Raw genomic sequence first — 144,179 nt, forward strand, 5'->3', positions numbered from 1 at the left:
TTTCAAATAATTAATATGTGTAAAATAAATAATTTTGCTAAGTGTTCTAAATTTTATTAATGGGAGTACTTTCTAAATTCTTTGCAGTGGTATCACGCTCCAATGAATTTAGAGTATAGAAATACAACTTTTTAACTACTTTGTTAACACAATGAACGACGGCAGATCAGCTGCAAAATTGAGTATATACTTTAAAATTATTACAAAACGGTAGATTCTACTTAATTTCTGTTGTCATCCTATAGCAGCGTGTTCCGTTAGAAGAACACAAACTTGGTGTCAACACGACATTGATGCCAATCCATCATAATATTCGACTCAAATTTGTTGGGATGTGTAAACGTAAACTCGATCAAACAGATAATCAAGTGCACATATTCTTTGACAATACTACGATTGCTCTGGATTTATTAGCAATGGAGTAACTCTAATCGTGATAGACTTCACCGATCTTCATGGTAATTCTCATAACCCATATTTATTCAATTAAATTAAATACAACGATGGATTATAATTAAATTTAGAGCATATTGAAAATATAATACAGTCATACTTGAGCGATTATTACATTAAGAACGTAATTATTCCTTGGTACTCGCTGCCCATCGAAATACAGTTCTGTCGATTAAAATTACTACACTACTGTGTTGATGTAAGAATCGACACAAATGTTTCAAACCACAGGATGTACAATACCGACGCACAAACTGTGAAAGATCGTTTCGTTCATCGCTTTTATTCTCTATACATAAATCAGAATTTGCTACAGTCTATCATTTTTTATTTCTCTACATATTTCGTCAGTACCGCATATCGTACGATATCCACTATTGAACTAATGTAAATAATTAACAATTATTCTTAATATTTACAGATACATTATTATTAGTCTTTTGATATAATACAGGTGTCATATGTTGTCCGTGATCGTTAAGCATCATCTTATTTTTCAGACGTTTAAAGGATCCCAACAATGGAGATAGTAGAATGTGTTCAATCAAAGAACTGAATATCAAAATAACTTTATTAATAATTGTATCATGTATATTTTTACAAATAAAACTTAATTTTGCTGACATTAGCCATACACACACATACACACACCTGCGTGCGCATACACATGCACGCACATCAAACATGGATCATTTTTTAAAGTTTTTAACAGTATTATTTTATTAAAATAAAAGTATGTGTGATACTGAGTGCTGGCAAAATTATTTCGATATTCAGCTTTTGCATTTAATTGTCAAAATTTTTATATTTGTAGTTTTTTAGATACATTTTTTGCAGAATTTTCTCTTTCTCTCTGTTTTCACATAAATTCTATCAATTCACTTATCTCTAAGGTTTTTAGCAACTCATAATTTTTATATCCTTAGGAATTTCATTAAATAGATATTTGAATTTAAAGAGATTTGTGATAGTTCTTTATTTGAATTATTGGGCCCTTGGCAACTTCAATTTTTGGAATTTGAAGTGGTAAGACTTTGCAAATTTTTTGCATTTTAACCTTTTTTGGCTTTTTGCTTTTCAGAAACTCTCAAAACTTTCAAAATTTAAAAATTTTGTAAATTTTAAAGATGAAAATTTGCAACCTTTATATCTTTTGTGAAAGTGGAAAGAGTACGATATGATAAAGTATAGAGGAAATTCTATTAACTTTAATCTTTGTTAAGTATCCTTGCATTCTTTAGCAAATCACATGCGCAGATTTCTGCGTGAAGAGGTCGCCTACAGAAAGCGAGGATAAATATCTCGATAGCATGTTTATATATTCATCAAATTTATGCGACAATTGCAATAACATAAGCAAAATGTACAACAGTGGATTTTCAATTGTAGTTTATCGTGTATAATGTAACTTGTGATGTATAAAATTATAAATACTGTTAAGATGAAAATTTTTCATTTATTAACTCTTTTTTAAGTATTTGATGCTTATTTTTAAGATACTCAATGTTTACAATTCCCTAAAATTCTTGGAGCTTAGAGCATTAAGATGCTTTTCTTTTCTCAATGATTTTTGATAATTCAATAAATCCACCGCCAATATTTTATGCAAATCAGTCATTTTGCAGAAAAGTAAAATAAAAAAAATAAAATATTGGAAATACTCTCTACAGATAATATCAATATTTTCTTACTGCTACCGTTTTCAACACTTCTTTTAATTTTACATATTTGTGAACCACTTTTCTATAATTTTGTCGATTCCTCACAAAATGCGATTCAACTGATTTTTAATTGAACGCGCAAATAATCATAAAAAAATCATAAAAAGACGGAATACGAATATCGTATGAAATCTTAAATGTACATATTAATCTACCGTCTAGAGTCTAAGCTCCGTGAATTTATCATACAAAACAGTCAGCAGGGGATGTACGAAATTTATACGAGACCGCGTTGGAAATAGATACATTAACCATGATTGCAAATGCTAAAACTTCCATTAAAGAGAAATCATTAATCGCAAAGTTGAAGCTGAGTAAGTAAACGTCAAATATTTTAAGACATGCTCGATGACTTTTGACCATCGTTCTTATCGATAGCTGAAACGTGATCAGGATTTTCTCCACGCCCGTAACGTTCCCACATTTTTGTATACAACATTTCCATGCCCATGGCATATAGCTTGCAATTAAATAATGGGCTTTCTGATCGAGCCTTCCAAACTTTGACCCTTGTTGCTTTCAAGCTAGCAAATAAAAAGATACAATTTATTAAGTTATTAATTTTTTATATGTTATAGCCTATTAAAAAAAATACACTATTTCTAAGGAGAAGATGCCGATAAATACTTTGAAATACTTACTATTCCCTATCGGTGCCCAGTCTAATAGCGATCTCTTGATATTCCTGCCGGGTTCGTGCTACCAATTCGGGACAACCAAGAGTGTTTAATTGACTAGCTGCGACACGAGAGGCTAGAGTTTCTCCCGGTAGCGTAACCACTGGTGTTCCAGTCCATAAAACATCCATACTGGTCGTATGTCCATTACAGAGAGGTGTATCTAGACATACGTCGGCCAATTGCCCACGTCTCACGTGTTCTTCTTTAGCAGCGACATTGCTAAATAGGATTCTGCCGGGCGCCAGTCCCAACTGTTGCGCCGTTGCTTGAAGATTGGGCTCGCCGACCGCCGGAAAACGTAGCAACCACAGCACGGAATTTTGTACATTTTTCAATATCTATAATTAAATGATTGGAGGATTTTAAGAAAAAAAAGTTACGTTTAATGAAAATATTTCGTCATTACTTACATGTGCCCACATGTGAAGAGTAAGTGGGTCAATCTTATACAATTGATTAAAGTTGCAATAAACGACGGCATCTTCCGGCAAACCGTACTGTTGTCTGGTTGTGATGACAATATTCTGAGGTACCTCCTCGCCCGTGGCAGTTTTATTGTTTACCTGCGTTGTGGCCATACCGTTTTGAACAACAACGCCGTTCACGGACATCTGACACTGCCCGGAAGCGATCATAGTTTCGATCGGAGTTGTAGTCGGTAATTCGGCAACTTTGAGTGAAATTTCAACGGGTTGCTTTTTTGCGTCCGGCACAATTACTTCGCGAATCTCTTTTACCAGAGTATTCTCAATCATCGGAGACAGGTCCGTGGCATTAATTACCGCCACATTATCAGCAACTTTGCCTTTATGATTCAACTTGTCCGTCAGGATTAAACGTTCTTTCAGATGAGGAAACATTTGCCTAAGAGTAAATAAATGATTTTATTAAATGGGGCCCAACTACATATTGTATTTTTCGTGAATAAGATTTTACAAAAGTACGGTCGTGTAATCTTTATATTTCATCTTTATTGTCTATTTAAAAAAATTCACGAAGAAATGAAAAATAAATTTACGTACCTATGATCGCCGATAAAGTAAGTGTGTGGCATGTAGGCGAGTTTCTCGCTGTATTGACTGGCGAGTTCCAACGGCGAAGTGACTTCGTCCGTAATGAGATAATCCATGAAACTTGCACCGGAGGTACCAGGATAACCCAACCACATGACCTGTATCGGTGCTGGTCGTAAGGCAAAGATTTCATTTCTGGCGCCTTTTGTATAACCGTTCATGTTCACTAGAATATGAACACCATCGGCGTTTATGCGATCGGCGGCCTTGCCATTGCACGGAATCTGAGAGAGATCGACAAAATGTTCGGTCTCTCGCGCTATCTTCGCACGAAAGGTAGTGCCGTCATCTGCGCTAAGTGCATAGCAAAAGATTTCGACTTTCTCACGATCGTGCAAGCCAGGTATCGATTGCATCAAGTGACTGGTCGGATGATTGCCGAAATCCGATGAAACATATCCAATCTTCAATCGCGTGCCGATTGTACGCGGATATTTATATGGTTGTTTGTGAAGAACATGAATCTGCACAACGTATAGATTTATTCGTATATAAATCATTTTCGACAGTGAGAATATTTCAAATTAAAACACAATACAATATTAATCGTTATATATTGTACACAGCAGAGTATATAATTGCTGTTAAAAAGTTTCATCTAATTAGAATTAAACAAACTTACTTTTTCAATGCAAAGATTAGCATGCCGAGCAGCGATAGCTTTCCGGAACTCGTGAGACAAAGGATAAAGCATGGAATGATGCGGATGCACGCTAGGCAGCCTATTCTTGTCCAGTTGCTCAGCAACAATAGATACCAATTTTTTCATCCTGGCTTCGTAATCAGTCCAGTCGCATACTATTTGCAAACAGTGTGCCAAGTTGCAATAGGCATCTGGAAAATCTGGCTTCAACTTCAACGCCGTTCTGTAAGACTGAATCGCTTCGGGAATGTTGCCGGAATCTTTGTGGATTGATGCCAAATTGGAATGAGCGTCAGCGAAGGCCGGATTGATTTGGATAGCCCGAGTGTAGCACTGTAGAGCACCTTGTATATCCTGCATCTCTTTCAGCGTGTTTCCCATGTTCGAGTAAGCATCGGCGAAGGTCGGCTGTATGCGAATTGCTTCCTTATAATGCATCAGTGCCTCGTTCAGTTTGCCTTGCTGCTGCAAGACAGAGGCGAGATTGCTGTGGGCGGCCGCAAATTCAGGAAATACTTCCAGGGCTTTAAGATACAAGCGAGTTGCCTCCTCAATATAGCCTTGCTCGCGTTTTATGTTGGCCTAAACAATTTTCCCATTTCATTATACATACTTGATTATTCTTCATTAATTTCAATTAAAATGGGATTAGTTACAATTACAATAGCATAATTTCATACCAAGTTATTAAGAGAGTCTGCGTGTGTGGGACAAAGCCGGAGGGCGGTATTGTAACATTCTTCCGCTTCGACCACTTGTCCCTTTTCTTTGAGAGCGTTCGCCAGATTGCAGTACGCATCAGGAAAATTTGGTTGTAATTCGATAGCACGACGATACGTATCAATGGCCAGGTCAATGAGCCTATATTATATAATTTTCGATTATTTAAAAAAGATTTAAAAAGATTTCGGAAAAACATGACGTTTTTTTTCTTTTTTAAAAACAACATTATATCAAATTTATCCGTGAATTCCCATAATGCAAATGTAAGATACCAACTCACCCTTGCTCGTAATAAACGCATGCCAAATTTCCATGTACGACGGCATTGTTAGGACTAAGATTCAATGCGCGAAGATATGCGGCTACAGCTCTGTAATAATTGTAATAATTAAAGAACAATCATTGATTTCAGATCATCTTGGCGATAGCTTATGAAAGGGACGTTAGGAATGTACTAATAATATTTTAGCAATAAATAAACCCCACTTCTCTCTATGATTAAAAAGAAAAAAAAAGTTTATTCTCTTATTTCTGCAGATTCGTGATTGTAGAAACTAGTTGTTAATATAGCTCCCAGCGCTATATAGACGAGTTTGATGAACCTTTTAACGAATCGCCTGATCCAGGAGACGCATCCAGTGGAGGGTCGCGTGAGAGTGTCCTCTATTTGAACGCGAAGCGCGGGTGCGATAGTGGTCGAAGGCGAAATCACCGTATAGACGACCACGCACTGGCAGTCCATTCCTTCCCCATCCCGGCTGTCTTGGATCCGCGGATCCCAGAGACCACGGATCCGTGGGTGAAGGAAGGATCTTTGACGACGCGGCACGTTAGACGTCCGTTATAAATCCTTAGAGACAGGAATGCAAAAGAATCCTGAATCTAAGGATTCATTTAGGGGCGGAAGAGGAATTCTTGAAAGCACTATTTTTCATGCAGGTTGCGAGGGAACAAGGATTTTTCAAAGCGCATTGGGTTTGCGAAATCATGGATTTTCAACACAAAATGTTGGATCCTAATATTTAAAGAAGCCTAATGCTAAGGCTGAAGTACGGCTCTTGGGGTTACAATTTTTGTTTAAATTGCAAACTTTATTGAACATAAATCAAACTAGAATACATGTTCTAGTGTCACCGTGTATACTGTATATCGAGACTCTCGCGCACTTGACTCTCATTAGCCTTCTTTAAATATTAGAATTTTTAATTCTTGAGAGTCCCTTCGTAATTTTATTGTTAATCCACAGATTTGGTAAAAACAGATAATCCTTCCGATAACATCAAGTTGGTTCAAGTTGAATTCAATCTCTTTGGAATATTTCCAAGTACAATTCTCGAGTTGCAGAAATTGAGTAAAACGCGGCGGCTCTCTAAATATACGAAAGACACAGACTTTTTTGAATATTTTTTTACGTCTCTATGGGCTTATTAATATTTTTAATGCACGCATTAAAACAAAAAGTATATTAGTACGGATCCTTGAATAGGCAGATGTTCGATTCACTGATATCCAAGCGTAGAAATCGAAATAAAAACCACACAAGCACGAACTGCGCAGATCCTCGGATCCTCGTAGATCTAGGATTCACTTATCCTAGGATCCACAGATGTCTAGGCGGCAGGAGTTAAAGCAGGAATTACACAAACACGGATCCTTCGACGTGCGGATCCTGGGAGATGGATCAGCTCCGGGAGATGTTAGCAGCCAGAGGAAAGCCGCTTAACTCGCGAGCGAATGAAAGCTGAACGGGCACGCGTATCCTCCCACAACGGGAGGCGAAAGGCTCCAATGGGGGCGGAGCGGCTTTTGGAATCGATAGTTGTCCTCGAATTTCTCCCACTTTATGCGTGAGGAAATCTCGGAGCCGGACAAACGCAATAGCTCCATTATTATCACAATCAATTGTATTTTCTGTCTATTCGCTTTTATTTTTATTTTAATTCACTTTACACACACACACACACACACACACACACACACACACACACACACACACACACACACACACACACACATATACACACAGTAAGAAGAATGGATCAATAAGAAGAAAGCAAAGATAAAATGCGCAAAAATCCAAGTTATCCTTTAACCGATGTGATTGTCTTAATCATAGCCTAACGAAATTTGTTTTTTATTATTTTCTATTATTTCTTTATTTATGTTTCGGACAAATCTTTGCGAAGGACGATACCATTGATAGGACACCAGAATTCAAGAGGAAGATAAGAAATGTACGGAAACGTTTTATATTCAGTTGGAAATTAAAAATAGAAACGCGATAATGTGTAGACATATGGATTCTTTAATAGTCTCTGTAAGACTAAGAATATTTAATTATATCTAGAAGTGATGTAAAATATCTAAAGTTCGTGCGCTACAAATTAATGCAAGAACGAACGTTAATTAGGTGAAATACACCGTAAAAATTGTGTTTGAAGGGAAACGGTGCATTGTCCGAATTCCCGTTCGAATGCAGAGGACGATGAACTTGAAAAGGATGTTATATAAATATCGATCTTCGGTGCAGACTCGACGGCTCATGCGCTATGTTCGCCTGTTTCCAAGTGCATGAAACGACTATTAAAAGTCGGTAACATTTACACAATTTTGCCTTAATATTTTCTTTTTTCATTGAAAATTTCAGCAACAAACTCAGAAATATTACAACAGCACCGACGTTCTATGTTTATAAGAATATTAATAGAGAGAATAGGGGTAAAATGACTTAAAGTACATTGTATGGCTTTGGACTGCCCATTAATGATTTTTTTTGTGATACACAATGGAATAACTAAAGCCACTTTTAATCTCGCACAGACTTTAAAACCGACGACGACGAGAATTTCAAGACGTTGGTTGATCAACACTGTGCGTGTACTATTATACTTCATCTGAGCACAAGATGTAAAAAACTGTTTTATATTGTAAATTTCATCTGCTAAATTCATGCCAAATTGTCGTACTTATTTTTAAAATTTTCTAATGTATACATCGAAAAATGTAAATGTATAAACGTAGAAAGAATTGTCATTTCGCAAATGAATAAAATTGAATTTCTTCTAATTACTGATATGTCACTTGCATTATTGTTTGAGAGACAAATTTCTTCTGAACATGTCTCAGTAAGCAAAATATTAAGGAATATATTCACAGTTAGTGTGCGGTCGGTTTCTAACAGGATTAGAAAATTAATTTTCTTCATTTGCGAAATGGCAATTTTTTCAACAAATTTAGCTATGTAGGATCATCATCCTAATTCATATTATTTAAAAAATAAAAATAAAACAAGAATGATTAATAAATTATTGAACAAACCTGTCAAAAATCCTAGCTTCCTTCAATACGTTTCCAAGATTGATGTATGCATCCAGAAAGTTGGGATCCAAGGCAACCGCTTTTTCGAAATGGTGTATCGCCAACCATATCTCTCCTTGCGCGTTGAACACGCATCCGAGATTACTCCAAGCAACCGCAAAGTCCGGTCGTGTCTCGATCGCCTTCAAGTAGCAGGCCTAGAGAAACAGAATGCAATTTATAGCGGTTTTATTCGCGAACTCAAAGGGACGCGCGCCGCGCGCTATGCCCGACCTCCCATCGCCGCGCCGCAGCTTCTCTCCCTTTCACACGCTCTCGCTTTTCTCTCATTTTTCTTTTTCTCTCCCTTCATCCTCTCCTCGTTAATCTCGAAGGAAAAAGAATATATTTTGCCACTCTATGTCACTTCTGTTTCCTTTCCTCACCATGCCTCTCCTTCCCATCTTCAAACGTTGGACAATTTCGATGTCTCTTTAGAGCCCAAGTCTCCCCATGAGTTTTTTTTTCATCGGATGATTACGTTTGTCAGATAGATTTATCATTTTTCTTTTAGGTTTCAGGATCATATTAGCTTTAAGAATATATGAAAAATTGTTAGAGACTTGTCAAAACATTTAAAATGTTTAACGAAAATTGTTTCTAACATTGCATGAAAAAAATCTTTCGTTAATATAGATTAAACAATTTCTACTTAGTTCAGCGAGTATTATACGCATCTTGAATTAAGTATTTTCCAATCATTTTCCAACATCCTAAACGTTTAAAGATGAATAAAAAAAAAAAAAATTATAAACGAATATAGAGTATTTAAACTGGAATTAATGAATCGAAGATCAGTGGAAGAAAAAATCCAGGCATATATCTGTGAAAACCATAATCCGTAGAAACAAAAACATGTAGGAGAATAAACCTGCATGAAATCATACATAAAAATTATGCACGTTAATAAATTTTCTACTACAATCTAACGTACAATTCCTGAAAATAAAAGTATACCATATCGAAATTGCAACATCTGTGCACATCAGGGACATAAAAAGAGTGCAAATTCACAATGTTCAATGAACATATCATTATATATATATATATATATATCGTGTTGTGGTTTTTTTTAATTATAAAAAAATTCAGTAAATTTTTGGATTCTTCTTTCGTCCCTCAAGGCCCACCATCGGTCTTCCATCCTTGTGCTCATCAAGATGCAAGAAAGAGGTAAGGAATGGAAACAGAATGAACGAAGGTTGTCTCACGAATGGTCAAAAAAGTCATTCTTGGATGGGAATCAGGTAGGTTCGGGATAAAAGGTATTAAGGTGCGCGCTAGAGGCGTCATCTTGAAACGTGCGACTTACGATGCGCGTGGAGTCTCCGAAATGCGTCCGGCGGACTCGACCGCACGCAGAAAGTCGTACGCTAAAGTCAAGTCGACCCAGTCTCGCGATTAACGAAAATAAGCTTATCAGTGAGAAACAATTTCAATCTTTAAATAGTAATGATCGCGAGGACTTGCGACAACAGAAATGACGACTCTAAGGATTCAGCGTGGATAATCATCGCGCGTGCCGAGAGGTGGGCTGCATTGATATTGAACAGAGTAATCCGTACCTAAACAATAAGAGGGCATTTACAGTTGACCGGTCTCTGCAAGGTGCGGTACCTGGAATTAAAGGAAAAAAGGAGAGCGAGAAAGGAATTGTGTGGAGACTTTGTTATATCCGAAACGATTGTATAATACAAATGAGCTTGGCTCATCGCGCAATTGCAGCAATCTGTATTTTTCGATCAAATATACATTATTCATATTTAATTAAATAAAAAAGCTTATTAACAATTTATTAGCAAAACAATTGCAACGAATTGCTCGCTGATAATAAAATAGTTTCAAAATTGATATTGAATACGAAGATATTCATAGAATGTACCAGTTTTAGAAATAAACTTAATAAGAATGCAAATATTAACACAGAACAAGAGATAAATCTGGGTTAAATGGTCAAATGTAAAGATAATAATATCGTGTGTTGTTTTGTAATGTTATAAAAACCGAAAGATTCCGTTTGCGTAAAAATCTCAGTCCATTTAGGCAAACCTAACAAAAAAACTAGCACGATGCTAAATACGAATGTTATAAATCATATTTATCTGTTATTGAACTTTGCAAAGTCATTTTGCGATACTTGGCGGGATGGGATAAAGGATTTTTAAAATTTTTCCCTCCCCCCGACAGGACGAGTTGAGAGGGAGGGTTTTTAGAGACCGGCCTTGGGAATTACTTTACCTGCAGTGTACCCTTCGGTAGGTTGACTCGGTAGGTACGGCTTGCAAGCTCTCATAATAAACTTAGACCGAGAGACAGTGTCAGTTACTGAATAACCAGATTCAGATTCACCCTTTGACGAAGGAACCGGCACGGTAACCGACCAACCGCACATTGCTCCTGCACATCCCCTCCTAGAGTCGATCATCCCATCCATAACAATAAGACAGCTGCGTTAATGTCTCTTCACTGATTACTCTTCGCCTCAATCTTTGTCTTTTATCTTTTTTTGTCTCTACTTTCTGTATATATGTATACACAAAGAATTGATAATTCACGTGCCTGCGAAGGACACGCTTCGCCGAACTCATCAGCCAGCTGCTGCGGTTTCTGTTTCTGACGATCGCCAGAATCGCCCGGATTGCATTTCTTTCCTTTTTATCAACATTCTATTACATTGACATCACTAAACGTTACGTAGAAAAACAAAACGGTGCGAAAGAGTTGTCGATCATCTTATGTTGTCGATACAAGTAGACGGCTGAAGGAGCTCGGCAAGAAACGAACGAGCGTACCAGCTAGTTCTCAGGAATAGCGGGAAGCGTAACGAGAAGCTTTCCTCATTGCTGTCATTTTCAGGATCGAATAAGAGCACATCTATACGCTATAAATCATATTTCGTTTATCAATCGAGCATTCGAAACATTTACCGCGTTTATGTGTAACAATATATAGCACTTATAGATACACCCTTACCGGTCGTTGCCGCGCCGCGCTGCAAAAATAGACCACTTGACCGATTAACGATAGAATTATAATCATCGATTCGGAAAGTCTGAATACTCTGGCGTATAAAGTCTGGCAAATTTTACAATTTTTTGCCTCTTTCTTCCTCTCTTTTTAATATTACTCGGAATTAGTAATTTTACAGTAAAAACACAAGTATTCTCGCGTTAATATACGAGGTCTCTGACCTTTTCTCGCATCGAAAGCCATAGCTGTGACTAAGTATGACACTATCGCGTTGCTGATTAACAATTTTCTATTTAATTTAACTAGTCAAGTGATCTCGCGCCACTCTACATTATCATACACACCATAGATTCTCTCTCTCTGTCTTTCTGTCATCGCATGAGAAAATGTTAAGTACGCACGTGGTAATGCATGTGCGCTGCAATAACAGTAAGTTACACATCCAAAATAAGAAATCAAATCAGCTCATTACATTCGCGCGCTGCTAGAACCATCGGTACGGATTTAGTGGAACTGAAACCCACTCAGATGGAACTGGCAAACAATTTATAAACAACTGCGGCAACACTACGAATCCCCAAAATAGTCAAAACGCACTTGATGTTGCTGCAAAACGCGCAACGCTAGAAAGAATATCCTCTTCAGTTACTTTGATAATAATCCCCTAAACACTATAAAATATTTCTTTATTCTCTTGACTGTAGGAGATAAAATTCTTTGAAATTCTCTAATGTAATAAGTTTATTAGGCAATAAGTTTACCATGCCAAAAAAACAAAATGAATTATTTAAAAAACTCTACATTTATATTTTTTTCCTTAGAATATATCCGATTGAGAATCTTGGAAAAAAAAATACATTGCTTTGATAAGAAAAATTCACAAGTTTTTGCAAAGCATCCGGATTGGAATGCATCTGTCAGAAGTTGTTATATTGTTTAGGGTTTTATGTTAAAACCATCGCTTAATGTCGCTTTGAAAAATCGAATTTTGCTCATTCGACATAAAACGCGGTTTTCTTGGTTTTACAGGATGAAAGAATGTGCACGATCTTCAATATGTTCGCGATTACGTATTCAACATCCCTCACATATGCTTGTTCCATAGGAACAGAAAAGTGTCGAAGTTGCGGCTCGAAACTGTGGTTGAATAGATTAATTTCAACGATGGAAGATCGTGCACCGCGCTGCTTGCAAATTGCTTGGCAACAATTGAAAGCTTCTCGCGATAATTGCGCGAACGAATTCCGTTCGGTCCGCTTATTTCGCGGAGAACTAAACGCTGTAGCTCGTGCACATACGCGCGAGGCATTTGTACTTCGTCAAGAAATGTCAATCAAGACCCAAGGATAGCGGAACGTTTCCTGCTAATTAAAACAAAAAAAATTTATATTGTATTATTATCATATAACCAAAGAAATTTCTCTGCTCTCCTTGATCCAGAGATGCCAACAGAATATATCCTTTACTGTATTGTAATTTTTTTAGGATTTAGGATTTAGGTGATCAGGTAATTTTCAGGATAGAGAGTAAATATCTCTTCAAAGTAAAAAAAAAAAAAAAAAGTTTCTGCGGCAGGCAATCTGTTAATTCAAGGAGCGGAGTGTGTTTGTACTATTCTTTACTCGACGGTTCCGCTTTCTATAGCTTGATCGAAGTAAAGACGCCCGCGAACATGTGCGTGACACGTTGAATTAATTTATTAGCTAGTAGAAACGATTCTAAAACATACCTTGGCTTCATCAAGTCTTGCTAATGCTTTCAAAAGATTACCAAGATCACTCCGCACGCAATAAAGGTCCTGCAACGTACAAAACATGTAAATTATTTCAACACAATTCGTATACTTCATTCAAAATAAGAAACTTTATCTCGTAACAAAACATTGATTTGATTTAAAGTTTTGTATCTCTGAATCTACGAGCTAAAGAACGATAAATCTGCCTTGCGTAACAGCAAGCCTTATACATACAAAGAATAAAGTTTTGTTCGTTCTACATTTAAGTAAACTGTTACTTAATCGGATAATGTCAATTTTCTCACGGGGTTGTATTGTAGTGCTGTAACGTAGGCTTGGACGGCTTGCTCCATGTCACCAGCCGCTACAAGTGCCGCGGCCAAGTTGATGTAACCGTCGATGAAGTCGGGTTTTAGCCTGACAGCATGACGATAATTCTCCAACGCTTCCGGAAGCTGTCCGCGCTCTTTATATACATTTCCCAAATTGCTGTATGCCTCCGCCAGCAATGGATTTTGCTTTATCGCTAAGCTACTATAATGTGCCGATCTAAAATGTACAAAGTTGTGACTTTATCAGAAATCTGCGTATCAAAAAGATATATAATAATTTAGAAACTCTGCTCGTCTTTCTATAGCAATCTGTAGTCTACAATCAAAAGAATTTATGGTATGAGGAGTTGGATGAGAACAAAAAACAGGATACTAGATAAGATAGAGAAAAAGCGGCGAATAAGAGGAAGGAGGGGAAACGCAAAGAGATGGAAGAGGAGAAGGCGAATAGCTAATAGGAATTGAAAATTTGTAAATATGTAAAGATATAAAGTGTAAATGTAACAGACTAGTCAAGAGTAATGGGCAATAGCGGTAAGAGCTAGGTTAGGTAGGTTTAAGAATAGGTATAGTTTTTAGGATAGGCCAAATACGCGTATGGTATGGACGGATGAATGGACTAAGACAACTATTGTAAACCAAGTCCCTTCTTGGCATTGTTAAAAGCTGAAGCAATAAATTCTATTCTATTCTATTCTGTAGTCTATAATTAGAAATTATACTTACTTTTCTAATCTCCTACATTGAAAATGTATGGAGGAAAGTAAGAGGAGAACACCAGTGTTGTTTGTCTCCTGCCGCCATAACTGCATGCAGTGTCTTTCAGCGTTCTCGTAATCTCCTGCTTGATATTCCCTGTGAGCAAGTTCTAGCAACCCTGAAACAAAAATTACAGACAGATGCTTGAGATGTTTGAGTAATCGAATCAATATTTGACTTAACATTTGTCAAAAGAATAAGATATCTCCTAGTCTTTTGTGTCTTTTATTCACTTTATTTAAGACCCCAATAGAGAACAAATATAGAAAAATGTTCTCTCGTTTCTCAATAAATGAGTTTTGCGCTGAAAAAATTCTATTTTATAGTAGCAAAAGAAATGTACATATAGTTTTATGTAAAAATGCTCGCGCGTTTCGTGAATATCCAGTCAGACAAAAAAAAAAGTGAAAAACGTGTGAGGATAAGTTAAATTTTTAGAGAGAATGGTAACCCTCCCCCCTTTTTTTTCAAAATATTGTAAAGATGATAGAGAAGAAATATCTAAAAATAATAAAATGACTGTCGAGCAAATTTATATGAACCGCAAATTAAAACCGATTTCGTTATACTACAAAACGCGACGTGCGTATCAAGAAAAATCTCTCATTCTCTCTCTCTCTCTCTCGTCAGTGACGAAATTGTTAAAATTATCTCGGCGAAGAGGCGAAGAAGCGACATCCAGAAAGTGTACGAACAATAGGTATCCACGGTTTGATTATCGGTCAGGCCGATCAGCTCCTTGCCCTGGGTGTCCTGCGCGACCAGCAGGAGGTTCTGTCCTTTTTGCCAGTCATCGTCCTCGTTTTCCAAAGTCGCGATCAGCCCGTTGGAGCCTCTGAGCGCACTGCCCTTTTTCTCCGCAACGTGCACGCTCATCGCTTCGATTTCACACGGCGGCGATTTCACACGGTGTAAATACAGAAACGTGGTGGTCCCTTTCGCGCAAAAGTCGCGAAAACTCGCCAACAGCTTTTCTTTCTGCCCTGCAGCCGCGGACACACTTTTTCGGAAACTCCGACGGCGAACGTGCGGTTGCGACTTGTCCGATTTCGGCGATTTCTCCTCTACGACTCGCTTACGCTTGGCCTTGGCTACGCTGGCGTTGGTTGGCGTTGGCTGGCGTTGGCGTACGCCTCGTTCTCCGGTTTGCTCCGGCTCTCGGCTATTCTTTTCTCTCCTCGGCCTCTGCCTGATTCACCCTCTATGCTCCCTCCCTCCTGACCACGGGAGTGCGCAGGCAGCGCTCAACACGGACGAGCCGATTGGTCGGTGCTATAGCGGACTCGGGACTGACGCGTCAGATTGGAACGAAAAGAACCGTGCCGAGGAGCGGCGGGAGGGAATTTCAGGAGCGTACTCGTACGTATCCATTCGACGCTCTTCTGTATCTTCTCTCATTGTCATTTCAGAAAATTCATTTCTCTTTACAGCTGCGCTATATACGCTACGTTTCCCCGTTTCACGTTTCAGTCTCAACAAAATTGTTCAGTATTCTACGTTACATACTGGCTTTTACTTCTATCCTACTAGATTAATATAAGAAAATTATTTTTACTTATAATTTATAGTAATTAAAAGTCGATAAATGTCGAGTGAATCTTGTTATTCCTCTGAAAAGGGCGATTAGAAGAATTTATAAAATTGTATAAAAGAAGAATCACCCTACAACATCTTTCAAAAATAAAATTAATCTGAGATTGAAATTTATAAAGCATATTCGTTTAAAACAAAACTTTTACTCATCATAAAACGTTTCCTTTAAAACGGAGCATATTTATTTTTATACATTTTTTGGCTACTAATTTTTGAGATAACTGCACGTAAGCGTGTATAAATGGAGCATGTATCATCTTAAAACAATGTCTCTTCTATACACGTATAAATGTGACATTAAAGTTATTACGATGATTAACAACTGCTCTTTAAACTTTTTTAAGTAAAAAAAAAAAATAAGTTGAAATTTCAACTTGAATCATTTAGATTTAGAAATACGAATTAATATTCATATCATCGTGTCAAATCTCTATACACGTTCCTGTTCTGGGAGACCAAGGCAGGAGAGCTATCGCAACGAAAAAGGAAGGAAAGAGAGAAGGGAGATCTCCCCTCTCAGTGCAGAAGGCAGATGGAATAGGTACCCAGTGGAATATTCCATTGTCGCGTTCAACGAAAGGGGAGGAAGCGAAGAGGGGGGAAGGGAGAAGGTATCCACTGTCGAAGGAGGGGTAGCAAGCAAAGCTTTACCGACGACGCGATGCCGGTAAATTTATGGAAAGAAAACAAGAAAACGCTTTTGTTCCAATACGATGTTCCAGTTAAAATAAAATCTCAACACAATCACTAAAAACACATTTATCTTTTCTTTTTATCATATAAAGAGTAAAATCCAAGGTGAAATACAAAAAAAAGACATTACACATTGAGAGTAGCTTAAGAAAATATGACTTAACAATGAAAATAATAAAATTTCAGAGGTTTGAAAGAGAAAGGGAGAAAGAGAGAGATTCTTATTACTTTAGCATCTAGCTATCACTAAAAACACTGTTAAAATGTTATGTACATGTATGTAGAGAACTTGGAACATTATCTTAGAATGTTACTTTGTATTTCATAAAAATTCAATGTACGTTTGTTCTAAACTTGAATGCATCAAATATCATATTATTTCACTTATCAGATTTTCCATTTTTTGCTTACTCAGGCCCAGTTTTTCATTATTCAGTTAACTAATGGTTAAACTTAACTTGATGTTTTTATCCAATGAGCTTCATCCATGATGATGCCAAAGGTGAAGCTCATTGGTTAAAACATCAGGTTAAGTTTAATCACAAGTTAACTAGACAATGAAAAACCAGGCCTCAAAGTTGTCAGCTATAATATTTAAAATTGACTCATAAAAACTGTAATTCACATACAGCTGTGTTATCGCATTGATATCAACGATCAGAAAATATTACAGAGACATGATATACTTGAAAATTAAATTTATCTCAACAAAGATATTCGAGTCAATATAGGAGTTTGAAAGCGTAGTAAAACATTTCAACTTGAAACTTAGCGTTGCACTGATGTATATTGGAAATTATTAAGCGACTACAAATGATAACCTCAGACTTTCCTTTTGCTGAAGAAAAATTTTTCTTTAGCAAATCAATTTCCAATCAGTCTGACAATCTGATAGCTGAAATCAAGGCCTTAAGTGATGCTTATGTACATATGTATATATATGTGTGTGTGTGTGTGTGTGTGTGTGTGTGTGTGTGTGTGTGTGCTTGCTGAATGCACGCAATGCATCTGTATATTTAATCTCTTTTAATTGCACCTTTTACACTATGCGAATCGCTACAACCTGAAAATGGAACGGATCAATTTATGTTCGAGCTTTAGAAGAAAAACATAAAAATTGTAACGAGACATAAAACGAGTTATCATGTATACTTTTATATGCCATTTTCCACGGCCATGTAAGAGAATAGAGAACGAGCGTGCGTAAAGTACATACAAGTCGAGACAATCTGACAAGCGTAGATTAAAGGGGTAGAGAAATGGCATGAAAAATGTAAAAAGATCATGCCAACGTACCGACAGTCGACAGCTGCTGAATCTCGTTCATCTTCAGTATCACACTGGTGCCCGGTGCTAACTGCTGGTGGCCTTGCTGCTGCTGCTGCTGCTGTTGTTGTTGCTGCTGCTGTTGCGGTTGCTGCTGAGCCTGCATGGCTATGTGTGGCAGCGAAACCCTGACGCACGACGAGGGACGGAGTGCGACACCGGATTTAACGACTCGCCGTTACAACCGACTCGTAGAACCACGCTCGGGATGGCAACTCTGACAAACGCACTTACGTCAAACGGCTGATACGCTCGATATGCATGTTAGCGCGATTTTCACGCCCGCGCCATTATGAATCCTCTCCTCAATCCCATTCCATTCCCAAACCTCCTTGCGAGCGAGAGCTGCGAGAGCAGAGAGCGCGCGGGGCACCGGAAACTCGACAGTCACGTTCGGTTATCTTCGGCCGTTTACGTCGTCGTCGCTCCGACTCACCTCGCGACCCTCGCGCGACCGATCGTCATCGCTGACAGAGAGAGACCGAGAAAGAGAGAGAGAGAGAGAGAGAGAAGAAACATTCGATTTATCGTATCGTCCATGAGAATCGACTTCATCAAATTTTATTTAATTTTTAAGTAATATTTGATAAACTTGTAGAGAAATTCATATGATTTATATATTTTTTTTAGAACGCTACTGAACAAATTACTGCTGCTCTGTCTGTTATAGAAAAAAATTCGGTAAATTTTTAATATGGGAATGATTTAAAGGCTTCAAAATTATTCTCTTCCCTTAAAAAATCAATTGTTAGGAATATTACTTCTATAATACAATTATTAATTTTTTTGTATTTTTAATATAGATGCGATTAAGTGTAAGTATAGTTGGAAACATTGTTGGTATACAATTAAGCGCAAGAGATTGCTAAAGTGGCAGAAAAATATACATCCATGGCTACTTCTGCAGTAGAGGTAAGTTAAAGTATAGAATGTACTTTTATGCGATGTAAGCACGTTAATATTGTAAACAATATACATTTTTGTTAATATAAGATGATAATGCAACGGATTCGTCGCGCACTTTAATCGCATTACAGAAGCCAAAGACGACATTGCAATCTCTAGTACGCAAGTTAACGAAGGAGATAACTTTTCTGATAAACTTGTTGAAATAGTAGAAAAAAATTAAAAAACATCGTGTGAGAAGAGAAACCATTGAGCGCTCGTTAAAAAAGAGTCGGGAAATTGGAATTAATAATAATAAGGATAGATATTCAGAAGTACCTCTTTTCATATGTATAAACATATGATATAAATTACTCGGTAACAAGTGGAAGAAAATTCAAGGAGTAATTTTAGATGATAAAATAAAACAAAATCAAAAATTTTTTTTTAAATTTTGATAAGGATTTCGTTTTTTAATTATAATGTCTATATGTATATTCCCATACAGCACAGAAAGCTGCAGAAATATTGTTGCAACATTGCTGCAACGTTGTAACAATATTGTTGCAAGTTTTGTGCTGTATGGGTTCATGTGCTTTAGGCACTTTTTACGTGAATATTTATAATTAACAAACAAATTGCCTTGGTCGCAATTGTGTAATATTTTATTTTTGTCTTATTTTATCATCTATAAATTCCTTACATTCTCTTCATTTTCTCACATCTGTTGCCAAATATTGTATACACATGTATATAAATTAGATATTATTATATACAATAAATACGATAAATGTGATTATACATAAATTATATACATACAATAGAATAGATTAAACCGATTAAACTATTACGTACTCCGTTTTATTCACTCTCTACTTTACTAACATTCGATGACAACGCTGTAGATAATCGAGTGTCGATAGTGAAGTAAAGAGTGAATAAAACAAGATAAGTATTAATAAAATGAATAAAACGGTATAAGTATAATATATAAGTTTATGTCCTGATATCTCCTTGCCTTGCACGATTCACCAAAAGCGATTTCTCGAGCCCGAAATCTCGGATTTCTTCCTGGAACGACTGCAAACTGAACTCTCTCCCATCTTATAATACAAAATTAATCTCTTGGCTGTTTTTATGATCTCTCCAGTACCTCAACAAATGCGGAATATGTTTCTCTGTATTTAATAATAATTTAATATGCATTCTTATGAAAAATATACATATTAAACGCAAAAATATGGCTATAAACCTTTCTATTTTAATCTTTTAATTTTTAATGTAAGACCGTAAGAATCCTAGAAAATAAATACAAAATAGACAAATAAAACAACTTGATCTACTTATTATTTAATTTAAAAATAAAATTTAATTTTTATTAGTTCTATACAGGGTGATTATTAAAGAATGTCCCCACTTTTTACCATAGGAGCACGCATTTGTAATTTCTAATATAATAATATGTTAGAAATATCCGTCGGTAAATCATGCTCCTATGGTAAATAGTGGGGACATTCATTAATAATCACCTTGTATATCCAAATAAATCACGAAGAAAATGAGAGTAACGGGAGGAAACGAGAGTAACGAGAGTAACGAGACGTAGCGACAGGCCTTTTCAACCATTTTTAACGAATCCCTTTCACGTTCAATTGCTTAGTCATACGTCAATGCGAAAACTTCGACTTTATCAATATAGTTATACATTTCTCGTTACATATTTTTATAAATTATATTTCATTATATGTATATTTTTATATTTTGCAATTTTAAAAACGCGGTTTTGACGCAAAGACTTTTAATAGTTTTTGAATTTATTGAAATTTGACATTTTATTTTTCATATTCGGTGATTTCAAAAAAACCGTACTTAATCGCACAGTACGTAATATTGCAACATTATTGCGACAATATTACAATGTCGCAGTAATATTACAGCGATATTGTAATATTACAGCAATATTGCAGCAATATTGTTGTTAGATTGCAATATTACGTGCTGTACGGGTAATACATAAGTCTCTACAAAGCGAGAACATTTTATTTCTTACATATTTTATAATTATATCAGATATCACGTAAATAATTGTTTTGTTTTTCAGTTACGTATGTATAATTTTTATTGCTTTTCAATAGTAAAAATACGACAAAGACTATAAATTATCTCACCTGATACTTGAGATGAGATTCTAATAATGACTAAATTTATGAGATTTAAATTAATTTTTCAAAAACTCTGCTTCAATATTTTTATATACAAAATAATTACGGAAATTTAATTATGTAAAAAGAATTATAAATCTTGCTACAAAAATTAATATACCTAAAAAAAATGTTACACAAGATGTACTTACATAGATTGTCTGAACTAGTCAAAGCTACCAACATTAAAAATTGTCAGTAGTTCCATTTTTCACTACGTATAAGCGTAAATTCCTGTATTACGAAATTGCTTTTTTAATGTCATCAACAACTCGTCTTCCAGTAGTCCTGTTTTAGCGTTTGCCGGAGTACATTCGCGTGTGCTATCGTTTGCTGGAAAACGAAATTAAACACAGTGCAATGTTGACTTTATCATCCTATTAATCATCATATTCGACCTAAAATTAATCATAATCGTTACAAATAACAATATCACATATGTATGAGTCAGATTTTAATAGTTTGTCTGGAAAAAGTGTGTGATAAACTTTTCTCGCTTATGCTCTTGATAAATGTGTAATTATAACATTAATGCATTAATAACTTGGCTGTTGATGCAAATCTTCTAATTTTTACAAAGTTTTACTAAATAACATCTACTAAACGTAACATGGAACAGATTCAAAGAAGTTTCACTATATGAATAATAAGGTAAAGTCCAAGTTTAACTAAAAAAATTATTCATCCATATTATTTATAGCGTACAAGTAATAATTGTTTTTCTCATCAAATAACATTTAAATTATTGAATTATTTTCCTTTTGAGTTTTGGGACAATTATTTTTCTTTACTATAATTACAATGTAATTTAATTATGATTTTGTGGAAATAAACGTGTATATGTATAAAATAGTAAAATAGTGTAAATGGAAAAATGTATTTTATATAAATTTGCTTATTCAGCACAAGCCGGTTAAGGTAAATAAAGTAATTATGCTATGTATAGTATAATTCTTATTATGTGATTGAAAATAAAATTCTTGAATAATAACCGTGAATAATGTAATGATAACCGTATATAATAACCGTATTATGACATAAAAAACGGTTAGCTAAAGAGTTTCAAGAAAACTTACATCCCGGAACTTAAGCCTGATAACTTGTATGTACATTAACTACGATAATTATGATTCAATGTTCAATATTACAATTCTACATTCACATAAAACGCAAAAGAAATAACATTAAGAAATAGTAAACAAATCTAAATTCTAATATGTTTGTAACCAAAGTACATCTTGCAGCTTAGAAATTTTCTATGTAATTGTATAGTTTGACAACATCTTATACTTTCATCAAGCTTTATACCTCGCAGCTACACGATCAATTTTTGCAACGTGAACTCCGGAAAATCCTACATGTCACTACGTTAATATACAGCTACATTTGATATCTTCTTCATTGAGAATTGTATAAAAGGCACGCAAGGCAGTTGATCGACGTGATCTTGCTCTATAATTTTGTATTAAAGTGTTAATGTTATTTCGAACGAGCAATTTTTTAAACTATATATATATATATATATATATATATACATATGTTATTCTAAAGAATAAAAAGATCTTGATAATCATATAATGGTGTTGAGAATATAAAGATTTCACAAACAATTCAGAGATTATTAGGCTTGGCTAGTAGCTAGTTAAAAAGTTAAAAGTTAAACAAAAAAGTTAATAATTTTTAACCTAATTTAGTTAATTTTAAATGCGTTAATTTTTAACTTTAACTAATTCGATATCATCCTCAGCATATGTAGAACAAATGTTTATGTGCAGGTGGTTCACTATTGACTTACGAGAAAAGTTAACCCATCGTCGTTTTGAAATGACTCTTATTAAAATTTAATAATTATACTTTAATAATGACGAATTTTTTTAACAGGATTATATTTTATCGATGTATCACATGTAAAATTATATTTTACGTAAGATCATATTTTTAATAATTTAATGATAAAATGTAAAAATTGTAAAAGAATACATGTTTACATAAAAAAACAATATTTCTTTTATATTTCACATAAATTTAAATTATAAATAAAACTTCATCTCAATATAAAAAAAATCATTTGATAATTCATACTACTTATAATTGTTTTGTTATTTAGAATGCAAAGTTAAAAAACTACGACATTCTAATTTTATATAAATAACGATTTTTAAAATTAACTTCTATTTTAACTTAATTTAATCTTAACGTAACTTTAACTGAGTTAATTTTCTATTCATATAACTAAATTAATTTTATGTGCCATCAACTGAAATTTAATTTGGTTAAAAGAATTTATTAACTTACCCAATCCCTGGAGATTATTCACCCACGCGCCTATCCTAATTATTTTCACCAATTAACAAAAGCCTCTCCTCGTTGCTTTGTCACCATCCACTTTTTGTTCGCCAGACAAAATCGTTGCAGAATGCAGCTACCCTCTATTACGTTTCTCTAATTGGCAACATTGCACTAGACATTTGCTTACAAGGCACAAAGAAAAGTCAAATTGATTTCGTGAATACGATGCATCAATAGTTTAACAATGTGTCTACCAAGTAAGATACTTTGGTGTTTCGTGCTTCTGCTTGTTGCTTCATCCTCAGAGTCTTGGGAAAATTCTACGAATGGTGATGAGCAGAACGACAGTTCGACGGTGCGGAATGATCTTTTCGTAAGCTCTATGAAATATCAAAACGACGAGATCAAGTCAACACGGTGTAATTCACTTGAACGTTCTATCAAGAATGACGACGAAATGCAATATGAGCCTCATATTAATTCTACAAAGAACGAAGGAGAAGATGATAATTCGAAACGAAATGGGTCTCGCGGACATATCATGGATTGCGAAGAAAGTAATCAGATTTTTATGGAGTCCGCCGCGAATTCTACAGAAATCAATGATTCCATGGCACAAGAAGTTAAGAATCACTCCAAAATCGAAAGCAAAAGCAATTCTACATCGTACGAACACGGAAGTTCGAATAAAAATTCAAAAATTCGAAAAACTATTGGCATTGTTTCGTATGAAGCGTGTCACAATGTTACTTGCGTTCAGCTCTGCTGTCCTGTTCGTAATGTCATGATGGAAACGGGAAAATGCGTCGTTAACAAAAGCGGTACTTACTATCTTCCAAGGTTGAACAAATATGAGAATGGTTCCGATGACGCACTATTTTCCCTGACTGTCCACGATCCATGCCTTTCACAAGGATTTGGAAAAAATCTGCTTCCTCACAATGAATACTTATTTCTGACCGATGGCTCTTTGTATCAAGGCCCTGGAAAATTCATTTTACCGACTTTTTACTGCTTAATCAGTTTTAAAGGGGAGATTTATGAAGTGTTGGTCTGCAGTAATCAGAGAGAATATCCAGTATATGCATCCGCATGTCTCCTAGTATCTTTGCCGTTTCTGCTGCTGACGTTCGTGATATATTCAATATTGCCAGAACTCCAAAACATGCATGGCTATACATTGCGTGCATACGTTGCCTCATTATTTATTACATATGCGATTATGTATTGTGGTCACCAAGTTTCTGAATTACAAGAAGTTGATGACAAAATATATTGCATTACACTAGGTACAGAATGAATGAATTCTATAACAAAAATTTCACGGACAGATTTAGCAATAATTATAAACTTGATTGACATTCCAATACGTATTTGATGATTAACACATTATCTATTTGATTCTTTCAGCATACATTTTAAATTTCTTTTTTTTGTCGACTTTTTTCTGGCTAAATGTAATATGCTTCGACATTTGGTGGACATTCAGGTAAGCAATATATATAAATTCCATACTATCAGACAATACGCATATCTAAAAGACGACTAAAGAACGTCTTTTAGACATGCGTTGCCCTCTGAAATTTTATGTGCAAATACCATATAACATTCAGTTCCACTAAAGTGCAAATGTTAACTTCAATAACTTTCATGCTCATTAAATAAATTGAAACAAAATATTCAAATAATAAAATTGGTCCGATGGAAAACTTTGTGTAAAAAAAAAAATCTTACTTTAAAAATATGATTGTTTGCGTCTGTAAAAACCAACACACACACACACACACACACACACACACACACACACACACATTTTATAAATAATTATATTGCATATATAATAACAATAAATATATGAGTTTTTATGATTATTACTTTGCAAAAAGTTAATTACAATAATTAGGTATTTTTGTTTTTAAATGTAAATGTTGGATAATAATTGGTGATTAAATAATATAATCATATTTCACAGAGGACTCCGTTCATATCGAACAAATATAAAGCAAAGGAAGAAGAAGTTTGTGATATATTCAATCTATGCATGGGGAATTCCCTTGATCATTAACATTATCTGTGCCATTATGGATTATGTTGATGGGATACCAGAAAATTGGATTAGGCCTCAAATATGTACAAAGAAATTTTGGTTTGGTGGTACGTGGCATTGACAAAAGATTCTCTACTAGTGTCACCTAATGTTAGCGGAACATAAAACTGAAAAGCTTTGCTTGAATTCCAATTTCAATTAAATAACTTTCAATTAAAATAATGAACACACAGCTACGTACGTGTATTAGCGTGTAATGTGCAAAAAATTCTTCCTTATTTTAGAGAATATGGCAAAAATGATATATTTTTACACACCCATGGGTGCTACTATTATCAGTAATATTTGTTTCTTCATCGCTACAACAGTAACAATTATATATCAGAATATACGTACGGCCCATCAATTGAGAGACTCTGAGAGCAAGCGTCACAACGAAAATAAGCAAAGGTTTGTACTGCCGAAGGAATCAATTTCATATGCTGTATTTCCCAAAAAATTGCATGCTATGCAATTTATTGATGTTTTCCATTCTGTAGTAAAATAAAATAATTATTGATTATTATACAGATATGCATATATATGATCGTGATGTGTAAGCATACGATATTAACACTTCTAATTATATACCTTCTATACCTAATTATACCTTTTATACCTATATCTAATTATATATACCTCCTACTTTTCTTAATGAAAAAGCAAGATGCATCTTTACAAATAGATTCGCATAACATCAATTAATTTTAATTAGATAATTGTTTTTAGATAATTTTATATGTGTAGCCATTCACTTTCCCAATCAGCACATAATATTTAAAAAATGTTTTTAAAAACATTTTTTAAAACATTTATAAAAACGCTAAAAATAATGAGTTGAGTCCCCTTTTTTTATTAAAAAAATGTTTATTTTAACGTTAAAAAAAATGTTTTTTAAATATTATAAAAACGTTTTTTAAACATGTAAAGAAAACGTTTATTAAACATTAAAGAAACGTTTTTTTTTAACGAAGCATAAGTGAGCAAAAAAAAAACATTTTAAAAACTTTTGCAATAAAAAATTTTTCAAAAACGTTAAAATTAGTGGATTTATACCCTTTCTTACATTAAACAAATTTTTTTTAATATTGAGGTTTACTTCTTAAGAATATTTTTTTGAAAATTTCCGTACGATCACTCATCCAAGATGCAATCCCGATGAATGTTGCTTGACCTCTGTAATCGCTGTGAACTGATCCCTCGTGATGATCTGTAAACACTTTGTGCTAATACATGTACATTACTGACAGATCAGGTCAATATATATGTTATCAAAAAGACGAAATATATATAATTAAAGTACATTATTTATATAAATATACATAATTAAGTTAATTTTTATTGATTTTCATAGATGTTATTGAAACATTTTTTAAACGAATTTTAAGATCAATAATAATTGAAAAATAATTAAATAGTTTAAGTGTTAAATAAATAATAAATAAACATAATTTAATTAAGTTAAAAAATAAGTAAAAAAATTATTATTAAATAAACATAAAATAAATATTAAATAAACATTTAAGAAATGCTTACTAAAATCATTTTTTCAATTTAAATAATTCATAAAAAATAAATATTTAAACAATATTAAACAAACGTTAAAAAACATTAATTAAAAAAAAAATAAAAAAAATATTAAATTAATATTAAATTAATGTTCAACAAATGTTAAATTAATGTTTTTGAAATTGTTGTTTTAAATAAAAAATTAATGTAAAATAAATATTAAATAAATGTTAAATAAATGTTAAATGAATATAAAAAAAAAATTTTTTTTTTAATAAAAAATTAATGTAAAATAAATATTAAATTAATGTTGAATCAATGTTAAATTAATTAAAAAAAAAATGTTTTTTTAAACTAAAAATTAATGTAAAATAAATATTAAATTAATGTTTAATAAATGTAAAATTAATGTTTTTAAAAATGTTTTTTTAAATGAAAAATTATTGTAAAATAAATATTAAATAAACGTTAAATAAATATTTTCCCAAATCATTATTTTAAATATTTAATTAATGTTAAACAAATGTTAAATAAACGTTAAATAAATATTAAATATTTAAATATTTTCTCTAAATCATTATTTTAAATATTTAAGTAATGTTAAATAAATATTTAATAAATGTTTAATAAATATTTTTGTTATAATGCATGAATTGTACAATAAAAAATTAATATTAAATAAATATTTAAAAAATATTTAAAAAATATTGTGTGCTAATTGGGTTTATGGCTTATAAAGTTAAATATTGCTGTTTTTATTTTTTAAGAGGATTTTTAAAATTCTTTAACATAAAAATTTAATACTAACTTGTTTAAGATTGTTTATTATTATCGTTAAGAATATGTAAAAATGACAATCACTTTGTTTTCATGTGTCTTTTAATGGCTTTTAGTACAAAAATATGTTTGCTTACAGGTTTAAAATGTATCTGAAGCTGTTCATAGTGATGGGAATAAGCTGGACTATGGAGATAATAGCATGGTTGATTAATTCTGTGCCGTCATATGTTTGGTATCCCACTAATATCATAAATAGCTTGCAAGGCCTCATTATCTTCATCATATTCGTATGTAAAAAAAAGATAAAGCAACAGCTGTTAAAACGATTCAGCGGGCAAAATTGCGGACCATTTTGTAAAATTGCAATATATAATGATAGCACGGCGTCAAATATTACTGGCACATCGACATTGGAAAACCATACAATGCCCATGCAAGAAATTAATTACTCTAATCAACAACCAAATGTCTTGCACCGTTTTAATCATACTCGTAGCACTGAAACGTAAAGGAAAAATTTGATTATAGATGAATCCCAGATAGCACAAAATATTTATAAAATATTTACTAAATATTTATAAAATTTATTTTAATATTTTATAAACATTTATCAAAACATTTAATAAATGTTTTTATGGCCACAGATTGGACTGATCATAAATATTTATTATAAATGTTTTAAAAATATTTATGATTTATGATAATTATTTGAAAATGTTTAAAATATCCGCATAAATATTATATTACACCACATAATCCCAATGAGTAAAACAATATTTCTATATTTTAAAAAACAATTTTCGCAAAAAAATTCCATTCTTAGGAATTTTTTTCGGAAATTCCGAAGCGGTCACCCATCCAAGTCGCGACCAATATTTTAGAAAATATTTTAACAATATTTTGATAAAGTTTTTTATAATCTTTTTCCGTCATATATATAAAATATGTATAAAATATTTCTATAAAATTTATAAAAAATATTTATGATATATATTTATTAATATTTATCGTAAATATTGTGTGCTATCTGGAATTTGCATTATATTATAACCTCAAGTACCTCTCGTTCTCTTTAGAGAAAGAATAATGATATACATTTTATTAAAATGTTTCGTAAAATGAAATTTATATATATAATTATTATAAATTGTCATATTAAATAATAAAGTTTCTATTGATGTATTATATATGTATATATGTATAGATAATATTTTTATAATTTCGTATAAATATACCTAATATTATTCTTTAGAAGTTATTTTCGAACGATTTTTATAGGACGGCTTTCAATTTCAAACTTTGAGATATAGGCCACGGTACTTAATTATTTTCATAGATTATTAATAATCTACAAAAAAGCCGAGACCGCTCGAGAGCGGATGTATCGGCTTCCTCTTGCTTCCTGCATTGTCCTTTAGAGGTTATCTCGCAACAACATATTTACAATTTATATGCTGTAAAATTATCAAGTTTACATAAAATTTTTTATTTTAAATTTTACCCTTTAAACAAGTTAACAGAGATCGATATGTATGTATCTACAGCGACTACAACAGATATCTTGGCATATATCAAACTTGAGAGGGATAGGAAGTAGGAACGGACTAGAACGGATGTGTTTTCAGATATTTCGTGCAAAGTTACGTATGGTTACGTATTATATGCTTTTTTAGTAATTTTAAATACTTTTGATTAACGTTACGATTACGTAGTAATGAACATGTACTAATAATAGGAATCATGTTATCACAAAATGTAAGTACAAAAATGCTTTTAACTGAATATCTGAGAAAACAATGTTTTGCCACTCATTTTTGTAGGTTATGATCAGTTATAATTAGGTTAGAATATTATTCTGAATCTTATATATTTATATTTATTTTATATTTAGGTTGATGGAAAAAAAGCCGTTGATTAAAATTAAAATTAAAGTTAATCATGCTATTTATTATTCATCCATTAAGAAGCTGTCGGCACATATCATGCAGTTTTGTGCCAAAATTTTCTGTCATTATGGTTTGTAGCAATCAAAAAGTTTGTCGTTCTGCTGTGTATTTTTTTAAAGAAAAAAAAATTAATTTCAGGGTTCTGGTTTCCCAAGACAAAAGTCAATAAAGACTGGGTATATGGAAGAACCAGTACTAACTATGAAAGATTGTCACAAACAAGTTAGGACGACAGTTTTAACAACACCTTTTCCCACAGAGAAAAATGTTGACTATAAAATTGCAAAAGATCCCTGTAAAATAGAAAAGTCAGAATGGACGCCTATAGTAGTCGATTATACCAAACTTCATAAATACTATCTCAAATTATCAAAGATTAAATTAACATGTATGTATTAATCATATGCGTTGGAGTTTACATCAATTTAAAATATAACTGTGTGACTATAATTAGAAAAACACAAATGTCTTAATGAAAATGTTTGTTACACTGCAAACTAATCATTTGATAGTACTTAAATATTTAATTTACTAACTATATTTGTAATTCTTTTTTTTATATTGTAGCTCTTGTCGTAGCAACAACGATGGCTGGATATGCATTAGCTCCTGCGCCATTTGACTTTTATACATTTATAATGTGTTCTTTAGGCACAGGCTTAGTCTCTGCCACTGCAAATACAATTAATCAATTTTTTGAAGTACCTTTTGATGCACAGATGTCACGGACAAAAAATCGGGTATTGGTACGTGGTCATTTGACGTGAGTGTTTTTAACTTTTCTATTTTGACATAATTAGATTTAAGTAACTTGATGTTAAATATAATGACAATTGAATATATATTACCAGGCCTATTCACGCAGTAACATTTGCAGCAGTATCGGGTATTATTGGATTATCCATACTCTACAATGAAGTAAATGGTATTACAGCAATGTTAGGTGCTAGCAATCTTATTTTATACACGCTCATATATACTCCTATGAAACGCATCAGTATTGTCAACACGTGGGTTGGTTCTGTTGGTAAGTATATATTTTTATGTATATTAAAACATTATAACTTGTTACTTTCTTTGTAGTAGGAGCAATTCCTCCTCTTATGGGTTGGGCTGCTTGTACTGGCAACATAATGGTACCAGGTGCTTGGCTTTTGCCCGGTATTTTATATGCGTGGCAATTTCCACACTTTAATGCTCTTTCGTGGAATTTGAGACCGGATTATTCACGAGCCGGTTATCGAATGATGGCTGTTACAAATCCAGATTTATGTCGTAGAACAACTATGAGATATACGGTAGTTCTAATGACTCTGTGTTATTTAGCTCCTATATTGGATGTAACTCATTGGTGGTTTGCATTGGCTTCGACACCAATCAATGCATCTTTCCTGTATCTAGGTAAAGTATACATACTTCTGTGTGTTTTGAAAAAATTATCTAAAATTTCTGTATTTATATGTGTGTGCGTGTGTGTTTAGTGTACACGCGCGCGCGCGCGACATATTTAAGAGCCAAATTTTTTCAGTTTGTTAAAATTGTAAAAAAAAATAAAAGTTTAAATTTATATGTTTAAAGATATTTTTTTTAAACTTACAAAAGAAATTAATAATTGACAAAAAAAATCACATTTAACTTTCTGGATGAACTATTATGTTACTACTTGAAACATGATTCAATTATTTATTTTAACGTGCTGTATAAATTTGCACTCGATCTTTTCAGATATTATGTACATGTATATATCTAAACTTGATAATATACATTTTCAATTTTAGCTTGGAAATTTAACAAGCAATCGGATAGTGCAAATTCTAGGAAATTATTTCGATTTTCATTACTTCATCTACCTCTATTGATGATGCTGATATTCTCAAGTAAAAAATATTGGGCCAACACGGACAAACAGGAAGATAAAGTTGAATCTTCTCACAACGAATCAGCAAAGAAGACCGATTTATTGACTATTTTCACAGCACCTATCGCTACAGCAACTTCCTCTGTGTAAAAGTAGTTTTGTTCTGTTAAATATGTCGGTGACATAGTACAAATTATTACAATATCGTTATGAATTTTAGGTCTCTATGAGATTCTTACATTACCTCATTAGCTTTTCAAAATACGATATTGTGTAATGTAGACTGTACATATGATCGGTACTGAATTTATATTGTCTGGCATTATTGTTACTTAATCAATAAACAAGAATGTGACGTCACATATTTTCGTGGAAAAAGGTAATAAAATTCAGACCATAAGTAAAATATTATATACATTTATTTTTATTTAAAATATAATACAGAGCGTTATGTTATATTTTCAACTCCCTGACGCTTTGCCTCGAATTCTTTCGCCATCTGTCTTCTAGTCTTGGTTAGATTTCTGTGACCAGCACAGTCTAAATTTTCTATATAACACTTATTTCTACAGCATTGTCGACATAACTTGTATTCACATTTAAAACCCTGCAATTTAAAATAAAACTTGTTCTTCGATATGTTTCGTTATCTTAAAGAAGGATTGTTTTGCGAAATATTCCTTAAGAAGCAAGAAGATGAAGAAAAGTTTACATTTCGAAAGTATTTCAACCAACTAACCAGAGGATTCGGACAGGCATGACATCGATCTGAACTTCTCTTAGGAATCAAAGTTGCTTTGTTTGGTCTACGCGCTATCCGCTTAAGCTTTTTTGAACGTTTTCGCGATATTTCGTTTCCTTCCTCGTCCCTGTATTCACGTTTCCGAGATACACCTTCCTACAAATTTTTATCATTATTTTCAGTTCTAGACTGATGAAAGAATAAAAAGAAAAATCAATGTACAATATATAATTAATCACGTTTGACTCGTTTACCTGTAATTTTTGTGTGTATTCTTGTGGTGGTTCTCGTACGTAAGGTTGGCACAACCACGGTGGTAATTCCAAATTATAATCTAAAAATATCAAAAAATATTTAATAAGTACACGATGAATGTAAATGGTATTCTGTAGGTTTATATAGCCAAATTACCTGTCTTTCCCGTTTGCCAAATCAAACGTCCTTCATGATATGACAAATAGCGATCCCTCAAGGCATATGTGACACTTTTGAAAGCTTCCATAGTGGAGTTGGTGGCCAAGCTTTCCCTTTCCTCTTGATTTTCTGCTAAACAAAGTCTACTCTCTAGTTAAAGGCATGCCGTGTGCACGTTTGGGAATTATGCTTTGCTATTTATAATTCAACATGATCGAAAAATCAATACATACACGTGATGGAAGAGTTTAAACAAGTGACCGCGGATATACGAAGCCGGTACCGGATATTGCTCTACAAGTTCCAGATATTCCAAAGCGGGTTCCCAACAAGCGGGATAACAAGATTCAAATATGTATGGATTATAAAGATTCCCTTCCGCTGACATCACACCGTGTACTTGGATTTCCTCGATGCATCGCTCCAAGTCTTGCACACATTGTATGTTACCATTAGCGATCACAGGAATTTTCACGGCATCTCTGATTAAATGTATATAAAATAATGTAATAATTATTAAGAATTGATGCACAGAATTATTAAGAATAAGATGTGCGAAATACTGAAGTTTGACGATAATCTTTCCGATTCTATAATGAATAACGTTTCAAGAAATGTTGAAATGAAAAATGGATATGAATAATCACCATACCTTACGGCTTTAATGTGTTTCCAAGATGCTAGTCCAGTCAATGGGCCCTTTTGCTCTCTCGTACGTCCATGGACAGTAAGTAAACTGGCACCTGCGTCTTCCAGCATACAAGCATATTCTACGGTACGCTCGATTTCCGAGAACACCCGTAATTTGCAAGTAACAGGTATGCGTAATCCATTCTTTAAAGTCGATACTGCGCACATACACAGGAGATTTATTACATTAGATTATTATTAAAATCTTAAAGTTTTTCAAGCTTAAGTAAAATGCATGTATACCAATTTTTTTTAACAAATCCCAGTCATCTTGTAAAAAAGCTCCATAATGTCCACGCTTTGCAATTGCCTGAGGACAGCCAATATTAATATCGATTGCATCACAGTATGGTTCAGCCAAGTGTGCGGCTTCCAATAATATATCCGGATCATTGCCACAAAACTGGAAAACGAATTACTATTGCATAAAAGTTAATGTTAAATGTTTCTCTCTCTCTCTCTCTCTCCTTTGTTCACAATTTTAAAATATTCACTTATAAGAAAAAGTTTGTGAAAGATTATTTTAAATATCTATTAAACGTTCGATAGGGCACATTATATCAGTCACACGGTTGTCCCATCACATACTTGAAGTTTTCTTTCGAACAATTCTAATATACCTTTTACACACTTTTAAATTTTATTATTTTGTTAAATGTTCCGGAAAAAATTCATATGTGTTGCGAGGACTAATTTTAGTCTATAAAATTGGAATTGGTTGTTGCCGTGGTTATGGCGAGCAGACCTGTACAATCAGTGGACGATCCTCGCTAGTACTAGCGAGAGCCTCTCGCCTGTATTTGGGATCCCGGCAGAAGACAGAGGAGTGCAGCATTGGTGTGTAACAGAGCTGGGCACCGTGCCGTCTACTGAGCAATCTCCATGCCAATTCGCTCGCGTCCACCATCGGCGCGACTATATAACGCGGTGAACCCAAATCTTCCCAAACGTTCGTCCTCTTCTTCGACGCGACAGCCTCCTTGTCAGATGACTCCGCAATCTCGGACATTATCTGTGCGTATGAAGGTCGCATGAGCGATGCTATTGCCTGCAGTTGCAACTACGCGACACTCGGAGCTAAGTTATTCGATCGTTTAGCTTTTTTTCTCAAAGTACGTAAAGAAATCTGCGAGGAAACGTGTCGCATGCCACGATGCAATAATGTCATTTTAAAGTGACACCATATCGATACCTGATACCAACTTATGAACCGTCGCGACGTCGTACGACTTGGAACTATTACTAGTCGTACAACTCGGTACCATGCTTGGCCGACTGTTAAAGTACAAGTTTTCATAAAGCCGAATTTTTATCTTTACCCTAAGTGTAATAATTGACGTTTTTTTCACAATTAATCCGTTTCTTTCTTGTTCGCGAGATAAAAACATTTGTGTTAATAAAGTTGTTCACACATCAATTACAGCAATTACAGAATGTCTTCGCATGTCTTTGTCACGTAAAATTTGAAAAGTCTTGGGCAAATTTTGGATCAACGTTCCAACGATAATCGAATCATTTGCTTCATTTAAGCGACGATGTCGTATATATACGAGTCTGTTCACAAGAAGAAATCTAGTTTTATATCAGACACATTGTGTCGCGCATTACAGTTTGTTAAGAGCAATTCGAAACGTTTAAATTTATATTTTACGTTTTATATTAAATTTCATGAAATTTTACAATATGAAATATTTTTGTAAAGAAAAAAGGCAGACTCATATATCACGAGGACATCCGAGAGGATACTCTTCTCAATTCGATATTGGAAAATTTTCGTATTACATTGGTGAAAAGTAACACCTCGATGCGATGCCGTGTAACGTTACTCGTGTAACGGTGGGAAGGCGAAGATAGAACCCGATCGCGACGGCGATCTCGGCGTAGCCGGTTTCGAAAACTCCGACTCCGGGATTGGCGACAGTTGGGTGGTCTGCGTGACGACGTGCGAGCCGACCTTGAAGCGCGGTCTCTTCTTCGAGAAACTCGCGTTCCGCCGGGTGCGGAGGTGCGCCGCCGCTTGATTTCGGTTAGGCATCGCGAAGAGCGGCAGGACGGAAACGTCAGCGGCGCTACTCGAAGATACTTTTCTCGCTTTGCGCACGTCGCGCGAAAGATCTAGGGCGGGTAGTCTCGACGGAAGACGCGGATAATCTGGCGGCGCCGGTGACGGTGGTCCGGTGGTGGCGATCGTCGTCGTCGTCAGCTCTGCCGCCATCGTCTCGACGAAGCCGCTACGATCCTGATCTTCGGTTAAGGCGAAGGGGGAGGTGACCGCCAGCTCCGAAGGGGTAGTTGCCTGCGGAATTATCTTGTTGCCGCAATGACGAGCGATCACCGACGACGTCGACGACGACGACGACGACGACAAGATCGTTAAGCCGCGCTGTCTCGAACCCTTCCTGAGACGAGTCTGCAGAAAAGTCTGTATCCTTCTCATCGTTCCGCAGGAGCGTTTCGCGGATTCGCCGGGCCGCCGCCGGTCCCGCTTTCGCCCAGCGCTTCCGGCGTCGTGCTTATTACCGTGATCGACAGCACGATGAGAAGCGTTCATGATGGAGAAGCAACAGGAGACCGGCGAAGGCGTGGAGATGATTTTGCCATCCGACGGCGATTCACCGTGGCGATTTCTCAATTCCTGCACCGCGTCCGCCGACTGCGAGGAGGAGACTTGAATGGAGGTCTCGGTGGTGCGCGAGTCGTACGAGAAACAAAGATGAAAGTTTCGGCTACCTTTTACCGAGGGTAGCGTCTTGAAGGGGACGTCTTTACTATTCGCCGTTGCCTCGTGCGTCGAACAAACGTACACGTCTGTCGTAGTCGTCGTTGTCGTTGCCGCTGCCGCCTCCGTCCCTCTCGTTGCGCTCGTCGTACTGTCGTTGAGTAAAGGACGTCCGTTGCCGCAGAAGCGAGAATAGAGGCTCCGCCGTTGCGCGCCAGGTATCGTCACAACAGACCGATCGACGTCGACTTGTCCGCCGGCATCGGCATCGGCATCGGCATCGGCATCGGCATCGGCGGCAGCAGCAGCAGCAGCAGCAGTAGCAGCAGCGGCGGTACAACAAGACATGCCACAGAGACCATCAGCGGTGGCAGACTGGCGATGATGGTGCGGGTGGTGGTTGGTTGTTTTGGAGTCGGCAGCAGCCTGGGTGATCTGGCCTCTCTCCCGTTTATTGCGCACGTATTCGTACGTGGTGAGACCGAGGCAAGCGATGTAGCCGTGAAAGAAACAGAGGTGTATGAGTAGAACCGCGGCGACGGCCGAGAGGACGCCGATGACGATGACGAGGACGAGCGAGCCGGTGCCGGGCACTGGCAATAGCGGCGGTGGCGACGGCGGTGGCGGTGGCGTACCATCGTTCATCCTCGTGCCGTTGCCGTTATCGCTGTCGTCGTTGTCGCCGCCTGTACCGGCCCGCACCGTTTGGACGGTAAGCAACACCACTAGCTCGGCCAGAGCGAGCGCGGTGACGGCGAGCGCGACGACGAGCGTCGACACCAGGCACACCAGGAATGCCGGATAGTTACGGGCGCCGATGCAGTTGTTGAGCCACTTGCAGTGGTGGTCGAAACGCGGCACGCACTTGTTGCAGATGGAGCAGTGCTTGGTGCGTCGACCGCGCGTCGTTATGTTGCAGAGGTGGCATCGGCCGTTCTCGATGACGTGCCGATGCTTCGTTCGATCGAACTCCGGGACGACCACGCGAGCTGGTCGAGCTCGAACCTCTGGATGGGCCGGGTCCAGCAGCAACACCGTCAGATGGGTCGACGCGTGCAGCAGGAACAAGGCGGCGAACAGGAGCGTAAGGGTGAAGCGCAGATCGGGCAGCAGCAACAACAGCTGCAGCAGCGGAGGTGAAGGCGGCGACGGCGACGGCGACGGCGACGGCGTCGTCAGCAGTACGGTGAAGGTACCGACGAACACGACTATCAGCAGCACCCAACCGGCAACCTGCTGAGGATGCAACGGCAGCTGCAGGCCGTGAACGCGCCGGAATCTTCGGTGCTCCGGTGACACCACCGCCCGCTGGTGCCGCGTGTCCCAGCAGCAGCGCCGGACGACAATCTCGCGCTTCGCCTCGCTCTCGTTTAGCATTCCCGCTCTCGCTCTCCCTCTCGAGGAAGTCAAGAGTGGCTATTATTTATCTCTTATTATTTATACGTTTACGTTGCCAGCGCGCTCTCGATATCGATCAACGTTTAAATGTCGTGTAGCTAACCGTGTCTTCGTCCTTTCTCATTTTTCTGCGGAGTCTCTCGACGGCGCCTTCGCCTTGCCTCGCTTTTTCTCACATTTTATTACCGATGCATTGCGTTTCTACAATATCCATTATATTCTTTTTATACATGTATATAAATATTTCCTATTAAATATTATTTAACAAAAAATATTATTAAATACAATTAAAAAAAAAAGTTACAGTTTCACTCATTACGAAAATGATATATATTTTTTTTTTCAAGTCCTACCCACTTTTATGTGTCTCTTCATTATCAATGATAAAGCCGAACTTATTTTGTGCAAATCCTTCTATTTCCACCTTATATTTTCACAGCCACGTTCGCTCCTCGTGAAATCTCGATAATTCACGATCATCTCCAATTCGACATACAGGTGACTGTGTGAAGTTCCGAGGTCTTTCCGCTTGGGAAAATAATGGTATATCCGTGTGACGCAAGATCCTTGTTCGTCCGACGGTGTGACTGTAATCTCGTCGAGGTGTAATCTTCTCTCGTCGCATTCCATATTTCATCGCTCGCGATCGCTCGCGGCACGTTCGCGGCTTGCGGACGGTGTAGAATGTAGAAGGAATCGTCTCACGAATTTGCCCGTCGTCCGTGCAACTTGGTACAAATGACGACGACGACGACGACGACGACAACTGGCTGGCTGGCTGGCTGGCTGGCTGGTCTAAGCTGAAGCTAGACCCTAGCCTAGCCGCCCTAGTCGCCTAGCGGGGGCTTCCGCAGCCGGCGACGCCTAGGCGGGATTGGGAATCGATAAGTCGCGGCGGTTGCCGCGGAGCGATCCGCGACGAACGCGACTTTGGATGATTCGCGCTCGCGCGGCACGCATGCGACAATCGCGTGGACACGGACGAAACGATGCGACCACGTATACACGTGTATGAACGCGCATATTCCGTATTCCGTCACGCTCGCGCCAAATTCGCGAAGGATAGCGATATATCTAAGCTGATCGAGAGATCGATCCCTATTCCCCTTGACCAATTTTCTGCATAATTCAGCCAATGTTTCAAGTTAACCTAACTTTCGATTGTCGCGTGATTATTGTCGAGATGCGCACAATTGTCAAAAGTCATCGCAACTTTTTCATGTGAGATCGCAATGTTATGCCGATAATTGTAGCTGCGCTAAATATAAAGCGAATCTAGCGTGCGTGTACATCCGAATGAAACGAAATAACTAACCTCACTTTGTGTAATTTGATCTCTTCAAATGGTAGATGGAACGGTACCCACGTGGATCCACCAACATCCCTCCAGCTCGGAATCGATCGGCTTTAAACTTTTAAATATCGCTTGACATTGCGTTACACACGTCATTCACAGTTTTTTTCTCTCTCTCTCTCTCTCTCTCCCTCCCTCCTCCTTGCCTATAATCTGCTACAATCTCGATGATCTCAATTGTCCACCGCCTACCTGATTTAATCATGAAAACATTGAGAACACTAAATACCGATAGAAAGAGAGATGGAAAAGTCTAGACACCCCTGAAAATGGTCATCGCTCCGATTCAGAGACAGATTTAGGTGGAACAAAGGTAGGAAGTGGGAAGAAGAGACATGCACCTCAAGGTGCGTATACATTAAAGCCACATTGACGTAGACGGAAATTGAAGATGAATTAAAGACTTCTTCACCAATCGCGAGACTGCCAAGCGGCCCGAAAAAATCGATCGGTCAATTCCATTGGTCGAGGAGTCTAATCGTTCTAATCTCCGATTCGCAACGCAATCGGAGTCGGAGCTCGGGCTAGGAGCCGCCGCGTCGCGACCGTCGTCGCGAGTGACGCATGTCGCACCACACTCGCGCGCGCGCGCGTATCAACCTCTCTTTCTCTCTCTCTCTTTCTTTTCTCTCTCTGTCGCTGTAGTTCATGCGTGTACGCCGTGTATTTGCGATTACATATGTAAGGTAGACAATCGTGTATCACTCGCGTTAAAATCTGGCGGCGAGTCTTTTTCAGTTTTGCGCGATCATTTGAAAAAGTCTGAGTAAAGAGCGAGAGATCCAGAGAGATCGAGCGCGCGGTACGTCAGGGGTGTTGGCAAATAATTGAAGGTAAGTCCTCTCTCTCGAAACGTGCTTCATCTGCGGGCGTTACGGGGGGTCCGGGGTATACGTAGCGCCCGAGCATCGAGCTTATGTCACTCGGATCTTCTTCATTCAGCCTCGCCCTGGAGCGTAAGAAGCATTTTGACAGATTGAACCATCAGCGGTGTCCGCCTCCTTAATTCCTTCGTTTGAAATCTTCCGATGTGAATTTCACTTATCTAGGATGGCGGGAGTATTCGACATTGAACTGCACGACGGAGATGCCGCGAATCAGGACGAGTCGGATGACGACGTGATCGAGAATAGAGAGGTGAAGTTATATATGCGGAGATGCGAGTTACATTCCTAAAATGGCAATATTTTTATTTAATCTCGTTATATTCGTTCTTAGGAGGAATATAATCATGCCGCAACTGTAAGCGCGATACTAGAGTAAGCACATTTTGTTTGTCTTTGATTTTAGAGTAATTTCTATTCAACCGTTTGCTATTGATGTCTCATTAAAGTGCAAAATATTGGGTTACTTTTTAGATCTGATAACTTGGAGAGGGTTCAGTTGTCAGAGCAAAATGTGAATCCTGGTCAAGAGAAGGCTGGTCCACAGGATTTTGAATTGTGCAAGATATTAGGAGAGGGTGGCTACGGAAAGGTCTTTCAAGTGAGAAAGGTTACTGGAAAAGATAAAGGCAGCATCTTTGCTATGAAAGTACTGCGCAAAGCATCCATTATACGAAATCAGAAAGACACGGCTCATACCAAGGCTGAGAGGAATATCCTGGAGGCTGTAAAACATCCATTTATTGTAAACCTTATGTATGCGTTCCAAACTGGTGGTAAATTATATCTCATCTTGGAGTATCTGTGTGGAGGAGAGCTTTTCACGTATCTCGATCGAGAGGGTATCTTCTTAGAGGACACAGCTTGCTTCTATCTGTCGGAAATTATCCTGGCGCTGCAACATCTTCACAATCAGGGAATTATATACAGAGATTTGAAGCCAGAGAATATCTTGCTGGATGCCGAAGGTCACGTCAAGTTGACAGATTTCGGTCTTTGCAAAGAACACATACAAGAGGGGACAGTGACGCATACGTTTTGCGGAACGATAGAATACATGGCTCCAGAAATTCTTACTAGGAGCGGTCACGGTAAAGCTGTGGATTGGTGGAGTTTAGGTGCTTTGATGTTCGACATGCTTACAGGGATGCCGCCGTTCACTGGTGACGACAGAAGAAAAACCATCGAAAAGATCTTACGGGGAAAGCTGAGTCTTCCACAATATCTGACGCCGGACGCCCGAGATCTCATTCGGAAACTCTTGAAGAGGCAAGTTGTTCAGAGATTGGGCTCTGGTCCAGAGGATGCCGAGCAAATTAAAAACCATAATTTCTTCAAGCACATTAATTGGCAGGACGTAATCGCTCGGAAGTTGGATCCGCCATTTAAACCGTCCCTCAAGAGCGCCGACGATACGTCTCAATTCGACGAACAATTCACGGCAACTGTGCCGGTGGATTCGCCGGTCGAGAGTACACTCAGTGAATCTGCAAACCTGATATTTCAGGGTTTCACGTATGTCGCGCCGAGCGTCCTGGAGGAGATGTACGCGCAGCCAAGAGTCGTCAACGCTAGAAGTCCACGTAGAGGACTGTTGAATAACACGGGTTTTGGTGCAGCCGCGAGTTTACATGGCTTCTCTTCGCCCAGAACGATGGACGTCCATTTGCGTCCATCGTTAGACCTCCAACAACAACAACACCATCAACATCATCACCACCATCATCACCATCACCACAGACAACATATGATGGGCCCCAACAGCGTAGAAGATACTGAAATGGTTGATCTCGGTCAGTTACCAAACCGTTTATAGTGCCGTGATTCACTGCACACAAACTATTAGCTTTTTCATGCAAATTAGGGGACAAGAGCAACATAGTCCACGTGAACCTGTTTGTTCGCCGAATCGTTTCTTCACATTCGTGTACGATGACAAACAGAGGTTGCAAAATACATTTAGCAAATTCAATAATATGTATAGCAAAAAGTAAGCACAGGGTGAGTTTGAGCTTCTTGATATCGCGATATTGTCTACACCTGTAAGCAAATTTTTCTTAGATTTTTAGCGATTTCAAGACGGTCAAACGGGTTTTTTTTGTTGCATCGATGCGAGGGAGCAAATAGTGTATGTCTTTTCGCTATGTAAATACGTGCGGATAATTAAAAGCAAGTACGTTCTTAATGAAACATTTATGAGCAGAATGCAGTTCAAATCTAATATCATAATAGTAATATAAATATCGCAATCATATCGCTAACGTAGTTGACTAGCATTCAACTGTTTCTAATACACATTAATTTATATAAAGTGACGATTGCTTTAGAGAGATTGCTATTAGAATCAAGGGAAGATAATTTTTATTTTCTTGTTTCAAAACATTGTATTCGATTAAATCTTTTGTTGTTACATTGTGGTAAAGACTCTTGTAATAGTTTTTTTAATTTTAATGCTTTGGTTAACATTGCGACCGATTTATTTCAAGTAAAACACTGTGTACTTTAGATATGTGTGGGTTAGAATAATTTTCGAAATTCTTACGAGAATTTTTTCAATTTTCATACAATAGATGCCGAAGTATGTATGTATGTATGTATGTATGTATGTATGTATGTATGTATGTATGTAAGAGACACGCTCTATTTTAACGCCGATTCTCATAAAAATAATTCTACATTCCGGATATTATAACGATAATTCGCACTTGTACAAGATAGAACATTGAAAATTTATTAAAGTAAGCAAAAGTAAATAAATCCACAATTATCTCTTGTTTTGTTATTATTATTAGACGTGATTGATTCTATTCTATTGAATATATAGTTTATTTAACTATATTTAAAGAAATCTGTCCTAATAGAATCAGAAAGGAAAACGGAAATTCTCCATGGTATCATATATATATATATATATATATATATATATATATATATATATATATGAATAAGTTTGGTCCTATTTAATGCAATAGTATGTTGCATTTTCAAGAATAACATTTCTTTATTATAATTAATTACAATTGCTATTTAATATTTGAAAAATATGAATGTTTCATAATATAAGCGAGTGTATTCTCTTTTTAACTGTGCGTGCGTGCGCGCGCGCGTATGAATGTATATACACAGACACGTGTATATAATATAAACATAATATATATATATATATATATATATATATATATATATATCGATCGTCTTGTTGCGTTTATAAAATATAATCAAATAATGGATTAATTGTATATATAGCTGCCAATCCAATAACTTCCCAAAGTTATAGCATTATATCACATTGAAAGTGTAATCCATTTGCAAGAAAAATAATCACGCAGATTTCAAAGTGCCCAAGTGTTCAAAGCCAACGTGGCTAGTATTACGTACACAATATACATTCGTATATTATACATATAAAAATGTATATGCAAGAACGGATTGTTACTAGCCGTGTAAGAAATGAAATAGAGTGAGAAAACTTGTACTATGACTTATTTGAATGTATACCGTACAAAAAAAAAAAAATTGGTTAATATTTGTAATACACACACAAACACACACACACACACACGCACATATACGTACATTGCCAATGGTCCCATGTATCATCTTTGCGAAAGACATATATATATATATATATATATATGCGCGCACACACACACACACACACACACACACACACACACACACACACACACACACACACACACACACACTATATATATACATATGATTATTAAGAATACCAATAATATATTAATGCGCTTCATTGATTTGTAATAAAGTGCATGCTATTATTGTAATAAAACTTATATACGGCGAATTAATGTTTGTATTACAAATTGTTATTAGAAATGTTTCACTGTCATTGAATAAATTACTGTAATTGACTCAGGTTATTCTATTAATACGCAAATATTGTTGATCGATATACGTATCTTTCCACGACACTTTTGCGTCTTGAAAAGATATAATATGAAATTAAATTGCAAAATGCATTCTCCAGCAATAAATGTTTCCTTTTATTATTGTTAATTTTATAAGTGATGTTACATTAACATTTTATAAGTATTGTTTAAATGATTATTAATAGTGCTTTTTATGTATTTTACCATGTCTTGAATTACCGCCATCCTTGTCTTGGTCTTTAACTTTCCTTTTTCTATTATAACGATCTTTATCTTTATCATGTTTTACATCACCATTCATCTCCTTACATCTATACTTGTGTTTGTCATAACTTTGTTTCCTTTTATGTTTACAAATCTTGTAAATATCCTTCTGTTTTTTAGAATCTGATTTTTTCTTCTTTCTGTTCTTTTTAGACTGAAAATCTTCTGAATCGATGCTACTGCTGCTGCTACTATCGCTATCACTACTACTATTACTATTGCTACTAGTATTACTGCTAGTACTGCTACACTTCCTATTACTGCTTTTCTTCTTTAATTTTCTTTTTTCTTTTTTACGATTCTTTCTCTCCAGTAGTTGTAATTTCCTGTAATTATATGACCAAATTTTTTACTTAATCATTAACTTTCTAATATCTTTTATCAATAGCAAGAGAATGTAACATGTTATCATGTAGTTAAATTAACTTACAATAATAATCTTTTCTTTTCCTTCTTTGATAGAGATTTTAGGAAAGATAATTCTGATTGTTCCTCATCTTCAGAAATTATAAGATGTTCATGTTCTGGAACTCTTAAATGTTGTTGTGCATCCAACGCAGATCTGTAATATATAAAAGCAATAGTTTATTTACATTAATATATATTTTAATGTACAACTCATTTATTTACACTAATGTATTTAAACATTGCGTGTGTGTACACATATTATATACACATATACATACATGTAAAATAAATATATTTAAATATATAAAACATGATACTAAAATTTATAAAAATAACATATATTTACTTTTTCAAAGCCAGACCATCTTCTCGCATTTGTTGCACAAGCGTCATAGTATCTGGGGCAGATGGTGTTTGGGAATTATTATTTGCCATTACAACACTCATCGCTTGACTGTACAAGGGACATTCCTTATCTAAAAATATTTAATTAGCAACATTTGTTTTCTGTTGTATATATATTTGCACTTTACTATATAAATTTTTAAAATACCTGTATTTATGTGTCCCCATTTGTGACATTTAATACACCGCACATTTCTAACTTGTATGCCAAAGGGCTGATCTCGAATTTCGCTATCCCCTTTGCAGTAGCTTTCTCTTGGAGCATTGTACTTTCGCTGCCATTCAAACTTGTATTCAGGCTCGTTGTCTTCCTTTTCTCGTTCTTTCTTTGCCCCAGGAGGTGGTTCGTACATAAAATTGACACTAAGTTTATCCTTACTTTCTTTGCTGAGCAGTGCTCTGAAAGAAATTTTACATTAGGAACAAAGCTGCTGTTGATTATGCAATATTTTTAAATAGCTTACTTATTATTATGCAGGTCTTGTTCCTTCTCGTACTGCACTCGCAGCTCCTCCTGCTTCTTTTTATAAGCTTCTGCTTGTTGTTCCGCCATCCATACCTAATACAATAACACGCATTTAACACAAGATTACATGGTTTTCTTTTTAAATATATGACACGAAATAAAAAAATATTCCGTTATCGTAAAGAGAGGTTAGGCATATACGTACTCGCTTCAAGTTGTCTCGTGACGCTGGATGAAAAAACTTTTTACACATGTAATTGTTAAATCCTTTTCCCATTTTTATAAATTTGTCCTTAAAACTTGTATTTTACTAAAATAATCGTAATACTCAATATGCACTAAACAATAAAAAATACGCGTAAATACGCAATTGTTCACTAGTCACCATCTCAATCAATCGCAATCACCGCTCTTTCTTTACGTCCTCGTCACTAAAGTCATCCGTCACGAATTTTTTTTTCTTGCGTTGCAAGCGCTGATGACGCCTCATTTTAAAAGGTAATTGCAACATGGCGTAGCCAATCAGATTTGTTATCTCATTTTTTCCATATGCCGATTCGACATTTAAAAATTGGACTTGAAACAAATGTAGCCAATAGCACGATAATTTTCCATTATAGTTTAAAGTTTTTTTTGATAGGTAGGTTTAAAAAGATACTACACTGCGTGCTATATGTATATGCCGCCTATGTTCTGTGTGTATGTCAATTTTGGTATGTCCATCAATGTCCGTATTCACGAGGGATACGATAACATTTTTGTCTTTTTTCGGAAACGATTTTCGTGACACGGTATTTGCGCGACGTATAAACGTGTAAGATGTATATACACCGACGATGGTGAAGGTGTCTCGTAACATTCTTATCGAGTTTATTCTCGAAATGAAGATAATACATAATAAACTAACCCTAACCTAATCCTAACCTGACAAATGGTGCTAACTACTATTCTTGTTTAATTATATCATTTAACAGTGCGCTCTAATTTCTAAAAAGTTGTGAAACGAATGAGACCGTACGTTGCTAAAAGAAAAAACCATGAAAATTAATGAAAAGAATATGGTCGCGTTTGCGACCTCTGCAACGCCGGTAGATCGTGAAGGCTGGTTGAATAAACGTGGAGAGATCAATCGCGGATATCAGAGACGATGGTTTGTACTCAAAGGCAATATATTATTCTATTTTGATCGTCGCGGTGACAAAGAGCCGGTCGGCATGATCGTTCTCGAAGGCTGTACGATCGAACTGGCGGAGGACGAAGAGCAGTTTGGCTTCAAGATAGTTTTTCACGGGCCAAACAACAGAAGTTATGTTTTAGCGGCAGAGTCTCAAGTAAATAGATGCTCTTTATAATATACTTACTAATATATACTTACTAATATGTCTGTGCTTAGTAAGGGCTGTGTTTAATGAGGAACAATAATATCTAGGAATCTATGGAACAATGGATGAAGGCATTGGCATGTGCCAGTTATGATTATATGAAACTTATGGTGACAGAATTGCAACGTCAGTTGGATGCTGTGGAGGAAGAAACAGTAGCCACGCCGATTCAACAATCCCCTAAGGCTCCACCAAGACAGCGACATAATCCATTCAACAGACCAGATTCCCATCATCGTTCTCAGAGCGTCAGATCGGCGCCTGGTAGGACAGAAAACGTACCTAGAACTAGAATAACTTTTCGCGAGCTTCATACGGCATACGGCAGGCGAATTTTGGCGGACCTAAACGCATGGAGACATGCAAAGAAAAATACAGAGGCACCTCTGATAACTCTCTAATTTTGTACATATTTTGTAGATGATGGAACAAAGTACACAATCTATGATAATTACTGGCTGAAGTATGTATTAAATATATCTTAATTGGCGGAAGTAATTGATAGAAAATTTTTTCGTGTTATATTAAGAGAGAGAGAGAGAGAGAGAGAGAGTTGCACAAGTTCTCCAAACTTGTACTATAACTAAAAAGTTTATAGCAAATTATAGCTTTTTAGTTACTGGTAGTACAGTTTTGGAGTACAGCCTCAGATGTAAGTGTATATATGTATAGGTGCGTATAAAAATGTAATTTATATAGATAAAAATGATTTTTTTCTTTCGAAAAATGTTATATTCTTACATTACTTGTAATGCTTTGTAGAAAATTTTTTCAAAAAATTTTTAATTTTTGATAATACTTGGTTACCACATTGAGATTGTTACGATAGATATGAGTTAATGGCGTAATAGGAAAAATATTGTCACATTTTTTGCCATTATAAATGCCATATGGAAAAGATAAAAACGCAAAACTCATTTTTTTTCTGGGACGATGTGTGCGTATGTATGTATATATATGTTACATGTATTTTACATTATACGTATAATTGAAAAATTATTTGTACAATTTATAATTGGGTGATAAACACGTGATTTGCAAAGTAACATTTATCAATACCACAACAAATAAATTACTATGGTTACGTAAGTCATCAGATGTATAAATTATTTAAATTTAAACATGCTCTTTTTTTTCGCGTCCCCAGGAAGATGTCTGGTACCTAACAAAAGGCGAGCTTTGTCTTCTTCCTGCGGCGTAGATTCCTCAGGTGGTCCCCTTGGTTTTATTTGCAGTTTTTGTTTAATAGCTTGGCTCAGTATTACACGTCTGGAATCGCTCTTCATCGCCAAAAGCAGGTCGAGCCATGTCCATGTAACATTATGGTATTCTAAAGTTGGTATGACCAGCGCAAAGTCACGTACATCTTCAAGGTTTTTTTCTTTATTTCCCTGTTGGAAGAATAGCGTTGGATTTGAAAGAATAACTCGCCAAGTAACAGATGGAACATTCAATTTTCTATTCTAGTTTACTATAAAACGTTACCTTGTACGATACGCGAACAGGTACTTCCGGTATCTTTATGTATATAAACAATTTGTTCTTATCAGCTCTTTCCTTCATTTTTTCCACGTCGTCTCTTCTCTCGATAGGCACGTAAAAGGAGGAATCACGTTGCGGCGCTGGTGCTTCCTCTATGCCTTCCGGATCGCGCTCGGGAAAGCAAAATTTAAGCATAGTATTGAAGAATTTTTTCGTCAAACCTGAAGAAGAGTAAAACGTTATGTTTCACGTACGAAACACACGACACATAGAAGTGAGGCTCCGTTGTATTCGATACACAAGTTAGGCGTTTGCTTACCTATCGTAAGAGGTACTACATTGATCTCAAAGTGTTCTTTGACGGAGATTCCTGCGACCGGCGCCTTTTCCCTGCAAAAGACTCGAAGAGCTCTTTGTCGATCTACAGGCATATTACTTTGCAGTTCCGTAGGTACAAGTACTTCCGTATAAATTTGATTCGGTAGTAAATTCGTCATCCGGACGTATCCTAGTTCCAACAGATGTTCCACCGAGTCATCGGTCTTGCTAGTTTTCGTATAAAGAAAATTGGTTAAAATAAGATCGGCGATACCCAATTGACCGTCCGCATCCGTCAGCCTCCATTGCGCGTGTTTAAAGCAAATCTCAGCTACTCTGGCCACCGCGGCTGGCTTGTCCTTGAGTGTAGTCGACGCGGCCGCTGGCGCGGTAGTTTCTTTGTAACAACTTAACATAACGTCCAATTCCTCCGCCTTGGCGCCAAGTTGTTCCTTGCATTCAAATACGCTCGCTTCCAAGCGTTCCATCTCCGTGAGTAATTCCGGACTGGACTCGTCGGCCAATGCTTTTTGCACCAAATACGTCTCGCGTTCCAACCGTCTCAATTTCGCCATCAAGCCGCGCACTGTATTTTGTAATTGTTGTATCGGCCTCTTTTGATCTTCGACGGAATGCAATTGCAACTGGAATCTCATCCTTTGCAACCTTTCCGAAGCCTCTTTCCGCCTCGGTTCCACATATAGCAGCAAATTGTTGACTATGTCTAGAATCATAGCGTATTGTAACGAATTGGTGCATACATCTAGATCATGATGCATCAAGGTAAACGCGTCGGCCGCGGTTAGATCCTTCCTCTCCCATGGGCTGACCTCTTCCCCGGGCGGAGCTGGCACTTGATCGACAGAGCCCACATCTAAGGTCTGACCGTAACCAACGTAGAAAAATTCGCACTTGCATCGGGACACTATGCGTTGCAATTGATGCTGAGGGCCGCCACCGCCTCCCACCGTCTGACTGACCACACCGCCGACGCTTTGGCCAGATCCTACTAGAGCCGGGACATCCGGCAAGCCGGCTATGATAGTGGAATCTTTCTCCTAAAATGTGAAAACACATGATATAAAAGTTTATCTCGCTCGCGTATCTTCGCTCCGTGCTCACATTCTAAAAAACGTACTTGTATATTATCCAATGTCAACCACATGATATTATCGTCGAGATTGTCGTCGATGTTTGCGCTTACAGTAGCGTAATATTGCATGCATTCCAACGAGCCAACCCAAGTTGTTTTCGAAACAAGAGATCGCTCCTTCCAGACCGGCGAATGAACTCTTTGTAGTATTTCTGCTTTAGCCGCCGAGAGAATGACGTAGCCGCGGGTTTCAATGCCCTTCAACAGTACTTGGCTGTTTACCAAAGCGACTGAAAAGAACATTGTTCATTTAATAAAAATCCCTTTGGTCCTTTGTGCCTTTCGCTATGCCACAGTGCTTATCAAACTTGACATACTCAGCCAGTTTTTGTGCAAGACGTCGTCCTGATGACATGCCGCTAGCCCGCGCAGTTGGTGTCCCCTAGTTTGCACCGACAAATCGTCGCTGAAAGCCACCGGTTTGTTCCCGGCCTCTGCTATCAGTCTCTGCAGCATTCCCGCCGCCTCGCCTTGCTGCGGTTTCTTCACGACGGAGGAGGAGCCTCCTGGCGTTGTTACGACCTGGTCATCAGCAACAACACCACCACCACCTGTGGAGGTGCCCACGCCGATTCCGACGCCAACGCCGACTCCAACTCCAACGCCCACACCGACGCCGACGCCGACGCCCACCACCTGTTGATCGACTACCGACACCACGCTCGGTCTCATGGTGATCGCACGATTCTTGTGCGTTGTCGAGCTGTTGGGGGGTTCCCTGTGGAAACCTTTGAGGGCTGCGGTCGATAGATTCTTCTTGAGTTGTTGAGTCTTGATGAAGGAGTCGAAGAGAGCGAAGGCAACGTCACGATTGGTCTTGGTCCAGGCGCCGCGTAGGTCGTGCACGACCAATCGATGAATCGGCGTGTCGCCGCTCACCCCGGCGACCATCGCTTCCCTGCCGTAACTGACGCGCGCCACGCTCAAGCAGTAACACTTCTCGACCGGCTGACGCAGCGAGGCGCTCTCCACCTCGTCTTCCTGCAGGGCGCTCTTCAGCCAAATCTCGGCGTCGCTCAGCTCGCAGTTCATGTAGACGATGGACCATTCCGCTCGCGGCCGATGGATCAGCCCGTCGTCGATCGGATGCAGGGCGAGATTGTGCTCCGAACTGCAGGCGACTCGACCTCCGGTCACCTCAAAGCCACGCTGCATCGCGAACGACATCCAGTAGTTTACGTGGAAACGGTGGAAGGCCAAGGTCAGCCGAACCTTCCTGTAATGTCTACTGAGCTGTTTCTTCCTCGGCCGGATATTTTTGAACAGCGGGCCCTTTCTCGTCGGTCTCGTCGCGCCCGACAGAATTAACTTAAGATTCTCGAACCATCTCAACGTGCTGCCGTAGAGCAGCGCCGTTGGCGCACTGGTCAGGGTAGGCGAGCCAGTCGGCTTCGTCTCCAACGAGAGGCTGACGTTGAGGTTTTGCGAGCGGAACGCCCTAAACGAATCGTGCTCCTGATTACTCGAGTACTCGGGCAAGCGGTCCGGGGCGCAGGGTATAGCGGCGTGATGATCGCGCGGATCGCCTAAGCATACCCAGGCTAGTTTAACGCTCAATCTCACGTTGGGCAAGTGTAGTAGTCGGCAATCGTCGTATTTGCTAGCAGTGCGCACGTACACGTCGAGATCACCTTTAACGATTATCTTCCCTTGCGTCCAATCGAGCTCTAATCCGGTCCATGTAAGCTCCATCTCCTCCGTCGTGTTGTACGGGTCTAGAGAGCCGTGCAACAATACCGTCAGCTGTTTCACGCAGAGCGTCAGCCTACCGTGAAGGGCCAATCGCATTTTATCCCAGAACGGTAACGGCGGGCTCGGGTCCCTCGACGGATGAAGGATCTTCTCGAAACTGAGATTACACTGCGCTATCACCGGCTCCCAGCAAGGACCGAACGCATATCTAAACTTGTCAATATCCCAATTGAGATCGTGATAATACTTGAGAGACGTCATACCTCTTTCTACCACTATATCCTCCCATGGCGCGCCGATTTCAATTCTCACAGTCCTTTTTGCCCTCGGCGGTGCCAGAGCTTCCGCGCCAGCCAATCTGCCCCACACGTTCAAGTTTTCCACCAGGAGTAACGGCTGCGGAAAGTCGCGAAGCTGGAGTTTCCACTCGGCGCATTTCAGGCTGATCCCGCGAACCCACACGGCATTGAATTCGAGACCGTCCTCGGGCCAAGGTGTTTCTGAGTCCATTTCTCGGAGTGCTCTCACCGCCTTTTCTGTACCATTTATCGATGGATCGGCCAGGGCCAATATCTCCAGGTCTAACATGGTCCACGCGAACAATCGAGTCCTCGCCGGTCCCGCCCGTTGCATCTGCTTCCACCTCTGCACGTAGATCTCCGCGTTTTTCTTATTTAAGCTCGCGTATAATTCCTCGACCTTTCCTTGCGGTAGCAGTAAGTGCGCGCGGCAAAGTTCCTGCACCTTGGCATCCAGCATCGCCTGCCGCTTCAAACTCTCCTTGTACTCGTCCTCCAGCAGCTCGTAATTGTCGCGCAGACGTACCTCGAACGGATCGTCGCTCAGCTCGAACGTCCACTCCTTTATTTTGATCATCAAATCGGAAGGCAGGGATTCCCTTTTATCTCGTAAGCTCGACGAATGAATTTCCTTCAGCCATTTTCTGATGCTGAGCAACTCATTTTGTATCGCGTTCGTAAATTGATGCTCGTATGGAAAAGAAATTTTCATGGAATCGATGTTTAGCGCCCAGCACTCGTTCCAATCCAATACGAAGCCTTCGTTACTTTGCCTCTCCGCTCGCACTTCCGCGTTATCGGCTATTCTAATCAATTCGAAACCCTCGATCATAATTACATCAGCCATGTCTAAGGTAACTCGAACGTAGGTGAGTCTCCATTCGCCATGTGACCAGCGCAGCTGGTCAGACGCCAGGATCAAGAAATGTTTAGTAGAAATATCTATAGAGACGGTGATCCCACCAGTCGCTAATAAATCCAAAACGCGTTTCTTCTTTTGTACTTCTGTAAATGAAGAAAGTGATTATCCTCCTCCCCTCACTCACGATCCCTTATCTCAAATTATTATAAATTATTATAAATCTTGATCTTGACCGCGATTAATTCAAAATCATAAACAGCACAGTTGATTCATTACCTTCGATACGAGTCGCGCTCATTTCTTTTCTGATGATAGATCGAAAATCTGCAGACTCCACCCAAAATTGCAATAAACGTAGATGTAAATTAGGACTCCATGCTAGATTAGTACCGTCGAGACTAATGTTGACGGCGTCAGAAGTAATCGCAGCTTTGCACTTTCGTACTGCCAGAAACGGATGCGTTAATGTTTGCGCATGTTGGCACATGATCGGCTCGTTCTTATTAAGAGTTATCGCGCTCATGCCTTCCGCCACGCCTACGAATCGCTTTGAGTTTTGTTCCACAGTCGCGACATCCAAACGCATCATTATAGATACTAAAACGAATAGCGTAAGTGACAGTTGACAAGACAAAAATTCTTCTTTGACACTATTTTAAAATATTTACGTTCGTTTTCTGCGATGAAAAATAGATTGCAGTTTGTTACTTTAAGATTCAATTGGATGGAATTGCTTGATATCGTATCCTTTTTTTTCATTATTGGTTGCCGATACTTTTTGTAGCACCTACAAATATTTTCGCAATCATTTCATGCCCACTACATTTTTCCTTCTATAATAGTAATAGAATAAATAATGGGACTCATAAATGATTTTAATTATTACTTGTAAGCTTGCTCGAGAAATCTCGCTAACTCTAAACTCCACTCGGTTATGAGAGCGTCAACTGCGATTCCTATGGCGTTGCTACGAGTTGTCGCTAAAAGCACGCCAATGGAAAGTGGGCTGCCCCATTGATGAGAGGTTTCAGAGATATTGCTATTGGTGCCATTTAATGCACAATATAAAGATTCAACGACCAATTCTGTATTTAGATTTTTTGTTTTGTCTAATATAGGAAACATATATTATAAAAATTAATAATTTATTTCATAATTTTAGAAAAAAAATAAATAAAAGACAAGACGAGATGGTTCACATACCCACATACATACCTGTCTGTGAATTCAAAGCAAATTTCATATGTGCGACACCACACGATGCTTCTTGCACATCTGGTAATTTGATATTTAAGGAAGAGTCATACAGCTCAGTATTTAATGTTATTTCAAAATTTGGTAATCTATCTTTCAACGATATGTTGCCAACAGGTTGTGAAATGTCATTTTCATTATTATACAGCAACAATTCCCAGTCTCTATGATCATACATCATTGAAAGATTATTCAGTTGTACGTCAACGCACAAAAGATTTTCCTCCATCTGTATTGAATCAAAATTGAGCATAAGTAAAATTATCAATTAGAGATTAGCCATTTTTCTCGTCCTATTTACTTTCCTACTATCTACACATTAGTGTATTCCCAACTCTTACCTTTGTATCAATCGACAATGAATGTAGAGTTAAAATAGGAAGCTTTCCGCGGACGCACAAACCGTCTAGGCCAACGGTAAAATTTAAACGCGTCTTATTAGCTTGAAATTTTGCATGGACTTGAAGACTTCTTAAGGTACCCTCCAAACCTACCATACTACTATCCTCTCTACCAGCTATTATCAACGAATTGCCGACTTTCAATGTAAAATCCTATAAATATGACAAAGGCGGTAATTATATTGAGTAATATACAATTGTTATTATTGTTCATTTACAATAAGGAAATTTACTTTCGGCAAAATAGGCGCTATTCTAGTCATTAAGTTATTGGAGGAGTCGTCATGTGCTGCTTCGGTGCATGTACAAGCTGTAGTACTTGGCGAACTTCTATCTCTCAAGAATTGAATGAGACCTGCACCGCCAGATCCTTCAGTTTGCGTCACTCCGATACATAATGTCTATAAATTAGATCCCACTTGATTCCTTTTGAAAACGGTCGATAATCAGACACATTTACTTCTTAAAAATCTATTTATTACACACCACAAAGTATGAAATTGATTACTTTTTATAAATTTTAATAACAATTGTTGTGAAGAGGCTATGCCTTTTCCTTTAATGTTCAAATATTAACGCAACAAATTTTTAATCCTATGTACCTCGACCGAGAGTTCTCCTTGAGCTTTAAATGTGGCTTCTACTGTTCCAGCAAACGTTATTTGAGAGAGACATGCATCGGAAGCATGTCGTAGTAGTTTCATAGTTCCACCAACAATAGAGGCAGATGCTAATAACGTTCGTGCACCATGTACAATACTGCCATCCAAGCTCAGACTTTCTGCATTTCCGTTAGCCAACCAGCCATTGCCAAGAGCTAGTATGCTTATGTTCTCTACATGTACAGCTGTAAACTGGAATCATCAATTAAAAGTTAAAAAGCCATTAATAAACCAAGTATAATCCATCCGACAGTTTTATAATATAAAAGTTTTGCACAATATAATAGAAAACTTGGGATCTTAGTTTTGCATGTACCTGGACACACTTTATTATGATCGGTGGTATTTTCTTATTTCTAAAATCTAATAATTCATTGGACTGCTTTATTTTACACGTTGGACCAATTGTCGGAACATCCTTATTTATTCTGACATCTCTCATAACAACAGCCAACAGTTTTGCTACGTCACTACTAAGTAAACTGCTGCGTATGCTTATCTCTTCAATTTGCTGAAATTAAATGTCGCACATTAAATTATATTATAATATATATACACAATGACTTGAAAAACTTACCAATGTAAATCCATTTTTAGTTACATTGACATCACGGAAGATAAAATAAGGGACAGATATATGGCCTACTTGTAAATGAATTTTGTACCGACGTTTCACTATCCATGCCAATAGTCTTGGTACCACTCTACAATTTAACAGACAATTGTTGCGTACAATCATTTTATTCAAAGCTGATATTATTTTTTATGTAAATTTCAACACTTACCGGGTAAAAAAACAATAAAGGATTAAAAAAATTATGCAGAATGCAAGTAATCCAGTCATATTTCTGATATATATTTACAAATAAATTGTATCCTAATTTAAAATATATTCAATTTTTCAAATAACATTGCTGTGAAGGTACTTGGATATATACATTTTGCGGTTAAACATTATTTATTTTCACAGTATTTACAACTAAATAGAATGAATAGAATTAGACAAGAGAATTTTTAAAGAGAATGACATAAGCATTTGCACACCATGAAGTTTGGTGAGACATTTTACGAACTAATAACAATACGCTATCGGTAATACAGTAACTCTATCGGTTCCATCGGTAATATAATATCTCTCGATTGATAACAACGATTTTTACGTGCATTTCGTGTTTCTCTCAGAAGAAAATAATTAAGTTATGAACAAATTAATCAAAGTTAGTTTACCTTTGAAAAAAAGCTATAAAAAATTAATCTCAAAGGTGGACTCCCTTCGAAATTAAGTTTACTCATAGCTTTCCATCTAAAAGGGACACAAACCATAGGTATTCATTCGGATTTTACCGCTGATGTGTACGTAATACACCAATGACGTCATTATGGACGCAGCTCAGTAAACGATAAATGATTTCTAAATCCGCGAAAAAGGTATTGAATTTTATAGAAACTGAACACATTAAATCCGTTTCCTGTATCTCTAATTAAATATAACTCATTGCACTTTTTTTCACGTGAATCATTCAAATGAAATCTACGTGAGCAAAACAACATTAATTTTTGTAATATTTTCAAAAACAATTTTTGCAAAAAAATTTATTTCTTAGGAATTTTTTTTCAAAAATTTTCAAGCGGTCACCCATCTAAGTCGCCACTCCGGTGAACGTTGCTTGACCTCCGTGATTGCTGCGAACCCAGCAATTAAACGAGAAATACCGTAGAGTCTCTTTAAATTTAGCCCCTCTAATCTTTACATTCCTTCACACGTACTTTCACAAACACTAATATCATATTCCTTCCTTAACAGAATACCCTCACCACAGCACGAGTCTAACCGTTTGTTTTCTACTCCTGAACTCCCTGAATTAGTGTACACTTAAAATGAAATAGATAGATGTTTGAAAGTTAGCGAAAGCAAGAAGGAACGTTCCAATGCAGTCTAGTGCAGGAATAGAAAACAAGCCTTGACAATCACCGTGTACTTTGCTCGCGCAAGTACATGGATTGGTGGGCTCGTGCTGTGGTGAGGGTATTCTATAACTTTGGCATTCCGCTCTTATTCCACTGTGAACTGATTCCTCATGATGATCTATAAACACTTTATGCTGATATATGTATATAACTGGTAGATCAGATTAATATACGTTATTGAAAAAATAAAATATGTATAATTAAAGTACATCATTTACACAAATATAAAATTATAGTTTTTTTTACTAATTTCGCTCACTCCACTATCTCATGTATTTTTTCATTTAAATACTTGTTGAAAATGTATTTACACACATCTAATTACATATTTGTTTATTTCATCTATTTAAACAGTTCATATATTACAATATGTTTAATAGCAGGAAAAGAATTTTTTTCAGTATTCGATTCCACACTTGATTCGATCATTATGACTACGTTACGTATTGCTATACACTGTTTAACGATACAAATGATCCGCATGGATATTACTAGCAATTTCAGATTCCCACTTATCTCCATTATTTAAAAGTTTTTCCTTGTTGTACAGCATTTCCTCATGAGTTTCAGTTGAAAATTCAAAGTTGGGACCCTATGAAATAATTTATTAATTTTATCAAATTCTGTCATCCTTCTATCACTCTCTCCTCTTACACCATCTTTTTGTTAATAATAGAACTTGAATACCTCAACAATAGCGTCTACTGGACAAGCTTCCTGGCAAAAACCACAATAGATACATTTAGACATATCAATGTCGTATCTTGTAGTTCGTCGAGATCCATCTGCTCTTTCTTCTGCCTCAATTGTAATAGCTTGTGCAGGACATATAGCTTCACATAATTTACAAGCGATGCATCTTTCTTCTCCAGAAGGATACCTGAGGAATCCCAGAAAGACTCGATGAATTTAACGCTTCAATATTTCATTTTGAAAAAAGGTAATTTACTACATTTTTTTCCTTTTTTCTCTATATCGTAATATGTACACTCATCAACAAAATAAAGTGTCTTAAAAATTTGGAAATATAAGCTATAACAAGTCACATCTTGTTTAATTATTATGAAAAAGTAAAAGATTTTGATAATATATATGTAATGTGTACAATATACATATACCTACATATATGTAATATTAATATTTACAATATAAATTTTTTAGTTATGATACATACCTTCTTAATGCGTGTTCTCCCCTAAACCGAGGACTCAAAGGTCCTTTTTCAAAAGGATAATTTATCGTCGCTGGTTCTCGAAATACCTGAGACAAAACAATTCCAAATCCTCGAATAAGTTCAAGAACAAACATATGCGTAGTAGCAGCTTCCATAATATCTGTCCAGGTTTTATCTTTGTCCTCTCTTACATAGTAATATTTATTTCGACTCAAACATATATTTACTCCATTTGGAATAATCCTAAGAAATTTTGGAGCTGAAACATTTATAATTCTTAAAATTGTTATTATAATTAAAGCGTAGCACTGGCGTAAAAAGGCAAGAGAAAGAGAAAAAAAGAGGAACGAAAGGAGAAAAATAATCAATATTAGATTTGTCATAAAAATCACATATCGATGTCATACCAAATTTTCTGGTTTGCGCAATTATTTGCAAGGGACTCATCATTACCACACTTTAATCTTTCTTTTAAATCTACAAAGTTTAAAATCTACATTCACGCTAGCTTCTAAACAAAACCTCTTTCTTCTCAAAACAGAGGAAGATCCTCTGGAGGATCAAACAGGCATTCAATCCAACAGGCATACAGACTCCATTAATGCCATGATGTAACGCTACAGATGTCGCTAATGTCACGCTAATTTCATAAGCTGTGTTCATCAGGTTGAGTCGACTCCCGTGTTAAAAAATTGTACAGTGTTTTGAACGCCATCTAAAGATTGACAACCCCAAAATTCTGAACTAAATAGCAATCTGTCGATAAAAACGGCATTCTGTCGAGACCTTTCATGGTTTTTGTCTTTGCTAAATATAGCTAAATGGTTCCGATCTTTATTAATTTTTAATATTCTTAATAATAATTTTTTAAATAAAAGTACACCATTTTAATTATTTTTTATATTTTATTTATATTAAATTTAGTACAAGCGTTAAATAGTGTTGGTAAAGCATGCGTAAAATACAGGGTTGGGAAGTAACGCGTTACTTGTAACGCCGTTACCGTTTTCGTTACTTTTTTATGGTAACGAGCGTTACTTTTTTATGTCTGTAACGGTAACGTAACGTCGTTACATTTTTACAATAACGGTAACGGAATTCAGCCGTTATTTTTCGTTACTTTAGCTGGCAGTATCTATGTTTCATAAAACGTATGATGCGTCATTTTATGTTCGTCTTACATTCGGTAACCAACATGCGCTTTACAGAATTCGGCCCATAATTAATAGTTACCAAATTAAACAAGTACGTTTGTTCATACAGCGCGCCAGCGGTATCAGTACGGGCACTATTTGCAGACCGCGCGCAGCGTGGGAGAAATGGTTGGCAGCACTCGCCCCATTAATTAACGTAGACTTTTTGTATTGATCAATTATGTTTAATTATCACTCATAATCATTTGATATGGTATATGATTACGAATCGCAATTGCGATAGGATTTATATTCAGTGATAGAATCATATTCTTGAATGTACACACGGAGACATATGGTACATATGATATTCATAGTCCACTCTTATATTTAAGATCGTCTTAAGTATCATTATATGATGCTATTAACCAATCAGAGAGACGTATCAGCATCTTAAGACATTACTTAAGATGATCTCGAAATAAGAATCTACTATGAATACCGGCCATAAATGCTTTAACATCTGCACGTGTATTGAAGACGACATAAGAAAGAATGAGATAAAGGCATGAACAGACATAGGAAGGTATTTATGTCCCTCTGTGCGGATATTGTAAAACAAAAAAACATGAAATGTTTCTTTTTATCACGTATTGAATAGATTTTTTTCACGTTAAAAGATCCCTATTTTAACATCACCAAAAAGTAACGAAAAAGTAACGAATCGTTACTTTCCAAGCAACAGTAACGGTAACGCGTTACCTTTTTAATTAAGTTAGTAACGGTAACGGTAACGAGTTATTTTTTTACAAACAGTAACGATAACGGTAACGCGTTATTTTTTTAAGGTAACGTTCCCAACCCTGGTAAAATATCGTTCAGATAAATAATTGTACATACGTTTCTATAGCTTTGTCAAAGTCGTTTTCGTGAATACCAACAGCTCTCATCAACATATGTTGACCCAGCAAACGAGAAATAATTGAAAAATATTTAGGATTATTAAATAAAACAAAATCAAATCCAGTTTTTGGATTTTTTGAATCCGTTTTCTATCAATTTGAATCAATAATTACGAATTGGCTATTTGCTTTCTGTATCTTATTCAATATACATAAAAGTAAAACGTGCGACCTATTCATTTGAATCCGGATTGGTTATCTACTTTTGATATCATATTCAATATTCAATGCAATGAACGTGAGTCTATTTGTTTGAATCCGTAATTGTGGATTGGTCATTTGTTTTTTGTATCATATTCAATGTACAATGCAATAAATTATATTTAACTACCCTAACAGCACAACCATCCATATGTCAATTGTAAATCGACTTTTCTAAGTCAGGCTTTCGGAGTTGACTGCAAGTCGACTTTGCATAGACGTCTGCAGACGTCCTTCAAATATTGACTTTACGACGTCTAGAAAAAGGCATACGGTCCTGTAATCCTGTGTGCATCATGTATTATTGAGAAACATAAATGCTCATATCAATAGACAAAATAGGTCCATATATGAAGAAACCTTGATCTACATCCCAATGAGCAAACAATATTTTTTAATTGCTTTTTTAATAAAAATTTTTTATATTTGATTTAATTATTATATTATATTTATATATATTTTCTAATTGCATTCTTTTTTAAACAAATAACAGAAAAGTTATTCCAGATGCTATTTTACATTTGCGAAATTAGTAAAAAAACTATAATTTTATATTTGTTTATATAAATAATATGCTTTAATTATACATATTTCATTTTTTTGATTTTATATTGACCTGGTCTAACAATTATATACACATATCAGTATAAAGTGTTCACAGGTCATCATGAGAGATCAGATTGCAGCGATCACGGAGGTCAAGCAACGTTCACCGGAGTCGCGACTTGGATGGGCGACGCTTGAAAATTTCTGAAAAAAATTCCTAAGAAATTGATTTTTTTTTGCAAAAATTGTTTGTGAAAATATTAAAAAAATATTGTTTTGCTCACGTAGATTCCATTTGAATGATTTACGTAAAAAAAATGCAATGAATTATATTTAATTAGAGATATAGGAAACGGATTCAATGTGTTCAGTTTCTATAAAATTTAATACTTTTTCGCGGATTCAGAAACATGATTCATATGGATTTATCCAATCTAATCATTTCTCGTTTGCTGGGTTGCCATTGTAACTGCAGTTTCAGTTGCAAGATTATCAAGCATGATTGTAGTTACTCCTGAATATAAATCACGTATATCACTTGAATCGCCACAGCAGATAATTTCTTTACATATAATTTGGCGTATTGCAAGCGTCGAGCACAAAAACAAAATCGCGCTGTCGATACTCCTTGATCAAAGGCGTTGAGCAAGTTGTACAAAATGGGAATCTATGCATAACAGTCAGTTTTATTTCGTGGCTCCAAAGCGAGCCCCATATCCTATGCGGTACACCACCTAATAATCCTATCAACGGATTATCGACATCCTCTCGATAAATGTCTCTATCGTTCCTCATAAGGGCTATAGCTGAAATTCTGAAAATTATAATATTACATTAAACCAGATCTTACAATATATATGTATTTAGGTAAAAATAAATTAAATGTTATTAAAATTATATTATCCCTAATCTTTTATATTTCCAGCTTATATTTGAATTCAGCTTACCCTTGAGAATGTTGCGCCACGAGTAATTCGACTGCCAAACCCGCGGCAATTTGCGATAAACCCAGTCGACTTATGCCTATTTCCACCAATGCAGATTAACTTTGATCTCAGTTTAACTTACTCTTTATCTGTCTTTAGTTCTAAGAAATGAAAAAAGATAAGGAGTAACCCAGATAGCAAAACGTGATAACTCAATCTGAAGCAAATCATCGCGCAGATTAAATTGCTTGTTAATTGCTATTACGTTGCCTTTTATTTAATGCGACAAAAATGTTTTAGTCAATTTAGTATCAATATGCTGAGTTTTATTGTCGAGCAAATGTAGAAAAATTATTGAAGTCAATCTGTGTTATTATATTGTGGTAAGTTGTGTTTAGAACTTGCCATTACTATATTTGAAAATTGTTTATAGCAATCTGCGAGCAACATGACAGCAACATGTGAGCAACAATTCCCATTTATAACTTGTAATAAGTATAATGCTGATAAGTTGTTGGAAACTTGCGGGTATTATATTTTAAAAACTATTGTTGGCAAGAACGTAATGGTAAGAGGATACCCGCTTCTGTTGCTTTGCTGACAACTAATATGAATATTTGTGACAAGTTGTCGACAACTTGTAATTATTTGGCTATCTGGGAAGTTAAACTGAGATCAAAGTTAATCTACATTGGTGGAAATGGGCATTACAGTGCATTGTTGATCGAGTGTTCTATCAATTTGCGATTAAAATAAAAATGAAAATTGCGATTACAAGACTGAAACGTATTATTTAAAAAAATTAATTTGCAAGTTGATTTATGTTATAAATCTTTTCTAAAATGAGATGTTAAAATAAAATATGTACTTACATTTCCAGGTTACGTTGTTGCATTGTTGCAAAAGTAACATCCAAGATCGTGCCCTGCAGGATTCTGCACTGTCAAATTTGGCGAAACGGAATCGGAAAGAGTATCGTGCGTGCCGTATCGTTGTACCGTATACGAATCAAAACCTAAAGCGGCATTGATAGCTATTTTATTCGTTGCGGCGCACAACAGGGTCGTCAACCATCTCGCCCTCGCCTCACGCGAATCTATAATAGCAACACTATGTCGTGGCTATTCACGAGTTTTAGCAACTTGCTTACAGCCTCCCTAATCGATTTCATCATACTTGGGCCAACTACATGGCCGAGCATAGGAATATGCAATATCACACCTTCCACATTCTGCAACACTATAAGTGATTTTATTTAATAGCTGTTTTCTTCATTGAAATATCGTTTTTAAGTTTAATAGATACTTGCCATGTTAGGGCGTATCCTGAGTAAAGCGTCTTTAAAGTACTGCCGTATTCAAAATCATTTTGTAATATAAAAAAAAGATAAAAGATAAAAAGATAAAAACTATTTATAAGCTTTGAAAGTTTTTAGAAAAGTAACATTTATCTGAAAAACAAAAAAATTTTTAATAATATTGTCAATAAACATTGGTTGCGTTCAGCAGAAAACTAACATCGTAACTGTTGTAAAATTCTTTGATACAATTGGTTTTTGCCGGATCTAAATACACAAATCAATCATATTAAAGAATTTTACAACAGTCGCTGTTTTTTCTGTTGAACGCAGCCAATAAATGTAAAATTAAATATGATAAATTATCTGGTTAAATCAATATATATTTAAATTACTAAAAGCGGGAAGACAAGCAAATACAGTTGTCAAAAAAATATAAATATTTATTCTCCTCTTGAAGTTATTAGTGGAACGTTTCGGACTTACGTGTCCTTCATCAGTCGTGCATACATTTTACATGAGTCAAAATACAATTTAAATTTACATTTCTCCATCGTTAATAAGAGTTTGTTCAGATAATACATATTGTTGTATTAAACAAATTTCCTTTCGCTTTCTTTTTTTGAGTATTTTAGCGACATTCTTTTTGCTAACAATAAGTTATATACCTAATTGTCCGATTCAATGTCAATTTTTCGGCATAAAATTCGATTTATTAGTGTACAGAAAGCTTTTATGAAATCCTCGGCAATTATATGGCAAAGTATTGTTTTTGCGTGTGTGCATTTAAAAAGAATAGGTGGACACTTTTCTTCCAAAATACGTATTAATTTTTTGGCAATTTTTGACTCGTGACATATATTTATAATAATTTTTTCTAAAAATTCAGAGACACCTTGTATAAATTGCAATGTTTCAGAATGTTCTAAAATTTGAATACATTATTCTTTGCACTCTGCAACTGTTTTGCTATTGCGTACATAATTAATAATTTTTTTTTCACTTAATATGATCTCAGTTCTTGTTGTTGACGGTATAGCAGTCTCCGCATATTCACTTTCCTCTTCCTTTAAATTTATTTCATTCGAATCATTTTTATTGTGATTCTAAAATTGGGACAGAGCAAATGAGGTTTCCTTGTCGTTTTGACAGTTTGTTCCAACGGAATGTTTTGATGTTAAGATTTGATATAAGTAAAAATCTAAAGGCTCCTTCAAATTGAGAAAGACTGGGATTTCTGTTAGAACCATTGCTTCTATTTGACTGAAGAAATTTTCCACAGCATCTTGATTTAAATATTTTAAATTCAAAGATTGAAAATTATTTTGTTTTAAAATGTCCCATATTTTTATGGTACCTCTGATGGTCCATACCCAATTGTTGAACATTTTGGAGCATTTTTTTAATAATTTTTTTAGACTCTTTTTCAACAAACCGCATTTTGATTAATTTCTGAATAGCTTCTTGTAAAAAATGAACATGTCCACTATTTACATGAATTTTGCTAGACAATCCCTGTCCTTTGATTTTGTTGAACGAATCAAATACATCATTAAAGAAATGCAAAATTTCACTTGTTACTATTGCAGATGATGACAATTTTATTGTGCCTTTTTGAGTTTCAACAACCTCTATAATAATAAATAAATATGATAAAATCAAAAAAATATTTTGGTATGTTATACTTTCTGTTCTTTACACCGGGGGATGGTCGAGTCTTTATTTGAACAGCTTGGTAGCGATCATGTAACTTTTTTCCTAGGGCGGAAAGGTAAAAAGTGAAATCTTTCGCCATTGAAGTTAATGGCAAAATTTTTCACTTTTTATCTTTCCACCCTAGGGTTACATGATCGCTATCCTTACCATTACTTAAAAGTAATATAATGTCTAAAAAATTTGCCAATGTTGCAGAAAAAATTTGAGAAGCATATTTAACTCTCATTTTAGGAATTAATCTAGGCTGTATATGCTTCTCTGTAATCTTTTGCAGCTGGCGATATTTTAAGGTAGTATTTTTATCAATCTCAAATGCAGTCTTGATGTTTTCCCAAGAAGCGTATTTTGTTTCTGAACATGTATTCTTAACATTAGTATCCAAATCTTTGGTCAAACGATTATTCCTTGTTGCTTTGAGTAAGTGTACGTAATCATAGATTGGTACAATCTCTTTTTCTTTGACAAAAAAAGTATTTTCTGAAAAATTTTTTATATTTACTATTAGTAATTGTAACTACAGCTACAAGAAACTGACAATTTTCAATTTTCAATTTAACACGTCTTCCGAAAAATGCATCTGCAAAATATTAATGTAATGAGTACTGAGTACTTTCGTTTACTGACAATATTTTATATTATATATCTTACCTCACATATAAACAATTTTTCGGAAGGTTTCAAATCTTTTCTACCAATTTTAGAAATCCATAACGCTCTCCTTATGGAATTAGTTGGAAATGGTCGCATGGAAATTCCTTTTTGGTAATAATTTTTGCACCAAAATGCAGCAGCTTGGTATTTTAATTCTTGCCTATTATATTTATATTTGTTATTATTTTATTAATTGGTTATTTTATAATTACTTGTCAAATACTTTCTAAGATTAGAAGGTTAGAAGATTAAGATTAAAAGGTTTAGTTCACTTGCTTTGTTATAAAAATATTGAATTAAAATATAATTTATAATTTACAATAGTTTATAGTTTACAATAGTTGTACTTACCATAAAGACGAATTTTTTATCCAAAAAATATACAACTCACACTCTAATAATAACAAATTGACACTCTATTGCACTCTATTTAAACGTTGTGGCGCATAATGTTTCTAGAGTCTTTAAATGTTTTGCGACAGACACTATTTTATTACAAAACAGTAGCAGTGGCAAGTTTCTTATTATAGAGTCTCTAATGTATACCAAATCTGTTATCAAATGCGTTGACAAAATAATGCCAAATATTATACAAACCAAATCTGTTTTCAAACGTGCTGACAGAATGACACTAAATACAGATCAAATCTGATGTTTCCGAGACCAACAAAAAATTTATTTTTTTTTAACCAATTTTATTATTCTTATAGCTTAATCTGTATCCACTGTTTCACATATAACATTTTAATTTACTTATTACAATTACGCATTATTTTATAAATTTTTGAAAACGCATGTCGGCGCCGGCAGGATTCTAACCTAAGATTTCGCAATAACAACCTAACACGCTGACACTGAGCTAATCGTACACATGTGATATCGTTAATAAAAAGTTATATTTGAAATAAAGCTGAATTAAACCAAAAGAAACTTGCGTTTTGAATATCACGTAAACACTATCACTAACCCTATGGTTATTTAGCCTTAGATATTTTTAATATAAACTATATAAATAATTAAAATCTTTTCCTGGCCAGATTAGTCAAAAAATAACAATTAAAAGTAGTATCAAAGCATAATAAAACATTATTGACGTAAAGAGCATGTTGCAAAAGTCAATTTTGCAATTAATTGTTATAAACAAATTGTTAAAAATGACTGTAGAGAAAAACTGATTGCACCAATTGATTTACCGGGAAAAATAACTAAAGAAATATATATGACGCTTTCTTAATTGTTATAGTTTTTATAATTGTTATAAACAAATTAATTGCATAATTAACAAAAAGATAATGGTCGAATTTCGTAAAAAGAGCATGCGTAAAATGTAACATTTTATCCTTGTTTACTTTTGGCGATCAACAAGGATTATGTCATGCGCATTATGCGCTTTACGGAACTCAACCAATGTTGTATTCTTGTGTGATAAATGCTGACATTTTCGTAATAGTAAGCTTGCTTACTATCTGCATCAATTTGTCAATTATACATACAACAGATCTGTCTACTATCAACTTCCAATCTGTCGTGTATTTTGTCAAAGGAATAGTATTGCATTCTTGCGTAAAAATTGTTAACATTTTTGCAATAACAAACTCGTTTAATATTTGTTATAAATTTGTCGTCAAAACTTTCAACAAATTTGCTTGCTTTTCAACGCCAATTTGTCATATACTCTGCCAACAAGGTTGTAGCATATTTGGTATAAATCTGCTAACAGTACCGGAAATACCAATGTATGCGGACCATATGCGGACCAAAATCTGTTACCTTTGCAATTGCAGAAATGGTTATTGGGGTAGTGTTTTGGAAAGCTCTCAAAATCAACTACAAGAAAAAGCAATAAAAAATATAGAATGTTAGGCAAGTACCGATACCCTTTAATAGGGAAGTACCGATACCCTTTAATAGGGAAGTACCGATACCTTTTAGGGAATTATCGATACTAACATTTATATACTTTATTGCATTTTCTTATAGTCGATTTCAAGAGTTTTTTAAAATACTATAAATAAATTTATTTTTGTTAAATACTTTTCGAGTTATGACGCTCGAACGTTACACGAGCAGTGAATTTTGAAACGTAGAAGGCCAAGAAGTTTGGCCTTCAAGTCAGCCAAAGCAGATAATCTGCTTGCAGAGTTAAATTCGATAGGAAATCTAATCTAATATCGCTTAGCTTAGATTCAATCCAATCGGTCGATTGCTTCGTCCGACTTGAACACTGTCACAATATAGGGCAACTAATTTTCTTATTCTTCTGCTGCGATCAGCAGTGATATCCCGACATTGGACGTATAGTCGTGAGCTAAAAGGTTGCAACACATTTTCTTCGATGGTTAGATGGTTTGATGCTTAATTGGTTGGATCCACAGATAAGAACCAATGATGTTCGCCGTTCGATGAGCAAGTCTACATTCCAAAAACAATCAAAGAAAATGTTGCAACCTTTTAGCTCACGACTATATGTACAATACATGTGCTCACAAATTTTTGCACACAAAAATCTTTTATATTAGACCTCTAAGCCAAATTTCGGAAATTCTACGTTGTTCTTGCAAATAATCTACAAGTACACTTGATTTGTAGGAAAAAAAACCGTCAAATATTTGTATAAAGTGAATATTGATACCCGTTGACAGCTCTAGATGGTGTGTGTGAAGCTGGCGTATCATTTCGTGGAAACTCACGAAATGTTGAGAGTTCTGGCTTTATTTACAATAGTTCTATAGTTCCTGATAGATAAAACAAACAGTTCTGGCCTTTAAAGCGAAAAAAACGTATAGGACAAAGTGAGACGCCAGGTTCACGCAGCGTCTCAGTTTGTCCTGCGTCATTTTCCAGACCCAATTCTTGTAGGATTTTAAAAGATCTATAGTTCTAGATGAGTTCTAGAAAGAGTTCTAGCGTTTAACATAGTTTATATAATAAAAAAAAAAAAAAAAAAAAAAAAATATTATAAAACATTTATTTTATAATATTACATAATAGAGTTCCGTGTACAAAAAAATATTTCTCCTCCAGTTCTGAATGTATCTAAATGCCTTCCGAAGAGTTCTGGTTGATTGCCTAATTTATTAGTTAATAATAAATGGTCTTCATTCGAGAGTTCTGTGTACAAAATATATTTTTCCAATAGTTCTTAACGTAACAAAGCGCCTTCCGAAGAGTTCCGGTCTATTGCATAATTTATTAGTTGACGCTGCAGCGTCTCACCCATATATGACAAAATACGTGTTTGGCGGGAGTTAACAATTTATTATTAACTAATAAATTATGCATCCGACCGGAACTCTTTGGAAGGCGCTTTGTTACGTTAAGAACTATTGGAAAAATATTTTTTGGTACATAGAACTCTCGAATAAAGACCAGCGTCTCACCCATATATGACAAAATACGTGTTTCGCGAGAGTTAACAATTTATTATTAACTAATAAATTATGCAATCGACCGGAACTTTTTGGAAGGCGCTTTGTTACGTTAAGAACTATTGGAAAAATATTTTTTGGTACACAGAACTCTCGAAAAAAGACCAGCGTCTCACCCATATATGACAAAATACGTGTTTCGCGAGAGTTAACAATTTATTATTAACTAATAAATTAGGCAATCGACCGGAACTCTTCGGAAGACTTTTAGATACATTCAGAACTGGAGGAGAAATATTTTTTTGTACACGGAACTCTATTATGTAATATTATAAAATAAATGTTTTATAATTTTTTTTTTTTTTTTATTATATAAACTATGTTAAACGCTAGAACTCTTTCTAGAACTCATCTAGAACTATAGATCTTTTAAAATCCTACAAGAATTGGGTCTGGAAAATGACGCAGGACAAACTGAGACGCTGCGTGAACCTGGCGTCTCACTTTGTCCTATACGTTTTTTTCGCTTTAAAGGCCAGAATTATTTGTTTTATCTATCAGGAACTATAGAACTATTGTAAATAAAGAACTCTCAACATTTTGTGAGTTTCCACGAAATGATACGCCAGCTTCACACACACCTCTAGATGTCATGTTGGATTAAGATTAGGTAAAAAAGATATAAATTAAGGTTTTCAACATAAAGGGTATTACTAGGACGTACATTAATGTCTATACTTTAATTGACGAAAAGAATTTTGAAATCTGTAAATGCAATTAGAAGAATTTTGTCTGCAAAAATTAATCGTGTTTAGTTGGTAAAAAGGGCATTCCTTTAACTTATAGTTACTTTTAAAACACATAAACTTTGACCTTTTTTCTAAAATAAAAATTTATCTATGTAAAAAAATTTTAAAAGAAAAAATACATGTATTGCATAATGCTGTATAATATTAGTATACATAATAATATATTATTCAATATTTTAAATCCGACGAGCATATGCGGCGCGCAGTGTGCATAAGCCGGAGGATGTAAAAATTATTATTCAACGCTATCGTTGTGATTGATATATGTATAGGTCATCTAATTTTTACGAAACAAATTATGTTTAACCATTTAAAAAATTGTATCATACGTTTAACTTGGTTGCTAGAATGTCAGAATTGTTTGGAGCAACGTTAGAATGCCAGAGTGTCTTATGTAATTATTTTAATCGCCGCAACATAAAGTTATTTTCTGATTTTTTTTCTAGCAAAATTTTTAAATGCTGCAGTAAAGTTGTTCTTTCCATATATGTTTGATTTATTTTTATCAGTTTAAAATTCAAACTTGTTTAAAAAAAGTACATTCTTATATAAAATACATTTTTTCCTTATTTCATGTAGGCATTTAATTTACAAAGAAAATATTAAATCTATTTGTTGACTTATATTGTAATTATTTTGTAATTTAGTGTAATCTAAAATATGTGAGAAAAACAGTAATTATAAAGAATTATGACATTCTAATTTAAATAATACTTTTCATAATTCACTTTTGATTTGATCTTAACGCAACTTTTAACTATTCTTTGCTTATAAAACCTTTGACGTAATTCAATTAAGTTTATAGATCATTAACTTCAACTTAATTTAATTTCTAAAAAAAATATTAACTTAACTAATGTTAGTTATAACATTGAAATCAAACTATTTACTATTTTTTAGTGAATGATACACTGATTTCTATTTTAGAGAGTGATGATAATGATTAAAAAAAACAACAACGTATTTGATTATTGTTCTCGAATAGTAAAACGCGTGTCATTTATCATTAAGAGACACCAATCATTTTCGCTTCTACGTGACGGTACTGTATAAAGTAAACGTTGAATATCCGGAACGAATGTCTCAAAACACGATAAGATAAATATTATTGACTGAGGTGCTATTTTTCGCAATAAATTCTTTACAGTTTTTTAGGGGGGAAAGGGTTGATATAGATGCTAGTGAGCATCAAGTATTATTAAATTAATTTTAATTTAATAAAAGTGATATTACTAACTCTTATTCGATTATAACTGTGCTATATGACCGAAAGTAACGGCGCGCAGTTTGGTTGAATCTGAGAAAGTATATAAAATCACACAAATATATAAAAAGCACTAAGATCCAGCTACGTCCAGAGAAGGCCTTTTTGTTTAGATTTAAATATTATTAGATTTTTGTAGTTTCGATGGGTGTGACTTTGTCATAAATGTCCAAACTATCCAAGACCGAGGTTTGCGCTGAATGTTAGGTTTGTCGCCGATGATAAGGAAATCGCTTTACGGGCCACCCCGTGAGATAGGAATTGAATTGTTTGTGATGAACGTGGTCTTTTGTATAGAAAATTTTATTGCAAGAATGCCTCGGAGTGTGTACTTGACCAAAGAGCAAACCCAGGACGCGCCGGTCAATTTATACGATTGTTTAGTCATGCTTCTTTCTACAGAAAAAAAATATCGTATAAAGGAAAAAATCAGAGAATTTATTACCATGTTAAAACGTGCACTTCGCCGTGTCAGGTGTGAGAAAGCACTTACGGAAAATCGTACATTATTAAATTAACGTTTATTAAATTAACAATTAATTTTATTTATGATATTATTTCTAGCTTCCAGCTTATGCGCTTCAAGATCGATAAAATTGGACAAATATACGTTCAGCAGAGAAAGTAGAGCACTCGGTGATTCTTCAAGATAATCGATTTCTTACTTTTAGTTATTTTCGTTGGGTCTAAATGTAGAAACTAATTATAATTAATCACTGAACACTCACTAATTCAGGCGTGAGCTTTAATCGAAAATGACTAACAAATATTTGAGTCGATGGCTGTCGCGGTTAAAAAAAATGTCTTTCTATATTTGTTTTGAATAAACATTGATGTAGCTTTCCGAAAAGCGAGAATCTCTTCTCTCTTCTTCCGTATCTAAAGGTGCGACCGCCCACATGCTGCGAGTGTAACTATCCTATACAGCATACATAATTTATAAAAGATTTATAAAATCTTTATAATAGTTATTTGAGTATGCTATAAATATTTATAGCATACTCAAATAATATTTAAAATATTTTATACACATTTTTTCAATTTTAGATTGAAGACAGATTATAAATATTTATCATAAAACTAGCTGTGCCCTGCCATGCGTGGCTCACAGGGGAAATTCGGCAAATGTAAAATTCAAAACTTTTGTTATAGATTTAGAGTAGATGGACCTAATCATGAAACAATGTTTTTAGCTGCTGATATTCGGTTTTAGAGGTGTAGCATCCACCTGAATAAAATCGGTGTTTACTTTTTCAAACGAATATCGCCGATACAATGAGAAATACAAAAATTGTTTCCAGAAAAAGTTTTATGGGTTTGAAAACTCTTTATAATGGAATGATCAAATTTTTTAAAAATGTTAAATTTTTCAAAATACCTCCATCACTTATCCTTTTTCTATTATATAAATTGTTCTTGCAACTAAATTAAAGTTTATTTCACGTTATAAAGTTTATTTTAACCATATATAATAAAGTTGCGATCCATAAACGTGTTTTTGAAAAATAAACTGATTTGTGTGAACGTGTGAAAAAAAATTTTTTTTAAATTTTATTTAAAGCTTCTTTTATAGTATTATTTTTAATTACGGTATAAAATTACATTTACGAAATAACATAAAATTACAGTTTCTGGCACACAATCAACTTTTTTCTCTAAGATTTCGAAATTGATTTAAATATAGTTGGTATAAAAGTGGCTATTTATCAACACGGCCGAAAAAGTTTGAAAATCCAATTAATTACTGTTATTTTAAAGATAAAAAACGTATACCGAAATGCAGTATTTGTGGTAAAGTGTCTTTTATACGTTGTACATGGTGTAAAAATTACTTCTGTTTTGAACACTTCTTTGAACAATACCATTGTAACAATTATATAGAATAAATTTAATAATATCTCATATTTGTAAAAATAAAATATTAAGACAAAAACAATTTAAATAATAAAAAAAAGATTAGTGGTAGGGATATTTTGAAAAATTTAACATTTTTGAAAAATTTGATCATGCCATTATAAAGAGCTTTCAAAACCATAAAATTTTTGCTGAAAACATTTTTTTATATTTCTCATTTATATTTCTCATTTCGGCAATATTCTCTTAAAAACGTAAACACCAATTTTATTCAAGAGCATGCTGATGTATCCCTAAAAACGAATATCAGCAGGTAAAAAAAATTGTTTTGTGATTAAGTGACATTAGGTCCATCTAATCTAAACTACAAAGTTTCAGATTTTTTAAATTTTATACTTTCCGAACTCTCTTTTTTTGTGAGCCACAGCAACGTGTGGCAAGGTATAGCTAGTAGGTATATAAATCAACACGTGCGTATTCGAATGCAACGTTGTGTCAAAATTTCAAAGCATTCGTTGAAGAACTTTCGGAGATTTAAGATTTTGAACACACAAATATTTACATTTTTATTTATATAGATTGTAAAAATATTTATGTATAAAATATGTATAAAAGTTAATATAAATATTTAATTTTTCACTTACTAACTTTTTTCTTAATTTTACTTTAATAACGTGTTGAATAAAGTTTACATATTAATAACATGTTACAAACATGTACTGAACAAAAATTATGATTTCTCTTCTTCATGTATATAAAATGTATAGAATTTTATAAAATTGTGTATTTTTATAAAAATGTTATATAAAATGTTTTATAATATTCTTCAAAAATAAATAATAATAAATGTTTATGAATATTTAAATATTATGTGTTGCCAGATATAAGTGACGGTCAAAACTTTCCGACCAGTTTATTTTTGTTCCATCATTATTACAAATGAGGCAGTTAACAAACTATACTTCTTCTATGAGGAAATAAGGCACATCAAAACAACGTCAATGATGTAATATATATTGTTTATTAAAGTTATATGACTTTTTCATTTACAAAAAATCTAAATTTACGTGGACAAAAATTTATGGCTACTTTTTTGTCTGCGTTCAGATTCTTCACCCGGTGGGTGATCTCCCTAGTATTTATAGAATCTGAATGCACTCTTAAACATTGAGTGTGTCTAGTAAATAACGCTGAGAACAAAAATAGTAACATAAATATCTCAGATTCAGAATAAATTACATAATAAATAAAGATAAACAATAAAGATAATACGTAAATATTTCATTAAAAATATTTTTATCAGTATAATTAAAGTAGATGAAAATTAAATGCTAGTAGAATAGGACAAATCAATTTAAACGATATGAAAATAAATTCTTATTTTAACAAATTAGATAAAGATATATGTTGCGTATATCATCTATAATATGTACCTATATTTTATTAATATTAAAAAATATTTGATAATATTAAATATCTTTAACGTACTAATCTCAAATATAAATATTTATACAACGGATTTGTGAGATTGCAGACCAAGAACATTATCTACATTAATGGGATAAAAGATTAATATTTATTAGTCTGATTAGATAAATAATATAATGAACAAAATGTTTCACCTTTACTTTGTCATTAACATTTTTCTTTATTATATTATACATTTTAATTTTTATTTACTACGATATTTTAAATTAATCTTATTTTTGTGTCCCAAATTTGTTTTAAATATACGAGCTTTATCACAATTATATATAAATTTTCATTGCAATACATTTTGGAATGCACCTCTACGTCACCGACCCGTTTCACCCGGCTCAAGGACCCATGTGGTTTTTCTACTTTCTCTGGATAAACAAAGTGACAATGTGAATGATTCACCAGATATTTGGTAGGGGCACTCTAAAGATATCTGAACGCTTTTTAGATGCCTGGGTGTACCCGGGTGGGGAATCTGAACGCAGCCTGTAAAGGCCAACGAGCGCCGCATCAAATTTTTCGGAGCGTTCGCTTACTGCGCAGCAAAAGAGCTGCAAAATCAGACTTAAAATTTGTATCGACCAGAAAGGAAGAGGAGATTTTTGAAGGCCAATCTAGCAAGGAAAACTGAAGGTAAATTGAAAACTTATTTTTCTAAACTTTAATTAAAATTTTAAATGCGTTTTTCGCAAAACTACATTTTTCACATCGGGCGGACGCATAATTTTAACAGATCTTCATGAAAACAATTAAAATTTTCACTGTAGCTTCAGGATAACATTCCTCAGAGAAGTACGGGCGGATTTTTAACTTAATTGTAAACTTTTCTTTTATAAACAATTTTTCACGCCAATTTTTCTCCAAAAACAAAACTCTTTTTTAAAACTTGCACCATTTTTAGAAAAAAAAACCGAATTTTAAAATTTTTATTCGTAATTCTCTAGCTAATCATATCTAGATTTGAAAATATTTTGTTCCAGGTAAAAAATTGTAGGAGAAATCGGTCCGCCCGTGCGACGCTTTTCAAAAATGATGTTTGCGGTTATGGAGCACTAGCCCCGCCATTTTTGACATTAAAATTAAAAAAAAAATTTTTTTTATATGACTAGTAAAGCCCTTAACTTCAATGTGCTTGTTTCTTTTATATGTTAAAAAAAAAAATTCAAATTCAGTTTTTTTTCATGCTCTAAAGTGTCGTTACAACTTAACTGTTCGTGTAAAATAACGTAAAGCCCCGATGATTTACGCGACACATAAAATAAATGACTCATCACCTTACAGGCAAAATGCTGCTGAAAATACGTATATTGTTTAGTATCATAAACGTTATATATGCAATATTTTGTCGCATCTTATTGTTCATTTATAAGAAACCGTCATGTATACCTCCGATAACACATCCGATACACATGTGGAGTGCCACGACGCTCGCTAGAAAAATAAGACAGAAAGAGGTAAGGTTCACCTATATTTCTATGCCAATATTCTTCTGTGTGTATTTACAAGTTTCAAAGATGGTTTTTAATTTGTGCTTATAGGCACAAAATATGTCAATGTAATTATTACGACTCTATTACAAAATTTTACTTTATTTTAACAATTTACCATACTTTGTAACCCTCATAAATACAAATAATAATAACTTCACATAAATATAAATTTTATTTTTAACGTACTTAAAAAATAGATTACGAGCTACGAAGTAGTGGAAGCATATATTTCGCGCATTAAAGAAGTAAATCCTTTTTTAAACGCTACCGTTGATGAACGATTTTCCGATGCACTAATCGAGGCGAAAAGTTGTGACGAGCAATTAAAAAAAGGCGAATTTGATATTGAAACTTTAGAGAAATGTAAACCGCTGTACGGTGTTCCAATTACCATTAAGGAAAGTCTTGCTGTAAAAGGTATGAGTAATTTGTTGATGTTAATACTGCAATAATCGCATTTTTATATATTCTTAAAAAAACATATATAAGAAATGTAGACATAAATTATATTAACTATATTATAATAATTATGTTAAGTATACAATTGAAATATATTAGCTGGGGAATCTATGTAAACAAGTATTATTATGATTACAGGCTTGAGCCACACAGGTTGCACTTTGCCTCGTAAAGGAGTGAAGGCGGATCACGATGCAGTGGTTGTCGAAATGGTCCGGAATGCCGGTGCGATACCATTGTGCGTTACAAATACGCCGGAGTTGTGCCTTGCTTACGATAGCACGAATCTGTTGTACGGTCGCACCTGTAATCCTTATGACACTAGGTATTCACCCGGTGGATCGTCCGGTGGAGAGGTGATTCAAGTCTAATCATTAAACATTTGAGAATGATTAACTCTCCATGAAAAAAGTATTATTGTCTCTGCATATAAAATAAAAATGGTATGAATCGAAAGAATATAACGTAAAGTGTTACGGGAAAAGAAAACATATTACCTACTACATTATGGCACGCGTATGAATAAAAAATTATATAATAAATATTCTTATATAAAACATGCTATCTGTATAGATTATCGCGACTAGCAATTAGAGTTACTGATGTTTCGTCATCGGTGTAGATTACCCACGAAAATTACTTTCCAAGTGATAATTTTAGTCAGTGTAAAAGTTCCACATTTTTAAGTAGGCAAATCATATGTTGTCGTTTATTACTTATTTATTTACGACTTTCGTTTTTTTTTTCTCGGAAAGTGCACTACCACGAGACACTGCTACTTTGTAACAGATCTAATTTTAGTTGTAAGATACGTAGCTAGATTTTATATAATTTCTCTTTAAAATATGTAACAATCTGACACGCTCTAAATAAAAAAAAGAATAGTATTTAATTATATCTTTGTTTAAGGGTGCATTGCTCGGAGCAGGTGCTTCCGTAATGGGTATTGGTTCGGACATGGCTGGCTCTATAAGACTGCCGGCTTTTCTAAATGGCGTTTTCGGGCACAAACCCACGCCTGGTAAATTGATCTTTTTTTAATATATTAGTATTCTCCACCAGTTGTAATCCTTTGATGGTCTTAAATTCTTTAATTAAATCATAATAATTTCTTTTTTAATTTCTGCTTTAAAGTACACTACAAATATTAGAAAGTCTGCTAAAAAATATTTTACAAGTCCGCGGATAAAATTGCAAGTTAAAGAAATTTGTGTGATTATTATATTAATTCTCTCCCCTTTTGTGTTTTGCAGGAATTGTTTCGACTAACGGACACTTCCCATACACCGATAACGCATTCTTTCAAACGATCCTGACCATCGGTCCAATGACCAAATACGCCGAAGATCTCAGTCTGCTTATGAAAGTGATGACATCGAAATGCAATCACGATTTACGTCTAGATGCACCGGTGGATTTGAGGCAAATAAAGATCTATTATCGAGAAGGTTTGGACACGACGTTCGGCGTATTGCCAATGCCACTGAAAATTGTGGAATGCATTCAGCAAGCCGCTAATCATTTTGTTCGATACGATATTCCTGTGAAGAAGGTACGATATTTGTAGTGATGTATGCGCATTATTTAACGCACGCGTTAATTTGACATTGCAGTTACCGATAGAATGGCCAGTTACGATTCCCGAAATTACGTTAACTCAACTTTCGCAAGTAAAGGATAGGCCTCGATTGCTACTGGATGCGAACCATTCCAAGGTACAAGATATACAAAATTCTTTTTTTATGTTATAAAAATACACAAGATTTGATACGTTAAATAAAATTGATGATTGTTTCTGATATACATACGTTTTAAGATTGAGAAACAAAGATAGAGAAGGAAAATTTAATTAACTAGCTAAATTTTTGTACGGAAAAGTCATGTCACGTTAGTGCCCTTTCCCGATTGTGCTAAAAAATGGACGTACTTCACTGTATAATATTACGGTGTTGCAGCCGCGTATGCAGTCTTGAGTGCAATATCGTTTCAGAGGTGGAATGAATCATCTTATTAATGTTGCATCATTTTTATTATTAGAATACTGTTATGCATTCTTCATTCTATAATGTTATTATTAGAATACTCCCGTTTTTTTTGTCTTTGATGCTCTAATAATTATATCTATGCGAATCGTATATTTACATACAGGATGTACTATTTTAATCAACGCACTATATGTGCAAGGCCATCGAAGGCAAATTTACAATGATTGTTTACGTGTACGACCTCATAAATGGTACATACCAATAATATTATTTAAATTTGTCTAGAAAACGTTATTTTCTTTCATGTTGTATGTCACAAGTAAAAAGTAAATTTTATTGATTAGAATCGCATTCCAGAATAAACACGATGAAATTATACACAAACTTGTTATATGTGTGTGTGTTAGATATTTATCTAAATATAATATTTATATGTTTTCTTTAAATCTTGCAAAGTGAAAAATTATTGGAAAGTGCAAGTTTATTTTTGCTCGATGGTAAACAATACATGCTTCAATTTTGTGCAGTTAATTTTGATATCAATTTCCTGTTGAAGGAACAGGAAAAGCCAACCGTCGAATTGATGAAAGCTCTATTCGGTTTATCGCAATACACGAAGCAGATGCTTACCTTCGCTGTATCGTTTCAACCGAATTTTCCGTTCACGAAGTCAGAGATATCGTATTACTCGAAGCAGACAGACGAGCTTCGACAGAAACTACTGGTTAGTGTTCAGAAAATCTGAAACAATTACTACATCTATAGGAGTCAATTCGTTATTACTATTCTTTACGCTTGCCATTTTCTTCCTTCGTTTCTTCTACAGGATCTGTTGGGGGACGATGGAGTACTTATTTATCCAACCTTCCGAAAACAGTTTCTTCCGCAACTTCTGCTATGCGAATTATTATCCTTTTCGAGTTGTGCTTTATTCAATATTTTCGGCTGTCCCGCGACGCACGTTCCGATGGGATTGGATCATGAAGGGATGCCAGTAGGCGTTCAGGTAAATTTTAATTAACAAATTTAAGTAAATTATCAGAGTTAATTATCATACTCTCTGTCTACCTGTCGCGATATAAAAATTTAAAACTCTTGAATTAAAATCATTCAAAATAATCGATTGGTAACCGTATGTATAAAATCTTGCAGATCATAGCCGCGCCTTATCAAGACCGTCTCTGTCTGGCGGTTGCAAAAGAGCTGGAGATGACCTTTGGTGGATGGGTGCCACCATCGGTATCGATAGGCGTGTTTGAAGGCGTCGACGACGACAAAGACGATGACGACGACGACGACGACGGCGACGGCGACGGCGACGGCAACGACGACGACGACGGCGACGGCGACGGCGACGGCAACGACGACGACGACGACGGCGATGGCGGAGAGCAGCCAATGTGACGAGTGGGGACTGGGGAGCTCTTCCTGTCTCCTTCTTTCGCGAGGAATTTTTCCTTTTCGATCTATCTTCTTAATTCTGTCTTCAGCGTTCTCTTTCTTTCTTATAACACGTAGGAATAGGCGATGTTAAAAAAAAATAATTAGTATTCGAAAAATTGATTATAAAATACATCGCTTTTTCATAATAGATAAAATTTAAAAACATCGATAATAATCGATTTATTTTAATGTTTTTTGAATTTATCTTAATATCTATATGAATGGTCATTTCCAAAAAGATTGCAACACTTTTTTTGATAAGTTTCGAAACATAGCTTTGCTCATAAAGCGGATGAACGTAATTGGTTAGATCCGTAAGAATTAATTAGACTACATTCCGAAACTCATCAAAAAGTGTTGCAATCTTTTTGGAAATGACCGTACAATTTTAATATCTATATATGTACAATAAAAAAAAACAATTGTTTATTACATATTATATATTATTCGTTGTACATATCTTTTATAAACATTTTATAAACATAACGCATATTAATAGTGAATATAAAAACATATTGTGTATGTAAAACAGGGGGCCTATTCTCGAAAAAATATTGCATACGAAAATACTAGGGAACTCTATAATATATGTAACGTATACTATAATATTTTTGTATATTTTCGTATGCGATATTTTTCGCGAATAGGCCCCCAAAAGTACTCATACATATTAAATACGTACAAAATTTTAATTGTAACGTGGACAAATGCTCGTATCAGACTAAAGATTGAGATGGGATTGGAATTTAACTAATCCGAAGGAATTAAGATAACTAACCTCAAGTTTGATTAATTTTGTTTTAATTAAAATAGTCAAATTCCAATTCAATCGCAATCTTAATCTCTAGTCTGATTACTGTTAAACTCGCACGCAGAATGGAAAGACTAATTGGCAGTTGCATAACACCGACAATAAATCAAAATAGTAGAGACATAATATAAATAACGTTATGATAACACTGTCCCAAGAATATATTTTTATCGAAATTAAATAAATATATATTAAAATAAAATGTATTTTGTTTGCCTGGGGTTAAGAAGGTCAGACTTCTTTATCAAAAACTTCTTTAAATACATTATCTTATTTAAAAAATTACTATTTTCTTATTATTTGTACAATCCTTTATATTTTCTACATTCTATTTATGTAGAAAATATAAATCCAAGGAGAATAGGAAAGTCAAAGTAATTTGATGTCAAATTGATCAAATTTACATATTTTAGTCATGATTTAACAAAAAATGATGTAAATTAGATCAATTTGACATCAAATTAACATTATTTTGACTTTTCTGTTTTCCTTAGAAAGAATTGTACAAAGAATAAAAACATAGTAATTTTTTATATAAGATAATGCATTTAGAGAAGTCTTTAAGAAAAAGGTTTGACTTTCTTTTAACAAAAATGTAATGAATATTTTTTCATAGTTTTTAATATTATACATGTCGATATAATTAAATTTTAAATTAAAAATTCTATTGAAAATATATTAGTATTTAATGTAAACGAAAAATAAGATTTTGCTATTTTTAGCTGTTTTGTACCGTTACATTTTATTAACTAATATTATTAACATTATCAGAAAGACGAGTTCCATATTGCAATAGCTTCGAATAAATTGTATCCGCGCGTCTTGAGCGTCATATTTTAACTTCCGTGTAAATCAAGTGTAATCATGCAAAGTGTTACACGGCCTGATTTACACCAAAGTTGAACATATATGTACAAATGTAAGTGGATATAATAAATAGGGAAAGAGAAAACAAAACTTATTTGTTTATAGTATTTAATGTTATTTACAAAAAATATAAATGTTTTATATTAAATACATTTTAATATATATTATACTTGTATAAAATATAGTTCAAAACAAAATTCAATGTACATCAGGTACATATACATATGGTATACGTAAATAATAAATTCATTTGAATCATTCATTTTCTAGAAAATGAAAAAAAAGTACAATAAAGTGAAATAGAAGGAGACGATGTGTTGTTACTTTTTCTCTCAACTACAGTTGAACAAACAGAAATGTTCAATAACAGATTGGACGATATGTTCGACAATTTGTATCTTTTGTCATATACAAATTAAAGGTCTTATGATAACAGTAAGCTAACGTTAACTTAGTTAAATTTGCAACAATTAAACGGAAACTCAATCAAATCATAAATTTTTTAGGAAATGAAAAAAACGTACAACGAAATAAAATAGAACGAGACAATGTGTCGTTGTTATCAAACTTTTCTTTCACTATATCGTAGTTTATTTTATAATCAAAGAGAAATATCATCTTGCATTAAATATGAAAATCTAATCTTTAAAAGATGAGACATGTTTATACAAATCCTCATTATTATGCCAATTTATTGTTATAAAAATTTTGAGAATTATCTAAAATGATCTATTCCGTGAGGAAACCAGACAACGACCGGTTGCAAATCTAAAAAAGCTCATTCAATTAACAACAAAACTCTTAAAACTCTGATTTCAGCGTTAATCTATAAAAATCACAAATAGCACACTGTTAACCGCGATTAGCGCTTAAATTAGTAGGCAAAATACTTTCGCAATATATTATTAATTTTCTTCTCTCACTTCATTCAAACTCGTGTAACATCAGGAGAAACGCTGTTAAATATAGACCAATATACTTTTTTTGATCAAGTATTTCTTTCTAATTTTCTTTTTTTACTATTATCTTTTTTGCTTTTCGTAATTAATATCTATAGATCCCTCAATCTAATTTTCATTAATCAGTTATATACATTACACCGCACTTTTTGCTTTCGCGTGCGCATATATAACAATATCGGAAAGCAACAAAGAAGACATGAATGTAGAATTACTAACACTAGTAAATGACTATTATTAAATAAGATAGATCTAACTTTAGATTTAATTAAAATAACTATGTTTATTAAAATATAAGTTAGTTGCAAGTAAATGTAGTTAGGTAAAAAAAGGTATTTCATTTTAACAAATGTATATGTAACAGAAATTTACTAGAAGCAAAATAAGTATTAAAAGAAATAATTTTAACATTAAATATTATTGAAGAAATTAAAATCAATCTTTTTTAGGATTGCATAAAACTAAAATGTTATTTCTGTTCATTGACTGGGATGCAGTGATTCTACGTAAATGCAGATAAGAAAAAGAATAAACGAGAAAATAGAACTTAAAACCTCGTGTTAAGTCAAGAAAAAGAAATCAAACGAAAATTGTTTAGACAGATCGCTTAGAGTCGCTCGCGCGTGTATTGCGACAAGGCGCGCGATTGCGCGAATCACTACCTTTTTCTCTTCCTTGTCTCTTTCCCTCGTCCTCAGACGAATTCACGATGTGAGAATCGGCAACGCAAGTCGCAGTATAGGATCGTGAGACGCAAATCGCGACATTACATTACGCGCACATACATCAACGTATATATAATATTAATTGTAATAATTATTAGAATTAATTATAATAATTATAATAATAATTATTAATGTTTAGCCTATCCCGTTTTGTGTATGTAGTAGACATGTGTATATAATATACATACATAGAATATATTTTACTACATCGTTGGAGAGTGACGGCAAAGCGAGACCGCATATCCCGGAGAACTACGCGCGGTTTGTAAAAAAAACTATATGTACCATATATATATATAAAATCTGTATATCGCCTCTTGTATATTATATCCTTAATGAAACGCGCTTTAAGACTCGTCTAGAGAACGTGTGCAAATTAAAACGATCCACATCGTCCCAATCCGGCACGTCCGGTTTTTTACATTTAATTATCTTGGACGTTGCTCATATAACAGTAAAAAGAACTGTTAATTTGACTAAACTTTTTAACTTAAATAAATTACCATATTTTGCATTATTTCAAGAAATGTATCAAAAATTTATATTAAATTATTTATTAATACCGTAAAATTTAATAAATTATGTTTATAGTTAAAGTAAAGCATTTTTGTGCAAATTTTTAGATGATGAAAATTAAAATAATAACTACCGTGTATCTATAAAATGATAAATTATACTTTTATATCATGCAAACACTATATTGCAGACTCTTCAATATGTCTGAATCAGTATCAGTTGAACAAACAGAAATGTTCAACTGATTGGACGACAGATTGGACGATATTAATGTTCAACTATCTTGTTATATACAAATTAAAAGGCTTATAATAATAGTAAGCTTACGTTAAGGTATTACATACAATAAATTTACTTGTTTAATTCTTTTTTTTTCTGCAAATGTAATAATTGGATCTTGTTAAAATACATGTTAACATGAAATAAAGTAATTCTAAAAAATACTTCATTTAAATTGTATTTAATGTTGTTATATATTTTAATGTTTATTGGAGACCCGAGATACTTAATAAAACCACTATTTAGCACTTAACTATATCTTTATTCGATTAACACCAAAATTAAGAGCCGGAGCAAACGGAGCAGTATCTCGTGCATCCGCTCACCACGCGCGCCAGTCCCGGTCTCGCTTGAGGGAACGGTGAAGCCCTACTTTCGCCGATATTTGTAATAACTAGATAAAAGCGCTGCGAGGTGTCACAATTAAGCTGCTTCACGATCGTTTGCTTCCCGGCGCGTAACTCGCAAGATAGAAATATATTTAAATACAACTCCAATGTACATATGTATACATATGTATATATATATATATATATATATATGTATGTATGTTAAAAAATGTTTGTTTAAATACAATTCAGTAGAACCATAAAAAAAAAAAAAAAATATTAAAATTGTATACCAATTATCGTGTCGACCAGTTTAGATTTTTTGAATGATAACCTTTTTTTTGACCTGTCCACGTATACGATGCAGCTACTTTGTATCTGAGAGTTTCCAGCATTATATTTTTTACAAGTTTGACTACGGTATCCCCGCCAAACTGCGCCATCTTTTGCATCTTAATAAATCTCTACAGCAAATTTACTTTAGAACACTATAGAAATGTCTATAGTTCTAAATGTGTTTTTTGAAACAGGTATTCCATATACGGAATGAGGTTCTCTTTATACGACTTTTATAATTTTTGATAAGGTAATACGTATGTTCATTATCTTATTAAAAATTATAAAAGTCGTATAAGGAGAACCCCATTCCGTATATGCAATGCCTGTTTCAAACAACACATTAAGAACTATAGACATTTCTATAGTGTTCTAAAGTAAATTTGCGGCAGGGATAAAAATAATAGTTTCTATTATATAATACATACATTATTTTATTGCACAATTTCTTCAATTTCTTTTTTTCTAAATATTAACGTTAGCTTACTGTTATCATAAACCTTTTAATTTGTATATAACAAGATACTTACAAATCGTCGCCGAACATTAATGTCTTCCAATCTATTGTTGAATGTTTCCGTTTGTTCAACTGTTGTGAGTGGAAAATGCGGTAACAACTTGGACACATCTTGTTCCATTTCATTTGGTTGATCAACATTTTTTTCATTTTTTAGGAAATGAATAATCCTATTCAGTTTCCTTTCAATCGTTTCAAATTTTACTAAGCAATTTTTGCGGCATTTTTCTATACAACAAAAGAAATATATAAAAGTAAATAATTAAAAATTAACCTGAAAAAATGCAACTGAAATTTGTTATTCAATATATTATGATTTTACATATATTGTTACATACATCAAACTGCGCGCCAAACAAATATTTAGTTTTGATATAGTTATAGGTTGAAAACAAAAAAATAGTACTAAGAGATGAAATTGATGATTAGATAATAATGATAACAACCATGTAATAAAACTCCCTTTATTTAAAATATTGCAAGTAAAAAATTTGTTAAAAAAAAATATCTCCAGTTAAAATCGTGATAATATCGCGATATTGTTTTCATTCTATTGTTATAGCTTTTCAAGGATCTCTAATTTATTCAATGTGTAGTTTGATCTTGAAGATGTATACAAAATTGCATAATAAAATATTAACACCAAGATCCAGCTATAAGTGAATACAAAATAACTACATATAAATAATGACAAAATAAAATAAAACTTACCACAACAAAACGAGTGCTGCATTGTCATTGAATTTTCAATATTTTCGTTGTTTTGAATATTTAATTTTAATACATTAGTAGTCGTGGAAGGACGAATAATTTGTTGTGATACAATTGTTGATCGAGCTGTTACGTTTCCTGTAATTGAAAGAAATATATCATTTACAGTATTGACATTGCAGTGATACAAATAGAACATTATAAATAAATTATCGGATACATTTGTATAGTCTTATTTTGGCAATAAAACAGAAAGAAGAATGAAAAAAGAAATCATTACTACAATTACAATTAGTACATTACAATTAATAAATACTTAAGAAAAATAGCAGAATAGGAAATAGTTCAATTATGGACTAAAGGGAGGTTTGATAAAGAAAGGAGAAAAAAGATGGAGAATCAAGATAATCTAAGGAAAAATTTATAAAAAAAAGCAAATATTGATAAACAAAAATAAAGATCAAAGATGGTTCATTTTAAATAATAGCTACGAGAAAGGAGGATGTTGGACGTATGTAGAAGTACATGTACATGAAGTATTAATGTACATGAAAGTACATTAATAAGTATAGAAAAAAGAAATAAAAATAAAGATTAAAAATATTCCTTTAAACTGCTGGAAATAGTTTCATAGAATTATCAGGAAAAGCATATATTAAATGATGAAAGGCATATGTTAAATCTGAAGAAAGGAAAAAAGTATTTTTCATTCAGATACAAAAGCAGCAAGAGATGGGGGGGAAGAATAGGATATTTAATAAGATTGATGACAATAATTTGAAACCTACCTTTTACAACTTTTCGTTTTTCTTGCTTCTCGGGTGTCATTTTTTGCATTTTTGAAAAGCAAGAGAATTATAAGATTGAAGAAGAAGAAGTAGAAGAAAAAGACAAAGATTTTGAACTCCATCCCTCGGACAATAAGAAGATTGATAATCTGTTGTCCAACAAGAACTCATTCGAAAAAAATTCCGACTCAATGTCGCTCAAATGCGAAGAACCGAGTGAATCATAGCAACTGCAAATTACGGAAAGGCGCTGACCCACGAGGCATTTTAACCTAGTAGAATGCAAACTCGAAGCCAGACTAAGAATAATACCTGCCAGGAGATGACACCCAAGGATTCCAAGAGACACGAAGACAAAATTAGAGAAATAGAAGACAGAAATGATCCGCCAGACAAATTAAATGAAAGCGAAGAAACAGATAATGAAGATGAAGAATCAATGGAAATCAAAATCAAGTTATAAGCAAAGTTCGCAAGAAACCTACCGTGATCGATATATAAACATTTAAAAGAGATATAATTGAAAAACGGGGCTTATTACTCTTACACAAGGATAATATTACCTATTTTACCGACACAAGCAAAACCTGTCTACCTCCTCGTCTCTGTAAAGGAAACCCAGGCCTACACACTCAAGAACTGAAAACATTTTTGGAGAGAGGAAATAAAAATATAAAATTGGCAATACCGTTTACCCCAATTCTCTTCACAATCTAATTACGCGTATCAAAATTGTTTATCTAAAATTCACACGCTACGACGTGTAAACCCCGCATGCTGTGACATGCAAACTCAATTATAGCACCTTTATTTTTTTCATACAACGTACCTGTAAGCTTTAGAACTAAAATTTGATAAAAAAAAAAAAAAATATATATATATATATATATTTTAGGAATATATTTACATTTCTCTCTTGCCTAAACAGCAAAAAAAATTTTCTTATATATTTATAATAATAAAATAAAAACAAAAAAAATATACATATGTTGAAACACACACACACACACACACACACACACACACACACACACACATTTATATTTATATATACATTACTCTTTTCTCTAAGAATTATGTAAAATCTTTTTATTCAAAAGACAAGGTAGGATTTTCACATTGTAAGCGCGCCCTCAATAGTTAAGTAAGTAACAATAATAAATAAATGACCAGAAATACAAAAGAAACAAAGGAAGGGGATTTGGAAGGTCGCGTTTTTCTTTTCTGTTTCTATATAATTTAAAAATGCATATCTAAACAACGAACTTAGATATGGAATTTTACTTCCTAAATAAGGGAACTAACAGCCGTCGAAAGAAAAGAATCAAGTTTTCTTGCAAATGTTGTGCACCTCTAACATTTGTCTAAGCCGGGGGGTTACGTCCTACGTAGTAACAATTCTTTTCTTTCGAGCGGGTACACGTTGTTCGATAGAAAGATACGCATAAGCTCCCCTACCAAACGCTAAAGCCAGGAAGTCGATAAACACGAGTACGCGGCCCTTTCGGCTTTCAGAAACTCAGCGCCCACACCACAATAAATTGCTCTAAAAACTGTCATTCTCTGCAGTTTGCTAATGAGTCACCTACGCTGTTTACCGAGAAGCCTACTGTCAAAAAGAAATTATGAGATTCCTTAAGTAGACGGCGCTCTTTGACGCCTGATACATGCCCGGTCGGCGAAGCATTAGAGACAAAGAGCGTTATTAAATCGAAACTCGTGGAAGAGCGCGTAGGCGTTACAATAAATAAAATCGGTGCACGACTCCAAGAATCATCGGCCAAAATCAATATAAATAAGCAGCGTTCCTAAGCAGGAGGATCATTCCTTCTTTCCATTTCATCATCTCTAATCCGTCGCACAGTCCGTGGCATCTTGTATGCTCGAGTCTATGACGCTCGGATTCATTCTTTCGTTTCATCCCATCCACCCGAGTCCGTCAGTTCGTCGATACTTATTCTCTTCCTTCACTGAGTTCGTCAATTCGTTGAGACTCGGGTATATCCATTCAACTCCGTTAATCCATTATTCAGTTAGTCACCCAGTGCCGGTTAAATTCGCATTTTTACTTTTCCGCGAGTGTCACGGGGCTAAATATCTACTGCGAGCGTACCTCCACACGATGGGCAATCAGAAATCCGCGTTGGCCACTACCATAATTGTAAAAGGTTAGTAATCCGAGATTCGTTTGAGAGTCCTTCGCTATACGAAAATAGTAAGTTATCATTCATTCTTTCTTTCTTCTCCCACCCCCCCTTTTTTCTATTAACTAAAAATCGATTACTAAAGAATAATCATAGAAGTTAATATCCTGTCTTTTTCCGATATATCCAATTAATTGTAATCTGATCAAATCGCCCTCGAAAATGTCTCATAATTATACATACGCTTTTATATATATATATATATATATATATATATATATGTGTAACAATTGTTTAATAATCTATAAATTATAATTATTTGAGTAATGTTGTAATAATCGAATACTATTATTTAGATTATGAACTGTCAAATATGTAACGTTCGCAATTAATTATCTCTTTTATTTACAAGTCAATGAGAAAAATTAACGTTAAACCAATACATCTCTAGTAATAAATAAATGCGGCAAATCAAATTGTCAAATGTAAAATCTTCTTTTCTCTTTTATTGATACATAATAATTATACCATTACATACGTTAGTCTTAAAATATATGTTATGCTAGTTTTTATAAAGAAATTTAACTGTTAAAATTTATTACATTTCCTCCTCAAATTAACCCGTTTCGTTGGGCGCCTCCTCCTAGTAAAAGATTACGCGAGATCCGATTCCGAGTTAAAGAGATTCTCTGACTCAAATAAGGACCGATGATCGCACGACTCTTGGAAGGGCGTCAAAGCGTATTGTAGCACGGTGACCCAATTTCCAGAGTCATAAAATAAGTGCGTTCGCCCTCGTGTCATACGTCCGTCAAGTATGAGCACGAGTTTAAAGATTCTGTTGCGTCCTTCCCCGCCTTCCCTAAATCCGACTTATTGCAAAATAAGAATCTCACTCCTAAGGCTGGACGTAACACTATCAACAGAAAGCAAAAAATTTTACAATATATAATAAATAATCCTAATAAGACCGGAAATTGTAGTAACAAATCGATAATGAATACGGTATTGCCGGTTAAAAGCAGTTCTTAATACCCAATAATATTTTTAAATGAATTCTATTAACATTTACAAGATTGCCTCCAAACTGCGCACCACATATTTGCCGGATTTAAAGCACAGCTCTAAAGAAGACTCTTAATGTAATATCACAAAATTAAATTTTGCTAATTAATTTAATAATTTATTTGATGTTTGTACAGAAGATAAGTGGTATATATTAGATATGATAGTGGCGAACTGCGTAAGTATTGCGTATTACGTGAATGATATGTAGTAATATAGCTCGTATCGGTTATTATCACATTGGTCCAGTGAACTTTAAGTTTTATCAAATTGAAAATTAGCGATAATAATTGCGAATATCTCTGCTTATCTTTAACGTTTTATTTATCTATATGAAAAGCAATGTGTAAATAACCAATATGTGCGTATTGCGACGAAAATAATTTTAGACGCGATGTATGTAAAATATGATCTTTTTATTAGGGTCAGTCAAATAAAAACCAAACATCCGCCTTAATACCCGCCATAGCTGATGTTCGGTTTTCATTTGATTGACCCTAGTATCTTTGACAATTTTTTTAAACGAAAGTATATGTAAATGATAGTATATGCAAATATATAGTAGTCGGGAACACTGAGGTTGCGACACTTTTTTTCGATAAATTTTAGAACGCGCAACGAGATTCAAAATGCGAAATCTCCCCGTTCCGAATTGCGCATGAAACGCATGGAACGCATTAGTGCTGCGCAGCGCTTTGAAATCGTTTCGTTTTAACAATGCGCTTCATGCGCTTTAGTTATTCGGAACGATTGTCTCTGCGCTCTGCGCGCTAATAAATTTGAAAATAGATGCCGTACAAAACGTCAATTCTGAAATTTCAATAATTATAATGTCTTCAATATGTTTTGAACAAAAATGATGAAAGCAATAGTTCCGCATCGAGAGATAGTGAAAATGATCAAAATATTGAAGACATATCTCTAAGAGATATGCAAATATTATTTTCTATATTAATGTTAAGTAAGTCACGTGGAGAAAAATTCGAAACTGAAAAAATTACAAATTAGATACGCCGATCGCATTATTCCAAATTACACGAAAGAAATATTATTCGTGTAATTGCTCTTCCATTGCAAAGATACACATACACAAACGCAATATACGAGTACAAACGTTCAGTTAGCTGTAACGCGAAAATAACGTCGTCGTCAATTGTCGTTCCAAATTACGCATGAAGCGTATTAATTGCGTGAAGGCATCAGACGCATCAACTGCTTTCAGTCGAAATTGATGCAGTCAATGCGTTAGGAGGGGTGCCACAAATTCAGGACAGTTAGTACAATCTGGGAAATCCTTAGCGCTTTCAGTGTGCTTTCAATGCGTGCATTGGTTAAATCGGAACGACTTTCTATGCAGTCTATGCGCTTCATGCGTAAAGACGGAAGCACACACTTTTGCATAGCTGCATAACCATGTGCATAAGAAAACTAATTGGTCCATTAGCACATGCATAAGGAAATGGACCAATCAATTTCTTTATGCATATGATTATGCAGCTATGCAAAAGTGTGTGCCAGAGCCTTAACTCGGAATGCAACCTCTGTCATGCGCTCATGTTGCATAAATGACTATGATGTTGTCAAATTTGCATATATAATGGGTGCATCCCAAAATTCACTGCTAGTACTGCAAATCTATAGTTTACGTAACGTAAACTATAGATAGTACGTATAGTTTACGTAACGTAAACTATATATTTTCAATAGTAGCCAATAGCCAATATGTAACAAATTTAAACAAACGTCATCTTTCATGCATTATATTTATATTTCATGCATTTCTTATTTATTTATTATATAAGGGACAATCAAATGAAAACGAGACAGATGAAAAAATGCTCGTTACACAGTCTGTCTCCTTTTCATTTGACTGCCCCTTGTAAATTTTGCGCGCGCTACATGACGTTCGTTTAAATTTGTTATATATTGTATATGCAAAATTGACAGCATCATAGTTATTTATGCGCATGAACGCATGACAGAGATTCGCATCCTAAATTTCGCCGCGCGTTCTAAAATTTATCAAAAAAAAAAAAAAAAATTGTCGCAGCCTCAGTGTTTCCGCGTTACGGAATTGTCACTAGCGTTTGTATGTAATAATCATAATCGGTAACGTTTGCCGAATGTTCTAGTGCGCTCCTCCATTTCTTATTTCTTTCGTCCGGAGCAAAGAGAAAAAAAACGTCGGAGAATTTATACTTGGATAAACGTCAATCATTGCGATAACACGCGCGGTGCTCGTGCGTCTTCCTTTTTTTTCCCCATAAATTCGTACTGCTTCAAAAATATTATGTTATTCCTTTCTCTTTTTTTTTTCTTGTGATATCCTATGACTTTTAAAGTGTCACGCTGATAAATACGAGATAAATGGTAATAGGAAAGTTTTTTGAATGTCAAACGGAAATCTACATGATAGAAGCCAAGTAAATTATGATATATGCGAGGGAGCGTGTTCGAAGAAACATAAGAGGGGATTAAAAAAAATACGCAGTCATAAATACCTGAATAAGCAACAGTGGACAGTGCTGATTAATTTGGTTGATGAAATTGATCGAAAAAGATCTTTTACTGAAAAAAAAGCAGAAGGATTTATTGGATAACAACATCCACATGTTATATCTCGTATTCAGCATATTTTTTTTTTGGGGGGGGGAGGGTGCTGCGTATTCCTTCGACTAGGCGCCTTCAAATTTTTATTCATTCCGATCGATGCAGCAATCTTTAGCTGAAGAGTGCTTTTGTAGATATCGAACGGATCTAGACATCGATATTCGATTTGAAAAATGTTAATGCTTGTACAGAACCTGCAAATACTTAATTCGACTTTCTACCAGGTACAGCTTCGTTCTCTGGTATTATTACAAGACTACGAGGTTCTTATTGAATAAAATACAAATTTAAACAGAGTTTTCGCAACGCAAAATCACGAGATGAGCAGTTTTTTTTCATCATGTGTGTGTGAGAGAGAGAGAGAGAGAGAGAGAGAGAGAGAGAGAGAGAGAGAGAGAGAGAGAGACCACGTAGATTCGTTGAGGCACGGTTAACCTGCCGATTTAATTATTGAGGGAGTCCAGGACAAGCAACTAATTTGCCTCTATTTAGAAAAATATCTTGGCTACGGTCCGTTTCACGCATAATGCGCATGGCACATTATTTTATCCTTATAATTCCCCAAACGTGAAACAAAAACAAAATGATACATCATGCGCATCATGCGTGAAACGGAACGTAGTCGGCTACGTTCCGTTTCACGCATAATGCGTATGGTACATCATTTTAATGTTTTAATTGCCCAAATATTACACAAGGACGAAATGATACATCATGCGCATCATGCGTGAAACGGAACGTCGCCGAAAACAATGAAGAAACGCACGCGAGGAGCACAGAGTTGCACTAGACCGTGCGAGAAACGTGAAGCGCGGCGCCGAATTCGAATTTTAGTGCACTTTAAATTTCCGTTGGGAAACAACGCAGCAGAATGCTACTACCATTATCCATCCGGACGAGACGTAGCATAATTATCTCAAAATATATAAAATTATCGAACGCGCTCGCATTAATATTTCAAGATCATATGTAGCGTTATATAGGAAGTAGTAATATTTTGTGTTACTATAAATAGCGCGATAGAAAAATATTCATGCGAAAATACGCGTAGAATGCTAATGTTTATTCATAAAAACTGTTATGCCTAAAACAGCGATTAGAGATAAAACTGCGCAGCATTGATATCAACCGAGTAAAAAATAAGTATAAGCACACTCCAAATTAACTTCTATCAACGATCATTTAACGACCGTAACGGTGGTGGTAGTGGAGGTTATCATAATGGGGACGCACGTGTCGTCCCTTTCGTCATCTTTACATAAGCCGCTTTCCTTTTAAAAGACACAGATCGGCACAAGTTAGCACACTCGAACTCAGACAGCCGTCGTAGTTAGTGGAACACACTCAGACTCTCCTCCCGAGTAGAGTCAAAAAGTGTCGATTGAGTTTGTATCAAACGGAAAACGACGTGTATCGCTTTATGTTAAAAGTGTCGACTGTATCCTCTAAAAAGAAAGCAGCCATAATACATCTGAATTAATTCGAGCCTTCGTCTCGTATACTTCACGAATATAACATAGTGATTGCACGGTGTAATTTAGTCGATTTGCGACTATTCATTGGCGCGTGTAGATCAATAAGAAAGGAACGACGACATTGAGTGACAGTTCATCTTGCACACGCGTTTCGTAAGTATACACATTCCAGTCAGAAATAGTTCCTCGAAACGATGTCGTTTCGACATCGTTAAGATCGATTTGAAACTTACGTCGAAATTATAACATTTTCGAGTAACCAAAAGTTGCGTATGTAAAGAGTATAATGGAAGTTTCATACATTTTTTAATATTTTTGGTATGTATATGTAATAAATAATTTTATATTCTGGAAAAATTTGTTTAAAGATCGAATCGGTACTGATTCGACAGCGATTCGACGATGTGATGATGTAAAAAAAAAAATTAACTAATTGCATTTCTACTTTTTTCATCGTTTATTTTTATTATTTATTACATGAAAGAAAAGTAAAATGATTTTCGCATGTAATGATTTATAGAATTGACGTCATTCGACTTCGATTTGAACAATAATTTTATTAGTTATCTGAAATTTTTTTCAGGATTTTTATATAAATTGGAACACTTTAGAAATATTGAGAAATTCATATTTTTTCTCCGAACTTTTCATATATATGTGTATTTTTAAATATTCTAAAGTTTACATTAAAAAATCTGAGAACTATTCTAAAATATATGTTATACAGAAAATCAGAAAAATTCTAAGAAAAGTTTTCATCGGAGTATATAAATTTGTCTCAGATTTTTAAATATAATTTTCAAAATTTTTAGATATTTGTTAGTCATTTCCAGAATTTTTTAAAATTTCTGTAATATTTTATAGTTCTTAGAAAATTTCTCAGTTTAGAATATTAGAATATTAGAATTTATGCATACATGAAAAATTTAAAGAAAAAACTTAATTACTTAATATTTTTGAAAAATGTTTAGTAATTCATATAAAAAGTATATCTCAGAGAAATTTTTGTCAGCAATAGAGCTAATGATGTTTTTCTTCTCAAACCGATTTTTCTAGTTTTATCTTTTTTGTATACCAAAGTTATTACATACATTTATAAACTATATATTTTTCTTCCGATGTTTATTTTGAAATAGAATTGTTGCAGCATAAAATACCTTCTATGTTTGATCAAATTAACCAAAGCATATGTACTCCGATTAGATAATCTTAATCAAATAATTAATTTTTAATAAAGCGATAAAAATAAAGCAATTTTTGAAAAAATAAATTTAATCGATAGTGTTATTATCTTAAATACACAAAATAAAAAAGAAAGTACCTTTAACAATAATCCTAACTTGAACTAATATCAAAACAATTTCGATTTTACAATTATTTGATCTAGTTAGAAATAATTCTTTAAGAAGAAAAAATTAATTATTTTTTTGTGTTTGACGCGATATTCTCGTAAATATCAAAATAGCTTCTCGTAACGATATTGTTTCGATGTCGAATGAAATCGAAAATTACTCAAAATTGGAGTAAAAAATCCATTAAAATTAATAAAAATTTCAAAAATTTTTGACTTGCATTTTCGACATCGAAACGACATTGTTTCGAGAAACTATTTCTGACTGAGATATATGTATGTATATGATGTGCACATATAATTTTTTTAAAATTTATTTATCTTTATATTTATTTTTATATTTTTGTATATGTATTGACCATACAAGATCAGCGATACAATTGAGATGTTTCACCATAGATTTAATGTTATTCGTTGTAGCAAAAATTCATTAATAATTTATCATATCAACAAACTTTTATAAATTATTATGTAAATAAGGCATTTCAATCAAATGAAATTCAAATATTCTTTCATATAATATTATAACATTTTTGCATTTGATTGTAAGATATTTAATTATATATTTCTAAATCACTCAGAACAGGTAACACATAAGTAACTCAATAAAAGAAAATTTTCTAAAAAACTAGTTGAAATGTTTTGAATCATTAAACCATTAGATCAATAATATAATGAAAATATTATTTTTTAATGCAATTTTAGTGTATATTTATTTGCATTTATGTTCTATGTATCTTTAACAATGTAAAAATTATTGTTAAAAATATACATTTATTTAAAAGATTATTAAATAATGACAAAGAAGCAAATATGACATTTAAGAAATTATTGACTTCTATTTTAGTATGTATCCGTATAATTAATCAAAGAAATAATGAGTTGAGTAACGCTATTACGTCATCTCTACTTTTTTTTTATAATAGCGATTTGGTCCCAAGGAGCACAAGGTTATAAAAAAGTTTTTATAACTCCATAAAATGTTTGTACATGATATATACTGGAAAATTGTACGATTAAAAAGTTAATATCGATTATATAACTATTTGTAGTTTTTAAAACATCTATATGACTATGTAAAAATCAGTTTATGTATACGTATTTATTTGAAGTTTTTATAACGTCTGTACGACTCTGTATAAATTAGTTGTTACGTAATATTTATTTTAAAAGTTTGTAACGTCTATACGACTTCATTGAATATTAGCTGTCTTGTAGCGTTCATTACAAGTTTTTGAAACTTATACAATCAATTCTATAAATCAATTCTATAAATAGATCGTATAAGTTTCGATTTATTTGTATAAAATATTTAATTTATAGAATCTTTACGATTCTTTATAAATTAGTCATTTTGCAATATTTATGGCATTGTTTTTAAAACATTTATACGACTCCGTATATTTTAACTTAATTTTTGAGTCATAATATCAGGTTTTTAAACGTGTATACAACTGCAAATATTGTTGAGTAGAAATAACACGTGTATGATGTTTCTAAAACCTTTATATAACTTTCAAAATGAGATTATTTATTACTAATCGATTTGATATACTTAAAAAGTATGTTTTAATAAAAATTTCTTTTTTTTTAGATAAGCAGAGTTTAACTAAATTATTTTGTAAATCTAAGAAAGTTATTTTTTTACAGAGAAAGAATTACTTTTCGAAGAAAGAATTACTACAGAGAAAGAAATACTTCTAATGAATTTTTGTACCATTGGAAAAAAAGCGAAAAAGTCCGCGGAAGAATTGAAAAAAATCAATTTTTTTCCAAACTTTTAAAACTATAATTTTGTCGTATATTTTTTCTGATAAATAAAATCTTTATGTGCGTGTATGTAAAATTCATTATTCATTTTTTGTTTGTTATAAAATAAATTTTGTATACTTATAAAATTTTTGAATGCGTTTTAATATAGCTGTACATGTTATATACATACGTATATATATATATATATATATATATATATATATATATATATATGTTCATTTTTTTTAATTTTTATATATTACTCCATGCGGTTTTATCTTACAGTCTTCATGACAGTATTGCACTGAGTTCACTAGATCATTATACATATTCCATGTGCCGTGTATTCTTCTTGCATATGCAGTATAATGCTGATTAGTATATGCTATTATTCTAGCTAACCTATAAATTTAGTATAAAGCGATGAATTATAAATATATTGTGAGCAAGTGCGAAAAGAAATTACAAAATTATATAGCCATATTTTAAAAACAATTATGATTGCTAAAGCTACAATGTATTATCAATAAATTTAAAAATACGAAAAGCATAGAATATATTTTTTATATTAAATAGAGAACTGCAACTGATATGTGAAAACACAATATAAACGAAATGCTTTATTGGTTATTGCTAAATCTTAGTGTTGATCTTTATTTTGTGATTTTATATACATTTTCAAGTTCACGAAATTGTATGCCGGATAAGTTTTTGGTCTTAAAACACAATTCTAAGTTAAACAAGAAACAATTATATCACGTTATTAAATTAGAAGAGAGAATTTATTCGCATTTAGTTTATTTTACTATCGATATAAACAGAATTAAAAAAAAAAATTTAGGTGAATCTTTTATCCAGATACATTACTTCTTTTTGCATTATTACAATTTTTCGACTACCAATCATCGGAAATGGACTACCAAACGTCAGTAAGCGACCAACAAACAAATGCTTACTGTTATAATTTTTTATGCAATCTGAAAAGTCAACTTTTATGAAAGGGGGCCAACTTCACATGAACATGTCTTTTTTTCGTATTATTAATAACAGTTTTAATTACCAATAATCAAGAATGGACTACCAAACGTCAGTAAGCAAGCACCAAAAGAATGCTTACTGTTATAATTTCTTATGCAGTCTGGAAAGCCGAATTTTATAAAAGGGAGGCCAGCTTCACGCAAGTGTCTTTTTTTTTATATATTATTAATTAAAATTTTGACTATCAATCGTTGGGAATCGACTACCAAACACCACTAAATGATCACCAATCGAATAGTAATGATCGTTATTAGATTTTTAATAGTGGGGGGGGGAAGGCCAACTTTACGCAGCTCAATTGTAATTAATGAAATATTAATGGAATATTATATGCGAGCTAGTAAATATAGATATAAGCTATACGAATAGTAAGATCTGTTAAAAAAACTAAAAAAAAGTTTTTTAATTTATAAAGTAAAAAAAAACGGGCACAGACTAAAATTTTTGTATTGGCCGAAGTTTGCGAAAGTTGTATTAACGTCTATACGTGGTGTTTAAAATAGATTATTGTAACGTTATGCAATGACTATTAACAGTCGATTGTAAAACAGTTGTGTTACAAGTTTTAATGTCGTTAATGTAACGTTAGAAATCAGTTGTATAGATTCCCTACTTAGTTGACATAAACATTTCAACGACGTTATTATCTGTACTTTTTAGTTGCCGTACGGTTGTAAGAAAAGTTATAAAGTTTTAAAGAAAGTTGTATAAACGTTTCTATAACTATTATACTACTAGATTGTGCTCTTTGGAGTGAGAACATTATTCAACTTCTTATAAGGTCAGGGTTGAATTAATCATTTTTAACAAGCTACTTATTATGAAAAAAAATTACGCAACGAGTTTATAAACTCGTTGCGTAACTTTTAGAAGATATAATTCGTTAGTATACTAACGAATTAGTATACTAACGAATTATTTCATTAAGTAATAGTAAAAAGTTATTTGTCAAAATTTTGATTGTCCCAACCCAGACGTTAACATTAGTTTTATGAAAAGTTATAACGTCTTTATTAATTTATTTGCTATTATAAATAAAAGTAAAGAGCAACTTGTTACTTATAATGCATTACTTCTCATCTTCCATGTCTTTAGTATATATCTATTTAGAATATAAATTAAGTTATAGTGTTCGTAAAATAGTAAGTTTTTTTTTAAAAGCCTTTGTCATTATTTTATATCTTTTACCCAAATTAATACTTTTTTTAACAATTTTTATTTTACATATTCTTGAAAATACATATAATAAACTTAAAATCAATCCGTCGTTGTCTTTATAAAAAAAGTAGAAATAGTTTTAGTTTGTTCGAAAGAGAAAATATTAGTTTAGGTTTTATTTTTAATGCCAAAAATTTTTATGAATTAAAATTTGTGTAATATCAGGTAAAATTACTTGTTTTTAAAATGCATTCTTGATTATAAGTAAGGAAAAGTTAATTTTGACAGAACTAGAAGTGAAAATATGTGGATTGAAAGACGTGAATACTCAAATATTAGAGAAGAAATAGGTAACATGACACCTATTTTTATTTTATTGAATAACTTTGTTTATAATTAACATTTTCTATTAAAACTTAAACGATTACATTCGCCAAAATGTTGTTTGACAGACTCAAAGTAATAAAATATTATTTTGGACGTGATTTATAAAGTCTAATGCACTGCATAATCGGTGGAAGGAAAAAAGTGGCTGTAATATGACTATCCGTAGAAATAATTTTAGAAAATTAGTTTAGTTTAAGATAAACCCAGTACTTTGTTACAAAATTACATATTTTTAATTTTTCATTGTTTAGAATTTTTCTGATTAAAAATTTTCCTGTGTTCAGAAACTTTAGAAGGTAATTGTACACTTAGGGGATCCAGCTCCAATCATGTTGACCTTAACATATATTATAGAGGCAAGGATACTGATCAACTTTTCCTTATAAATTAATTGGCGCTCTCCTACAGATTTTGAGATATACTTAGAGAAAAAAAAACTTAATTATTTTAGTTTTCTTTCATTTTTTCAGAAAATATATATTTTACAAAAAAATGTGTTAAATAAAAAATGAAGCTTGAGATAAGCTCTACAAATAAGGTTCTGTACATATTTTACCTATACTTTAGGAGTTGTAATTAAAAAACTATTTTAAGAAAACTCTGACAAATTCAAATTTTTACATGTCGTACAGAGAACAGGTGGGCGGGGAAGGGGTTCCACCACTCTCCCTGCACACCCTCCCTGTATTTTTTCTAACCTAACCCAACCCGTCTCAGTCAGTCCACTAATAATGTGGTGAGTGCGAGAAAGGGTGGGCCATAATTTCAAATCTAATATCGCAACATGGTCAATTAAATATTCTTGGCCAAATTATAACTAAAATAGAATTAGGTTAGGTTAAAAAAAAATACGGGAAAGGAATGCGGGGGAGGGGCGGAGCCGACGACTCTAATATTACCATCCGGTGAAAAAGTAATACTTTGTGCTTGCTTCAAAAAAATAATGAATTTTTATACTAATTTTTAATTTTTAATTTTTTTGTGTTTAAATTTATAAATTAACACATAAAATATAATTAAATTATGTACTACCATTGTTTTAATTAAATTAATGACACATCGAGTATAAACAACGTCTTACAGGAATGATTAAAACTAAATCAAATTGGGATATAATTTGACACTATTTAACAGTGTACTTTATTCATTTTTGCAATTTGGAAAATTAATTAAAATTTATGTATTAAAATTTGTTTTAAAATATATTTGCTTTTTTTTTGTAAAATAAAGTAAGCATTTTGCTACTAGAGAGATAAACGCTATATACCCCGTTGTCTTTTCTCTATACCACAATATGACTTAAACTGTCCCACATCTACAACAATCTATCATGTCCCACTGTGGCAAATTGAAGCAAAGTCGGATGAGCCGCAAGTTCCCAAACTTCCTCGTCGTGACCAAAAGATATCAATTTTAAGTAAAAAACTACAAAAAAATCAATAAAATTTACCAAAAAGTAAGTACATTTCCTTTGTAAATTCACATCGATTTTTATCAATAGTGATTCTCGAAACGCAACTGTAATCGACCCACTGTTCTATATTGTGCGGATATCAGGTTCTTTTATGTCTAATAACACAATAATACAAAATCTTATGCTGTCTAAATTTTATATTCCTAAACATTATTTTAGACGTTATTTTAGTCTAAATTTAATATTTTTAGATGTTGTTTTAGACGTAGATGCCTCCGAGTTCTAATAGAAGTCTATTCGATCTCGCGTTTCTGCCTGGAATAAAAATCGCCAGAAAGACATAAATCAAACATATAGACAATAATTCAGAAATTCAATAAATCAATAGGAAAACATGCAAAAGTTCTCTTGCTCTCAATGCCTGTAATTTCGATAATTGAAGAATTTTTTTATTCCAACGTTTCGGACCCCACGTTGGGCGCCAAATTTGCGACCGCACTCACGAGCGTGGTGCAACTACGTGATCACCCGTGACGACAGATAGACGCAAAAATTAGCTCGCAGATATTGTTTGCCTCAAATGCGTAACAATTAAGCAACAGATTGGGCGCCAGGCCCGAGCGAGCGTGCCACTCTTATATAACAAGATTACCGGTCGCTGAAATTTCTTGCTATTAAACGCGGAAATATTTTATTGCATCACGGGCAATAACGGGCTCTCTTAACCGTAGCTCAGCCACGGAATTGGTAGAGGGGGTAGTTCGTTGCGGGCGGGAAGATAGAAGAGAATGAGGGAGCTTAAAAAGAACACATCAATTAACTGGAAAATTAACAAATACACTCGATAGCAAAATTAAGGGATTACTTATTCTGACTCTGAAAAATAGGCGTAATTTAAGACAGTGTAACTTTGTCAAAAATGATAAAAAAAAAAATTTAAAAGAAAAGCATTTTAAAGCTTGAAATCTCTAGTTTTGAGATTAATAAATCATTAAACGATTTACACATTGTTTACGAAGTTACGCGGATTCAAATAAGGATGTGTCAAATCCTAAAATTTTTTACAAACTTTGCAAAGCTCCATGACGCGAAATAAAAATTACACGCAAATACGGTTTACAGCATTTAAAAGTGGATCTTTAGCTTTCATTTGCGTTTTTGTTGAGCTTTGTACGATTTTTGGTCACTGACTTAGGCAACACTGAAACAAAAATGGCCTCTTTTGTTTCAATGTTGAATAATTCAGTAAATCATAATTGTACAACGCTCAACAAAAACGCAAATTAAAGGTAAAGATTCACGCTTTCAAATGCTATAACCGCATTTTTGTGGAATTTTTATTTCATACCGTGTAGCTTTGCAAAGTTTGTAAAAAATATCCGACAAATGTCAAAATATTATAAAAATTTTGCCAAGCTGTACAGCGTGAAATAAAAATTGCGCACAAATGCAGTTTACAGCATTCAAAAGCGTGGATCTTTACCTTTAATTTGCGTTTTTGTTGAGCTTTGTGCGATTTTTTTTCACTGACAATGAGTTAGGCAACACTGATACAAAAATGGTTCTTTTTTTTAATGTTGAATAAGTCGGTGAATAAAAATCGTACAACACTCAATAAGTACGCAAATTAAAGACAAAGATTCACGCTTTCGAACGCTGCAAACCTCATTTGTGTGCAATTTTCAATTCACATCAAATAAACTCGCAAAATTTGTAATAAATTTTGCCGCATTTTTATTTTTATCCGTAAAAAATCAGTATATATTTTCAAAGTCAATATTAAAAGTGAATGTAGAAACATTAAGCTGTGAAATGCGTTTTGAAACATTTGATTTATGATTTTTGTTGATTTATCATATTACACTCTTTTTTGGAGAGTAATTGTTGACGATCCTTTAATTTTGCTGTTGAACGCTTACTTAATCTTTGCTGAAGTCAATATTTAAACTTTGTGAAAAAAAAATTATAAAACAATTTTCCAGGGTTTATTTTAAAGGGCAAAATCTTTAAAATAATTTAAAGGTTTATTTTATCTAAGTTGATTTTTCTCGAAGTTTTTTTTACACTAGAAAATAAAAGAAGTTTAGGAAAATTTTTAAAAATCAAAAATTTGCAAAATAAAAAATTTTTCATAATGCAATAAAACATTAAAAGTATTGTGGATTATTTTTTAATTACTAAATCTTTTAATTTTGCTGCAGTGTTGCCTAACTCATTGTCAGTGAAAAAAATCGTACAAAGCTCAAGAAAAACGCAGATTAAAGTTAAAGATCCACCCTTTCGAATGCTGTAATCGGCATTTGCGTGCAATTTTTATTTTGCGTCGTGGAGCTTTGCAAAGTTTGTAAAAAATGTCAAGATTTGATGCATCCCTATTTGAATCCGCGTAACTTTGTAAACGAACTGTAAAGTGTTTAATGATTTATTAATCTTAAAACTAGAGATTTCAAACTTTAAATGCCTTTAAAAAATTTTTTTACAATTATTTTTAACAAAGTTACACTGTCTTGAATTACGCTTATTTTTCGCAGTCAAAATAGGTGATCTCTTAATTTTGCTGTCGAGTGTATATTTCGGCCGATCTCGGACATTAAATCATAGTGCTTTGAAACAATTTCTCGCGACACGGGCGCGGCCGGAAAGTACCACGCGGTCGTCGGTACGAGCTCACGAAACGGAAAGAGTCAGAATTAAATTCTAATTAGCGACAATATACACCGTGCACACTCAAAACTCTCTAGACGCGCGCTCTCATTCCGCACAAGATACATTACATAGCGATTTGGCTCGAAGTATGCGATCGGAACTACGCGATCGCCAAACAGAGACACATCTAAACGCTACTACGAACAACACACAAGAATATTACAACAATTAACGCGACTTGGCTGTGGCGTCGACGACGCTCTCAATAAACGGAACCAAAGAAAATTAAGACGCGACTTGATCGGATGAGGCGCACGACGGTCGAGTACGCGGACAGCACGCGGTCATCTGCGTGCTCCAATTTCCGCGGAAAATCTTACCGGGAACGCGAACTCTAATTACGACCACCGCGCGCGCGATTCATCCGATCGGCGAAATCGGTGGCTTTACAATAGTCTCGTTCGTCTCACCACGACGTTGGCCTCGCTCCAAAGATCGTCCTCACAGGAAAAGCGGAAGTAGCTCAGGTCGTCTTGGCTCGTAATGGCACTTACGCGACCATCCACAGCAAAGTGATCGATAGCGCGAGGAAATTCGGCAAGCGGCACGCAGGATCTCTCGCCCCATGTACGGGGGCTCGTCGCGCCCCGCTGTTAAGCCGTAATCACACTACAGGTTGTGAGCTCGGTTGCAGTTAGGGTTACTGTTGAGTGTTGGAAATCAACCAATCAGAGAGAAGCAGTTTGTCGGTTAGATTGCAGGTTACAATTTAGACCCGAGTCTATTTTTCAAGCTTGAGGTTGTAACAGTAGCCAATAAGATTGCGAGAACCACAAGTCTAAATTATAACCTAACTTAACTGCGTATTGCTTCGTCTGTTTTGCACGTTATATAACCTAATCGTCTTGTGGTTAATTCTGTTTTGTTTACGTACCGGCTTGGTTAATCAAGAATTATTGTCTATAGTGTGATTGATCAACGTTAAAAAAAAAAACTGTGTACCCTAACCCCAATCGTAACCGAACTCGCAACCTGTATGTAGTGTGATTGATCAACCTTAAACTGTTAACTGTAACCCCAACTGCAACCGAGCTCGCAACTAGTGTGATTACGCCTTTAGTCCCGCCTTATCACGCGGTCCTTGCAACTCTCTAATCATATTGTCGTGCTGCAGCGCGCAGTTCGAGGTAGGTCGGTGTCTTCGGGCAGCTTGCGACTCTTCCCGTGGTTTTTCCGAGGTTGGATGGCTATCCTTACGTACTCTTCATTGTCCGCTGCCCCCGCGACCAAATTGGGAGCATCTTCTCGCAGCTCCTCGTTCGAGGTCTCTCACGCGATGATCTATGTGGAGCGTTGATGTCCCCTTCGTCTGACTTTCCCTCTTTGCGTCCTGCAATATTTAGCGGCCTTACTGTTGCGTACGGGCGCGACGTTAAGAAATAACGTAATTAACTGAATTGAGATCACCTATCGTGCACGCTACTGCGATCCTGCGCACGATCCGTAAAATTCCGAGTGACGGCATGTCCTTCTTCCTGCAGTCTTTTTGCCGGGCGAGACTCCGTATTTGGACAAAATTGGTATTTGCTAGTCGCCAATTCGCAAAACGTCGCTAAAATTTCAAGGACGAACACACGCACACAAAACAAAGACGCGAAATTATTAGCGCACGCGCCGACACGTCCGTCTCCGAGCCGAGAGGACGTAGAGCCGCAGCGTGCGCTCCCCGGCCGAATCTTACGATCCCTGTGACGGACAGCCGAACAGGATATCACGTCACACTATAAGCAATTGTTAGAATACGTTACCTATTAATGGAGATAATAGGGGTAGCCATATTTTCGACAGTAGCCATAATACCTTCTTCTCCTCTAAAAATTAATTGTAAGTATCGAAAACTATTAGAATAATTATATGTACAATTGGAAACATATTTTTTGTGTTGTAAAGCTTCATAAATTGAAAATTTCTGAACCATTTAAAACGCATATTGGTATTTGAATCTAAATTTCATTTGACTAGAAGATATTTTCTTTGTACAACCAATAATTATTTAGTATTATCTACTAAAGCAAGAGATGCCTTTATCGTGTGAAATTTACGATAATTTGTTATTTAGTCTTTATTTAAATTATCGTAATAATAATTTTACCTAATCAGAAAACACTTACGACCCGACCATATTTTGTTTTTTATTTATGTCTTGTAAACTACTGATTGACTTGTATTTTTTAGGTTCTCTTTGAATAATATTTATAAGGCATATTAGACTCAAAAACGTGATTTGTATTCAACAATTTAAATAGAAAATGAGCTGTACGGTCATAGCAAAATATTAGTGTTAAAATAATATTTTGTATAATTTTAGAATTTCCAATTCTTTCTAACTACGCGCTGAAATAAATTAGAAAAATACGATTATCTTTAATTACTTATTTTCGTAACACACAACGAGCCTACTCTGTTGTATTTATTATTCTTCGCTGTTAAAACAAAAAAAGACACCTAAAAATTTCGTAATTTATTTAATTTGCATTTTAATACAAATTAAATTAATTACAAATTTGCTAGATTTCTTTTTCCTTTTTGTCATATACGAATATATCATTTGAATTGCAATGTTGATTGTTTTCCATGTCTTCATTAAACGACATTAAATGGCATGGTAAACCGGTAATGCGAAATTCGTTTTTCAGGATTCTTGCACCGAGAATGGTACCTGTACCAAAGTTTCCATCGGCGGAAACTTCGCGCGCTCGTCGCCGACGCACTCAAAATGATACAAAATGTGAGAGAAATGTGTCGGAGCAGATGCCTCGAAACGGGACACTTTTATGGCTCAGCGAAAATTATTCGTGGAAAGTCGGTATGTCTCCAGATGATTACCGAAGAATCGTCGTTCAATGTAGAAAAGGTAAAAAAAATGCATTGGATTAGAAAATGTTATATTTTATTTTAAACGATTATTTTAAATGGTTATTTTAAAGTTTCATCGAATTCTTGCGATTCAGGGTACATATAATATTATGAAATTGATCGGAATAAATTCCATCCAGAATTATTCAGTCATTCCCTAAATTTCTATTGTATCTTTTAGGGGAAACAGAACAATTCCAAACAGAATCTGTTCCGAAGAGTTTCCTGATACAAGCCCTGGTCGTAACGCGTATCATAATTTTTGCGATAACATATAATACTGTTGTGCTCTTTTTTCGGCTGAGTTTGAGAAGCTGGCCGAAGGAAGATCAATCGATCGGACAAGACAAGGCGCGGTGCCGACTTTTGTTATCTTGTTCGAAACGCGGAGCTGTCAGCTGACATTTAAATGATTCCGCTGATTATTTCGTTGCATTCAACTTTTGAATTAAAGTTAGTGTTTCTTTTATAAAAACGTGTTAAATCATTTTGTGTTGAGTGTCCGATCATTTTTTGCGAGTGACCTGTGTACTTGCCTTTTTAAGTACGTCAATACATTTTCAATTCGAATCACAAACGCGAACGATTCTCGTTATAGAAGTCTCTCATGTTACGTTGCACGTGACAAGGATTTTCTCAAGTTCTCTTGAAACTAAAAAAAAATTGAGAGATAAATATTAAATGCACGTTTAAAAAGGAAGGTGCATTTTAACATGTAAATCCACTTTATAATTTTTTTTTAATAAATTACTTTCTGCACATTTTGAATCATGTTAAATTTTTGAATACGTCTAAATGTTTAAAAAAAAAAGATTATAGTCCTCCGCTGTTAAAAATAGACGACTGAGAAAAAGAATTGTTTGAAAATTATGTTTAATTTGTTACCTAATAGAATACTTTTATGGCTTTGATTTCAAATAAAGAAAGTAAAAGAGAATAAATAATTATGAAAAATGTAAAATTGTGACGTCAAATATCAAGTAATAAAAAAAAGTTTGTTTTTCAAGTTTGATGACATTTTTGTGAATTGTGCCGTTATGATAAGTTTTATAGTTGTTAGATTTAAACTTTACGTCATAACACACTTTCTAGCTTTAGTCCATCAGTCAATATACTTTATATGTACTGACATGTGCAAAATTTCTTGAAACTTTTTATTCTTACAAGGAAACTGTCACGAATGTCCGGCGAATTTGATTCTCCTTGAAATATGTTGTTAAACACGATAATTTGAGAGATCTCCAACAATCAAAATTTTTTTTCAAATTTTTTAAATTTTATTATATATAGTTGAATTTGAAAAAATCCTTTAATTTGGCTAAAAAACAATTTTTTACATTAAAAAAAGCTTTAATTGCTGGAGATATTTTGTTGAAAACAAACAATTTTTTTTTTACTACAGTAAAGTAGTACTCTTAAAACTGTATAACTTTTGTTAAAAAAATTGTTTTCTATTTTTTTACTTTCAACGATATTTGTCCCAAAAAAGAAATACCGTTTTTCTTCAAAGAGGTGTTTCACTCCTTAAACATAAGATTCCGCCCATATAAAAAATTATCGGTCTCTTAAATCTTTGCGTTGAACAACATATTTCAAGGAGAATTAAACTCGTGACAGTTTGTATAAAAAACCACATTGCTCGAACTTTTTTTAGTTATTTGATACCATCGAAATCTTTAAAGTTTACTTACTGTAAAATTGTTTCTTTCTTTACTTTTGCGTATCTTTTTCTTGGGGAGTACAACTTCTATCAAATTGTTTTTATTTTTTTTTAACCTCCTCAGGAATGAACGGACTATAATTGATATAATCTGTTGGTTTTAAAAACTCATAATTTAGAAAAAAAGAATAAAAAAATCGTTTTGTTAATAAAATTGTTTATACTTTTATGTAAACACTTTTTTCTTGGGAATTGTTGTACTTTTTTTATAATTATTTTTAATCTCTTCAGATTAGGGAGTAATTTGAAGGAACGGAGTATAATTTAATTCGGTGGTTTTAAAAGCTCGTAATTAAAAAAAAAAACAGAATAAAAAAATTCTTTTTATGGAATTGTTTTTTTTAATGCAACTTTTTCTTGGAAAGTACTAGACTGTTTTTTACCTTTTTTTAATCTCTTGAAAAATAAATGGACTATAATTTATTCTGTTGATTGTAACAACTTGTAATTAAAAAAAAGAATAATAAAAAGTTTGATTTAGATATTAATCCAAAGGTGTGAGAAAGAGGAATATAAAGTTAGACAGTTTTGCACTACAATCTCGCATTTGCATCCTGCCCCTTTCAAAGTAAAGCAAAGCTTACTACAAACATTTTTTGCTCACGATTCCTCATATCCTCGTAAATCCCTCGTGCTCGTCAGAGAGATTTACCATTTCGCGTTATTTCCGACGTGTTTCTAATTTTTCTTAATCGTTCCTGCAGATCTATTGAGTCTTATCGTGGACCACAATCGTGTGCATCACAGTCATCTAAGCAATGTTTCGTGGATGGAAACGCAAAGAATCCTCCGTTCTAAGACGGTTAATCCAGAAAATCAGCAGCAAGAGTCGCAAGTGGAAGACTCACATTCGGAAGACTCGTCCTGCGCAGAGAAGAAAGCCATCTTGCCATCGCCCCTACGAATTATCCCCTCCACCCCCCAACCTTATCGTGACGACGATAAGTTCGCAATAAAAGCTACTCTGGCGAAAATTTATGGCTAGATGGATCAAAGAAATGTAAATAAAGAAACGAGAGTCTGTGCTGGATGAAAAACAAGGAAAATGATTTATCAATAAATAGCTTATCAATAAATGGTTTATTATTAAGATCGACATCCCTGATGAGGTACAATATCTTTTACAACTCGGCGATAGATTTGAGCTACATTTCACTAATAAATACAAAGGAAGCACTATTATAAAATTTATAAAACATCTAGAGAAGAATGTACGTACGTCTATTATAGCGAAAATTTTAAGAATAAGATAAGAAACAAAGCGATAAATAGTATCAGTATATTATCTTGCGTAGATAAAAAATTAAAAGACAATGAGGCAACGCGGTTATAAAATGGTTAAACTACACAAAAAGATTCGTGAGAAAGCATCCGGACATCCTTTTCACGCGGGCAAATGAAGGTAATATTATTGTCGTGTTAAAATAAACAGCGTTACATATGTAGGATTGAAGAGATGCTCTCTGACAAATCTACATACGAAATTATTGACAAAGATCCGTCTAGAAGAATTACAAACAAATTGCATATTTTGTTAACTAGATGGACAAAAAAAAGTACATAGAAGATATATATATATATATAAGTCTTAATGACAGATTTTTGCCAAGAGCTTACGGGTAAACAAAAATGCATAAACAAAATCATTCTCTAAGAATTATCATTTCTAGTATTAACAGCTCCCTATGTTTCGTTGTATACGGAAGGTCACTCCATACACTGATTACGTTTAGGTAAAAATGTTTATTATCTCCAGATGGATTACAAAGAGGCCTCGTTACACGAATAATTACAAAGAGTTCTTGGCCTCATTACACAAGTGTGTTTTAATATATATGTATAATAAAAAAAGAGATCTTAGTCTCTATTGACGAATATGAGTGTTGTACGAGAGTCAACTTGATTCACTCGTTTGGTTCGCAAAATATTATCTCCCAAAAAGATTTCGTCTGACCTGATCTCGACAAGCTACCGTTATATATAAGAAAATCTAAAGCTGTGAAAAATCAATCAGCTTTATTGTTTTCGAATACAAGTCGTCAGTAGGTCAACTGTATGCAGTTATCGTTTGACATTGTTGAAAATTACAGAAGGGTAAAAAAATATTAGCACTCCACTTTAAGCTACAACAATTTTCAAAATACTATCTTATTCAGCATCATTTGTATCCAATTGTACTATTGTTTGTTTCATTTGTACCTCCAAGAGGGTGATTGTACCAAAATTTAAAGATAGGAGTGAGAGCTATCTTCGCCATTTTTGAAGATATTTAAAAAGCGCAAGCGGATCCTATTTTCGAATTGTTTGTATTTGATTGTACAGGGTGTTGCAGATACATTTAGGACGCACAAATGGTTGCATACGGCAGGAGCCAGGGGCAGGCAGGATCAGTAGGTAACGACGGCATGTACATATACCGGCATAATCGTTATCGATCGAGTGGATTGCGCGCATTTTTATCAATTTATGAATTAAATATGACAGACTTGGACCAGTATTCACAGTCAATTCTCATTTCAAGATCGTCTTAAGTAACGTCTTAAGATGCTAATACGGTTCTCTGATTAGTTGATGACATCTTAAAATGATACTTAAGATGATCTTAATTATAAGAATCGATCTATGAATACCGGTCTTGGATCGTTGCAGTTATTATAAGAGGAGACAAAACAATAATCAAAGATAAAAATTAAATTTTAAAATGTCATCACGTTAAAAGACACAAACATAAAATAAACAATAAAACTTTTCTCTTATCCTCTTTACTTTTCGCGCTTGTTAGCGTTATCAATTTTGATAGACTTGTTAGATTGCAAAAATTGTTAGCAAAATTAATTTAGTATTTAGGTCCTAATTTTGAAAGTTCGAAATGTTTTATGAATATTGATCACTAACGATAATTATAATTGATACATTTATTTCGAAGATGCGAAAAATGTTAAGCGCATAAGGAAATATTTTAATCAAAAACTTTTTTCAAATTTATATGCAAACTATTTATTGAAAACTATATAATATTTATAACAAATGTTCAAAATAACCTCCCGATTCCTCCATACATAATGCGACTCTTCTCATAAACCTTTGTCGCACGTTACTCAGCATCGCTGATGTAATATTGCGACTAGCTGCTTCAATTTTTTCTATTAAATTTTCACGAGTGGTTGGTATTGTTTGATACTCCTGATCTTGTATATACCCCCACGTAAAAAAATCCATGGGTGTGAGATCAGGTGATCGCGGTGGCCACTCGTGAAGATTGCTATGTATCCCTATCCATCGGTTTGGATATCTATCATTTAAAACTCCCCGTGTACGAAGTGCCGTATGAGCTGGATGTCCGTCTTGTTGAAAAACAATTTTGTTTTGGGGTATATTTAATTGCACATTGTTTAACAAATTTGGCAGAGTTTCTTCTAAAAATTCTGTATATACTTCCGTAATATTAATATTTTCTGGAAAGAAATACTACTGTGTCCAAAAAGTAAGGTGACATTGCATTTATTTCGAAAATTCTTTATTTATTCTTGCAAATCAATTTCGTCCCCTTCAAAGTAATCCCCCCCTGATATAATACACTTATTCCAACGGATTTTCCAATCTTCGAAACAGTTGTAATAATCGATTTCAGGAATGGCCTTTAGCTCCTTCTTCGCAGCGGCTTAAATCTCTTCTATCCACTTGCTTGAGTTTGCTGAATAGCCAGAAGTCGCATGGAGCCAAATCAGGTGAATACGGTGGTTGTGGAACGATATTAGTCGAGTTTTTGGTTAAAAAATCACGAATCACCGTTTCGAGTCGATAGAAGAGATTCAAGCCGCTGCGAAGAAGGAGCTAAAGGCCATTCCTGAAATCGATTATTACAACTGTTTCGAAGATTGGAAAATCCGTTGGAATAAGTGTATTATATCAGGGGGGGATTACTTTGAAGGGAACGAAATTGATTTGCAAGAATAAATAAAGAATTTTCGAAATAAATGCAATGTCACCTTACTTTTTGGACACAGTAGTATAGCCCGATAATGGTATTATTTAAAATCCCTATCCAAACATTTACACTATAGTGCCCTTGTATATGTGTTTCTTTGCAACAATGGGGATTTTCTTCTGCGTAGTGATGTTCATTATGTCGATTGATATGTCCATCGGTTTGAAACGTATGTACACTCATCGAACCATAAGATTTTTCTCAAAAAATTATCGTTTGCAATATTGTCAATGTCAACCTACACAATAAAAGTATGTAATAATATATTAGAATTTGTTACATTTATAAATTATAACTATTTTTGGAAATTATACAAATTATTAATTTTCTATTTATTACATACGTAAATGCTTAAACTTATTTGGCCTGAGATCCAATCACAAAATCTGTCTCGACGAGGTAGATCTTGTGGAAACAATTTCTGGGTAGTATGTCTCTTAAATGGATGCCATCCCAAATTTTTTTTTATAACTCTATGCACTTGGTGTGGTGTATATTTAAATCGCGCCCACATCAAGTACTGATATGCGGATTTGTTGACATAGCCTCTCTTATTTGCTCAATTTCTCTTTCATCCCGTTGACGCACATTTCGTGGGCGTTGATGCATGTAGTGTACCAGATTCGCAAAGACGGCGATATAAAATTCCGAATAATGAATGTGGTGGGTGCCGTAGATTAGGATATCGATTAGCATGTAAAGCTGTTGCTCTTCTTTTGCTTTGGTGGCATTCACCATAATTAAGCACCATCTTTGCTAACTCTTCGTTAGTATAACGTGGAGGCATTATTGACTGTACTATTACGCTGTCGCTTTTCTCGCATAACTTTTGTCTAACCAACAACTCTCTCTGGCTCGCAGGTCGATTGTCTTTTGTCAGATTCGCATTTATTTTAACGCGAGAGGAGGCTCCATGTTCTTCTCTTCCCGCGTTAAAATAAATGTGAATAAAAGACAAATCAGCATTTTTTTCATTCTGACATTCTTTCAAAAAACACATAACGTAAAAAGTAACATTAGTAATGCAATCAATAAAACCGCATCTTCGTTACAGTTAAAAAGTTAGCAAATATGTTACTCAATTATGAAAAATGTAATAAAAACGCAAAGAGAACAACAGTTCTATACGCTAATCATTATCTTAATAAGGGACAACTGACACATGAACTTTTCGTTATTTTATATAGCCGATTTTGTCAACATAGCACTCTTCACGAATCAACGCGTTTACGAAACGTTACCTAACGCGACGAAATGGTCGATCAAGTAAGACTGGCGATTTCAACAAATCTGTATATTAATATCAGATGTATTGAACACATTATACAATGTACATAATATCAAGCTACATAATTATTAAAAAAAATTGAAAACATTTTTTTTTAATTGACACACGACGTAAAAATTGTTTCTCCAAAATTTATCACGTTAAGAAAGACTTTGTGATTGAATTTTAAACAATGTAAGATTAATATATTATTTCAATAATTTATTATTAGGAGTACAAATTGAAAACCGCCGTTTTCCAGTAGATGGCGCCAGTAGTAAATGCTGGCGCCAAACGTTAGGTCAAAAATTTTAAATGTAAGGTTGGGCATCTGGCAACAATTCCTTATCATTGCAGTTGTGAATTTTTATCGGCGTTATATATTTTTTTGTGATCGAAATGTCGAAATTTGTGCCCAATAAGCGTCATTTGCGGGAAGTTTTGCTTTTTGCCTTCAATTCGAAAAAATCTGCGGCTGAGGCGCGTCGAATGATTGTAAAAACTTATGGTGAGGCTTCCATTAGTGAAAGAACGTGTCGAGAATAGTTTCAACGCTACAAAAGTGGTGATTTTGGCATAAAGGACAAGGAGCGTCCCGGATCGGTGAAAAAGTTTGAAGGCGCAAAGTTAGAGGTATTATTGGGGTGAAACCATCACAGAACGTCGCTATCAAGCACAACTAATGCGTTTGAGCCAAGCATTGCAGGAAAAACGGTCACAATACGAGCAAATACACGAAAAAATGATTTTGCTGCACGACAACGCTCGGCCACATGTTGCTCAGGTCGTTAAAACCTATCTGGAAACATTGAAATGGGACGTCTTACCTCATCCGCCATATTCTCCTGACATCGCCCCTTCAGATTACCACTTGTTCCTATCAATGGCGCATGGCCTGGCTGAGCAGCACTTCCATTATTACGAAGAGACCAAAAACTGGGTCGATTCGTGGATCGCCGCAAAAGACGAGCAGTATTTTCGACGCGGGATTCGTATGCTGCCCGAAAGGTGGGAGAAAGTAGTGGCCAGCGATGGACAATACTTTCAAGAATAAGTATGTAACCATTTTTCAACAATCAATCCTCAAATTTTGACAAAAAACGGCGGTTTTCAATTTGTACTCCTAATATTTTTTTATTGTGCAAGTTGTATTTTATAATGCATGCGTGCAAATGTTTAACAATAAAAAACGTTTACTTAAATAATAAATAGAAAAATAATAATTTCTTACAATTAAACAAAAAAATAGATGATATAAAAAAATGCAATTGTATTATTTAATATTTTTATCATAAATTGACATAGATAATTCGAATAATAATTTCTGAGAATAATTTTTTTATGGACGGACGAAGTGGCAATTGTATTAATCGCCGAATACCTTTATACAGAAGAGATTCTCCTTTGCCCGAAAAAAACGCATGTTCAGAAGCAATATAATATCAATGTTTGAATGGTCCCTTACGGAAAAAAACTACAAGAATACGAAAAAATTACTAGAATACTGTTGAAAAACTGCAGTTTTTATATAGTATATCAATAAATTTTTTGCATAGTTTTTTTTTGTAAGGGGTGATTGTGGTTAGACAGCTAGTCGCAATATTACACCAACGATGCTGAGTAACGTGCGACAAAGTTTTATGAGAAGAGTCGCATTATGTACTGAGGAATCGGGAGGCTATTTTGAACACTTGTTATAAAAATTATATAGTTTTCAATAAATAGTTTGCATATAAATTTAAAAAAAGTTTTTGATTAAAATATTTCTTTATGCGCTTAACATTTTTCGCATCTTCGAAATAAATGTATTAATTATAATTACCGTTAGTGATTAATATTCATAAAACATTCCAAACTTTCAAAATTAGGACCTAAATACTAAATTAATTTTGCTAACAATTTTTGCACTCTAACAAGTCTATCAAAATTGATAACGCTAACAAGCTCGAAAAGTAAAGAGGATAAGAGAAAAGTTTTATTGTTTATTTCATGTTTATTTTTTTTAACGTGATGACATTTTAAAATTTAATTTTTTATCTTTGATTATTGTTTCGTCTCCTCTTATAATAACTGCAACGATCCAAGACCGGTATTCATAGTAGTAGTATATGGTTAGCCATGGGGCGTCAAAACAAATGACGTCACAGGGAGGAAGGGGGGAAAACTGGCGCCAGTCTTATCAGTGAAGTGGAGGGGGTTGGTGGACGCGCTAGCAGTAAAAGGGCCAAGTGGAGGGAGGGCCTGACGAAATTTGGAGCGGGGCGTGGAGGACCTGACGATATCAGGACCGAAGGGCGAGGAAGACCTGACGATATCAGGAGCGTTTTTATTGGGAAGTAAAGCGGACGGCTCCGGGAGGAATTAGAGTGTGCTTATTAGTTTCGGGAGGGTCCCAGATGCGCACAGACCCAATTGGACACCACCAATTATAGCGGCCGATGCCGAGAGTATTTCCGTTGGTTGGGTTAGATTAGATTACGTGATTAGTGGTGTCCGATTGGGTCCGTGCGCATCTGGGACCCTCCCTTAGTTTCTCCTACGGCTGCCCCAGGAGCGGATTGGTCGAAAAACAGGTATTTTGGGAAAAATTTAGCAGCAAAGTGGGGAACGGGTAAAAGAGGCCTGAGAAGTCGAAAAACCTTATCTGGAAATTACGATAGAAAGGACGGAAATGCCTTTTACGATATACATATGCTTTCAAAGGAATGGTTACTACATACAGGAGATAGAGTCTTGGCATTAGGCAGGTCGTGTGAAAAAATAATTCGGTTTTAAAAGTTACAAAAGAGTATTTATTGAAACATTCAACTTTTTTTTTCATACATTCTACGAGTATATTCTTACATTTTTAAGTTACATGATTGAATGGGGTAGCATACAGATGATTTCATCACGCATTTTCTTTTATTATAAAGAAAAAATTTGTGAAATAATTTTGCGATTAGTCGGTCGTTGTATGTGTGTTCGACAGAAAATAAATTGAGAAATTGATTAAGATTATAGCCGTTACACATGAAATATAAAAAAACACAGCAGTATTGCCTGCAAGTTTGGAAAAGCGCTCCTTGTAACTGTGTGGTGTTCCATTGATGCGTGATAGAGTTTCGTCGCAATCGCAGAAATCGGAGAAATCTAGAATCCGAGGGAGGTAATCCGTAGCTATCGAAATATGTTCCATTTTCAAGTTTGTCGATGTAAAAGGCGACCCAATGTTGGCCAGGTTGATTGTGATCATCCGTGTTGGCAACGATGGCGGTCGACCTCGTCTACACTTTCGATAGCTTGTCGGCTGGATAGACTCCTGTGTATCCTGCGTTTAATTGGCGCAGCGCATGTAAAATTTCGCATGTAAAAATTGAGTGAATTCATACGACGGCAGTGGGATTATTTTCTCGTCTTCGGCTATAGCCGATGCTGTTTTGTATGTTATTTCTTCTTCTTCTTCTTCTTCGCTGTCGTTTTCATCGTTTTCTACTACTATTTTGCTCGATTAACCAGCGTTTCAATTTGTAAGCATTGCGCAACGCGCAGTGAAAATTTGCTTTTGCGCGAAATCCGTGATACGTGCATCGATGACCACTCTCCTCGACATCGGGTAAATTTTTGAAGGCTGGAGAAATGCCTTCCAGATTATATACGTTTCTGGATAGCAGATTGCGTAGATAACGCGCCTTTTCATGTCCCCTGCTATAGATGTAGCGTGCTTGTCGAGTAATTTCTCGTAGATGTTGCTTGAAATATTTGAGATTAACTTCGCCGTCGAACCACTCGATGCCGTGATAATTGCGCGTAAGCCAGTTGTTTTCATGTCTCGAATTTACAGGCAACTCGTCAAACGGGCAAGGTCGTATTATAATCCATTGTCCGATGATTGGAGTGTTAACAGCGACAACCGCGACTTCTTTCGGAATAAATTGTTCCTCAGCATCGCGAAAACCTTGAATGTCGATGACTATGTCCATAGTTTTATACTTTACGCAAGCTTTCTTAATCGAACCGGCTACGTCCAAGTCTCGTTCCAAACTGAATTCTTTTTTAGGCATACGGTAGTTTAATAATGGTGGTGACAATAAAAATGATGGGGGTGAACATTTTACAGACAATGTTCTTGTTGTTGATCTCTCTGCGTTATAAGAAACTATCCAGAAAAATCGACTATGACTTGCCGAGATGAATCGATTTCTAGAACATTATTGAACTCGGCATACACGATGCAATTAACGGTCGCGGTAAGTGCCTTTTCGAATCTCACTTCTAGTCGTAAGCTTCCATGTTTCACGAGATTCCAATGCCCAGCACAATTACCCGATAGATCGGGTGTAAGGTCAAAAGCGAAGAGGCAATATCCGTTAGAGTAATCGTCTCTGCTTATAGAATTTCCTTCGTTCAAAAAATGTATGCTTGTTCCTATGGAAAAGAGGGTGTGACGCTTCAATGTAGAGCGGTTCGTCTTTCTTAAAGCTTGCCTGTAACGGTCTACTTGGAATCTGCATTCCGTCAGCGTAGAGCGAAAAGAAATTTATGCCGTAATTCTTAAAGTTAAACGGGTTTAATTTTCTGTCGCCGTTAAACGCTTTGTTATCAACAAAGCCAACTATTATTCGTTTCGGTAGCTGTCCAAGTATTACATTGTCTAACGATTCTTCCACGACCAGAGTGTATCGTGAACGTTTTAACTTCGACTCTCGTAAGGGGATACTTGGCAGTGGTTTTACTCAGCATTCTCGCATGCGCTAGTAATACTCCGGGAGTTATTTTTGCTCTTCTTACAAGTAGGCTAGCGTCTAGAATGCGGATTTTCGACGTGGAATTTGTTTCCATTAGACAAAACGAATCTTTGGAACGTACGAGTCTCATTCTAACTTCCACCTCGTTAATTAAGAATTTATCTTGATTAAAAACGTCGCAGTGAAGATGTCCTATGAAATCTAACGCGCGTCCTCCTTGAATGTAACGAGCGCGTCTCACGAGAGCCTGATTTGTTGGCGAATCTACCGGCTCGTCCATGAAACCGGGAGTATCCATGTCCAACAGACAAGATGTGAGATGGGAAGTTTTTGCGGGTGAAGCATAATTTAATAACGCCTCGATGTATGCGCGATAAGCGTAAGCGTTGTTTGGAGGTGACACGAGTTTTTGATTGAAAATACACGTCGATTTGATTGAACATGCAATGCAGCAGTTGATTTACAGGGCCTACTTTGGGCGCGGCGGCGGCGGCGGTGGCGGTATTTGTTCCCGTTTCTACACGTATACGGAGACTTAGCATAGTATGCGTGAGATCCAGGTAGTCTTCTCCATGACCGGGTATAACAAATTCTATTGGTGCGTCGTCTGCGAGCGATGTTACGGGCTTGTAATAAATCCATTGAGCACTCTCGATACTAGTCTGGGTAGGCGGTAAAGCGAAGAGATCGAGTTTACTCTTCAAACACTCGCTCGAATGGGTATGAAGGAAGGACATACTTATCACGACGCACTATGGATAACGCTAATTCGTGCGAGGATTACGAGAATATGTCGGATACACTGCGCTTCTTGCTGTTGCGGCGTTTCGTGCCGGATGACTTTTTAGTTTTTCGAGTTGTTCCGTGACTTTTCTTCTTCTTCGATTTTTTAGCGCCTTTTCTGCGTACACTTTTTTTTGATTTTCTTTTGACTGAACGATTACGTTTACAAAGCGACGTTCTCTCAGCGATGCGAGGATCGTGGTAACCGTGAAGAAACTGAAGCATCGGAGTTGTTACGGATACTTTATATTCCGATACTTTCATCAAGTCTTTTATTTTTTCTGTGGCTTTTCTTTTGAGGTTTTTCCCCGATTTTGCAAAGCGATTTTTGAATGCCTCATTCAACGGGGTATGGTTCTCGACATCCTCCATTACGTTGATGCCCGTGCACCCCTCTTTAGATAAGGTAAAATTTTTCTAAATAATCCACCGAGAAAACTTCCGATACCATGTCCGCGTTGATAGGGCGAGCCGACAAAAACCCGTGGAATTCCCCCACTTCTTCCGCCGGCACCTCCGCTTTGCGCCTCGTAATATTCCTCATAGTCCATGGTGAAATTAATTTTCTCTCTTTTGTTTATCGCAGACTTACGTTTATTTCAACTGTATTCTAATGTAAATTATCGAGCACATCTGGAGTTCAATGTCACCGTCAAGGTTCCCGATTCAAATGGTATTTTTTTTCCGAGCTGATCTTTTATATCTATTTCGATTCTGCGGAAACGCGTTTGTCGCAACGGAATACAAAATGGAAAAGAGAAATGTTTCACCTGATTCGTCCCGTACGCGTAATTACTTTCGCGTGACTCGACCGGGACTATTCGGAGAAGCGGGGTTTGTACATCACATACTTATATAAGATTCACAAATATCACGAACAGCTTATCTGGAATACCACGCCACAGGCTACAGGGCTCTTTACTGTGATAATAATAAATTCGATTACCGTTTTCCATTTTAAATCCGAGTTTGAGAAAAGTCATGCATTCACCGGAATTGTTTATCATAATCTTACGAAAGTATAAATTATCTTTTATGCCTAATTCCGTTTCGCATCCTAATATTCGAAAAAGATTATCGGAAAAGTTAATATAATGATTAACACGACATTTTTCCACGTCGCAGCTAAGTCCTATTTCGAGTTTACTACCCTCTTTTTGTATTTCGAAAACAAAATGTGAATCTCGGCACGCTTCATTAATCTCATGGATAAGATTCTCGATAGTCTCGTAAATACCATTCTGTATTATTCTATGATGCAACACATATGATCCATTGCGTATTTCGTATATATCTTCTGTGGAAAAGAAATATTTGAGCTCATTTTCGGGAAACTGACGTACGTGAAAAAAACTACAGGGAAATTGAATCTCGCTTACAGTGCAACTTCGCATTCTCCATGCAATTCTACAGTTTGAGGTAACTCCGTGATGAACAAGGAAGTAGTATTTTCCGGAAAATACTGCATACTGCTATTGCTTGGAAGAATCATGTGAAATTGGTCCGTTGCCGTCATCTCGGAGATTCGATAAACTCGAAGCTGGGATCCAAGAGTCGAATTTGGGATATCCGCGCCAGCTAACTAGCAGTTGCTTATTAGCACCACGTCCTTTACTCCTTATCACGCGATCCACAATAAATTCTTCCTCCTACAGGTTTTTCTCGATTCGATCTAATTCTTGTTCGTAAAAGATTCCGTCTATGACCTCCTCCATTAAATCGCTTAATTCGTACACACAAGGTTTTCGCCATTCAAGAACACAATGAATTCGAAATATCTCCTCGGTCCAGTTCGCCTCGTATCCTTTCTCGAAGGTGCCTTTCGCTCTACTGACGCGGACGAGATCGCCAGCATGGTATTTAGCATTCTTAATTTTGTTAACGTCTTTCCACCGTCGAGTTATATTTTCACGCGCGATACGAGCATTTTCTCTCGTTTGAACCGCGGGTTGCATTTTGGTGATCGAATGACGAGTGTGATTGTACGCACGCACAATATCCTGCAAAACTTTGATATATCGACGCGTATTTTTATACGTAAAATACCGCCACATTCGTTCCTTTAACGTTCTGTTAAAACGTTCGACGACAGCTGCTTTGATATCGGGATTGCGCGTTACTCTAAAATTAATATCGTTTTTTTCCAAAAACTTTTGCGTCGCACGCCCGACAAATTCTTTACTCTTGTCAGTTTGCAAGTATATAGGTATTCGTCCTTTGCTTCTCGCGAATACACGTTGAAAAGCTTTTGTCACGCATACGCTTGTTTTGTCACGTAATGGTTCCACCCAAACGAATTTACTGAGTACATCGATAATCACGAGAATATAAGAATATCCGTCATTATAACTTTTAAGATTTCGCAGCTCAATCAAATCGCCCTCCCACACATCGTCGATATTCGTTACGTTGTAATGCAGTTGAGGAAATTTTCGGCGCAGTGGACGGTGCAGCGAGTACGCATCTTGCGATTCCAGCCAGCGAGCGACATTGTTACGTGTGAAATTCGGCTTAGCGGCACGTGTCAGATTTTCCACTGCTGAGAAGCCGGCGTAATGCGCGGGATCGTAGTATAATTTTTCAAGTTCCGACATTATCGATTATTTCTTCAGTGTATTCCAATCTAGCAAACGCCTTTTTCGCGCAGGAAGCGAATCCACGTTTTTCATAAAAGTTGTAGATGGATAGGCTTTACGAAAGTAAGGGGACAGATACAATGCGTAATCAGGGGCTCTTTTTTCTTCTCGTACCTGCTTCTTGCGTTTTTCCGATTGACGTTTTGTCGATCTCGTTGAATATGTTTTCGTTGCAATCGGCGTGGAACTTGACGAAGGCCGATGTTTCACATTAATCGGGGAAGAAAAAGCGAGGGTGCCATTTAACAGTCGCTTATTCCCTACCAGTGCCAAATGCGTGTTTAAGCTGCGTAGTAATCGAGCAAACTGAACTCTTCCTACTGGTGGTTTCACGGTTTTTCTTTCTCGCATCATGTCGTTCATCAGCTCGCTGATATTCGAATTTTTTACAATGTTGTTATCTATAGTCACGACTCCATTCTCGTTCCAATTAATTCTGTCAGGCACCGCTTTATCGAGCAAATGTTTCATCAGTAAGCGAGCTTGAGCGCGATACGATTTCGGGACAGTTTCTACTATTTTTCCGGCACTTTTCAGCAATCGAAGGCTATGTTCTCTTTTTATCACGGTATCGTCGATATCGGATAAATGAGAAAGATTAGCAGAAATTTGCGATTTTTGGGGGATATCGTGAGAAACGAGCGTCGATTCGCCGTCGCTATTGTTGCTGATCTCCTCCGGGAGTGTTTCGTTGTCGACAATTTCGGTTACGTTGGTTGCATTTTGTTTTCGCGCTTCTCGGATATAGTAAAGATACCGCCAAAGTACCTCTCTGTACATTTTCTATCTCTCATCCTCGTTACGCGGGTAAGGTGAATTAAGAATACGACTCATTTCCGCATCGAGTCGTGTCAGAAAGGTACCAGGAGTTTGTACGGAATTATTATTATCGTTTTCACCGTTCTCCGTCGTGATATTTTCCTTCGGCTCTACAGCAATCGATTTATTCTGTTGTTGCTGCTGTTGCTGCATTCTCTCAAGATTTTCTGTAGAAATTAAAACCATCTTTTTTGCCCTTTCCATTGCGATTTATTCTTATGATTCCGTGCCTCCGATGATTCGTGTTAATAAGGCCAATATGGGTCCTATGATATAGGGTAAAAATCCGCCTCGTTGTACCACAAGTTGTCTCTTATCCTTCCAATTTTCGCGTTTTGTCGCAATACGTCGCAGTGTCGATTTGTATTTACTCAGTCGATCTTTTTCACATCGTTTGAGCGGGACGTTGCCTTTAAGTGTATTAAAAACGCACTCGCAAATACAATGAATAAATTCCCAGTAAGCAAGGAACATTAGATTAACCTTTTTGAAACATTGATTTCTTGTAACTTTTATCAACCTTGTATTGTAATATTGTATACATGTTTTTAAAACATTATCTACTAATGTGAAAATTCCGAATGTTAAAAAAACTTGCAAAAATGTAGTTCCAAATATTTTTTTAACGTTTTTATAAACGTTGTTAAAATGTTTTCAAAACATTACCTAAATAATATGATATTTACGAATATTTATAAAACATTTTAGTAATGTTGTTCCAAATATTTTTACAACGTTTGTTACAATATTACAAAAATGTTTTTAAAACATTACCTAAATAATGTGATATTTTCGAATGTTTAAAAAACGTTTTAGTAATATTGCTCAAAATATTTCATAAATATTATTATGATACGTTTATTAAAGTAAATTCAATGTATCTGCAATAGTTTAAAATTATTTTATTTTATGTTTTATGTAATGTTTAAATAATAAGATTTTTGTATTGTTATAAAGTTGTTATCATATTTGTAATAATGAGTTCTTAATTCATCGATTTATACAATCGCATTATTCTCAAATGTAATTTTGCTCTATAAAAGCCGCATTTGCAGCATATAATACGATTGACCAATTGATGAATTAGACACTCGTTTCATTATCCATGCCTTAATGATCGAGGCTGAAAGCCTAGCTAGTGCAGTCTGCACTGGGCTTAAGGCGATGCTAGACTGACGGTGAAACTCACTCGACGTCGGTATTTCAGATTATTGCAGATTTTTCTTCTACGAACTCGGGTCGCGCGTGAGGCAAAGAGTAAGGGAAATAGGCTAGCGCTCTTTGTCAAACGCACTCATCTTTCCTTGTTTTTTTGACTTTAGCGCCTCTAATGCAGGATTTCTGAACTACCATGAACGCAATTTATGCTCTTTACATCAATATATGTGAAAATTACATAAACAAATTTTATTCAGACCTTTCTCTTATACTAAAACTTCTAGGATCATTCTGCAAGCGTCGTGTTGTTCTTTCATTTTTTCTACTCGTCGTAAACTACTTATTTTATACATACCAAGTCTAAAACTTTTATATGGGGCATATGTTGTCACGAATCGGCTGCAAATGCCGATAATTAAACTATAATTTTTTAATCAACTTTTGTTTTTCGTATTGAATTATAGTTTCCGGCAAATATTTTTGTCACTACTTTAATCGTGTAAAAGGATTTCTAGATCAATAAAGCCAATTAAGAGAAAAGCCGGAATAAAAATAAGCACATATGTATGGGGCATTCTCCGTCAAAAAGGCCACCTCTGCTGCCCATTTCAATTTTTGAGATAAAATGTTCGAAAAGGGCTTAAAATTTTCGTTGAAATGTCTATTTTTTGATGCCGTTTGGCCTTTTGGAAAATTCAAAATGGCGGACCTAATATCACGGCTAGAATGAAAAAAGCCTTTGAAAAAATACATAATAACGTGAATAAATGTGCAAGATATGACGTAGCAGAGGTCTAATCCTTATGTGTAAGTGTATGAGTGTGTGTGAGTGTGTGTGTGGGGGGGAGGTGGGGGGAGGGGGGGTACGCGCGCTCATATGCGTGCGTGTATAAATGAATCACGTAAAAATCCTTGCTCAACATGGTCTGGCTATCAAGACATTTGCATACAAAATTTCGAATCATTTCATTATCCTTGTCCTGCAAAAGTACGTCACAAAAAACCTACAGTACAGAAAATATTGTTCTTTAAAAAACATTTTCTCCACAGAATAATAGTAAGATTACTTAAAATTACTTTGAAACTTATATTATCCCTCATAACATTTTTTACAATTGCAAATGTTGGCAACAGATTAGTTAGTAGAAAAATCGCAAACAGAAAACATACTTTGTTATAGTCAATTATGGTAGCACACTTTTGTTAATATCTCGTACAGATAGATGTATGAATCCATTCAAGAAACTTGGTGAAAAAGGACATTGTGGTAAAGATTTACGAGTGATACCAAAATTTTTTCGGGACAAATTTCCTGAGATACCAATTCTAAAATTTGTTGTGCATGTAGGAAAAAAAGTAGGACTGAATATGTTGATATGTCTTTAGATGAATCTAATGATTGTGTCACAAATATGGAATGTGATGGAAGCTCATTAACAATGGATATTGATAACTCAGAGATTTCTTATAATGAAGATAACATTCGATCACCTAGAGAAATTGAACTGGAAGAAATGCTTGATGGTCTTAAACAAAAATTTTCCACCTTGAAACACAATGATCCTTTAAGGGTGCGAATTCTCACTATAGCTCCGTCGTCTTGGAGTGTGAGAAAAATAGTAAAAGAATTTGGTGCATCACGATATTTAGCAAAAAAATCTAAGGGATTGAAATTCAACCATGGCGTATTAGCTGATACTACTAAAAGAGTTGGGAAAGTTTTACCGCAAACTATTGTTGAAAAAGTAATTGAGTTTTATAATAGTGATATAAACAGCAGGATAATGCCTGGAATGAAGAATGCCATTTCCTTAATAAATAATAATAAACGGATAATAATGCAAAAACGTTTTTTACTATTAAATTTAAAAGAACTGCATGCCTTATTTAAAGAATCCAACCCAAAATATGATGTTAGCTTTAGTACATTTGCTAAACTTAGACCTAGAAATTGCATACTCCCTGGGGCTTCTGGAACACATTCCGTTTGTGTTTGCACAATCCATGAAAATGTCAAGTTAATGATTGATGCAATTAATGTACGGAAACTAACAGAAAATATAGACAAGCCACTTTCCAATTATAAAGATTGTTTGAATGAAATTATATGTAAGGAATCGAATCCTGATTGCTATCTTGATAAATGTGATCAATGCCCAGGTACTACCGAGCTTTCTACAAAGTTTTCTAAACTATTGGACGATTCATGCATTTCCCATGTTCAATGTTCTTTATGGACCGGAACTGATCGATCAACTCTATTAACGCAACAGTTAAAAGTTGATGAGTTCATAAACGAGGTATGCAACAAATTACAAATTCTGAAATCTTATTCATTTATCGCCAAACAACAAATGCTTTTCATTTCAGAAAAAAAAGAGAATCTTTGTGAAGATGAAATAATTGTCATGTTTGATTTTTCTGAAAACTATTCATATGTTTGTCAAAATGCACAAGCATTTCACTTCAACAATGATCAGTGTACTGTGTTTCCTGTTATTTACTATTATAAAGAAAATTCTGAATTGAAGCACAAGAGTAATGTATTTTTATCAGAGAGTTTGAAACACGATACCGCTGCCGTTTACACTATACAAACATTATTAATTCCAGAGATTTAAAAAAATGTCAAAAATCTTAAAAGAGTATTATACTTGACGGATAAGGCGAAACAGCATTTTAAAAATAAATTTCAGATTGCTAACTTAGTGCATCATAAACATGATTTCAATATTCAAGCAGAATGGCATTACAGTGCGACTGCTCACGGTAAAAGTGCTTATGATGGCATTGGTGCTACTTTCAAAAGAGAGGCATATAAAGCAAGTCTTGTTGCTAAACCACAGGATGCAATACTAACATCTCAAGTTCTTTTTAATTGGGCTAAAAAACATTTCAAAAACATAAAGATTTTTTATTTACAAAAAACTGACCATGAGAAGGTAAAAAGAAAACTTAAGAAGAGATTTGAAACTGCACCGCCTGTACCGCAAATTCTTAAAAATCATGGGTTTATAGTTGTGGACGAGAATAAAGTACTAATCAAAAGGTATTCTAATGATACAAATGGAATACTATGGCAGTTATGAGAACAAAAGTAAGAAATATAGGATAAAAATAAAAAAATATTTCATGAAACATCTATCTACATATACAGACACACATACACATACACGCACACACGTACACACGTGAGAGGCTAGGGAACTCACGTAAATCAAGCACCCCAAATGTGAGAGGCTAAGGGATTCGCGTAAATCAAGCATTTCAAACATAAGAGTTAAAGTGACTAATATAGATCAACTATCTCAAAAAGAGGAATATAAGTATAGTATAAGTTTCAAAGTAATTTTAAGTAATCTTACTATTATTCTGTGGAGAAAATGTTTTTTAAAGAACAATATTTTCTGTACTGTAGGTTTTTTGTGACGTACTTTTTCAGGACAAGGATAATGAAATGATTCGAAATTTTGTATGCAAATGTCTTGATAGCCAGACCATGTTGAGCAAGGATTTTTACGTGATTCATTTATACACGCACGCGTATGAGCGCGCGTACCCCCTCTCCCCCCACCTCCCCCCACACACACACACACACACACTCACACACTTACACATAAGGATTAGACCTCTGCTACGTCATATCTTGCACATTTATTCACGTTATTATGTATTTTTTTAAAGGCTTTTTTCATTCTAGCCGTGATATTAGGTCCGCCATTTTGAATTTTCCAAAAGGCCAAACGGCATCAAAAAATAGACATTTCAACGAAAATTTTAAGCCCTTTTCGAATATTTTATCTCAAAAATTGAAATGGGCAGCATGGATGGCCTTTTTGACGGAGAATGCCCCATATATATATATATATATATATATATATATATATATATATATATATATATATTGCGACCGCACTCACGAGCGTGGTGCAACTACGTTAATTGCTCGTGACGCTAGTTAGGCAGCCACGGTAATCGTGACGTCGCTCACATCAAAAGCGCGAAGTTAGCCGGTACGATTGGGCGCCAGGCACGAGCGAGCGTGCCACTCTTAGATCGGAACGAGACCGATCTCTCGATTCATGCCGGAAAAGGAAACGCGAAAATACTCTACTTCGTCACGGGCAATAACGGGCTCTTTTAATCGGTAGCTCAGCCACGGAATTGGCAGAGGGGGTGGTTCGTGGCGGGCGGGGAGGTAGAGGAGAGCGAGGGAACTTAAAGAAAACACTTTGATTTCATAGAGCAGTGCTCGGAATTAGTGGCACATTTCGAGCCGATTTCCGAGATGACGCCTACTGTTTCCCCTCGAGCCCCTCACTCCGTTCGCGGGCCTACAGCCGAGCTGCCGGCCGCGCGTCAAATGTTGTGGCTCAGGAGCGTAGAGCGTCCCTTGTAAAAGAAATAGCCTAGGGCCTAGGGCCTAGACCAGTGCTCGGAATTAGTGGCACATTTCGAGCCGATTTCCGAGGCGACGCCTACTGTCTCCCCTCGAGCCCCTCACTCCGCTCGCGGGCCTACAACCGAGCTGCCGGCCGCGCGTCAAATGTTGTGGCTCAGGAGCGTAGAGCGTCCCTTGTAAAAGAAATAGCCTAGGGCCTAGACTATTTCTTTTACAAGGGACGCTCTACGCTCCTGAGCCACAACATTTGACGCGCGGCCGGCAGCTCGGCTGTAGGCCCGCGAGCGGAGTGAGGGGCTCGAGGGGAGACAGTAGGCGTCGCCTCGGAAATCGGCTCGAAATGTGCCACTAATTCCGAGCACTGTCATAGAGAATTGGACAATGTATTTCCGAGATCTAACACTACTCGCATGGCCTCGCGATGATGTCTCGCGACTCGGGCGCGGTCGGAAATATTACGCGGTCGTCGGTACGAGCTCACCGAACGGAGAGAGTCACAATTCCATTCTGAGCAGCGGCAGACAAACACCGTGCACTCTCGCCACGCTACACACGCACTCTCAGCTCACGCAAAATTATGACGATTCGGCACGAAGCAAGCATTCGGAAATACGCGGAACAAAACGGACATCGCCAAACAGAAACGCATACATACGCTAGTACAGACGACACACAAGAATATGACACAATTAACGCGACTTGGCTGTGGCGTCGGCGACGCTCTCAATAAACGGAACCGAAAGAATCAAGACGCGACTTGGTCGGATGAGGCGTACGGCGGTTGAGCACGCGGACAGCACGCGAGCACTAGCATGTTCCCATCCCGGCGGAGGATCGTACGGCAAACGTTAACTCTAAAGACGACTTTCGCACGCGCGACTCATCCGGCCGGCGAAATCGGTGGCTTTACACTAGTTCGTTCGTCTCACTACAACGCTGGCTGGGCCCGAACTCGTCCTCGTGCGGGGATGTAACTCGGCCTCGAAAGCGGCTCCCGTCGTCTCGGCTCGTGGCAGCGCACTCGTGACGATCCACAGCGAAGTGATCGATAGCGCGAGGAAATTCGGCAGGCGGCACGCAGGATCTCTCGCCCCCACGCACGGGGGTTCGTCGCGCCGCGCTATTGGTTCCGCCTGATAACGCGGTCCTCGCGACCCTCTAATCAGGCTGTCGCGCCGCGGCGCGCAATTCGAGGTCGGTGTCTTCGGGCAGCTTGCGACTCTTCCCGTGGTTTTCCCGAAGCCGGATGGCTATCCCTACGGACTCTCCGACGTCCGGTGCCCCCGCGCTCGGGACCACGTCCGGAACTTTCCCTCGCAGCTCCTTGTTCGGAGTCTCCTATGCGATGATCTGCGTGGAGTGCCGACATCTCCTACGCCGGACCTTCCCTCTTTGCGTCCTGCAATTTCAGCGGCTTTACTGTTGCGTACAGGCGCGATGGTAAGAGACAACGTAATTAAATGAAGCGAGATCACCTGTCGTGCGCGCTACTGCGATCCTGCGCACGGTCCGGAAGGTCTCCAGTGGCGGCAGCCTCCTCCTTCTTCCAGTCTGCTCGCCGGGTGAGATTTTGTCGATACAAAAAAAGGAATATTCGCTAGCCGCCGATCCGCAAAACGTCGCTAAAATCAACGGACGGACACACACACGCAAAACAAAGACGCGGAATTATAAGCGCACTCGCCGACACGTCCGTCTCCGAGCCGAGAGGACGTAAAGCCGCAGCGTGCGCTCCTCGTTCGGATCTTACGATCCTTGTGACGGACAGCCAAACGGGATGTCACGTCACAATATATATATATATATATATATATATATATATATATATATATATATATATATGTTGTCCAGCATTGCCTTAAAGCGCGCGCTCGCTTCTCATCTTCTGCCATTTTGTCCATCCTCTTGTGGACTCGACTCGCACCAAAGCAACTCGCACATGGTAGCACGTGCGGGGAATATCTAGAAGCTCTAGCTAGGATACCAGGAATCGGCCGGATGTGAAAGTGTAAAGTGAAAATCCTTGTGTGATCCTTTGGAAACAAAAAGTCAAAAATCCATCCAGGAGAAGAAGACCGATCCAGCCGGATTGAAGCGATCGGAGAACGAAAAGAAAGGTTAGTGCGTAACATATCAATTAAAATGCATGTGCTTGAACACAACACGCTCTTACTACATGTAGGCTGCTTTCCTTTTAGAAGACACAAATCGACACGAGTTAACACACTCGAACACAGTCCGACTCTCCTCCTGAGTAGAGTCGAAAAGTGTTGATTGAGTTTGTAAATGGAAAGCGCAGTGTGTCCCTTTGTGTTAAAAGTGTCGACTATGTTCTCTATATGGAAAGCAGCGTAAGGCTGTTTTCCTTTTAGAGAATACAGTCGACACTGTTAACACAAAGCGACACACTTTCCATCTACAAACTCAATCGACACTTTTTGACTCTACTCAGGAGGAGAGTCTGAGACTGTGTTCGAGTGTGTTAACTTGTGTCAATTTGTGTCTTCTAAAAGGAAAACAGCCTAAGTCGACTGCAATAATTCACTATGGGTGCTTTCCAACTATGATACAAGTCGACACTGTGTAACAGTGAATCATTTTATCCTTGTTGTTTGTAAATATTAAACAAAGATAAAATAATTTACTGTGTTACACAGTGTTGCCTGTGTTGCGTAGCTGGAAAGCACCCAATATCATCCACTTGTAAAAATTGATCATATATGTTAACATTGCATTACATGTAGTTCGCATAAAACCTGCATGAATTCAGAGAAATTTTTATCGAATGTTATTCTTTATTTCGGCTTAAATTAGCTCTGTTCAATGTTTATGATGAATAATTAACTGTCATTTTGTAAACATTTTACAACATCAAATATAATATAGACAGTTTTTCTACAAGAATGACATTCGATAACAATTTCTCTAAATTCATGGTTTTATGCAAACTACACATAATGCAATATTAACATGATCAATTTTTACAAGCGGATAATATAGAAAAACTGTATATTATACTTAATCTTCTAAAATGTTTACAGAATGACAGTCACTTATTTATCATAAACACTGAACACAGCCAATTTAAACTGAAACATGTTTGCATTTAATTTATATTAATTTCGAATAATTTATACAAATAAAACATCTTACTGTTGCTTGCTAATTGATTATTTAAAATTATTGCTTTGCATTTAACGAGCTAGTTTTTATTTTTTTTTCTTTATTAACGCATTTCTTTAATTATGAGATGAATTCTTTGGCTGTCTACTAAAAAAAATAATTTTTTTTTATTTAATTAAACAAAAGGAGAGTACAAAGATTCTTTTGCAGATGTTAAAAAGTTCATAAATAATACATAATTGTTTGATTTTTTTAAATATACACTACTCAAAAGAAAATAGGGAACACTTTCCAGACACCAAAAATTAGGCTATTTTCAAATGACTGTAACTCGGTGAAAAATCATCGTAGATAAAAAATAAAAAAAGTATTTTGAAACTTGAAGATCCAACTTTAACGCTCTATCAGCAGATTTTCAAAATTCTTTTAACTTCCTTGTCTTATGCAGTAAAAAAGCACACCCTGTTTTGTTCCTTAAAATTTCGTATTTTTGACACTTTGCAGCTCGACCAACAAATTTTTTTCGAACAATTCAAGTAAAGCTTCATAAACTACAACATTTTGCCTACAAAATGCTTTTTTTAAAATTTCTCTACGATTTTTTTTGACCGAGTTACGCTACTTTGAAGCTAAACCTGCATTTTTTACAAATGATATCCGTACTCCGTGAAAAATCATCGTAGACAAAAAATCAAAAAACCATTTTAAAGCTCGAAGTTCCAGCTTTAACATGCTGTTAATGGTTTTCAAAAATTTTCTCAATTTCTTAGTACTATGCCCCAAAAAAGATACACTGTTTTTTCCTTAAAATAACGTATATTTAACAGCCTGTAGCTCAATAAAAAAATTTTTCTCGACAAATCCAATGCAAGTGCCATAAAGTATGACATTTTCTCTACAAAATGCTTTTTTTAAAGTTTTCTCTACGATTTTTTTTGACCGAGTTACAAGACTTTGAAGATATACATTTTTTACAGTACATTTTTCCGAAAAATGACGTCTACCGCCGACATTAGCATTACCCAATGTGCACCACGTGGAGGTTGTCGGTCGGATTTTTGCACATCGTGTGTGTGTGTGTGTGTGTGTGTGTGTGTGTGTGCGTGCGTGCGTGCGTGCGTGCGTGCGTGCGTGCGTGCGTGCGTGCGTGCGTGCGTGCGTGCGTGCGTGCGTGTGTGTGTGTGTATGTATCACAGCAGAGATAAGGACCCCGCAGTTCGTCACTTCTGCAGTATTTAATGACTCCAAACCCTCTCTGCTGTGTTTGTATGCGCTCGCGCGCATGAGAGTTCAATAGTGTGTATTTCCTCCTTTCTGATCAATTACTGCTTGCAAGCGTTCTCGCATATTTATACATCTTGCAATACGATCTTGCGGAATGTTGTGCCAAATTTCCGTTAAAATTTCTCCCAATTCTTCTAAATTTCGCGGCTGTTCCTCGCGACGCCTTAATCGTCGTTCCATTTCATCCCAAATGTGCTCGATTGGATTTAAGTCCGGGCTATTGGCGGGATGATTTAACAGTCTAATTGCGTGTCGTTGAAAAAAACGTCGCGTTATATTCGCCGTATGAGGTCGAGCGTTGTCCTGCATAAAAATAAAGTTCCGACAGGTTCGATTTAATAGCAAAACGTGTGGTCGTAGAATATCGTTGATATAACGAACACCCGTCATTGCCGGAGGTGGCAGGATCACTAGATCACTTCGTCTTGTAAGTGATATACACCCCCACACCATCACGGAACCGCCGTTGTAGGATCGTATTGGCATAACGCAACGTCGATCATAGCGTTCATTTCGTCGATGCCAAGTACGTATACGAGCATCATGCGAGAACGCTTGCAAGCAGTAATTGATCAGAGAGGAGGAAATACACACTATTGAACTCTCATGCGCGCGAGCGCATACACACACAGCAGAGAGGGTTTGGAGTCATTAAATACTGCAGAAGTGACGAACTGCGGGGTCCTTATCTCTGCTGTGATACATACACACACACACACACACACACACACACACACGCACACGCACACGCACACGCACACGCACACGCACACGCACACGCACACGCACACGCACACGCACACGCACACGCACACGCACACGCACACGCACACGCACACGCACACGCACACGCACACGCACACGCACACGCACACGCACACGCACACGCACACGCACACGCACACGCACACGCACACGCACACGCACACGCACACACACACACACACACACACGATGTGCAAAAATCCGACCGACAACCTCCACGTGGTGCACATTGGGTAATGCTAATGTCGGCGGTAGACGTCATTTTTCGGAAAAATGTACTGTAAAAAATGTATATCTTCAAAGTCTTGTAACTCGGTCAAAAAAAATCGTAGAGAAAACTTTAAAAAAAGCATTTTGTAGAGAAAATGTCATACTTTATGGCACTTGCATTGGATTTGTCGAGAAAAATTTTTTTATTGAGCTACAGGCTGTTAAATATACGTTATTTTAAGGAAAAAACAGTGTATCTTTTTTGGGGCATAGTACTAAGAAATTGAGAAAATTTTTGAAAACCATTAACAGCATGTTAAAGCTGGAACTTCGAGCTTTAAAATGGTTTTTTGATTTTTTGTCTACGATGATTTTTCACGGAGTACGGATATCATTTGTAAAAAATGCAGGTTTAGCTTCAAAGTAGCGTAACTCGGTCAAAAAAAATCGTAGAGAAATTTTAAAAAAAGCATTTTGTAGGCAAAATGTTGTAGTTTATGAAGCTTTACTTGAATTGTTCGAAAAAAATTTGTTGGTCGAGCTGCAAAGTGTCAAAAATACGAAATTTTAAGGAACAAAACAGGGTGTGCTTTTTTACTGCATAAGACAAGGAAGTTAAAAGAATTTTGAAAATCTGCTGATAGAGCGTTAAAGTTGGATCTTCAAGCTTCAAAATGCTTTTTTTATTTTTTATCTACGATGATTTTTCACCGAGTTACAGTCATTTGAAAATAGCCTAATTTTTGGTGTCTGGAAAGTGTTCCCTATTTTCTTTTGAGTAGTGTATGTAACGAAATCATAAGTAATGTACATCGATATTGTACATCGGTAGCGAGTCGTCACATGCGAACGCGTACTCATGCGTTGTCGCCTGTCCGATCGGCTGTGGTCATGCGCAGAACAGCCCAGCGACAGTCTGCATGCGCCTCGCTTGTACTCTTCCCCGTTTGTTAAATATACGTCTTTTACAAATCAGAAGTGGGATTTGAACTTGAATTCGGACTCAGATTCGAAAGAAGAATCCAGCGATAGTGACGGAAGAGTAGTTCGGATAGTATTGAGAAAAATACTGCGAGGCAGACGAGAGACCGCCAGACGAGCACGATCGACACACGTGCAGCATTGAATTGCGCAAGCCATTCGCCGGCTGAGAGAGACTCGATCAGTTTTAGTGAGTGCAGTGTTTTGAATAGACTTCTGATTGCCCTATCGAAGCATGTCTGATCCGAGCAGACTCAAGATTGTGCAGCTGAAGAAGCTGTTGCAAGAACGGAAGTTACCCGTAACGGGAAACAAACCAGAATTGGTCGCAAGATTGAAAATGGCGGATCCGGAAGGAAATTGGGCAAGCGAGTTGGAAAGTGAGCAGACGGGTGCAATGGCGACCTTAGGAGACGAGTCGGATGGTGAATATTCCTCGACGGCATCGCAGATTGGCATACCCGGCAACAGCGGTGAGGCGGCGAAAAACGCAGCGAGAGAGATCGAGTGGCTGACGCGGGAACAGCGGCTACTAGAAAGAGAGCTGAAAATCGCCGAGAGAGAAAAGACTACTGCAAGCCAGAACGAGCGACAGAGACGACAATCGGCCGGAAGAACAATCGAAAATCAGTGTCGAGGCAATAAGTGAGCTCTTAAGTGAGTTCAACGGATCCGAAGGTACACCTAAGGACTTTGATTCTGTCCATGGGGAAATTTTCCAAACTGAGAAGTCACCACTTTCTACATACTCGCAGTTCATGATTAATGAAACGACTAGAGCTTATTGGTCGTTACGTTAATCATGAACTGTAAGTATGTAGAAAGATAGCGACTTCTCAGTTTGGAAAAGTCCCATGGACAGAATCAAAGTCCTTGGGTGTACGTTCCAAAATTGGCAGAAACAGTTAAGGTTACTGATACTAACCTATAAGTTGGACAATAATAGAGCAAAAGTGTTAATCGGAATGCGCCTTAAAGCTAAAGCGGCAGAATGGTTTCATTCTCGCCCCGAGCATATTGAACTAACCATTGACGAAATATTGATAGAGATGAAAAAAATGTTCGATCATCGGGAAAGTAAATTGAAACGTCGTAAACAATTTGAAGAGAGAACGTGGAAAGCGGACGAAAGTTTTAGTATTTTTATGAGAAAATAATCTTAGCCAATCGAATTCCGATAGACGAGGAAGAAATAATAGAATACGTTATCGACGGGATATCGAACACGCAATTACGAAACCAGGCGAAATTACAGCGTTTTGATTCGAGGGCAGAATTGTTAGCTGCTTTCGAGGACATTAGCTTATCAGAAACCAGGAATCGTTCGGATCGAGATACCAAAGCGTGGAACAAGGATCAAGGAGGGGCGCGGACTCAACTGAAGAAAGAGACGTCGCCGAAGAAAAAAACAGCGCAGAACGTCGGAACGGCACAAGCGAAGATACGGTGCTACAATTGTAATAAATTTAACCACATGTCCAAGGAGTGCAGACTAACGAAGAGAGAGAGAGAGGTACTTGTTTCAAATGTGGCGAGAAAGGACACACGATCGGCGAATGCACGACTAATCGTAAGGTAGAACCGAAGCAAGATAATAGCGTAAATATTATGGAGGTTAGTAACAATTTTCAAGGGCAAGCTACTTTAAAATTTAATGGTCCTAAACTCAGTTGTGAAATAATAGTAGACGCATTAATTGATACGGGAAGTCCGATTAGCATTGTAAAAGAAAAAGTAATTCCTAGTGATTGCATTAATTACACTAACATATCAAATGAGTATTGCGGAATAAATGGAAGTAAATTAAGCATTATTGGATCTGCTACAGCAGACGTAACTTGTGATGAAATTCGGGAAGTCGGAGCTCAAATTTACGTTGTTACTAATAATACTATGTCCTTTTCAATGATATTAAGTCGTGATTTGTTACATTGTGTAAGAACCGTGCAAGCAAACCGGAAATTGATTCAGATGAAAAAATTGACGAGATCTTAAGTATAAATGCGATAGAACTGCGAATAACATTACCGACTCTTTAATAATTAACTCCGAAATTGTACAGGAAAAGCGAATAGAGTTTAAGAATATTTTCGAGAAGCACTATGTAAATCCCGAGCGTCCAAAAGAACCGAAGGTGAATGCAGAGTTAAAACTACAATTGAAGGATGTGCAACCTTTTCATTTCCAACCGAGACAACTTGCTTATACGGAGAGGGAACAATTGCAGAAAATACTCAATGATTTATTGTCCAAGGAGGTAATTAGACCAAGCAGTTCAGAATATGCGTCGTCTATTGTGTTATTCAAGAAAAAAACAGATGAATATAGATTGTGTATCGACTATAGAACACTTAACAAATATATTGCGCGTACGAATTACCCGATACCTGTAATAGAAGATCAGATTAATACTTTAAAGGGAAAAAAATATTTTAGTATATTGGATCTTAGAAATGGGTTTTTTCACATTAGAATAGCCGAGGAGTCAGTAGAGTACACAGCCTTCATAACGCCGTTAGGGCAATTTGAATATACTAAGATGCCTTTTGGTTTGAAGTCAGCCCCGGGTAGATTCCAAAAGTTTGTAAATGAAGTACTCGGCGAGTTAATTCGATCGAGTGATGTAATAGTGTATCTAGATGATTTTTTGATCGCAACAGAATCGCTGGAACATCACTTAATTATTTTAAAGAAAGTGTTCAAGTTATTGGTAGACAATAAATTGAATTTAAGACTTGATAAATGTAAATTCATGTTCACTAAAATTGAGTATTTAGGGTACTTAATTACCGCGGAGGGCATTAGGCCGACAACAAAAAGTATTGAGGCTGTATTAAATTATCCTGTCCCTCAAAGCATACGTATGGTTCAAAGTCTTTTGGGACTTTGCTCTTATTTTCGAAAATTCATTGAAGGATTTGCAGTGGTGGCCAAACCCCTTCACGATTTGCTTAAAAAAGATGCCGTGTTTAAATTTACACAAATAGAGTTGCACGCTTTCGAGGAGCTAAAGGGGAAGCTTGTGAAGACACCTATCTTGGCAATTTATGATCCACGTGACTCTACGGAGTTACATTGCGACGCAAGCAGTTACGGTTTTGGAGTCGTGCTCATGCAAAGAAAGTCTGATCTTAGATTACACCCAGTATTCTATTTCTCTAAGCGCACTACGACGGTAGAAAGCCGCTACTATAGCGGCTGGAGACATTGGCGATAATTTACGCGTTAAATCGTTTTCAAATTTATTTAGTAGGGATCCCCTTTAAGATAGTGACTGATTGTAATGCGCTCAAATTGACTTTACAAAAAAAAGACATAAATCCTAGAATCGCACGGTGGGCCTTAGAACTACAAAACTACGAATATACGATAGAACATAGACCAGGTGTCCGAATGGGACATGTTGATGCTCTTAGCAGATCTTTTAGTACTTATATTGTAGAAGATAATCCCTTCGAATATAACTTGTCAGTTTGTCAGTCACAAGATAGAAAAATTAAGAAATTAAGACTAGAGTTAGAGCAGGGCGAAAACCCTTCGTTTGAAATGAGAAACGGATTAATATATAGAAAGAAAGGTAGCAATCTGTTTTTCTATGTTCCTGAAGCGATGGAGAAGAATGTATTGTTCAAATATCATGACCAAATGGGCCACCTCGGCATTGAAAAGACTGCGAGTACGATATTACGAAACTATTGGTTCCCTAATTTAACGGCTAAAGTAAAAGAGCATATAGCAAATTGTTTAAAATGTATCGCATATTCACCGAAGTCTGGAAAATCGAAATGCGTCTTACATTCAATACCCAAGGGGAATATTCTCTTAGATACGATTCATATAGACCATCTAGATCCCTTATATAACAAGTGCTTAATTAAAAAATATGTGTTTGTAGTAGTAGACGCATTTACTAGGTATATAAAATTATTTGCTACGAAAACCACTGCCAGTATTGAAGCTATTCGAGCTCTACGATTATTTTGCCAATTATAGTAAACCTCGTGTGATTATTTCTGATCACGGTTCGTGTTTCACATCAAAAGAGTTCACAGACTTTATTACCGAACAAGGAAACAAACATGTATTAGTTGCGACCGGTTCACCGCAAAGTAACGGTCAAGTAGAGCGTACAAATAGAACACTAGTCCCTATGTTAAGCAAAATCGTTAATAAAGATGAAGGAAAAAATTGGTATAAATTGTTACACGAGGCCGAATATGCTATAAACAATTCCAAAATTCAAAGTACCGGCGGAACTCCGAGCAGACTACTTTTTGGCATAAACCAGCGAGGTCAAATTAATGACGAAGTAAAAGAATATTTGGACTCTAACGCTAACGTTAAGCCAAGAGGCTTAGAAGAGTTAAGAAAAAAAGGAAAAATAGAGATAACGCAAAAGAATAATGAAAAGCATTACAATAAAAAGCGTAAAGAACCTAATGTATACAAAGAAGGAGATTATGTGATGTTGCGTAATTTCGATGCTACAGTCGGAGCGTCAAAAAAATTGATTCCACAGTTTAAAGGACCCTACATTGTCAAAAGGGTGTTGCGAAACGATCGTTATCTTGTAGCCGACGTGGAGGGGTTTCAAAACACTCAAAAAAGATATCAAGGGGTTTGGGAATCAAAGCACATGCGACCATGGTTAAGTCCTGACACCAAAGTTTAAGTTTAAGTATATTATCATTAGAATTTAGTATATATCTTTAAAATATGTCTTCAGAGTCATAAGTATTAGGAGTACAAATTGAAAACCGCCGTTTTTTGTCAAAATTTGAGGATTGATTGTTGAAAAATGGTTACATACTTATTCTTGAAAGTATTGTCCATCGCTGGCCACTACTTTCTCCCACCTTTCGGGCAGCATACGAATCCCGCGTCGAAAAAACTGCTCGTCTTTTGCGGCGATCCCGCAGCATACGAATCGACCCAGTTTTTGGCCTCTTCGTAATAATGGAAGTGCTGCTCAGCCAGGCCATGCGCCATTGATCGGAACAAGTGGTAATCTGAAGGGGCGATGTCAGGAGAATACGGCGGATGAGGTAAGACGTCCCATTTCAATGTTTCCAGATAGGTTTTAACGACCTGAGCAACATGTGGCCGAGCGTTGTCGTGCAGCAAAATCACTTTTTCGTGTATTTGCTCGTATTGTGAACGTTTTTCCTGCAATGCTTGGCTCAAACGCATTAGTTGTGCTTGATAGCGACGTTCTGTGATGGTTTCACTCCAATAATACCTCTAACTTTGCGCCTTCAAACTTTTTCACCGATCCGGGACGCTCCTTGTCCTTTATGCCAAAATCACCACTTTTGTAGCGTTGAAACCATTCTCGACACGTTCTTTCACTAATGAAAGCCTCACCATAAGTTTTTACAATCATTTGACGCGCCTCAGCCGCAGATTTTTTCGAATTGAAGCCAAAAAGCAAAACTTCCCGCAAATGACGCTTATTGGGCACAAATTTCGACATTTTCGATCACAAAAAAATATATAACGCCGATAAAAATTCACAACTGCAATGATAAGGAATTGTTGCCAGATGCCCAACCTTACATTTAAAATTTTTGATCTAACGTTTGGCGCCAGCATTTACCGCTGGCGCCATCTATTGGAAAACGGCGGTTTTCAATTTGTACTCCTAATTTTATAGTTATAAGTAATGTTTGTAGTTATGCGAAAGTTTATTATAATCAGTAAGAATTGAGTTTATTTTATAATTGCGAAATATATGTTTTGTCAAGTATGTTGTCTAATTTGCGTATCGAAGAGATCGAGGACGATCTCTTCAGTGGTCTCTTCACTATGGTCAGAATGCCCGAAACTGTAACGAAATCATAAGTAATGTACATCGGTATTGTACATCGGTAGCGAGTCGTCACATGTGAACGCGCACTCGTGCGTTGTCGCCCGTCCGATCGGCTGTGGTCATGCGCAGAACAGCCCAGCGACAGTCGGCATACGCTTCGCTAGCCGAACGCTTGTATTCTTCCCCGTTTGTTAAATATACGTCTTTTACATATATACATTAAGTATTTTAAAACATTTTAATATGATTTCTTACATTAAATCAGGATGAAAACTTTCTATGACCATATGTTCAAAACAACTATTTCAGTGACACAGGATGACAAAGATTAAGAAAAAATTTTATTTTTTATAAAAATTCCGAATCTCTTTGCTATTTCCATGTTTTACCATATACAAAATTTCATCAAAATTACTCAAGTGATTTTTGAAATGTTTATAAAAAATAAACTTTTTCCTGCAATTTTGATACTCTGCACTTTTACAACTAATAAGACGTTTGCGACGTATGATCATATGAAGCTTCTGTTTGGAGTTAGTATGAGAAATCATTCCTTGAAATGTTTTAGAGTACTTAAAAAAATACATATATGATTTTATAATATTAATTCATCCTATCTATTTTTTTCTTTTACAGAAATAAGTGGAGAATATTTTGCCAGAGCTCTCTAAATAGAAAGGTCTATTAATTTAAAAGTTGAAGAAACGTTTTCATTAAAAAAATGGAAAACGAACAACATTCATTACATAAGGTAAGATTTTTTAAATTTATATACAAAGTTCATGTATTAAATTTTAGGTACTGCTTGATACTTTTTTAAAGAGATTATGGATCTCTATCTCTCTCTCCCTGTCTCTCTAAAAGCTTGTACGTAATTATATGTTTTAACCAGGGTTGGGAAAGTTACTTTGTAAAAATAACTAATTACAGTTACAGTTTCAGTCTTCCAAAAAATATCTAGTTATCGTTACAAGTTACTGACTTTAAAAAATAACTTGTTACAGTTATTCAAAAAGTAACTTAAAGTTACTTTTAAGTTATTTTTCTGTTTTTTCTTGTAATATTTTGAAACATTGAAAATTTAAATACATGATTTTTACATTACTAAGATTAGTCAATTATTTTATTTATATTGGAACATGGTGTAAAATGTAGAGATGCTGTTGCTTGAAATTCAGTGAGGATCAAAGATAAAATTATTCCTGTGTCTATTTGTTGTTTGCTGAAGAGCACCCACGTAAAATATCTTTAATTGTGTAAAATATATTGCATATATTAATTATTTATGTATATGTACACATAAAAGCTATATGAATTGTTCTAATTATAAAAATAACTATTAATTTAGTTATTAGTTACACAAATAATGTAACTAAGTTAAGTTATAGTTATCAAAAAAAGATAACTCTAACTGTAACTTTGTTATAAGTAACGAGTTATTTTCCAACCTTGGTTTTAACAGTTTGATGTTAAAACTCTTCATTCTTTCTTATCAAGGCTTGAGACCTGCAATGACGGAGTTACTTTAAGTTTTACATACATACATACATACATATATGTGTGTAAATATATGTAAAAAAAAAAATATATATATACGATGTGTGATCAAAAAGTAAGGTGACTTTTCATTTTTATAAAAAAATATTCATTTATTCATCCAAAATTATGTTATCCCCTTCAAAATAATCCCCCTCTGATACAATGCATTTGTGCCAGCGCTTTTTCCAGTCGTCAAAACATTTCTGAAATGCACTTTTGGGTATTGCCTTGAACTCCTCCAGCGATGCAGCCTTAATCTCCTCAATCGTCGCAAATCTTCGTCCTTTCATAGGCCTTTTCAATTTTGGGAAGAGGAAAAAGTCGCAGGGGGCCAAGTCTGGTGAATACGGCTGAGGCATGATGATAGTATTGTTTTTGGCCAAAAAAGTACTCACTAGTAACGACGTGTGCGCAGGTGCATTATCATGGTGCAGAATCCATGAATTTTCTTTCCACACTTCCGGACGTTTTTTTCTTATTGATTCACGTAAACGCCGCATAACCTCAAGATAATACTCCTTGTTTACCGTACGACCTTGTGGTAGGAATTCTTGATGCACAACGCCATGGTAATCAAAGAAAACTGTGAGCAAAACCTTCACATTCGAACGAACTTGGCGTGCCTTTTTCGGTCTTGGCTCTCCTGGGCTCTTCCACTGGGCTTTGGTTTCGACGTCATAACCATATACCCATGTTTCGTCACCAGTTATAACCCTTTTGAGCAGATCAGGATCATCATTGACGTCGTTCAACATGTCTTGGGCGATGTTCATGCGACGCTGCTTCTGATCAAAATTAAGCAGTTTTGGAACGAATTTCGCTGACACACGTGTCATACCCAAAACATCCGTTAAAATTGATTGGCATGAGCCAAACGATATGTTAAGATCATCAGCTATTGCTCTAATTGTGATTCGACGATTTTTCAACACAATTTCTTTCACTTCCTGAACATTTTCGTCGGTTTTTGACGTGCTGGGGCGTCCAGAGCGAGGTTCATCATTAACATTTTCTCGGCCCTCTTGGAATAATTTATACCATTTATAAACATTTTTTTTGCTCAAAGTTGACTCACCGTACGCCACTGTCAACATTTCAAGAGTTTTTGAACACTTAATACCATTTTTTACGCAAAAATTAATACAAACTCTCTGCTCCATTATTTTCAACAGCAAAAAATCGCCGAGCACGCAAACACGAGTCTAACCTTTATGCCTCTCACATAAAAACAACACATGCTATATAGTCAAAACTGTGAACATATGATCGTGACGAGTGTACCAACACAAAAAAAAAATTTTGAAATTAGAGTGTACAAAGCGCGCAAAATTCAAAAAGTCACCTTACTTTTTGATCACACCTCGTATATATATATATATATATATATATATATATATATATATAAATATATGCATATAAATGCATGTATACTATATGAATGAGACTGTCACGTCCGCGACGTTGCGAGTATAAATTTTTTCGACACCGGTATAAAACAGACGGGCAAGCCGGCATTCGCTAACAAATCTAACTGTCAGGTCGCATCCTGTTCTTAACATTTTCCAGCGCCGGATAATCGCGGCAGAATGATCTGCACGCACGGCCAGTAAGTCATAAAAATCATAGACTAATGTCTATTTAACATTTCCCAGCGCCGGATAGTCGCGGCAGAGCGATCTGCACGCACGGCCAGTAAGTCGTAAAATCATATTTAACATTTTCCAGTGACGGAAGGTTGCTAGAGGAAAACTGCGCCTACGACACTCGAAAAGTAATAAAATCTCAATCCAACATTTTCCAGCGCCGGATGGTCGCGGCGGAGAAGTCCGCTCGCACGGCACTTGAAAGACACCGCGACAGAGAAATTTGTTGCGCGACCGTTAAAGTCATAAAATCGTGAACTGACATTTCCCTGACATTTCTCAGTGCCGGATGGTCGCGGCGGAGAAGTCCGCTCGCACGGCACTTGAATTTGAGTTTCCTCATTTAAGAAATCTGAGTGGTGGTTGCATCAGCAGCAACCCCCACTAAGGGTACCGACTTGCCGCGCTTTTTTCAGAGCTTTGTCTCAACAATCATATAAATAGAGATGCAGCCCGCGACTCCGTGCAGTGCAGTGCAGTTCGAACTCGACAGTAGAGATCAGGGCTAGTGTAGCCAGGACGGTTCTGTGTCGCAATTGTAGCGACCGAGTTCCCCTGAGCTACTAGTTCGCGCTAATCCAAACGAGTCACTCTAATTCCAATTTTAACTCTAATTCGAAAATCCATTCTAATTCAAACTCTAACTCAAATCCTAAATCGAGACACATTCTAATTCCAATTCTAATTCTAATTCTAAGCCTAACCCTAAATCCACCGTTATTTTAAATTTTTACTGTAAGCTTAATTTTAATGTAATCGTAGTTTAAATTGTGCTTTTGTAACTCACTTCTTTTACCCTTTATATCGTAGTAATAAAAGGGTAGTTTATACAAACACGCTTTCGTTTAATTTCCACGCTTAACCTCCACCGCTTCCATGCACCCCCGCTTCCATGCACGCAACACCGCGACACGAGTGTAGTGCATAACCAGAAGTACCACGGTCGAGGTCCAAAGACAACCGGACAGCCGAGAAGGACGAGGATGATCATCACCTGACCAGAGCGGCCACCAAGGCAGAGGCAACAGTCTCAACAGCAACCGTTC

General features: G+C 35.3%; 11 protein-coding genes, 1 long non-coding RNA gene and 2 pseudogenes across 17 annotated transcripts; 7 read left to right on the forward strand and 7 right to left on the reverse strand.

The window, feature by feature from the left end:
- Positions 1 to 452: 452 nt before the first annotated feature.
- Positions 453 to 18,412, reverse strand: LOC105204720 (UDP-N-acetylglucosamine--peptide N-acetylglucosaminyltransferase 110 kDa subunit). Of its 2 annotated transcripts, none has more exons than XM_011173911.3 (12): positions 18,029 to 18,412; positions 14,414 to 14,564; positions 13,661 to 13,904; positions 13,350 to 13,418; positions 8,612 to 8,808; positions 5,574 to 5,663; positions 5,251 to 5,431; positions 4,550 to 5,152; positions 3,877 to 4,391; positions 3,265 to 3,718; positions 2,816 to 3,192; positions 453 to 2,698 (listed from the first exon to the last, which is right to left on the reverse strand). In XM_011173911.3, exons 1-12 carry the CDS (start codon positions 18,162 to 18,164, stop codon positions 2,509 to 2,511), a joined length of 3,207 nt encoding a protein of 1,068 aa, XP_011172213.1. In that variant the 5' UTR covers positions 18,165 to 18,412; the 3' UTR covers positions 453 to 2,508. The 2 variants fall into 2 exon arrangements, with proteins under 2 accessions (XP_011172213.1, XP_011172211.1); XM_011173909.3 differs by lacking the exon at positions 18,029 to 18,412 and adding an exon at positions 15,142 to 15,582.
- LOC120359688 lies at positions 15,681 to 16,038 on the forward strand. The gene is made up of 2 exons (XR_005576450.1): positions 15,681 to 15,805; positions 15,877 to 16,038. It is a non-coding gene; the product is annotated as an uncharacterized LOC120359688 (long non-coding RNA).
- A 5,238-nt stretch (positions 18,413 to 23,650) lies between the features above and the next one.
- Positions 23,651 to 28,445, forward strand: LOC105193060 (G-protein coupled receptor Mth2). The gene is made up of 5 exons (XM_026139312.2): positions 23,651 to 24,722; positions 24,844 to 24,922; positions 25,406 to 25,587; positions 25,765 to 25,930; positions 27,945 to 28,445. The coding sequence occupies exons 1-5, from the start codon at positions 23,678 to 23,680 to the stop codon at positions 28,315 to 28,317; spliced, it is 1,845 nt and encodes a 614-aa protein (XP_025995097.1). The 5' UTR covers positions 23,651 to 23,677; the 3' UTR covers positions 28,318 to 28,445.
- An 860-nt stretch (positions 28,446 to 29,305) lies between these two features.
- LOC105204723 (protoheme IX farnesyltransferase, mitochondrial) lies at positions 29,306 to 32,018 on the forward strand. Its single transcript, XM_011173914.3, has 7 exons — positions 29,306 to 29,563; positions 29,700 to 29,824; positions 29,893 to 30,142; positions 30,322 to 30,517; positions 30,606 to 30,781; positions 30,838 to 31,155; positions 31,533 to 32,018. Exons 2-7 carry the CDS (start codon positions 29,747 to 29,749, stop codon positions 31,760 to 31,762), a joined length of 1,248 nt encoding a protein of 415 aa, XP_011172216.1. The 5' UTR covers positions 29,306 to 29,563; positions 29,700 to 29,746; the 3' UTR covers positions 31,763 to 32,018.
- A 22-nt stretch (positions 32,019 to 32,040) lies between these two features.
- On the reverse strand, positions 32,041 to 38,862 carry LOC105204722. The gene is given in 11 exon segments (XM_026139313.2): positions 32,041 to 32,067; positions 32,070 to 32,219; positions 32,352 to 32,510; positions 32,609 to 32,688; positions 32,766 to 32,911; positions 33,002 to 33,250; positions 33,421 to 33,616; positions 33,702 to 33,861; positions 34,204 to 34,518; positions 36,220 to 37,776; positions 37,933 to 38,862. Coding segments are annotated over 10 exon segments (2,817 nt in total). The 5' UTR covers positions 37,555 to 37,776; positions 37,933 to 38,862.
- A 686-nt stretch (positions 38,863 to 39,548) lies between these two features.
- On the forward strand, positions 39,549 to 43,503 carry LOC105204724 (ribosomal protein S6 kinase beta-1). Of its 3 annotated transcripts, none has more exons than XM_011173916.3 (4): positions 39,549 to 39,762; positions 39,872 to 40,066; positions 40,148 to 40,188; positions 40,288 to 43,380. In XM_011173916.3, exons 2-4 carry the CDS (start codon positions 39,980 to 39,982, stop codon positions 41,627 to 41,629), a joined length of 1,470 nt encoding a protein of 489 aa, XP_011172218.1. In that variant the 5' UTR covers positions 39,549 to 39,762; positions 39,872 to 39,979; the 3' UTR covers positions 41,630 to 43,380. The 3 variants fall into 3 exon arrangements, with proteins under 3 accessions (XP_011172218.1, XP_025995105.1, XP_039315161.1); XM_026139320.2 differs by having other exon boundaries at positions 39,979 to 40,066; XM_039459227.1 differs by lacking the exon at positions 39,549 to 39,762 and having other exon boundaries at positions 39,974 to 40,066; positions 40,263 to 43,503.
- A 299-nt stretch (positions 43,504 to 43,802) lies between these two features.
- Positions 43,803 to 45,723, reverse strand: LOC105197889 (corepressor interacting with RBPJ 1). The gene is made up of 6 exons (XM_011164498.3): positions 45,461 to 45,723; positions 45,254 to 45,348; positions 44,938 to 45,188; positions 44,731 to 44,860; positions 44,407 to 44,538; positions 43,803 to 44,302 (listed from the first exon to the last, which is right to left on the reverse strand). The coding sequence occupies exons 1-6, from the start codon at positions 45,530 to 45,532 to the stop codon at positions 43,891 to 43,893; spliced, it is 1,092 nt and encodes a 363-aa protein (XP_011162800.1). The 5' UTR covers positions 45,533 to 45,723; the 3' UTR covers positions 43,803 to 43,890.
- A 123-nt stretch (positions 45,724 to 45,846) lies between these two features.
- Positions 45,847 to 47,726, forward strand: LOC105197900 (sesquipedalian-1). The gene is made up of 2 exons (XM_011164509.3): positions 45,847 to 46,586; positions 46,685 to 47,726. Exons 1-2 carry the CDS (start codon positions 46,293 to 46,295, stop codon positions 47,036 to 47,038), a joined length of 648 nt encoding a protein of 215 aa, XP_011162811.1. The 5' UTR covers positions 45,847 to 46,292; the 3' UTR covers positions 47,039 to 47,726.
- Positions 47,598 to 56,895, reverse strand: LOC105204725 (protein KIAA0100). Of its 2 annotated transcripts, XM_011173917.3 has the most exons (15): positions 55,546 to 56,895; positions 55,338 to 55,464; positions 55,077 to 55,271; positions 54,701 to 54,952; positions 54,332 to 54,499; positions 54,039 to 54,251; positions 53,659 to 53,926; positions 53,330 to 53,552; positions 53,112 to 53,230; positions 52,720 to 53,040; positions 49,908 to 52,586; positions 49,576 to 49,820; positions 48,439 to 49,495; positions 48,123 to 48,340; positions 47,598 to 48,028 (listed from the first exon to the last, which is right to left on the reverse strand). In XM_011173917.3, exons 1-15 carry the CDS (start codon positions 55,602 to 55,604, stop codon positions 47,744 to 47,746), a joined length of 6,429 nt encoding a protein of 2,142 aa, XP_011172219.1. In that variant the 5' UTR covers positions 55,605 to 56,895; the 3' UTR covers positions 47,598 to 47,743. The 2 variants fall into 2 exon arrangements, with proteins under 2 accessions (XP_011172219.1, XP_039315160.1); XM_039459226.1 differs by lacking the exons at positions 55,077 to 55,271; positions 55,338 to 55,464; positions 55,546 to 56,895 and having other exon boundaries at positions 54,332 to 54,524; positions 54,701 to 54,842.
- Positions 56,896 to 57,044: 149 nt separating this feature from the next.
- On the reverse strand, positions 57,045 to 58,542 carry LOC105204727 (NADH-ubiquinone oxidoreductase subunit 8). Its single transcript, XM_011173918.3, has 4 exons — positions 58,310 to 58,542; positions 57,903 to 58,161; positions 57,416 to 57,608; positions 57,045 to 57,320 (listed from the first exon to the last, which is right to left on the reverse strand). Exons 1-4 carry the CDS (start codon positions 58,350 to 58,352, stop codon positions 57,189 to 57,191), a joined length of 627 nt encoding a protein of 208 aa, XP_011172220.1. The 5' UTR covers positions 58,353 to 58,542; the 3' UTR covers positions 57,045 to 57,188.
- Positions 58,543 to 61,308: 2,766 nt separating this feature from the next.
- On the reverse strand, positions 61,309 to 62,871 carry LOC113004839 (annotated as a pseudogene).
- Positions 62,872 to 74,562: 11,691 nt separating this feature from the next.
- On the forward strand, positions 74,563 to 81,253 carry LOC105204728 (fatty-acid amide hydrolase 2-B). The gene is made up of 10 exons (XM_011173919.3): positions 74,563 to 74,741; positions 75,390 to 75,562; positions 75,796 to 76,015; positions 76,196 to 76,413; positions 76,967 to 77,078; positions 77,311 to 77,609; positions 77,671 to 77,772; positions 78,599 to 78,766; positions 78,869 to 79,048; positions 79,195 to 81,253. The coding sequence occupies exons 2-10, from the start codon at positions 75,395 to 75,397 to the stop codon at positions 79,444 to 79,446; spliced, it is 1,719 nt and encodes a 572-aa protein (XP_011172221.2). The 5' UTR covers positions 74,563 to 74,741; positions 75,390 to 75,394; the 3' UTR covers positions 79,447 to 81,253.
- A 2,997-nt stretch (positions 81,254 to 84,250) lies between these two features.
- Positions 84,251 to 85,823, reverse strand: LOC113004840 (annotated as a pseudogene).
- A 7,576-nt stretch (positions 85,824 to 93,399) lies between these two features.
- Positions 93,400 to 109,095, forward strand: LOC105204729. 2 transcript variants are annotated; one of them, XM_026139319.2, is made up of 3 exons: positions 93,400 to 93,770; positions 106,060 to 106,277; positions 108,704 to 109,095. In XM_026139319.2, the coding sequence occupies exons 2-3, from the start codon at positions 106,076 to 106,078 to the stop codon at positions 108,982 to 108,984; spliced, it is 483 nt and encodes a 160-aa protein (XP_025995104.1). In that variant the 5' UTR covers positions 93,400 to 93,770; positions 106,060 to 106,075; the 3' UTR covers positions 108,985 to 109,095. The 2 variants fall into 2 exon arrangements, with proteins under 2 accessions (XP_025995104.1, XP_039314824.1); XM_039458890.1 differs by lacking the exon at positions 93,400 to 93,770 and adding an exon at positions 105,095 to 105,247.
- The last annotated feature ends 35,084 nt before the right edge of the window (positions 109,096 to 144,179 follow it).

This window comes from Solenopsis invicta, chromosome 16 (assembly GCF_016802725.1).
Source record: "Solenopsis invicta isolate M01_SB chromosome 16, UNIL_Sinv_3.0, whole genome shotgun sequence".
Lineage (NCBI taxonomy): Eukaryota > Metazoa > Arthropoda > Insecta > Hymenoptera > Formicidae > Solenopsis > Solenopsis invicta.

What these genes read in the sequence shown, in the direction of transcription:
- LOC105204720 (XM_011173909.3), bottom strand. Translation starts at nt 15,322, where the DNA reads ATGAGCGTGCACGTTGCGGAGAAAAAGGGCAGTGCGCTCAGAGGCTCC. An exon ending in CAGCACTACAATACAACCCC is followed by an intron (nt 13,419 to 13,660) that starts GTGAGAAAATTG and finishes TGTACGTTGCAG; the next exon opens with GACCTTTATTGCGTGCGGAG. An exon ending in TGCGTTTATTACGAGCAAGG is followed by an intron (nt 5,432 to 5,573) that starts GTGAGTTGGTAT and finishes TATATAATATAG; the next exon opens with GCTCATTGACCTGGCCATTG.
- LOC105193060 (XM_026139312.2), top strand. Translation starts at nt 23,678, where the DNA reads ATGTGTCTACCAAGTAAGATACTTTGGTGTTTCGTGCTTCTGCTTGTT. An exon ending in GACATTTGGTGGACATTCAG is followed by an intron (nt 24,923 to 25,405) that starts GTAAGCAATATA and finishes CATATTTCACAG; the next exon opens with AGGACTCCGTTCATATCGAA. An exon ending in CACAACGAAAATAAGCAAAG is followed by an intron (nt 25,931 to 27,944) that starts GTTTGTACTGCC and finishes GTTTGCTTACAG; the next exon opens with GTTTAAAATGTATCTGAAGC.
- LOC105204723 (XM_011173914.3), top strand. Translation starts at nt 29,747, where the DNA reads ATGCTATTTATTATTCATCCATTAAGAAGCTGTCGGCACATATCATGC. An exon ending in CAAAATTTTCTGTCATTATG is followed by an intron (nt 29,825 to 29,892) that starts GTTTGTAGCAAT and finishes AATTAATTTCAG; the next exon opens with GGTTCTGGTTTCCCAAGACA. An exon ending in ATCAAAGATTAAATTAACAT is followed by an intron (nt 30,143 to 30,321) that starts GTATGTATTAAT and finishes TTTATATTGTAG; the next exon opens with CTCTTGTCGTAGCAACAACG.
- LOC105204724 (XM_011173916.3), top strand. Translation starts at nt 39,980, where the DNA reads ATGGCGGGAGTATTCGACATTGAACTGCACGACGGAGATGCCGCGAAT. An exon ending in ACGTGATCGAGAATAGAGAG is followed by an intron (nt 40,067 to 40,147) that starts GTGAAGTTATAT and finishes ATTCGTTCTTAG; the next exon opens with GAGGAATATAATCATGCCGC. An exon ending in ACTGTAAGCGCGATACTAGA is followed by an intron (nt 40,189 to 40,287) that starts GTAAGCACATTT and finishes GTTACTTTTTAG; the next exon opens with ATCTGATAACTTGGAGAGGG.
- LOC105197889 (XM_011164498.3), bottom strand. Translation starts at nt 45,532, where the DNA reads ATGGGAAAAGGATTTAACAATTACATGTGTAAAAAGTTTTTTCATCCA. An exon ending in CACGAGACAACTTGAAGCGA is followed by an intron (nt 45,349 to 45,460) that starts GTACGTATATGC and finishes TTATTGTATTAG; the next exon opens with GTATGGATGGCGGAACAACA. An exon ending in CAAGACCTGCATAATAATAA is followed by an intron (nt 45,189 to 45,253) that starts GTAAGCTATTTA and finishes AATTTCTTTCAG; the next exon opens with AGCACTGCTCAGCAAAGAAA.
- LOC105197900 (XM_011164509.3), top strand. Translation starts at nt 46,293, where the DNA reads ATGAAAATTAATGAAAAGAATATGGTCGCGTTTGCGACCTCTGCAACG. An exon ending in TTTTAGCGGCAGAGTCTCAA is followed by an intron (nt 46,587 to 46,684) that starts GTAAATAGATGC and finishes AATAATATCTAG; the next exon opens with GAATCTATGGAACAATGGAT.
- LOC105204725 (XM_011173917.3), bottom strand. Translation starts at nt 55,604, where the DNA reads ATGACTGGATTACTTGCATTCTGCATAATTTTTTTAATCCTTTATTGT. An exon ending in TTTCTCGAGCAAGCTTACAA is followed by an intron (nt 53,231 to 53,329) that starts GTAATAATTAAA and finishes AAATATTTGTAG; the next exon opens with GTGCTACAAAAAGTATCGGC. An exon ending in CTTGCACAAAAACTGGCTGA is followed by an intron (nt 49,821 to 49,907) that starts GTATGTCAAGTT and finishes TGTTCTTTTCAG; the next exon opens with TCGCTTTGGTAAACAGCCAA.
- LOC105204727 (XM_011173918.3), bottom strand. Translation starts at nt 58,352, where the DNA reads ATGATGAGTCCCTTGCAAATAATTGCGCAAACCAGAAAATTTG. An exon ending in GGAGAACACGCATTAAGAAG is followed by an intron (nt 57,609 to 57,902) that starts GTATGTATCATA and finishes GGGATTCCTCAG; the next exon opens with GTATCCTTCTGGAGAAGAAA. An exon ending in CAGTAGACGCTATTGTTGAG is followed by an intron (nt 57,321 to 57,415) that starts GTATTCAAGTTC and finishes ATTATTTCATAG; the next exon opens with GGTCCCAACTTTGAATTTTC.
- LOC105204728 (XM_011173919.3), top strand. Translation starts at nt 75,395, where the DNA reads ATGCTGCTGAAAATACGTATATTGTTTAGTATCATAAACGTTATATAT. An exon ending in GTGGATCGTCCGGTGGAGAG is followed by an intron (nt 76,414 to 76,966) that starts GTGATTCAAGTC and finishes TCTTTGTTTAAG; the next exon opens with GGTGCATTGCTCGGAGCAGG. An exon ending in ACGATATTCCTGTGAAGAAG is followed by an intron (nt 77,610 to 77,670) that starts GTACGATATTTG and finishes TTGACATTGCAG; the next exon opens with TTACCGATAGAATGGCCAGT.
- LOC105204729 (XM_026139319.2), top strand. Translation starts at nt 106,076, where the DNA reads ATGGTACCTGTACCAAAGTTTCCATCGGCGGAAACTTCGCGCGCTCGT. An exon ending in CGTCGTTCAATGTAGAAAAG is followed by an intron (nt 106,278 to 108,703) that starts GTAAAAAAAATG and finishes TCGTTCCTGCAG; the next exon opens with ATCTATTGAGTCTTATCGTG.